Source organism: Perna viridis, chromosome 2 (assembly GCF_037379345.1).
Source record: "Perna viridis isolate PV_CMFRI_1.1 ecotype Kerala chromosome 2, ASM3737934v1, whole genome shotgun sequence".
Lineage (NCBI taxonomy): Eukaryota > Metazoa > Mollusca > Bivalvia > Mytilida > Mytilidae > Perna > Perna viridis.
Genome location: NC_142446.1, coordinates 26141896 through 26286074, shown reverse-complemented (window position 1 = coordinate 26286074; position 144179 = coordinate 26141896). Strand labels below are relative to the sequence as shown.

The following is a 144179-nucleotide window of genomic DNA, read 5'->3' as shown; positions in this document are numbered from 1 at the left end:
CAATTGTTCAGGTGAGCTATTCATTACCGCCATAGTTTTAATACGTCGGATCTGTAGTAGGTCTAGAGCTTTGGACTTAATGCAGGCGGTGTTGCCATAAATGTCAGAGAAGAGAAGGGTTCGAGTGACATCTATGGCAAAACCGTCAGTACAAAGTCCAGCGCCCTACACCACTTGGCCAACTAGGGAACTCGAACTCGTACCGCTGTGACATCTATGGCAACACCGTCTGCACAACGTCCAGCCTCTTAGACCACTCAACAAGTTAGGGGACTCGAAGTCGTACCGCTGTAACATCTATGGCAACACCACCTGCACATAGTCCAGCACCCTATCTGGCCGAGTGGTCTTGGGCGCTACACTTTGTACAGGTGGTGTTGCCATAGATGTCACAGCGGTACGAGTTCGAATCCCTCGGATTCGCAAATTTGACAGTTCTACCATCGTTGGGATTTTTCAGACCCTTCTGTGTTTACATTATATTCCCTTTATCTATTTGATCCGTATATATATATACAAACGTCTCAGAATGTGACGACTATATTCGCTACACTGCTCCATCGAATCAAATTGATAGAGAGAAAATATGTAAACTTATAGATGGGTCTGAAAAACGATGGAAGAACTGTCAAATTTGCGATGTCCTCGGGACTCGAACCCGTACCACTGTGACATCTATGGCAACACCCCGAAAATACGAGTGTGTTGTGCGAATTCGTAAGATTCTCACTATTGCAAAAGGATTCATGAAAAGGTTTATTCTTAGATAACTATATAAAACGCAAGTCAACTCTCTCTTAATTCGACTTGGGTATTTTGAACCATTTTGCCCCTCACTTATACCCATGTTCTTCAAACGTTAATTATTTTCCACAACGAATGTAAAATGATGTCTTAAGAGCTACGATTGAAACCTACCTAGCTGTTCGTTGCTTCCCTCCTTTTACTTTAAAATCTCATATTTTCTCATTTAACCTACTTACAGTTAACACGTGCTAGGTTGACTGTTAATAAATTTACGAGGCTTTATTGGGCAAATATTTAAACAACTAATATAAAGTGCATATATATACCATCATTATTTTATATATACTTCAAGGTGGTGCTTTACAATTGGATTTTATTCAACAACGGCTATAAAGAGAAAATTTCTTTGGGTTTATTCTTGTACATTTAATGCATCCGGCTTTATCATTCAACTTATGGAGCATTCTCTGCTCAGCTTGTTGTAATACTAATGAAGACACTCGAAAGAATAATATATGAAACGAAGAAAAAATGCGCACAATACGGACGATTAAATACCTTGGGCGATTCTTAGACTCCCAATGCACTCCTGGAGCCGATTCAGATCATCCTGCGTGATTTAAGGTCTGTATACGAATTTTAGGCCTTGAGGAAACTACAAAAGTCATTCAAAGTAACATTGAAAAAATATAGAAACATGGTTGTTTAATCAATTCGGCTTATATATATGTTTAACAGATTTCAAGGCCTTAATTAATATGTACGACTAATTATCATCGTGATGCTTATATGGAAAATGAAATTGGGGTGGGTTTTCTAGCCCAACGGAATGTCAGACATTGAATTTTGATTTTTCAATATGTTTTTTTTTTCGTTTCGATCATGCATGATAGTAATTGAATATTCAGTTTGGACTGGATCCACGTGTAAATGCAATCGAAGGTTTCAACTGACATAGTTAGCATTTGTAATTTTTCTCAGGAAATAATATTCTAACTAGTAAGGTTTTATTACTTAGCTGCTTTTGGGGCTTGGCCTTCATTCCGAATTTACATCATACAAAGGGTTAAGGTTGTAAATTTTCTTTGCTATGAGGTAAAAGAAATAATTTCTTATAGCGTTAAATATGTAGGTGTAAGTACAACAGTGTAGTTATATGGAAAACAGTCTGTTTTAATGCTTGCCAAAGGTAATAATTTTATAACCGAATGGGTTCTCACCAATATCTATGCAGACGTGGTGAATTAGCCTGGATCTAGCATTTTGTTTAACGGACTAACGAAGAGCGATTCGTCTTTTACCTGGATAGTAAACAGTGTTTTCACGAAAGTAGAGTCGTGTTTTAGGACTAAATAAGGTTTTAAAAAGATCTTTGGGTGCGTTGATTTATATTAGTCGTGTTATAAAATAAGGTGATTAACCCTTCAAATTAAAATATTTTTAAATGTGTAATTTTTTAATCGAGGTCTGCGGACTAAATTAAGTTCATACAAAATAAACCATGTTACCCAAAAGAAGAACAACTGACAGAAGTCATATGTTTAATACTTATCATGTATATAGTTCATTATCCTTAACATTTTTATCCATGGTGGAGACATGGATTGTAATATAAAGTTCCTAGTGAAACCAATAACTAATATTTAGCATAAAATAATATTTTTACCAACTGATAAAATTAATCATGGTTCATGCTTTATTTGATATTTCATCCGTTTGATCTTTCCATCTTGATCGCTATCGGGTGTTCGTCTCAAAAGTGAGGACAAGGTTTTATGTTTCGTTCATTTTAGATATTCTTTTCGTAGATAATACAAATACTTCGGCTCTACCCATGTTTGTTAGCAGAATATCTTTACGCCCTATTTAGAGTTCGTCTCTAGTTGATTGTCACTTGCCCCATTCTACACTTCCCGTCTTATGAATCCACTGTCTGTTTTGTATGGAAATAGTTGGTATTGGGAGAGCAATATCCACTATTCTTTCATTCCTTCATTGTACCATGTTTGCCCTCAGGCGTCCGATTCTAAATTTGTTATTTTCTTTTCACCTAATTTAACATTTAAAAAATATATTTATTGATTTTATTGTCAACGTTCACGCTTTCGATTTGAACGAGGTTTAATCAACCGAGGGGTCCAGAGCGTTGGAATTAGCGTAGGCGTCAGGCATCAATTTCTCAAAAAGTGGTAAGTGCAAAGTTGGTCGTAAGTAATGACGTCATAACAGAAAACAGCATTTTTACGTCACAACTTACGATCAATTTTACACTTACGACTTTTTGTGAAATCGACGCCAAAGCCGAGCATTGCAAAATTTGCCACAGCCTCGCATCGATTCCATAGTTCTGCTGGAAAACTATAGACCAAACTATACGACAAACGCGATGACTTTTCATTCCATGTTGTCAACTTTTCAACATTGTTTCATATCACAACCCATAGGTTATTCCAGAGCTTGCCGTAACTACGCAAACATTTTGTATCGCGCTAGACATCTAACAACTATGCCTCTGGAACAGGGCTATGTTGGTATAAGATTGAAGTCATCACTGCAGAAGTTTTATGGTCATCATCATGAACTCATGGGTCGTTACGGTGTATCCATTTGCACCGAGAAAACTGATATGTTCAATGTGTCATAGTTTTCCTGTCCTGTTTCGTCTACCATTGTCTTAAGATTTTATGAGCAACTTGGCGGGTGTTTCTTGAAAAGCAGAGGACGCTTACTCTACAAGTGCACCTGGACCATGCTCCTAGTTTTTAGTGGAGTCCGAGTTACTCATTTACTTTCGTTACTTTGTGTATATAATTTTAGGTTATTTTATGTTCTTTGTCGTGTGTGTTTGTTTTCCGTGCCTGGTATTTGTCCCTGGATTACATTCTATTGATTTCCGCTAGAATTTTGGTTCCCTTGATTACTATTTGTGAAGGACATTAAGACTTTATTATATATATGCACATTTATCCGTGCATCAACATCTTTTGTCGACCCTAATCGTACACGCTATATAAATTATAGGACAAATTGGAATTATTACTTCTTCCCGGACTAATTGGAATTCCAATATCCCTGGATTTTAACAAGTGCAAATTAGAATTCTAATTTGTCCTAAGAGAAATAAGAATTCCAATTTTGCACTAGGGGAATTCCGGATCCTACTGACTTAAATTTGAAAATATCAGAGAAAAAATCAGAAATTCTTATGTGCATAGGACAATGTCTGGATATCATTTTTTGTTGTTGAAAAAAATCTTTATTTTATTCTTGTTTCCTGATTTTATAGGTAAGACAGTCAAATAAAGATTTTTTGTGTATTTCCTTAAAATGCTTATGTCGAAGGTTCAAAAAACACTTTATCCACAATACGTCACAAACGAAACTTAAAAAATTCTTATAATAAATAAGATGTCAATGTTCTGATATTTTATTGTTTTAGTTTTTCATAATAAGATTTTGTACTTCGATGTAATGAATTATAGTTCATTGAATAAAATATGTTTAAAATGTATTTCATTGGATATAAGGGCTATTCTATTAAAATATATGAGAGACTGGGGAAGGAGTCTTTATTTTTGTATATGGGTGGGTTTTCGGCCTCTTGACAAAATATAAAGTTTAATACAAATCATCGATAGAACTTCTATGAGTGGCTGTCATGGTGAAAAAGCACCTTCCGGGGTACCTCATATCTTATTATCGAACAGCCGAAAACATTCAACATTTTCATAAATCATAATCACATTTTACTTTCAAAGTAATGTCCGGAATCCCCTGACCATTAGATCTAGTGTGATTCCAGATCCTACTTAAATTTTGCAGGATCCGGAATCCCTCACGGCAAATCCTAAGACAAATTAGAATTCCAATTTACACTGGTTAAAATCCAGGGCAAACTGGAATTCCAATTTGACCAAGGAGAAATTAGAATTCTGGATCTTCCTGGATTCCAATTTGCCATGTAACATATACATTGTGAATAGTGATATACTAGCAGTAAGATAGTAGAAATCCCAATATCCTATATCGAATTTGGTATCTAGACCCTGTTTTTTTTAATTTGTGGTCATGTCTAGTCTATTTTATAAATGGAACTCGACGTTCATTAGGATTGCTAAATAACCAACGGAAACAAACAATAAAAAAATATCTTTTTTGGTTCATTTACGTCATTTCCGAAAATAATAAACCACAGCCGATGTACTTTTGATAATAGTAGAAAGATAACAATTTTCCATCTCAGTGGAATTTATGGCGTTTAAATCGAAACACTTTCGTTCTGAACAAATGTATTGATACTTCTGAAGCAATTTCCTGAAGGTATGGTCTAATCAATCATGGTGGGGTAGATACGTTAATTTAAACCAAGAAATTAAATTTGTACTTGATTTATCATTTCTGTATTGACATGGATATATTATTATGACTTCTAAAGTCATTAAATTCGAATTGATTACATATTCAATTTCTAACTGATAAAAATGATAATTAGAATTTCGCATTATTTGGGTATAAAAGGTCAATTATTAAGTCGGATTTAGTTTCAATGTGTCCTTCCAATTTAAATAAACACATAATTAACCACTTATTTTAAATTTTTTGAATAATTTGATTAGGAACATGTGAAATCGTGTCCTGCTAGATCATTTGACACGCTAAATTGACTGCTCTAACCGGATTTCACAAAGTAACCCATATTTTGTAACAGTACATTTACGAATACATAATTGATGATTTCACAAGATAAATACCGAAAAATACCCGTTATATCTTAGCAGTATAATATTTTTCTAGCGGATTATATATTGATAATATTGACGTTTCCGTTTATACAAATCAGTGAATCGACATTAATAGACAGTGATCGTGTAAAGAACAATCACGGATTACAGAGGAATAAACTTAATTCTAAGTTGTTTTAAACAAGTGTGTATGTTTGTGCAAATAGAACTAAAACCTGTTTGTGTAAAATGTTGCAGAAGTCTGCTATAAGGAATATTAAATTGAATATTGTGTGTAATGTGAATTAATAAGGTTAAAAATAAAATTCTGGGAAACAATGGAACTGTCAATGACAAAATATTTCAACGCTGTGGCGGACAATAAAAGAATAGATGCTGGATTAAGGTCATACGAATTACGAATTGACGATAATAGAAGAAAGGCTATCAATAGAATTTGGAAGACAAAATTTGACTTGTTGGATGAGCTTGTTCTCATAAACGTAAAAACACCACATTGCCAAAACAACATAACTGACACGACAGAAAACAGAGTGGATTTAAAACGAATGCATCTAGATGATAAACTGTTTAGTTCTAAGCCGATTTCTTTCGGACATAAAAAATCCAAAACACCTATGTCTCCAGTTATAGAAGTTGAAGGAACAGAAGCCGTTTGTTATCCTAACCCAGAAGCCAAACGTGGGCGTCATGTTATGTTGGATAGACGAACTTTAAGGCGTATAGAAGCAGCTAAAGCACATACTACTACACTGCTTAATATTGACCAAGACAGAATTCAAAGAGAAAAATTTAAATATGACCGACTCTCGAGAGGTTTTCAACGCCCATTAACCGCACCAAGAACGAGGAAGCCTGGTGTTCCAAATTGTAATTCTAAAAGACTTTTGAGAAGACCAAAAACTGCTGTCGGCTTTTCGTTCTCGGCAATGAACCTTAGGTGATCTGTAAACTTTTTATTTTGTCTACTCTCCTGTTATGTTATATGGATGATATTTGGTCTAGCTAATTGTATTGAGTCTCCTTTATTACCAAATGATTTGTCATTTGACTTGATCCAAATATTACTGCTACCCTGTTTACTTGTATTTTGACAACAGGAAGTACTCAAATTTCAAAAGAATTTTTCACATTTACATGTAAATGATTTAGTAAAGCCCATGAAGTATCTTATTAGATCGGTTATCTGTACGTTTGAAAATTTAAAAGATTTTTATATGACTTGGAAAATCATATCTAGTTTTGTGTCCATTTATCATAAGGAAAATTAATGTGTTTAAATACTCAATAGGATTTGTAATGTTTGGTGCTATATATTTTATACATCGTACTTATATATTGTTATGAGATATATCTTTTACGTGCAATGTAAATTGTTATATAAGCTTAGCCCTCTTCATGAAATAAACATTTGTGAAGCTCAGAAATCTGGTTTATTTTCTTTCCGCTTGATTACAATTTTGCATTTATATTGCAATTATGACAGTTTTTTTTTAAAAGAAACGATTGATTGATTGTTGGGGTTTAACGCCCGAGCAGCAATATTTCAGCTATATTCAGCCGAAACGAGGGCAAGGAAGATCTATCTTATACTGGGACAACCATTATCCGAATCGGTGATAGTTTTTTTATTCATATGATTTGATACCCTGACAATTATTTCAAATATATTTGAAAATAAAATGCGGAGAGGATAGATTAAAAAGCATAATTAAGAAAAAAATTACCATACGATTTTTTATTGTACGCGTACCGTGCAAAAGTCATAGGTTCCAAAACAAAACAAAACAAAACAAAACAAAACAAAACAAAACAAAACAAAACAAACAGATACAAACAAACAAAAACAAAGAAACAAAAATAAAAACAAAACAAAATCAAAAAGAGAAATAAACAGCTGTTTTTAAGATTTGTACTAAAACGAGATCCTTATGGCACGATGTAGTTATACATGAATAGGTCTATTATAGAGGACCTAATAAATTTTATTTAGAACACATCATATAAAATATAAAGTTTACATAATATCATATGAAATACCAGTATATGCAATCTATATATCTTAAAAAGTTTATGAGATATAGATACTTATAAAACATATTAGGCAGATTTTCTACAAGTCCCTCTCTTTATATTAAAGAATATATGAAAAAGTTTATTGATTTTGACATTATAATAATTTCTCGTAGAAGATTACTCGTTGATCAAACATCTTATGTTTTGAAAGTAAACCAGAAATATTTAATGTTATAATATATTAGACAAATAATCGAACCAGTTATAACATTATCATTTCATTACATGCCACTAAAGACTGACTTCGATATTTCTTCATGTGGCGTATGTAAAAATGACAAACTTAACAGATATGCTTTATTTTTTTTTTTCAACATTACTTGCCAGAATATTGCAGTTAGTGGTTTTTCGTGTTTAACCTTCCAATTTTGTTATGTGTTCCAATTAAAGCATGTGAAAGCCATGGAATATATATTACACTGTTTGTAAGTGAATTACGTTACTAAATCGGTCATCCTCTTTAAGCCAATTATAAACATTCCAATCGGATTTAAATGCACAATTGTTTTCTTATGTATCACCTAAAGGATGTATGAATGGAAATGGGTTGCTAAATTGGCCTTCATCTTTTGCTAATCATGTTTCCAAAGAATAATAAAGAAAACCTATTTTCAATTTAATTTTGTTTCATTATTTTGACTAGATGTTATAAAATATAGAGTATCTTTAAAAAGATAACAATTTTTGAACAAAATATTTGTTTCGCGTTGTGAATTTATTGTTTATCTATCGAATGATATCATTTGAAGCGCAGTTTTGAATAATTGTATGATGCAACTTCTATTATTCAACATGGGTGTCCAGAAGTAACGTAATTCACTACCAAAATACACTGGGCATTTTCGAAATTTCGTACGGGACATAAATCAATCCACCAAGAGCTATCCTATGCGCTTTCTTGCGATTCAAACTTTGTTTTATTGAAATTAAAGCATTTGAATTGTTTTCAGTCTTCAAAATGTCTGGCCGCTTTTCTATACCAATTGGGGCACTTAAACTGAATTTGAATGTACAACAAATTTCAACTAATCTACCAAAAGCTGTTCAAATTGTACAAGGTAAACTGGTTTATAGATTTGTGTAAAAAAATCAACATTGGCATAAAAGAATTAAAACTCGAAGAAATAAAGAAAAAATATATGCTCACTATACGTATATGTACATTGTACAAAACATCAAAGATCAATTACATCATTTTAAAGACAATTAGTCCAAATTAAAAACTTTTGCATTTTGCTATTCAAATTTGATTTGTTTGTTTTGTTTGTTGGGGTTTAACGTCCGAGCAGCAATATTTCAGCTATATTCAGACAATGAACATGAAATGGATGATAAAATGAACATGAAATGAAAAAAAAGGATGGGTCACAGGGATAACAAGGTCGACAAATTTTGATTCCCACTGGAAAAAGGGGGATGGGTAAGGTCGGGCAATTTAGCCTCCTGTGGCGGAGCACAAAGGCTCCTACTCCTATCGAATACCACAGCAGGGTTCTTTAACGTGCGACGAACGTGGCATCTTTCCCAACACGGTGCACCACTATGGTTTGCGGTCAGGTTTTCCGTATTATAGCCTGACAACCCCAGCATGTAACACGCCAGGGGTACCCCATTCCACCACCTGGGGCACACATCCCAGTTGCTCTGTGGGCAGAGCGCCTAGCCCCCGGCTAGGTTTCTGAGCACTATTTAGTCGCCTTTTACGACAAGCTTAGCGCTGCTGCAGGCCTATTCTTTAAACACCCGGACCTGCACGGGGCTTCAAATTTGACCTTACCAAAATATCTTGATTTAAATATTATAAAGCCCATGACGAAAAATTAACAAAATTGAGCCGATAATTGCCCAGCATAAACTAAAGGGGTGATATCATAAACTAATAGGTTCTTACAAAGTTTGAGTAATGTATTCATTGACCCTTTGAACTTTATTGGACTACTTTTACTTTGCGTATTGCGATTGACTATTTTAACCAATGGCAGACACGATCGCGTACACCTGTCATGGACGGACTGCCATAGAAAAAACAAAAACCAAAACGGAAGAACATAATGTTCAAGAAGTATATAACAAGAATAAGTATGGTTTATATGTCAAAGAAACAACAACCCCATGACAACAGATGAAAATGTAATCTATGCGACTTAGCAATAAATGCATTTTATTAGACTGAGAAAAAAAAACATTTTATTCATTATTATGATAAGTTCTCGGATCTCATAGTGGGCTTCCATAAATGTCAGGGGTGGATACAGAGATTTTGAATAACTGGGTTCCAGGTTATTATTTTCTTACCTCCCCTAAATTCTGCATGAAATTAACAAAAATGTTCCAGCAAAAAAAAAGGGGTCCGACCAACGTAACCCCCTGGATCCACAACTAAACGTAGACCCGATAGAAGTAGATGAATCCGAAAAGGCACCGTCTATCTTACATATATGCATATCGAAATTTACAATATATAAAACTAGTATTTTTTTGTATTTTAAAACCACTGGGTCGATACCACTGCTGGTGGACCTGAGGTCCCCGAGGGTATTCACCAATCCAGTAGTCTGTCTTGTCTGACCACGAATAATATATTATATCTATCCTATTTGTGAAATCTTGCAGTATTCCAAATTTTAAAATACGTATAACACCGATGCTTCATTCCTTGAATTGCATATGGTAGAACCTCTCGGTGATGGATTTGGCTTCCTCTTTCGATAGTTTTGGTTATGAGTACTTCTTGTATACAACTAATATTTTGATTATGATCTTCCTACATATTTGATTTAAATGCAGCTGATGAGAGTTTACTCTTTGAAACACGTGTATAGCATATCGAAATTTACAATATATAAAACTGGTATTTTTTTTAGTAAGCCGCATATTTGATAGTGTAAGCAAGCCCCTGTCCTTAGTCTTAATCTAAAAAAAAAAGATATTGCGCAAAATTCCCATAAATCTACGAGATCATTCTTTGGCTGAATAAACTGAGTTTTCAATCTTTTAAGCCGTTCCGATTTTAAATCACCTGAATTTTTATACATTATTTTGCTACACTAAAAACAATAGGTGTAACAAAATCCGGAAGCTTCCTCTAACGCCCGGGTTTGTGTAGGGTTTTATTGTAGGGACTGATTTTCACTTACAGAAATATTTGTATCGCTTAGTGCTGACGCTCAGAGAACCAGATTTACATTTTAATTTCTGAGGATGGCATCTGCACCAGTAACAGTTGCTGTTGAAGCAGCATTAGAGAGCCAGATTCAAGAAGTTCGTGTAGATGGAGAAGGACAAGATATTCAGGAGGTTTATGTACCGTAAGAAGTTATTTAAGTACTTTTCCCACTTACTTTTGTTACTTTGTATGTAATATTTTACTATTTTTAGTTACTTATCATATTATTATCTTTGTTGTGATTGTCTCAGTGATCGAATTTAAGGGAAAATACTTGCTAAATGCAAGTTGAAATTCAATTTTGCTAGTAGAAACTTATTTCCACTTGCTAAAATTTGCTAGTGGAATTCTGTATGTAATATAGGTAAAGTCCAGAAATGGCCCAAAAAACTTAAATTTAGGGAGTGTAAATTTTCAGTACTTGCTAAATGAGTACCATCATGAAACTCCTGAGTTATTATGATGTTTCCATATGCAAATATGAGAAAAGATTTGTTCACTGTATAATAGTTTTCCTTTCCTCTTACATGTAGCATGACATTTTATGAGCAACTCAGTGCCAATGGGCATTTCTAGAAAAGCAGGGATGCTTACTCTACTGGTGCACCTGGTCCATGCTCCCAGTTCTTAGTGGAGCCTGGTTTGCTAAATTGCTTTTGTTTCTTTGGATGTATTCTTTTTGTTCTTTCATGCTCTTTTTTGTTTGTGTGTTTTACCTGTCTCCTTAGCATCCTTTGATTGCGTACTGATGGTTGCTGTTTCAATCCTGGTTCCCCTAATTTCTCTGTCATAATGAACACACTGAGTTTTTAAAAAAATTTAGGAGAAAAAATACTTTGAACATTTGGCTTAGAAGTGACAACTTGGTCTTTGAAATTAAAACCAGATGAAAAGGGTAACTTTGACACCACTTTCTGTTTTCACAAGTAATAACTAAAAAAGATGAATTGTTTACAGTTTCAATTGAAGCAGTATGCTAATTGGTTATAATATGCTATTAAAAATGTAAAATAGTGTATTGAGAAAAGTGGACAGTTCAGGCTATCATAGGATCAGAAAGTTTGAACAGTTACATTGTATTTTGAAAATAAATGAATACTTGTAAACGAGGGAATGTTAAAGCTGCATTAGCTGTCAAATTCGTAATTTTTTTTTTCTGTTGAAATATACCTTAACTTTGAATTATTTCTACTAATTTGTACTTTTCCTATATAATTTCATTTGATATCCACTCATAAAATGCATTAAATACAAGAAATAGGTGTCTATATATTTATTGTCTTGCAAGACAAAAAATCGACCTAGATAAGTTCGTATGCATGTGACTTCTGGTGACCTTAATATGCGCATGTGCTGTAAGGGTCGCTTCTAAAATAACAAATCTGATTGCAAAGAGAAAATGGTTATTCAATGGCAAGGAAGACTGACGGACTCAAGCCAAATAAAAAATAAAAAAAGTTCAAATATAACGCAAGGATCCTTTTGAAATTTACATATTGTGATATAAAGTGGCTCAAATATGGTCATTATTCATTTGAAAACTAATCAAGAAATAGATGAAATGAAATGAAAACAAAACATGTGCTTACCTGTGTAGCCGTTATTGTTATTTTTTTTTACCAAGGTTAAAGTATTTTTAACCCACATGTATGTCCTGTCGGCAATAGATCAGATCTATTGATCTTCTCTGATTGAAAAAAAACATTATTTTCACAGTATTCTGTAGGTATTATTGACATTGATTGCTCCAATTGCAATACTACAAACTTATTTCATTGAATCAGCAAAAATCAGTAGAATCAAAACTGAACAAATTTGACAGTTAATGCAGCTTTAATTTATATAAAAGGCAAGACAAAGAATTTTTTTTTTCCTTTTTAGTAATAGTTGTGAATCTATGGCCATGTATTTTTTTGACAATAAGACAAAGTAAACAAATGTAATGATAAAAAAATATGATAAGACATGTTTTATTCCAATGAAAATAGTTTCAAATCATTTCTTTCAAAGACTAATATTTTACTACTGTAAGTTTATTTTGTATTTTATTTGTGATTTTTACAGTCAACTTTCCATGTCAGAGAACCTTGCAAAGCTAGCAGATAAAATAGATTTTTACAAAGATGAATGTGAGGAAAAAGGAAAACCAACCTCTGAAGGAGAAAAAACAACTGAGGAAGAAAAAACAACGACATTTCAGCCTTCATTGTGGCCATGGGACTCAGTTAGGAATAAACTCAAGTAATTTATTTCATATACATGTATATTTAAAGTATACCATATTGTCGGGCCATTAAGTAATTTATAGTAATTACCACTTTGTCATTCCTGCTATAACATGCCAGTGCTACAAATCTCACCAAACCAGGCAAAGTTTGTTGCCTGAAAATTATAGATTTCTCCCTCTTAAATCATCAAGCTGAATATGTAGTTGCCCTCCAAGAACAAGGATGTAGCCTGATGTCACCTTCAAACTGAGCATCACTGGGCAGGTAAATAAAAAAAGCAATTTCATATCTGTTTTTATAATTAAGAGGCTTATCAGTAACACCTGATCAGAAACTGATTTAATGGTTACAAAATACATTTGTGCAATGATCATAATTCTGTGAATTTGATTGCCCTGACTTTTGTTATTATGCCCCCGTAATGTTCAGTTGGGGTATATTGTTTTACCCCTGTCCGTCTGTCCCATTCAGGGTATATAGTTATTCCACTTAACTCCTCCTACAATATTTAGGGTACAAAGTTGATACTTTGCAGAATTATTAGATATGGATTGAAGATGTGCATATTGTCAGAGTTTTCATTTCTATCAATATTTGACATTTTTATGGATGGTTAGACTTCGTCATTTTGTCACCATTTTGAGTGAATAGGGTACATATATCTATTCCGGATAACAACTCCTACAGTATTTAGGTTAGGAAAGTGATACTTTGCAGAATAATTAGTGTTTGTTCCTGTAGACCTATGCTATCAAATCAGTACATTTTCTACGTCTTTCTCTGATCATAAAATTGTCGCCAATCTAAAGTATCAAAGCTTTTAAGTATAAATTGACCTTTTTATAAGTCAGAAAATAAATGTGGGAGCATCAAATGTTTCTCTTAGACACAACAATCTTCTCATAAATGAATTTTGTCAACGAAAGATTATGTGGTAGCTACATTAAAAGTGCAGGGGCATCCCTTTGTCTAGTGTCTAGTTTTTTTATTGGTTCAGTCAAGATTCTAATTGTTCCACTGGATTAGTCACACCAACAAAAAAAAAAAAAAAAAATTGGGGAGTTGTAAATATCCAATCAAAGTTGAATGGTTAAAGGTAACTCAACTCAGGCCATATGCACATGGCTAAATGACTTGGTAGCCCTGTTACATCATATTCCTTATTGATAAACTCATTTACCATTTGTAAAAAAAAAAACAAAAAAAAACATTAAAAAAATCCCAAAACAATGTTTAATCCATCAGGTAGTGTCCAAAACATTTTGCAGTACCAAAACTGATAAAAAAATGTCTGTCTTTTGTTTACACAATTGTAATTGGCATATGGTTTTATTATAATTCCATAGCATAAAATGTAGAAAATTCACTCTTAATGCTGATTTATGTTTCCACTTCTAGAGCATCATTGACTGAAATGAGCGTTCTTCTTGATGTCTTGAATATTGCCAAAAGGAAGAGCTACATGGTGTTAGATCAGGTCTCTCAACCTTCCCCAGAACCAAAATCAGCAATGCAGTTGGCTTCAAAGAAAAGGGTAAGAAATTATTATAACAATTCTGACATGTTTTTATAAGACCGCAAGAAATTTTGGGGTCATGTAATGGTATCATGCTGTTGTTGTTATCAGTGTTGTTGTCTTTGCTGTATTATTCATTATCTGTAGACACTTCATCTCAGGACAGTGACTTAAGTATAAGTGTATAGATCTTAAAGAAATTAAACTACAAGGTGTCATACCACAAAAGGAACAATTGGTTTTGGTTGGAGGTTGTGACAGTTTAGGAATACAGGGCACAAAGAGGCCAGAAATAAGGCTAGGCATTTTCATGATTTATGGACTTCTGGAGTAAATTTGAATGGATCTCTTTGAAATTATAACACAAGGTGTCATACTGCCAAAGAAAGCCTGGCATTGATTTTGGGAGTTATGACTTGAACAACTTAGAAATTAAGGGCGAAAAAGGGGTCAAAAACAAGCATTTTAATGATGTCAGGATAATAATTTAATTGTGGATGGATTTCTGTGAAATTGGACCACAAGTTTTGTCATACAACAAAAGGAATGCTTGGATCAATTTAAAAGTTTGGGACTCTAACTGATTAGGAATTAGGGGCCAAACACAAGCATTTTCATGATGTCTGGACAATAACTTGGTTAATTGTGAATGGATTGAAAGTCTCTATTTTTTTTAATCTTATGATCATCTAGGAAATAATTTTCTTCAACTGAGTTTTTTACTTTTAAATTAATTTTTGGACATTGAGAAATATGTGTAAAGAAGCAAAATTTGTATGAAGTAGGAAACTGTTTATCTATTGATCTTCAAAACATATTCATGCTTGTAACCCTCCCACATTAGGGGAAGTCTTTCACAAAATCAATGAAAAATTTAAAATTTCCCACATAGAAATGGAAGATTTGTGGTTAGTTTTTGGTCATAATTACTATCTTTTCTTTGAAAAATATGAAATAATTAATTTTTACATAAAAAAATTGTCAGTCAATTGGGAGATTCTCCCACATGAGACAGTCAGTTTTTGAGAATCTCCCACATGATACAGTAAATTGGAAGAATCTCCCACATGGATTGTTCCAAAGGTTAATAGGTTTGCATATCTCTGAAATAAACATTCAGTTAAAACATTTATGAAAAACAGTTATTAATTATGTGGGAAATACAAATTTATGACTACAGTTGTATTTTACGTCATATAATCTTTGAAACTGATTGTGTATGCTACTATTCTCATATAAATAAAAAAAACCTCCAGTGCTTTTAGCACTTTGATTGTTTTTATCCTATAAATCAAACTTTTATTTACCTAATTTTATTTTTATGTTTTAAAGAGCCTTTAAGGAGCAAATCAACATAAAATTATAATGTGATAATTATACATTCTATGAAGGGAATGCACCACCACAACTTGGAGTCTTTATTTTTATTTTTTTTATTTTTTTTTTTTATTTTTTTTTTTTGGGGGGGGGGCACTTTTCTAGACTTACAAAGCTGCATTAATCATAATATAACATGCATTTTACTTCTGAAATTAAATTATATATATGTAACAAAAAAACTAGGAATGACTGACTTGAGACAGGAAGATGTGGTGTGATTATCATACTAGTAAGTATCAATAACATTACTTATGGAATGCATTTCTGATCATACCTTGATTACTGTTTCATTTTTAGGCTCTGTCCACAGCATCAAGTATCTTGATCAATAGTGCTGAAAGATTGGGAAAATCTCAGCAGGAAGGAACCACAAAACCAAATGATTTCCACATTGAACTTCTTAAACTAAGACAGTTATGGAGACTAAAGAAAGTTGGAAATACAATTTTAGGAGATCTAAGTTATAAGACAGGTAATAGTTTTTTGAATCAAAATTATTTTATTCTTTGTAGATTGATTCCCATGTATAGTTTAAATACTGATCCCATCCTTATTTCTGAAATAATTTCTCATACTCTATACTGGAAAATCTGAAGAGTTTTGAGGAAGTTGTGTATTTGTTTTGTCAATATCTTCTTGATTGTAGAAGGTAGTCAGGAAGGTATCTAAGTGCAATTTCGATTGTAAGCTTGCTTTGATATGACTTTTGAGTCAGTAATTTTGCCACACTTTTGATGAATTGTACATTTATTTATTATAGACTACTGATAACATTTATATGCATTTCAAAATGAACTTTTTGTCCATACCTTAAGTGCAAAGTGCTGGGGTTTGTCATAGCAGTCATCACTATTATAAATTTGAACCTTCAGTGTTATATATATCGTGTAAATGCATTGTTTTGTTAAATCATTCTCTTACTCTGGATTTTGGTGAATTTTTGAATAAGGATAGACATAATATGCAAATGTGGGATAGGCAGGAAAAGTTTCTTGATGCTTGTAATAGAAGAAATCCAACTAAAACATTTATACCTTCAGTCTTTTAATAACCCTATGTTTTCAGCTGGATCTCGTTTTTGGCAAGGAGGAACATTCGAAGTTGTAAAGACAACAGGGACTACAGCATCAGATCCTGAGAGCACATCAGTGAGGGGTGGATTAGAGGTTATAATTCCAAATGATCTGAGGGGTGTGGCTTATATACAGGTTGAAGTGAAATCTGTACCAGGTAAACCACTATGAACCTAGATTTTACCTGTAAAACATGTTGTTGCTCAAATCTTCTCAACTGTTAATTAATCTTTTAATTATTTACTCAACATTTTGACATATTGACAAAGGACATATTGCTATAAATAGCTATCTTGTTTTTCATATGACTGCAAATAATTTGTGGCTGTATAATGATTTGATGCAATACTTATCATATAACATTATATGTATGAATCTCCTCTATTTAATGACATGATCAAAGATTACAGTGCTAAGGTAGAATGTGAAGAAAAATATTCCTAAGTCAAAAGAGACATTTAGATCATGCAAAAGTTAATACTTGCATATCATTAAAAATCCATTTACCAGATTAGAAAAAAAAACATACAGTTTTCTTTTTTTAATGACAGATAAAACGGATCTGACCAGTGCAATATTAAGAATGCCATCAGACTTGGGACCAGTTCATACTGGGCCACATTGGCAACAAAAACTTCAAGCTGCTCAAAATGTCTTATTTTGTAAAGAGATATTTTCACAGGTAAACTATGTTGGTATATTCTAGTTGTAAGATTTTGTAATGATTTTTGTTCACAGGTAAACTTTATTAGTATATACTAGTTGAAGAATTTATTAAACAGTTTCCATAGCATTTTGCATTATTCTGGAAGGATAACCTATTGAAATCATTAAAACACTGCAATATATGAACTTCCAAACTATTTGACTTATATGTATTTGATTCTTATTTAATAATCTACCATTAAGATGTTAGGACCACTTGTATTTCTTTATTAATAGGGTTAAGATGTTAGGACCACTTGTATTTCTTTATTAATAGGGTAAAGATGTTAGGACCACTTGTATTTCTTTATTGGCATTGTTTGCTTATTTATCACTTGATTACAGTTAGCAAGAGAAGCTGTTCAGACAAATACATCAGTACCACACTTGGTTGTTGGGAATCAGATCATCACTAACGTAGGTAGCTTATGTAAGCCACGTCACATTATGGTTGGGAATCAAATCATCACTAATGTAGGTTGTTTATGTAAGCCACATCACATTATGGTTTGGAATCAGATCATCACTAACGTAGGTTGTGTATGTAAGCCACGTCACATTATGGTTGGGAATCAGATCGTCACTAACATAGGTTGTTACTATGCTCTTAACTGCCTTGTAATTCACAGTGTGTAAACAAAAAATATCAGTTTTAAGGCTAATTAATTAGGGCCCCACCACTAAAAGTGGAGATAGAGATCACTCCGTCTATCCATGCGTCTGTCCACCTGTTACAAGGTATGTGCTGTAACTTTTTCCTCTTTCCATGTAGGTGTTTGATGTGTGCATGTGGGTAGATCGCCTAAAGACAATGTATTGTGTTTCATGGATGATAGCCTATGACCTTCAACTTTGACCTCAAGGTCAAATTCTGGTTTTTCACTGATAACCTCATGTCTTGGCTGTAACTTTTTTCTTTCCATATAGGCTTTTGATATTTTGCATGTGGATAGATCACCTGAAGACCCATACCATGGATATTGGCCTATGACCTTGAACTTTGACCTTAAGGTCAAATTTCTGTTTTTCAGTTGCAACATTTTGTCCAGGCTGTTACTATATTGTCTTTCGATGTGGGCTTTTGATATTTGGCATGTGGGTAGATCATGTAAAAATGATGTGTTGTGTACCATGGATAGTGGCCTATGACCTTGAACTTTTACTTAAGGTCAAATTTTTGTTTTTTTCGTTTGACAAACTCTTGTCCAGGCTTTTTTGTCTTTCGATGTGGGCTTTTGATATTTGGTATGTGGGTTGATCAGCTAAATCAAATTTGTATATATGGTTTAATTGCGATGGCAGGGCCCACAGAGATGGATTTCATCTCTGTGATTTCTCGTCACATTTGGAATAATATGTGTTGATAAATATACTATGTTTAGGGCAAAGAAAATATTAACAACCTTTTCTGTCTAACTACTTCCTTTAAAGTAGACTTTTGATACAATAAGTCAGATTCTTATAATTTTATGAAATATTAAAACTTAACTACATGTGTAAAAGAATTTTCTGTGGAATATGAGTACAATTATCAACAAGGTACGAAACACAAACAGTTATTGTGGTAAATATTGACATAAATGAATTGTGATAATAAGGATTTGGCCAGTTTTATAAGAAGTTTCTCGAAGGTATTCTATGTGACCATTGTTTTGCCAACTTTGCTTAGCACATTCTCATCTTTTGTTGTCAAGTTTTGAGCAATTTTGTTTCATTGTCATCTTTAGTTATTTGTTTTCAGGTTTTTCCAGGCATTCAGCTCTCCATCATATTGTGTCATTCTACTGGAAAAGATAAAGAGAAAAGAGTATGTATTAATGTTTGTCAGTAACAATTTATGAACTGATGTTTTATTATGTACTGATTGTAGTTAAGCATTTGAAACACTCTTTAATTCTGCATAAATGTCTAGTGTTTACTTAAAGGAAAAGACCATGTTATTGTGCAAGTCATAAATATTGAAACTAATCTGTTAAATATTCATGAAAATTAAATTTAAAAATGATAATTTCCCTTTCTGAACTAATCTCTATTTATGATAAGGGAATTTGAATTTCCTGTGCCTGTGGTCGCAACCGTGATTGTTTGAGCTGTGACCTCTCAGGTTTGTAAAGTGAAAGTAAACAGGTACTAGATAATATCCGCAGAAAGCACAAAGTTGGGACTTTTCCCCTTCAATTTTAACTCAAAAGATACAGAAGAATAGATTAAAGCACAATGTGTAAGCAAATGTTAGACAACACTCAGGGATGATTTTCTTCCATTTTTTAGCGGATTTCCGCTATTTCAATCCAGATTTTACCGTTACCATTTTTTCTTTTTATTGTATATTTACTTCCAGTTATGCCAATTTCCTCTTTGTTGACCTTGTAAAATCATCCCTGTACACTGCCAAACTGCTGGATTTGCAGCTAGAAAGCTAGTATGAGGAAAATCTGATGAGTGTTTGTGTTTCCAGTCTAAAAAACTATTTGTTTTGAATATATCTCCTTTTATCATTTGTGCAGTCATAAGCTTGACAAGACAGCATGTTTTGGTGATCAGAAAAATAGGATCGTAGAAATATCAACATAATATTCTTTGTTTACACATTATATGTGCAGTACTTATATCAGTACCAAATCCACTTAGTGAAGTCATAAGTTAATCTTTAGCTATCAGTAAAAATCAATTAAGTCGGCTTATGATTTTCCTTCAGATAGAAGAGTTTTACAAGATGGCTATCCATATGTATTTCTAAGATTTCAAATTTTGCATTGCCTTGTGCATGTTACAAAAGTGCATTTTGCATTAAAGGTTATTTATTTTCGTTTACATGGGTATGATTTATCATAAGAGCCTAACTTAATGCAAAGGTAGTCTTTCCCTTTAATGGTGTATTATGTTCATTCTCTTTTTCAGTCATCTCCATCACCTCCTAAGTTAGATCATAATCATGTATTAGAACACTCACTCCATCAACTTCTGAGAGAAATGCATCATAAAAATATTCACTATCCACCACCACATCCTGTAACTGCTATGATTGGTGTTAGTAAGAAACGTAGATTGGCTGGGCCTAGTGCCATGAGTCGCAGAGAGCTGCTAGAAATGGCAGATCAGTAAGTCTTTAACATTTTTTGTAAATTTTGAATTCAATAACATCTTTTGGTGTAGCTGTATTCCTTTTCTTACTTACAATCCATGCTTATGGTACTTATTGTTTTTGACAGTAGTATAAGGTTGAATATGAAGGCTTAAAAATTTATGTGTTCCTTGTGTTGGATTTATATCTCCTGAAACTGAACATTTCAACTTTTATTGCATTTTCACGTACAGTTCTTTTACGTTTTCAGAATTTATAATATATGAAAATTGGATTTGCGTTTTCTGCTTTCAGATTTTTTACAATGGAAAAGTATTTTGCAATAATAGGAAATTTTGTTAATCCTACAAATATCTTTTTAACATGTACCTGTGGTATTGTTGGCCTTTTTCAATGTTTCACCATTCTCTTTTCAGTGTATTTGTTTTATTTAAAGTTTGAAAGTTTTGAATGATAAAATAAATGTAACAAACAAAAGTTGAAGTTAGAATTATTAATTTTACGAAGAATAAGAAGAAAGACAAGTCATAAACAATCAACAGCCTTATTTTGGAAGTAATTTAAGGAAAACTATATCACTGGATACATTTAACATTATAGTGGATGAAGAAAATTGATATGATTCATTTAGTAAGAAATGAAAAAGTTTCAGTATTTTTAATACAAAATCTAAACAATTTAATTTTTTTTTTTCAGTGAATCATTGCTTGAACAAGTGATCAAACAGACAAAACATCATGTATTACGCCAGAAGTAAGTTAATTTTTATATAAACCTATATCTGTTGTGAATTAAATACCAGGTACTGGTATGTTTTTTTGTAGTGAAAGGAGTGTAGCAATGAAGCAGCCCATAGCCCTAAGTAATAAAAAATTAAGACCACAAATATTTATAAGATTCATTTTTTGAAATCTTTCTCTTCTTAACATAATATGCAAATATTTAGATATAATTAATAAAACATAGGGCTCAGACAGTAGTTTTTCGCATATATCTCCTAAACCATTAGGTTTGGCTGAATTCTGAATAGTGTTCAGCATGATGAGATCTATCTGTGGTCAAATTTTGGTTTTAATCTGTTAAGCCATGTTGGAGTTATTGCCCTTTTTCAACGATTTTTGCTATTTTTAATGTTATTTCTTTCCAAAATCTTCTCCTCTGACACTGCTTGACCAATTGAAACCAAACTTGGTATGAATGTTTCTGGGGGTATCCTGCATAGAACTGGTATGCGGAAATTGGATTTGTCGAAAACCATTGCTGCCATTTATAAAAATAAAACATAGGGGTCAGACAGTAGTTTTTCACATATATCCCCTAAACTGTTAGGTTTAGCTGAATTCTGACATGGGTAAAAGTGTTCAGCATGTTGAGATCTATCTCTGATCATATTTTGATTTTAATCGGTTAAGCCATGTTGGAGTTACTGCCCTTTTTCAACGATTTTTGCTATTTTTAATGTTATTTCTTTCCAAAATCTTCTCCTCTGACACCACTTGACCAATTGAAATCAAATGTGGTATGAATGTTTCTTGGGGTTGACTGCATAGAACTGATGTGGGGATTTTTGATTCGTCAAAAAACATGGCCACCATTACTAAAAATAGAACATAAGGGTCAGACAGTAGTTTTTCACATATATCTCCTAAACCGTTAGGTTTATCCAAATTTTTTCAATAGCTGAAATGATCCATATTATTAGGACTACAAAAGTCTTCAGACTCCTTGTAGGAGTTATTGCCCTTGAAAGGGGAAAAATGACTTTTTTTAATAGTTTTCAGTCAGTATCTTGAAAACTATGATAGATTAAGAGAAACTTTCAATTGTTGAAAAGATCTTGTGATAGTCCTACCAAAGAGTTCTTTAGTCAAAACTGTTGGACAACTTCTTGTTTAATTTATTGCCTTTGAAAGGCAAAATTCAAGAAGGTGAGCGATTCAGGCTCCTGGGAGCTTCTTGTTTAAATTGTTTTGTGACTACAAAGTTTTGTCACTCGCAGTTTTTTTATTGTTGCTTTCTGCATCTAGTTAAGTCATTAATTTTGCTGAAACTTCAAAGAAAAATCTTGTGAAAGATTTCAGTCACTTTTTCAGAACAATGGCAGTATTAGATAGATATGCTGTGGATTTAAATGACCCACAATTAGCAAACCACTGGAACTGTGTTAACTCAAGCCTAGAGTCTAGCTGTAGAGTATTAATAACATCACAAGGTTATGATCTCAGGTAATAACATCACAAGGTTATGATCTCAGGTAATAACATCTGAAGGTTATGATCTCAGGTAATAACATCTCAAGGTTATGGTCTCAGGTAATTACATCTCAAGGTTATGATCTCAGGTGATTATATCTCAGGGTTATGATCTTGGATAATTGCATCTCAGGGTTATGATCTCAGGTAATTATATCTCAGGATTATGACCTCAGCTGATTATATCTCAGGGTTATGATCTTGGATAATTACATCTCAGGGTTATTATATCAGATAATTATATCTCAGGGTTATTATATCAGATAATTATATCTCAGGGTTATGATCTCAGGTAATAACATCTCAGAGTTATGATCAGAAGTAATTACATCCTTGTGATAGATCTCAGATGATTATATCATAATGATATGGCCTATTATTACATCCCAGGAATATGATCCCAGGTGATTATATCAGAAGGATATGACCTGTAATTGCATCCCAGGGATATGAACTTTGGTAATTACATCCCATGGATATGATCTCGAGTAATTACATCCTAGGGATATGATTTTTGGTAATTACATTCCAGGGATATGATCTATGGTAATTGCATCCTAGGGATATGATCTCGGGTAATTACACCTTAAGTGATTATATCACAAGGATTGTAAGTACAGTAAAACCTGTCTTAACAGAAACCCTGAACTTGAAACCTGTCTAAAATGGATTCCTACTGAAGTCCTTTTATGTTGATTTCAGTAGAAACCTGTAAAAACCATATACCTTCTAAAACCAAACAATTCCTCTTGTCCCAAAAGGGTTCAGTTTAGACAGGTTTCACTGCACAGCCCAGGGATATGATTTTGGATAATTACATCCTAGGGATATGATTTCAGGTAATTACTTCCAAGGGATATGATCACATAAAACATATATCTATACATTTTCTTTTTAGTTTTAAATTTTCTGTGTGTTACCAATTACCTTTTTGGATGCAATTACTTTAAAAACTGATTTGTTTATATAAAGTGTTATGAACTATTCTGTTTTATATTTAAAATTTGTAGAATATATCTCCCTGTCCTGATACTATTGATAAAACACTCCTTGTCAAGATATATCAGTCTGTCTAGCCTATTATTTAGAACATCAACTACTTATGTTACATTTCAGATTATGGCACAGTTTTATGGTTCATATTTATGTTGACAAAATCAAGGTTATTACAAGAGAGGGTAGGATACTGATGTTGTCTTACGAAGAAAAAGAGCTAGAGGATTTCATTATGTGGCAGGTAATAGTCTTCTGGTACATCATCATAATCATGATAATCATGATTAAAGATATTGAATCAATTTCATATTACCACACAAATTTTGTTGCTGTATGATGTTAGGGCAGTATATAATATCTTTGTCCCAAGACAATAACTTTTAAGAAATGGATTTGTGTGAACATTGAACACAAAAGAAAGGTTTGGATGATTTTTTGGGGTTATGACCTTTACTGTTTTGATTGTGTTTGTTTTAATGCCTTAAGTTATTTGAATTTAAGCTGTTTTTCATAACAGAATCATTTTTTAAAGAATTGAAGTGGCCTGATTTTTTTCTTATATATGTTATAGGTTTCACAGCATCAGATCAGTGTTTCCCAAAACTTGTCACGGCTAATGGGGTGGCACATGTTAAATACAACAACAGCTCTTGGTACATCTGATCTAGAAACCTCAGCTACTGCCTCGGCTCTAGTCATGGCATCACCTAACCATAACAAGTAAGTTTTACTGGAATAGTGAAGATATTTGAAGAATTGAGGATTTTAGATATTTGTCTTTTGTTCCAGATATCTGCTTGTATATAATCAGGATCAACATGTTTGACCTTACAAGTATCAGGATAATATATACTGTTATAAATTTTAACAAAATCTATAAACTGACTCCAAATTATTTCCAGTATATTGAAATTTACTTGAAGTAATGACACATAATGAAAGTTGAGTTGCACAACAGAAAATAAGATGTTCTAATATCGCTGTAAAATAATTGAGGTTGTATAACAGTATCATTGATGTCCATAGACTTATTGTGTCCAGACAATAACTCAAGAATATGTACCGGTATATAGATCTTTAAGAAATTGTTCCACAAGGTGTAGTGCCACAAAAGGAAGCCTTAGATTGATTTTAGGGGGTTGTGAATTGAACTGTCTAGGAATTAGGGGCAAATTGTCCAGAAACAAGCATTTTCATTATGTCAAGACAACAACGTCATTGTAAGTGAATGGATTTATTTTGAATTTTTTCATAAGGTGCCACACTAAGGTTCCCCAAAGGAATGCTGGGATAGCTTTTGGGGATTGTGACTTGAACTATTTATGAATAAAGAATTTATGATAAAATATTTTATCACAATCGAAATTCAGAGCTGTATCAAGCTCGAATGATGTGTCCATACTTACCCCAACTGCTCAGGGTTTAATGTCTGGTTGTATCATGCTACATCCTGGCAAAGCTTTTTATTATTTATAATTAAATAATGGAAAACGGTAAGTATCATGTTAAACTTGTTTTAAATGATAATTTAAATTGATTTCCACATCTTGTTGATTGCTTGGATTTATATACTCATACATTTAGTTGAATCATATGAGTATTATTTAATATGTGTACATGGCCTGGACTATATTTATAGTTGTCCAGTGCACTATCTGTTTGGTTGGAATGTCTACATTTTTTTGCATTTTGACTTAATGTCAAGAGAGGCTGCATTTAAGTTGAGTAATTATTTCCAATTTGTAAGAACATGTACTACACGTCTAGGATTTAAAAAAATGATTTGACTCAGGAAAGTAGATGTTAACAGGGGTGGATTCAGGATTTTAGATTAGGGGGGTGCACTGTTAAATTTTCACAGAGCAGAAATATTCTTCTATAGTGGGTTCAATGTAGATATCTTTTGTGGTAAAATTAGCAAGAAATTAAAGTTTCAACAAAAAAATGCCTAAGTCTATCCCTGACAGCCCATGCTTTGTAAATTTTAGAGTGGGACAGATGCCCGTCACACCCCCACCTGAATCCGCTGCTGGTTAATTGCCAAAGGAATAATAGGAATAACTTCTAAATGTTAGACATCAGCCAGACCAGAAAAATAATTATCAGATGCATGGCAATTCTCTAATATATTGTTCTCCTTTTTCAGAGTTGTGGCAGTGAAGAGTGGACCCTCCTCAGGAACAAAAGTGTATTTACAATCTTGTCCCAAAGAAAATAAATATAAGACTCTATCTCTTAGTGAAAAATGGAATTATGTGGGATCTGAGTTTCAGGAAGTGGACATGAGTAAAATTGAAGGAAGAAATTTTCCAGCTAAACTGGAAAGTCTTTTAGCAGTATTGACAAGATAAACATTATTTGCATTGTATGAATAAATGTCTCATAAAATTCTCAGCCTCATTTTGGTGTTTGGTTCACCTGGACTTGAGACCCATGTTAACTATTGCAATCTCTTTGATATGTCCATATACTTCTAAACCTTGCAGAACATGACCTTTTAACCCTTTTTATAAAATTTTACAAAAAAGTTTGAAACTTGCTAAGCTAAGAAAAGAATCCTTGGTTTAACAAAGAGTGTTTGGAAATGTGAAATACCATCTGTGTTGCAAAGTGAAATACATTCTGTGTAGCAAAGTGAAATACCTTCTGTGTAGCAATGTGAAATACCTTCTAAGTAGCAAAATGATGTAAAAAAAGGAATAATAAAAAAGTCAAAAAAGTAAGTTGTGAAGTGGCTTAGTCAACCATGCAAATAAATAAAAAAAGTAAATACAAAAATCGCAGGTAAAACATACTATTGAAGAATGGGAGGCCCAATTTTATTTTGCCTTATGGCCTTAGTCAGGGGCAAATGACACCAGATGAGAAGAGAGGAGAATGAGAACCCAAACTGTCTACACTAAACAAGAAAAGTCATCTGCTTTTTAGAGCCTAAAAAATTTTGGTTCTGAACTTCGTGTGGAAAATGTGCTAGGTTCAAAATTAAAAGAAAATAGTTGACAGAAGATCAAATTTAGAATGTGTCAAAATTGTTATATGGACTGTATTTTGAAATTCATCCCAAACTGGTGGGCAGTTTTAAGAAAACTGTTTATCCTGTTTCCAGCAAGACTGTTACTTGTCTTGTACACTGTGGTTATCCTGACAAAAGTGTTCACTGCTTGGGCAATCTTTTGCATTAATATTAATGCTTTCTTTGTGTTATACAAAGCAACCACCGAATTGGTGATAAGTCCCGACCATGTATATCTTTTTACAGCCACAACGTAAATGACCTGTCCTGACGTGCAAGGGAATCTTTTTAAATTTGAAAACGTTGGTTAGAACGATGACTACGTCGGTTTCCTAAAGTAGAAGTAAATCGACATGTCTAACAATGAAAATCTTAAAATAAGGCACAATTTCAGATTTCCTTTTCTGATGGCGGCGACACGAAGCGAGTCCCGGATGACATGTTTTTGCAGTGACTGGCATTTCTCATCCTTTTCAGGGTATATAGTGATAGGGGTGTCCGTACCTACTTCCTTTCTTCCATTACACAGAGGAGGGCCCAACTGTTGCTCTTCCTACACCACTGAATGGAGTTTAATTTTCACAGCATTTTTATTTCATATTTTGATACCAACAGAGACCTATATTTACAGGGCTATAATACAAATCAATTGGGCCTTTCCCGGCAAAATATGGATTCAGTAATTAAGAAATATGGGGAAATGGGTACTCTTATTATATGCGAATATTAAGTACTGAAATTACGAGTGCAAGAAGTCGCAAACAATAATAGCGACTTAAAAATAGTTACACTGATAAACGAGTGGAAAGAATGGAACAAAAGATGAATGAGCAAATAGGTAAACTTAGAAAGTCAATAACTTCTGTGTCATCAAGAGTATCTGAAATTGAATACAAGTAGCGAACATGGAAAGTAAAGTTCCTGAACTAGATAACAACTTACAGGGAGTGACTTATTTGATCAGGTTAAAACTCAAGTTAAAACCAACACCAGAAATATGATTCATCACCATTCAAGACTAGAAAAACTTCGATATTTTTGCTCCTGAAAAAAATACATGTATCGGATGCAGAAATAGCATCCCTCCGTCGTCGTGTAGAGGAGCTTGGAAAAAACGGTCGCGTCAAAGAAATTGCTAAATGCAGAAGTTCTCAAAATACAACACTCAGTAACCGACTTACTGTGCCGGTCGATGAAAAATAACCTCATTTTCACGAATCTCGCTGCGCAAAAGTTTGAAGACAATGAGTTAAAGCTCTGTCAGTTCATACACGAGCTGTTAGGTATAGAATACCACATTGAGTCCATAGATTCGGTAAGCGGAAGGCCAGTAGTGGCTCGTTTTCTGTACCACAAGGACTTGCGATTTTGGTACTAGAGAATGCTACATGGTTAAAGAATACTCCTTTTGGAATTCACGAACAATGCCCAAAGGTAGTGGAGGAGAAAAGAAAAAAAACTTTACCCTGCTCTAAAAGGCGCTAAAAAGAAAGGTTACAAGGCATACTTGGTAAAGGATAGATTTTTCGTAAATGGATCAATCCACTCAGAAAACCCAATGATTTCAGCAATTAGTGAAAATAGAAATGGATACCGTGATGCGCTACTTTCGACATCGCCTTAGAAATAAGATAGACCATACAAAAGACTTCGGCGGCATGACTCAAGCCCATCTCCTAGTACAGAACGTAAAGGTAGACATAGGGTCCCTTCTCATTAACATCTTGTAAATAAACACTTTGAAAATGAAACTGATAATTCACCATGCAGATATCTGTATTTATTGTTTGTTACATACATGTAGATGTCTTACTGCTGCTACTTCTGACCACCAAATCGCCATTTAAGTGGAAGAGTGGTATTTTGATAACTAGTATGAATACTATAAAAAATTCAAAATGACTACAAGCTTTCTCTGTAACAATAGAGTCGATTTGTGTTATAGTCAGATCTGATATTGAAAAAGTACATCCCAGAATGGACAAAAGTATCAACAGTAAACTGTAAATAGACCAAGATAACATGAATGACACTTGCGATACAGAAAATGTATTACCTGCTAAGAATAATGCTCCAATACTCGATGTTGCTATGAGTGATTCGAACTCCCCAATTTTTCCTGAAAGTGTTACGTGGACGGAGAGCCTCCTCAGGCTAATCGTCCATCTTTCTGAAACTGACGACCCAGATACTATACAACTCCCAGGTTATACATTTTCTATGACAAATGGAAAACAAATTGCAAGTAGACGTTCATATTGAATTATGGATATAAAAATGAATTAGAGGGTTAAGTAAATATTTTAGATAACAATTGCAAATATATTATGTGGTTCAAATGTAGCAAGGAACTTTTAAAAACAGATAAACTTGTAACATTTGGGGTCGTTTACATTCCTCCAGAGTACACAAAATTCTCATCTGAAGATGCCATTTCAGTTATTGAACAGGGATTGTTTACATTCTTAAACAATTCTGATTACATTTGTCTTTGTGACTTTAATGCAAGATCATCTGACAAAAATGACTTTATTGAAATTAATGAAAGTAGACACTCCGACAATAATATTTTACAGAGTTCATAGAAAACTCCTCAAAATTTAAAAAAAAATATTTGAATCCCCTGCAAAGAAAGAGCATGGACAGGGTAAAAAACAAATACGGAAATTTGTTACTTCATTTCAGTAAGGGCAATGATATATTCATTGTAAATGGTAGAGTGGCAATGATCGAGAGCAAAATTTAGATGTGGAAATGCAGGTGTCGTAGATTATGCCATAAGTTGTCCCAAAATGTTGAAATTTTTAAAAGATTTTAACATATTTTAATTAAGTAAGCTCTACTCAGATGTTCACACACCCTTACACATAGCTTTTAATGTAGAAATGTCAAAGGAAAACATTAAAACCGTAGTTAATGATGAAATTAGGGTTAAACCTCGGGAAGCCAACAAAACACGTGACTTCCAATCAAATATCGATATTGACAAAGTACGCGATTAGGAACAAAAGCTCGAAATTGTTCGTCAGGAATTAAATTTATATGAAAACGTGATGAATTCTGTCCTGGAAGGTTTAGGTATCATCCTTGTTTTCTCTGCGGCAAAAACTTTTGGAACTTACCAAAATAAATACGTACTGTTATTGGTGCTTCAAAGTTGACCTTTAGAGGAGACGGGGTGGGAGACGTTAAGAGACAGACGGACAAATCACAAGTTCATTTTATTTCATCAGATGGTCACCAATAATGCCCCAGCATACCTCTCTGTAATTTAGTTCCTGCTTCATATGGTGATACTCATGCTTATAGGCGTAATGCCAACAATTTGATAACGTACCATCAAGAACTAGCTATTGTCATAACAGTTTTCCTCCGTTGTCCACTAGATTGTGGAATAATCTACCGTTTGATATTAGAAATTCCTCTTTATCTTGTTTTAAGAATCATTTGAGAAAGACCCATTCTGTTCCAAAATATGTTAATACCGGTAAAAGGATGTGCCAGATCTATCGTACTAGAATTAGGACCCAGAGTAGTGGACTAAATGCACGCTTGTTTATTAAAAATCTCGTTGAAAATCCTTTTTGTTTGTGTGGTCAAGTTGAAAATTCTGAACACTTCATTTTAGTCTGTGCCCGGTTTGTAGAACACAGACGTCATATGTATGCCCAACTATCTTGTAATCCTATTACTATTGATAGATTACTATTTGGAGATACTAACTTTTTTTGATAATGAAAGTGTCGAAAACTTTCTTGTGATACTAAATTTTATATTGAATACGAGAAGGTTTACTTGATAATCAAATCGGCATTAATATTTCAATAATTAAGTAAGACTGTGTGGCTTCATTGATACATGTTATTCTGTATCATTTGGCTCCAATATTTGGTATATCTGTAATATTGTTTGGTCACCTTTGATTTATATAATTTGTAATTGTTTCATTTATAGCTGTTAATTACCATTTCTGATTATGTTTTCCTGGGAGAGGAATTTGTAAAAGTGTTCGACACGTGTTTTTAAATCCCATTCAGTTCTTTATATATTCATCTGTACTTATCATGTAATATTTCTGAATAAACACTGTTTACACTAAAATAAAAGGCACAGGAATGAAAAGAACAATGGTAATAATATAAAAAATCAAAAATCATGGTTTGATCAAGATTGCAGATTTCTGAGACAGAATTTTAGACAATTTAAACGTTAGATGAAATCAAATCAATCGGATGATTTTTTTTTTCAAATATGAACACAAGCAGAAAGACTATAAAAAAGTTCTTGATGATAAGTATAGAGATTATTGTAAAACTCTGGCAGAGGATATTCAAAATACCTTAAAAACCGTTCCAAGGCATTTTTGGAAAATTCTTGGTAAAAAAAACAAAATACAAAATCAACCAAATATCGATTTAAATACAATTTATGACTTTAAAACAGTTCAATAGACGAAGATGACCAACATTCGGTACCGACTGTCCAAAATGTCCCTACAGAATTTTCAAATGCTTATATAAACAGTTACATTTCTAGAGACGAGATCATTAAATGTATTAACAATCTGAAGAATACTAAGGCATGCGGAGAAGATAAGATAATTAATGAGTATATAAAAAATACATCATATATTTAAATTTCAACTTTGTCTTTGACACAGCAATGTTGCCTAGTAGTTGGTTAGTAGAGATGATTTAACCAATATATAAAAACAAAGGAGATCAGAATGATCCAACAAATTATAGACCGATCACAATTGTAAGCTGTCTCGGAAACCTGTTTACTGCAAGTGATATTAAATGCTAGGTTGAACACTTTTTCCGAGGAGTTTCTTATATTAACGGAAAATCAATGCGGCTTCAGGCAAAAATATTCCACCGTAGATAATATCTTTGCGATCCATATTTTGTTCTAAATTCAAAAATCTAAGCGAAAAAACTTTATTGCGCTTTTATATATTTCAAAAAGGCCTCTGATAAAGCTTGGTGAAACAGACTTTTTTATAATGCTGCAGATCCACGTCGTGTTTACCGCCATAGCGTCATAGTTCTAGCTTCATACGAGATAAAAATGTACCTCTTCTAAAAGTATCATGCACGTATGGTCTACGCGTGTTTCTTGCTTGAACGATAACGGGAAGTTTACGTGAAATGATCAGTTAGCTTTGAACCCTATCCAGTTTCCGATGCAGGCACGGAGGCTCGTTACAAGACTATATAGGTCATATAACATTAGCATGCCCCGATAATTACGAATATTCATTGCCAACTGCTTAATCTGGTTCCTAAATTGGTTCTCCATACACAAAGATCGCTACAGCGTACCTTTTTGAAATGTACCATACACATCTTGTATTAGAACTGGAAGTTTACACTTAAAGATAAAATGATCGGTTTGCATTAATTTATGTAATATTACCCAGTTTCCAATTCGTTACAATTGATTATATAAAGGTCATATATATTATCAGGGCACCGATATCCATGTAGCCATTGCCAGTTGTTTAATCTTAACAGTTACGAAAGGGTACGCATTTATATCAAGGGAACCAAGAATTTAGCGGAAGTCACCCGATTTTAGAGCATATTGCATTTGTACAATTTCGGACGTTGAAAGTAATCCATAATCAGTGACCGTAAATATTTGAAGAGTAGCGACTTAATGGAGATCAGTATTTGCTTTGCAAACTACTTTTGAACCACATAAATGGGAAAATGTATTATGTCATATTTATTAGCGTACGGTGTTGGTGTCATTTTTTGTAAAGTTGAAATCGGCAAAATTTGACGTCTTTTTTGTATTGCGACGTACATCCTTCTATAATTGTTACATGTAAAAAGAAGTGTGCTTATTTAATTTTTTACATAAAATAACGCACACGACATGTTTTATTATTTAATTATTCGTACGTTTTGGTCAATTGAAATGATCAGATTACATCCTGATATGGTAAATAGTTTGGCATCAACCATTTAAAAATGATTTGAAGGAAATTTTATCCTTTGAGAAAATTGTTAGGAATTATGAAAACAAATTTCGTGATGCTCTAAAAAAAGTAAAATTCCCTCACTAAAACAGAACGCCAACAAACCTACAAGCAAAAAGCAGCACCCCCCCCCCCGAAATGATATCGTGAAAGCGTATAAAGTGAATCTTCTCTATTTGGTTTTATATCTCTAATGTAGATGTATGTCAATATTTCCGAATACATGTACTCGTTTCGGAATTTTATAAGGTCTGTTGCTAAACATAAGACATTGCTAAACATTTCGAGAAAACAAAACCTTGGCAAATCTCCCTCTTTGAGAAAATCTGAGAGCGAAATCTCCCGTTTTTATAATATGTTATAGCGCAGTCGTCGTTCGCGCCGTCGTCGTCGTCTGGGGACGCTTCGTTTCCGTGCGATAACTTTAGTTGTGGTTGACAAATTGTTCTGAAATGTTGATATGATTTTACCAACAACTAAGAAGATTCCTATTTAATTGTGAATTTGTTGCCCCTGTCGCTTTAGAAAAGGGGCCAAAAAGGGTAAAAATACGTATTTTATTATAACCCATGTAGATTTTTTCTTCGATTTTAAATATTCTATTTTTAATGTGTTCTTTATTTAATTGGCCTAAACAAATGTACAGCAGCTTGTATGTGTTTTGGTCCATTTTCAAGTTATAGGGAGTCAAAGTTGGGCAACGCCTAAAACATTTTCATAACTTTTTTTGTTTGGTCCGATTTCGATTTTATATATATATGAAATGATAAAACCATAGAGGAGGATGAATACATTTTAAGTATATGTAGAAATCGACTCAACACCATTTGCCTTTATGAACAATTCCTTCGAAATTCGCATGGTGTACGCGTGAATGAAAAAAAAATATACAAATTTTAGATGTTGTAACTTTTTAGTTAGACACAGACAAAATGTTGTGCTTAGATACATGTTCAACCAAGTACCATTATTTTCAGAATATACTATCTGCAGCACATATACTTGTAAAATTCAAAATTCCATAGTTATTAGTTCACTCAAAGCTAACGAAAAAAAGCTTATGATAAAGACTGGGTAGCACGAAACGTGTAGAAAACGTCGGGAAAAAGACAACGTGACATCACAACATACGTGCGTATTTATCTACTATTAGACAATAAAACTCATTATTTTTTAGAATAAAAAATAATATTCTGAATATTTATACAGTCCTTTAAGCGTGAATATACTTTGGTAAAAATACTATTCGTTGTTATATTTTACAACCATAAGCAAGAAAGTAGCCTTGTCTTTTCTCCGTGTTTTTTAAATGATGTTGAAGACTTTTTACAGTCCCACAATATAAATGGTCTAAACTGTGTATCTTCAGAATTCGAAACAAGTCTAAGTATATACATAAAGCTGTTTGTTTTAATCTACGCAGATGATACCGTATTAATGGCTGAATCTGCAGAGAATTTACAAAAACGATTGATTGATTTCACAAACTACTGTGGTATCTGGAAACTGTCAGTTAATGTAGATAAAACAAAAGTGTTGGCCTGGGAAGTCTCCCTCGTGACCTATCATTCACTTTTAAAAACAGTGTTTAATTGAAATAGTGAAAGAATTCCAGTATCTTGGAGTTATTTTTAAGAAAACTTGTAGTTTTGACGTCACTAAAAAGAGTTTAACAGACAAGGCAACAAAAGCAAAGTATGAAGTACTTAAAATAGGAAGGAAATCTAAACTAAATATAAAGTTACAGATAGATTTATTTGATAAAATGGTGAAACCAATTTTTTATGTGGTTGCGAGATCTGGGGCTTTGGAAAAACTGATATTTTGGGAAAGGTTCATCTAAAATTTTGTAAAATACCTTTAAAATTAAAAACGTCTACTCCGCATTATAGGATATATGGTGAACTCGGTAGTTTCGCGACTAGTGCAACTCATATCATATTGGGCAAAACTTGTGGCGGGTTCCAAAATTTCATGTATTATACAAACTTGCGAGAAGTCTGGTTGGTTAAGGTAATACTACCCTTAGTTTAGTTCTTTATGCTCGAAAAATCTTAAACGAATGATCAATTTGTTCAAAACCGGCGATCAACAGTGAATGACTCGCCAAAGGGATTAAGCTGTAGAATTTTCAATATTCTAAATTTACCTGAAGTTTTCGAACTTGATGTCAACTAAAAAGCCTAAACTAAAAAAACTAAAAAATGATACGTCCCTAAATACATATGTAGATATATTACATTGTCAAATCCCAAGCCCCACTCAGCCTCTATGACGTATATGTCATGTATGTATTTTCTTCAAGTCTTTGTAATTTGTTTTGTATATAATGTATGTGTTTTATGTTATGTTTCTAAAGTTGGTGATGGTGAATTGACATGTGTAATACTCTTTGACAGTGGCTGTTATATCATCATATCTGCAACTTCTGTCTCTGTGGTAGATGGCAGGTAATGATCTTTGTACATACAGAGCAGCCATTGGTTCATTTAACCACAGAAAACTGATTAATTCAATACCCCTAAACTATAGAAATTCAAGCTACCTTGATCTGCTTCTCATTAATTTTAATTGTACATTTTTTGTCATCGGCCTTTCATTTCTTCAATCAGTACACCCAAAAATAGACATAGTTTTTTCTACTTTTTGTTCTACACTTCATTCTCATTACAGGAAATGTTGAAATGAACCCAGGTCCTATAATTAACTCCTCAAAGTTTTCTATTAGCTCCTCCAGTAACGACAACTCCCTTTCACTATGTAACATTAATATACGAAGTATTCGGAACAAACTAGATTTTTTAAACCTGTTCTGTGAGGATTTTGATATCATAACCATAACGGAAACACACTTAGATCCAAATATAAAAGACGAAGATATACTTCTAAACTCCTTTTCTAAATCCGTCATCAGAAAAGATCGTAATAACTTTGGTGGCGGTATATTAATATATACAAAAGACGATATTCATGTCAAAAGACTGAATATTTTAGAAAATGATATCGACGAAACACTCTGGGTTGAGATCAGCGCAAAGGGTCAAAGATTTGTACTCTGTAATATTTATCGTGCCCCTGGAACTGATGTTGATTTTTTTACACGATTAAATCATGCGATAGTTTGTTTGTTTGTTTGTTTGTTGGGGTTTAACGTCCGAGCAGCAATATTTCAGCTATATTCAGACAATGAACATGAAATGGATGATAAAATGAACATGAAATGAAAAAAGAAAGGATGGGTCACAAGGATAATAGGGTCGACAAATTTTGATTGCCACTGGAAAAAGGGGGGATGGGTAAGGTCGGGCAATTTAGCCTCCTGTGGCGGAGCGCAAAGGTTCGTACTCCTATCGAATACCACAGCAGGGTTCTTTAACGTGCGAGGAACGTGGCATCTTTCCCAACACGGTGCACCACTATGGTTTGCGGTCAGGTTTTCCGTATTATAGCCTGACAACCCCAGCATGTAACACGCCAGGGGTACCCCATTCCACCACCTGGGGCACACATCCCAGTTGCTCTGTGGGCAGAGCGCCTAGCCCCCGGCTAAGTTTCTGAGCACTATTTAGTCGCCTTATACGACAAGCTTAGCGCTGCTGCAGGCCTATTCTTTTAACACCCGGACCTGCACGGGGCTCATGCGATAGGGATGAGCTACCAGTTCAATGAAAACATTGTGGTCACGGGTGATTTAAATTCGGATCTATTTATGATTGATAACAATAGACTTGTTGACACAAAAAATCTGTTCAATTTTACAAATGTGATTAACAAGCCTACTAGAACAACTGATAATCGAAGATCTTTATTAGACCCTATTATTATAAGCGACACAGTATCGTACACCATTGCCGATGTCTTTGATATTCCCAGATCTGTAAGTGACCACGACGCATCTATTGTATATTTGGTATGTCCAAACAAAGATCCTGTCTCTTACAAAAGATTTGTCTGGCTGTACGACCAAACTGACAAACAACAGTTAGCCGAGAAACTAGAGGCCTTGGATTGGGATACACTCCTTCCCGATGGCGCAGATGTGGATGTAATCACAGAAATGTTTACGGAAACATTTCTGTCCATCGCGAAGGAGTGCATTCTAACCAAAGAAGTTATCATTAGAAAAAATGATAAATGTTGGTTTAATAACGAACTTAGAAAGGTAATTAGAAAGCGTGACCGTTTTAGAAAAAAGCGTTGAAATCAAAAATTGAAAGTGTTATTCTGAGGTACAAGAAGCAGTGAAACAGAGTCAATAATTTTTAAAAAGCTGCCAAAGAAAAGTTTGAAAATATCTTGACAATTATATCTTAGATAATGTAAATAATCCTAAAGCGTATTGGAAGATTATGAAAATGCTGATAAAATCAAACAAAGGTACAAATTCTATCCCGCCCCTTCAAAATATAATAAACGATGATGTATTAAGTGACATAGTATACACAGATGATGAAAAATGTACATTACTGAATAAATATTTTTGTTCTATCTCAAAACTAGAGGAGGAAAACCATCAGTTATCAGATTTCGAAAGTAAGACAAATAGCTATAAATAAATATTAGAATAGATGAAAACGAAATCGTTGATATATTAAAGATTTTAAAACCTAACAAAGCATCGGGACCAGATATTGTTAGTCATAGGATGCTCCAGCTTTGTCCAGAAAAAGTTGCTATCCCCTTAAAGAAAATTTTTAATAAATCAATCCAACAATGCAAATACCCAACTAGCTGGAAGATGGCAAATATTACTGCTTTATTCAAGAAAGGAGACCCCTCTTTGCCTTCAAACTATAGACCAATATCGTTAATAAGTTGTGTTGGCAAAGTCATGGAAAGAATTATATTTAAATATGTATATACTCATCTATATAGTAATAAGCTAATTTATCAGTACCAATCTGGTTTTCTGCCAAAATACTTTACCGTGCATCAACTTCTTGAGATATACAGTAACATTTTAAATTCTCTTGAGAAAAAAGAAATGAACTGTTTTAATTTTGTGATTTTTCGAAAGCATTTGATAAAGTTTGGCACAAAGGTTTATTAAAAAAGATTAAATCATATGGTATTTCAGGAAATTTATTTAGTTGGTTTAAAAGTTACTTAGATGGTAGACGTCAAAAGGTAATGTTGAATACAGCATCCTCAGATGATTGCCATCTTTCAGCTGGTGTTCCACAGGGATCTGTACTTGGACCTCTTCTTTTTATTATATACATAAATGATATAGCAGGTAACTTGACATCCTTGTGCAGACTTTTCGCAGACGACGCTTCCTTCAATTACTCAGATTCTGGCAGTGAACAGATCCTCTCTGTAATCAGTCACGATCTGAGTGAGTTGGATGAATGGTCCAAAAAATGGCTGATGTCCTTTAATCCAGATAAAACCGAAATTTTGATATTCTCCAATTATGAAATTCCCAACTTCACGTTCTCCTTGAATGGAATAGACATTCCAATCAAAAACTAACATAAACATTTAGGAGTAACATTTAGCAGTAATGCCAAGTGGAACGACCATGTAGAAAACATTACAGCTAGTGTTAAAAAACATCTAAATATTCTTCGGAAGTTGAAGTATCAACTTACTAGAAACACTTTAGAGAAGTTATATTTAATATATATATATATATATATATATATATATATATAAGACCTTTTCTTGAATATGCACCTGAGGTTTGGGATAATTGTGGTGTATGTAATACCTCCAAATTAGAAAGACTTCAATTAGAAGCAGCGAGAATTGTCACGTGTTTACCTATTTTTACAAATATAGAAAAAAATATATCAAGAAGTTAATTGGGAACCACTAGATGTCAGACGCAAAAGAAGAAAGTTACAAATGATTTATATCATTGAACATAAAAATGCCCCATATTATTTACTTGACATAATACCACCCAAAGTACAATCCCTTACTAATTATCCCCTTAGAAACGGAGATGACATAATACAGCCATTTTGTAGATTATCTGTAAAAAGCGAGTCTTTTTTCCCGGCTACTATTAAAGAATGGAATAAACTTGATGTATCCACTCGACAATTAGACACTATTTCGAAATTTAAAACAGAGTTAAAGAAGGATACACACAAACCACTAGTTCTTAATTATTATTCTATTGGTGAACGAAAACTGAATATTATTTGGACACAATTAAGATGTTCTGCTTCTTCTTTAAACCATGACTTATGTAGAGTCAATATCGTAAGTAGTTCTTTATGTAGATGCGGAGATGTTGAGGATGCTCATCATTTCGTTCTTGACTGTCCCTTGTACGAATACACTCGAGTAATCCTTATAAACAACATTAGTTGGCTGCCCGATGATTTGCCATTGAATGTAAATCTTTTGACTCATGGAAATCCAAATTTAACTTATGATCAAAATGTTCGTTTAATAAAACATGTCCATAGATATATCAAAGAAACTAAAAGATTTTCTGTTGTTTGATGAAATTTGATGAAATAGTGATATGCCCATGTTTTCTTCACCATCACCACATTCCTCTCAACTCTCTTATTTTTTCTTTCCTTTTCTCAAACTCTTCTCTTCTATGTCTTATTTTTCACTTTATTTTTTATCTAGTGTTTGAAAAATGTAATTGATGCATGCTCGGTTTGACAAAATATTGTACATTGCTATTGTATATGGGAGAGGACCTCGTAAGTATGTTTTACTTTTGTCCAATCCTTCTTGTTTATTACAAATAAAATATGTTTAAACTAAACTTAAAAGCCGTATCTACTTATTAAACTTTGTCGTTTGATAAAACATATGAATTCCCGCATTGGTACTCCTGGCTAAGCACCCTTTTGTCATTTTTTTTGGTCTTTTTAATGTAAATATTATGTGCATGCTTTTTATATTTGTGTGTGTGTGTGTCTTTTTTGCCTCAAATTGTATTTGTTTCTATTCTCTATATCAATTGATTTATGAGAATAAAGATATATAAAACAGAAAAAAGGACATCTAGAAACTGTATTTACATGTACCTCTCATCTAGCTACAACTATTTCCTATTTGATAAACTATATAGCTCAGGTGCTACAAATTGTGCAATACGTTTTGAACACATGAGCAGATAGCCAAATAGCCAAAAAAGAATTATTATTACAAATAGCGATAGTGCCAGACCACAGACTGACACCATTCATGGAAAAATTGCATTATACAAATTACTATGCCACCATCTTAGCAAAATTCTATTTTTTTTATTATTATTTTTATTATTATTCTGATGTCACGAGGCGATAACCGTACTAAAAAATTGGTATACAAAAGAACCCCAGAAGTATTAATGTGTTAAAACAGAAAATACCAAGTAAGCCATTTTTACTGAAGCATAAATACTCCAGGCGTTTTGACATGGAAAACTATGTCAATTTTCGAAGCGGTTTTTCGTTGGGGTAGGGGTACATTTTTTTCATTTACCCCCAAACCCTAAGTGTTACCGCAATTGTCTTGGTTCCATTATAAAGCTGAGACACTGGGCTACATGATGATATAGAATAAAAAAATGGATTTTTGTCTCAACGAGTTATAAAAGGTAGTCAAAAATACAAAAAAAATGCTTCAGTTTATTTTCTGGTGACAAAACGATTCGTAAAGGGGAGGTATTAGGGTACCTGAAAATCCTATTTTGGTTGATGAGTTTGGGGTGCACGGAGGTTTATCTTCGACCACGTACTAGAGTACATTCGGATACGACATACCCTAATCAATTTACCTTTACATCATAGAGCGCTATTTGCAATTTTCAGATATTTAAAAGCATTGATGTTGGCCATACAATAAATAGATTATAGAACACTTTATATATATATATATAAGGGTCTGAAAAATTCCCAAGGATGTTAGAACTGTCAAATTTGCCAAGCAAATTTTTGGTCGTTCCCTCCGCGGGACTCGAACTCCTATCGCTGTGACATCTATGGCAACACCACCTACACTAAGTCCAGCACCCTAGACCACTCGGCCAGCTAGGCTATATAAAAATGTTGCTTTCGCTGGCCGTGTCATTCCTCCTCGTAGGGCTGTAACTTGGTACACGATGTATAGTAGTACGGGACAGTTCATCTAGGTGTTATTATGTAGGATAGAGGATCAAATTAATGATGCATGTCACAACAAATCAATATTATACAACGTCTCAGAATGTGACGACTCTATTCGCTACACTGCTCCATCGGATCAAATTGATACAGGGAAGATAACGTAAACTTATAGAAGGGTCTGAAAAATTCCCAACGATGTTAGAACTGTCAAATTTGCCAAGCAAATTTTTGGTCGTTCCCTCCGCGGGACTCGAACACGTACCGCTGTGACATCTATGGCAACACCGCCTGCACTAAGTCCAGCGCCCTAGACCACTCGGCCAGCTAGGCTATATAAAAATATAGCTTTCGCTGGCCGGGTAATAATATATGTATATATCAGTTTTATTCTGAGACTTTTGAGTTGACCTTGTATATTTGGAAATACAATATGTCGATCAAAATCTCAATAGAGCTTTTTGTTCATTATCATGTATTTCACGCTCTAAATAAAGCTTATTTTATTTATTTATTTGAATGTGATATGGTATACGCATAACAATTTCAAGCAATCATTACTTCCCCTGAAATTGGTTCCGGTCCGAGTTTGTTGTTACTGTTAGAATTTTGCAAATGGAATTTGGCTGCAGTTGCTTTGTTTTTCAGAAGTAAGATGAATTATTCCTATCATATTTTATTATCAAATATATATCGTACATTATACAGAAGTTCAGTGAAATTCTTCTGTTATAAATGTACAGGGTGCTGAATATTTAGGAAATCCGTTTCTATGTGACGCCTAGCTGAACAACAAAACAAACCACTTTCGTAACTTTTTCGTGTAGTTCATTGTTCTTTCATATGAAACTTAATATTTACAGGCTTCTCAGCATATAAGAAGCATGATGACAACAAGGACTTGTATATCACGTCAGGTTACAAGTGCAATTCAGTATTCCATGCTGTTGAAAGCCATTGATACATGCAACAAAACACCAATATCACAATAGTTGTCACAGACTGGTAAAACATAGATCTTGCTGTTTTCAAGAAAGAAGCAACTCTTGGAAATCTACTCACCAAAATTTATCCCCCAATGAAAATCATTGTATGATAGAGAGCAAAGTATCAGCAATTTGTCAGATGTTTTTTTTGATAAATTTTGCGCATGAAATGATTTCACAGGAGAAGACGAAAAATCAGTTGGTGAGAACTACTTGACCAGTTCATGTATGAAAAAAACCCCTAAAAAACAAAGTTACTTGTTTGGTATAAACTATAATACATGTATTCCTAATGAGGCAAGGAAATTCTTTCATTGATCAAATCTGAATGAGCAGTGTACAAAATGTTATCTGCATGTATGTACACCTCCAACTTTTCTGCTGGTAATGTAAGTATTAAAAAAAAATCAGAATTTGCATTTGATAGGAATTTAACTTTAAATATTAACCAAATTTAAGAAAAAAATAGGTTGTTCTTGATCAAACTGCAAGATCATCCATGTTAGTTATGGCAGATTTATTTAATATCAATATCCAGACCAAGTACATGTGTAATCAGTTCTCAAGTTACCCTTTATGAATACATGCATCCAAAAAAGCTACAAGTTTTCCTTAACCCATAAACTTCTTTGTCTAAAAGACTGTGTTCCCATCAGGATTTTGGATAGTGCTGTATTCAACATGCATGACTGGACAATATTAGGTCATGTGTCAAATGTTCTGCTTTGTATTTTATGCAGTTTTTAATATTTATCTGTGTATATGAGATGTATTATGCTGTTTATGTTTATATGAATTATTCATTGGTGAATATTTAATACTGCAGTATTAACGTTTTTAGTTGTTTTTTTTTTTCCTTTATATACATGTACATCATATGGTGTTTATTTATCACAATTGGTTCAATTTGCTCGTATTTGTAACAATTTAGTTTCAATACTTTCAAAAATATTGAACATCTCAATTCAAAAGGTGAATATTTGTACATTGTACAAACATGTTGCAGTCAATTGTTTTCTAAGTGTGGTAAGTGGTAACTTTTTTAATCAATAAAAAAATGAAATTAAGATCTAGTCTTCAAGAGAACTGAAGATTTGAGGGACTTCTTTTTGAATGTTTAGTAATAAATTAGCATTTAGGGAATGAAGTTCTTGCAGTAATGTGTCAAGACTCGAGAAGCATTTAATGTGCTAAGCATGTTCCGTTTGAATACAATTATTAGTAAAAAAAAAAAAAACATCCTATCATCAATATTTTGTGATTGATAAACAGGAAGTGAAGAGCAGTGAGTTTAACCAAGTGATATTGGTGGGAAAATTTTAATTGATAAAAAGTGGCTAGTTTCGAAAATCTTTTAATTATGTTGATTAAGAAAGTTATTTTCTGAAGCTGTAATTAGCTCCATTTAAGTATTTCAGTGTAGGATAATACTTTGTTTAAAATCTTTTGAATGTGACTGCAAATGAACTTGTAGACAGTTTTAAAAAAGTGTGCAACAGAACAAAATTTGTAAATGTGTGTGAAGTTGGATTCTATCCATAACAGTTTTTACTTCAGAAATATGATATTGATTGATATTTAGTTAATACATAAAGGGGAAAACAGTTCTAAATAGTATGGGAGAATGCAAATGTATGATAGGCCACAGTTTTTTAATTTGTTGGTTTAGAGGTCTGCCGACCCAATTTTTCCAGTTAGGAGAAAAAAAATAAAATTGGAATTTCAATTTTCAAATTATTATTTTTACTGCCTTTGACTTGCTCTTGGTATTTCTAGTATCAGTACTATTTATAGAATTAAGAAAACTTTGTGGCTATATTCTATAATCTATTGGTAAATGTTCTCTATATAAAATTATTATGCGTATAAAAAGTGTATGGACCATGTATGTATGTAAATGTAGTAACTTGTGTATTTTTCAGATATCTGAAATGAAAACTAGAAGGATAGGAATGGACACTGTCTAAAGACAAGATTCACACACTCAAAATGGGATCTGGAATTCCTTTATTAAATGAATATAAAAGGGAATTTCTGTCTAAGAGGTTTCCCCAGACACTACTTGGTGGTCCAAAGCTTCGCCTTGGATATGGAGCTCCAATATATGTTTACTTCAACCAAGTTATTCTGTTCCTTTTTCCATTTCTCATTGGTGGGATATTCACTCTTCTTGTAGAATTAAACACCATTAGTGATTATATTGGAAGTGTAATAACAGGTGTTCTTGTTTTTGTATTTGTACTTATTGTTCAGCTGACATCAACAGTTATCCAAGTTCAGAATGATTCAGATATTCCTTACCCAACAAAGAAAAATCTTCTGGCAGAGGAAGATGAAGTAGACTTCTTCTCTTGTTGTGGTGTAGAAACTTTTGAATTTATTGTGCCAATGAAAAGATTTAAAGTAAATATTGCTTTACACGCCATTTTGTCTGGATGTGTGTGTGGATTGACATTTATGTATTTGTTACCAGTGACATTAAATTCTTTGTATTCCCACAATACAGGAGCCACAGTTGTAATATATGTACTTGGTTGGTTGACTTTATGTATTGCTCAATACTCCCTTACAGTAGGAGCACCACCGGATCCTAATGCATATAGGACACAAGACAGTTGGGAGATAGGTCCTTTAATGAGGTCATTGTATATTCTTTTAAGTGTTTCTGTGTACCTGATGAACAGGTAATTTACATTTAATTTATTTTACTTGCATGTGTACCTCAGTTTTATTACATTTCATATAATATTTGTTTGAAAATACAAAATAAAAATACTAAATAGAATTGAAATTGTATGATGAACAGCATTTTGTCATTTATTTCTTTGAACCTTTGAATGTACAATGAATTTGATTAGATGTGTGAATATCTAATACTTACCATGCATACAATATACAGTATAATAAAAGATAGTGATACATGTACATGTACTTATATTAAAAATATATTGGCTTCATTTGCTAGTTAACAAATGTACAATTGTGAATTTGTACTGCATTAAACAAGCAAGTCTTGATGATACATGTATTTTATTTTTCAGGTATTATTCCTCTGTGTTCAATACAGCTGATCAGGCTTTACATATAGTATTTGTGTGTTTACCATTGGCATGGATTACAGGGATTCTGCCACCATTAGATGCATTTCTTCTTTGGTTATTTGAACAGGTTCATGTCTTTATGTTGGGTGGATCGCCAGTGTCATCTGATCTCAGGTATTGATTGCATACACACTGGATATGTTTTTTTTTATCTCAAAGTACATGAAAACATGTTCAAAAAGTAATCTAGAAAATAGAAAGTATATGGTGAAATACGACAAATGCACCAGTGTATAAACTAAATACAGAACAGTAAATACTTCAAGAGATCACCAAAAGGTCTTCAACATGTGTAAACACACCTTTAAGTAAGCTTTGAAGGACCTTGAACAAAGGTAATGAAATCCACGGTAACAGAACATTGACACTTCTTTTAAATAAAACTTAAAAGTAAAAGAATGACTGAAAGACAAATTAATGACCATCATCTGGCCCATGTCTGCAGTGAAGTTTAACTATGACAGTTTTTCAAGACCTTTCCTCTTTTAGTAGATGTAATGTCAGAAATAAACTGAAACATCAAACAAACACACTATAAAATTCACTCAATAATACTTCAAATTCTTTCCATAGAATGCCTTATTATAAGGGCATTATTCTTATAAAAAAACTAACAATTCAATTTTCAGCAAAACTTACTCAAAGGATTTTTTATACCCTGCCACATGTAATGTTGTGGTATCCTCCATTTTAATTGACAGGTATGTGTCTGTTCACCTGTCTGTCCCACTATTGGTTTTCAGATGGTAATATGAGAACAAATTGAAGATTTTATTCAAAGCTTGCATAGTTGTATGATACTATTGAATACAGGATAAATAAGGTCAGAAGCACAATGCCGTATTTATTTCTCCAAGTACATGTAAGCTGTTGAAATCTTTTGCCATGCTCCATTTTAATGGTTTTGATCTATTATGTGCATACATATACATGTAGTTCTTTGCATTACAACATGATGTGGTTTTATTTAATGTTCGATCAGATACCCTCTAGATTTTATTAGTGTTTAAATACCTACAATGTACTGTATTCCAGGTTTCCTTTTTTTCAGATTGTTGGTATTATTAGTAATATCACTTACAGTTTTTCTTGCTTCCTATTTCATCACCAAAAGTCTGGCGATCATTATAATTTGTAGCCTGATGGGATATCTTCTGAGTCTTGACCTTGGTGCAGCTGCAAACCATCTCTATCATTTCTTAGTATTCAGAAACAAGGTGTCATCTGGAAAGAGTTCAATGGATGTCACAAGTCAAACTTCTAAGTTTGGATTTTTATGGAAATTTGGACTGTTACAATGTGTGTATCATTTAGTTATGATGATCATTGTTGGGGTTATAGCAGGAGTAGTGAACTCTAACACGGGTACAAATGGTAGCATAGGCACAGATGTATGGAAAGTCATAGGATATTGTATAATTGGCTGTTGTTGTGCTGAAAAGATCCTCAGGGATATTCAGAATGTTTATTTATTTTTTGGTTTATGGAGAAACTCCCCTTGTATTTATCCAATGGCTGTAGTTAGATCCTTCTCAGAAAAGAGAAGAAGGTTAAGAGCAGCCGGTTTTATCAGGAGATTTTTAGTTAACTGGGGTAAGTTATGTACATTATTTACATGTATGTACATGTACTAGGGTAAATGTACTTGTATCAGTGAGTACCTTACTTGAACTCAATCAGTTTATCTTTTTATACATTATATTAAAAAAATGCTGAATGCAGTTCTGGTTATCAATTTATTGAGCTGACTTCTGTAAACTCAGAATTTATTGCAATGTTTGTATTATTGCAAAAAATGTGACTAACTTAAAAATTGCAACTATAAAAACTTGTATTGTGAAATTTTGATCACAACTGATATGGGATTTATTGCAAAAATTAAATCACAATTTTTTTTTATTAAAATGACAAAATGAATAATGTGCACACCATCATTTTCTGAATTTACAATGTACTTGATATTTAGTACATATTCATATTTATCACACATTTTTATCTTTTTTTAAAACTTTTTAAAAATCTAATTTGAGGAAAAGTGTTTAGTCTTTAGTGATTAGCAGACTGTGTTTAGGATCCTAGAAGTGACAAATTAATGTTGTGCATCATCGATACACTGTGTATTACTTCAGGATCCTTGAAGTGACAAATAAATGTTGTGCATCGTCAATACACTGTGTATCATATGGTAAAAATTGTAGTTGTTCTATAGAAGAATTATATGATACATATACATGTACACAGTATCATTTATTGTAAGTTATCTGGACCTTTGTTTTTTGTACTAAAACACTGTTTATTATTTTTATGATAATAGTGAGTCCTTTTCTGATGTTGACCTACTTATCCATCCTGATTACAAGTAATGACCCAGATAATCAGTCCTTAACATACAATATGGACACAGTAAGAGCTGTCTGGTACACATTTGGAACTGTCCGAGCTTTAAGATGGGTAAGTAGCAAAGTTCATGTAATAACAATTGACAAGAGCTGACTTATTTAGTTTGACATATTAGATAGACTGCTTGACTGACTCTTCATTGTTTTTCAAAAGTTCATAAGACGATACTTATGTCTTATTTTCTGAATGTTTCTTGACTTATGGTTCAGCATAATTTTTTGAGAGTCAGACATTACAAAATACACTAAAGAAACTTAAACGCCTTCATCTAAACCAGTGTTTAACATATTTGAAAATTAGTGTTTATTTTTTTTTATGAAATCCATATAAAATTCCACCAACTATGGATTCTTTATCTTGTGGATCTTTACCAATGTTTATCACCAGATCTTGCCTTGGAGTTTAAACATTCGGATGGATGATTAAAACCTGAAATTTGTCAATAAAATGGTGGGATAATAATTTTTTCATTATACAAAAAATATTAAAGAGTAAAAGCATGAAAGTCAAACAGAATTATGTCTCTATAAAATACTTCATTTAAAATGATTCAGTCTTCAAAGTGTCACAGGGAAAATAATTACCAGTTCCCCATGAGCCCATGGCTACTAGATTTTGAACTGGGCTACCAAACTTTTGGATAAAATTTAGCTAACATGTAGAAAATATTAAACAAAATATGGTCTGGACTACCAGCTTGTATTTTCTAATTTTTACCCTTGAGTAATGTTACTTAACAATTGAATTCAATGTTGTTCCTTTCTTTTTATCAACTCTTTTTCAAATCATTTATTTGTAAAGGCCATTATGTCATGTTATCTATGGTGTAAAGGCCATTATGTCATGTTATCTATGGTGTAAAGGCCATTATGACATGCTATCTATGGTGTGAGTGATATTATGGCATGTTATCTGTTGTGTAAGTGATATTATGACATGTAATCTATGGTGTAAGTGACATTATGGCTTGTTATCTATGGTGTTAGTGACATTATGGTGTGTAATCTGTTGTGTAAGTGATATTATGGCATGTTATCTATGGTGTGAGTGATATTATGGCATGTTATCTGTTGTGTAAGTGATATTATGACATGTAATCTGTGGTGTAAGTGACATTATGACATGTTATCTATGGTGTTAGTGACATTATGGTGTGTAATCTGTTGTGTAAGTAATATTATGGCATGTTATCTATGGTGTGAGTGATATTATGGCATGTTATCTGTGATGTAAGTGATATTATGGCATGTTATCTGTTGTGTAAGGGATATTATGGCATGTTATCTGTGGTGTAAGTGACATTATGGCATGTTATCTATGGTGTAAGTGACATGGCATGTTATCTATGGTGTAAGTGATATTATGGCATGTTATCTGTGATGTAAGTGACATTATGGCGTGTTATCTATGGTGTAAGTGATATTATGGCATGTTATCTATGGTGTAGGCGACATTATGACATGTTATCTATGGTGTATGTGATATTATGGCACAACTTATCTGTTGTGGTAGAGATATTATGAATGACAATAGCTTATTTTTTTATTAAAGATTTGGCAGGGAACTGTTCATAGTCTACTTGAGCTGTCAGTGGTCCATATTATACTGGTCACAATGCCAGACAATACAACAGTCATCAGTTTTGGAGTACCTGTTCTATCACTTCTTATTGGACTGTCCAGAGATAGATTCTTCCAGTTTCTTAACAAACTTTACTTTGTCACCATCCTCCTCATAACTTCATTGACAGACAAGAAACAAAGACGGAAGTCAACTGTTCCAATATTTGTTCTTTCCATTCTGTTTTTTCCTGTAATCCTAGGAGTCATTGCCATAGCCACAGTGATGTCAGCTCCATTGTTAGCCTTGTTTACTCTGCCATTGTTTTTTATTGGATTTCCTCGCCCTAATAAGTTTTGGCCAGAAGCTGTAGGAGCGTCCGCTAACAGTAATCCTGATACTATGTTCTACATGCAAGTTGCTCCAAAGTTGTCTCAGACTCTTAGAGCTGCATTTGCTGATGGTAGTCTTGGTAAGTATCTTAAAAGCCTGTCTTTTGTGACAGGACTCATCTATTGATATAACACTGTCCGTTTGTCTCTCCATACTTACACACATTGTACAGTTACTCTAAATATTTTTATTAGAGATTTTTATAATTTTTTGGTAGAATGTTTGTCGTTATGAAAAGATTCTCTTTTTTTTCTATTTTCATGTTTTCTTGATTTTTTTATACATGTACTTGCAGAGTGAGGGAGTATATAGTGATAGGGGTATCAGTACTTCCTTTCGTTGTGCAAGGGGAACCCATTATCCACTACTCCTCCTACACCAGTGAATGGAATTTAATAAAACTTTCCCAGAATCTTAATTACATGTTCCAATTGTGCACCTTCTATTTTTTATTTTAATTTGAATCAATTTTGGGGTTTCACATACCAAAACATGGACTTTTATGAATATGAGGACATTGAGGATCCATCTCTTATTTGCTACTCTTCCTAAATTACATGTTCCCATTTTGTACCTTCTGTCTTAGATTTTGATCCAAACCAATTGTAGGGTTTCACATTGCACAACATGGACTTGGTCATTTATGAATGTAGGGACATGGGAGACCCATCTCTTATCCAGTACTCCTCCTACAATAGAGAATGGTATTGACAGAATCTTTAATACATGTTCCAATTGTGCACCTATCGGTACTATTTAAGATTTTAATCCAAATCTATATTGAGGTCAAAAGGAGCATGTATCAAATGGGGGAGTGGGGGTATTATGTTAGTGAGCATTGCTCACCATTTTTTTGAGTTAAGAATTATGGGACTTAGGGTTTATAAAAGGGTTGCTAGGCTTATGTTGTTAATGCAACTATTTATTTGGATAACATTTTTGCAGAATGTATCAATTCAATGTGACTCAATCATGTTCTTCCAAGGATTTTCGATTACCATTAACATTAATTTGTCAATGCAGAGGGCAGATGTGAAGGAAAGTTGTGCTGTCCACTCAAATGTTCCAGTACAAAGCAGACTTATTCAGTAAGCAGAGTTGTCCATGTGTTTACTCTTTGCTGAAATGGTGAATTTATTTTTTATGAATGATAGTTTGTTTTGTAGATGAACCAGTACCTGGACATCACTACCTTGTACGATTCCAAGACAGACTTGTATGGGTTATGGTTCTTGAGAGAGGATATGGATTTTGTTCTCTCAACATTAAAGGCTTAGAACTACAGGAAACATCATGTCATACAGCTGAAGCAGCAAGAATAGATGAAATATTTGAAAGTGCATTTGAAAAAGAGAATGTGTCATGTATGGGATATTTAAATGAACATCCATTACACACCTTAACACCAATGGATTCAGCACAAGTGGAGGCATACTCTGATGCCAGAAATGTCTTGACAGGGATTATAGATTACCCAGCGAATTATGATGTTGTTATGACTACATTTATCAAAGCATTAGTCTGGGTAATAATTCGACACGTAAACCAAATGAAGTTAGGGGATGGTAAAAAGAAGAGTGATGAAAGTTTACAAAGTCAGAAAGTAAATTGTAGGGAAAAGGTTGAAATGCATGAAATAAAGAAGGAGTCTAATAATAATGTTGCCAGTGTAGGTTTTAGATCAACAGGAAATTCATTGAATACTACAAGTAATCCGAAAAATAATAATAATATACCTCCAATTCAGAAGACCACAGTAGAGGTAGTGGTAGATAAAGATAACAAAACCACCCATCGTCCACCTTCATCCAGATCAGTCAAGAGAAAATCATCATGGTCTTCTCTTAACAGTTTTACAGACAGTATTTTCTCAGAAGATGGATTGTTTAGTGATAAAAAACCAGTAAAAAAAGAAACCAAGAAACCAATTGTTTCAAATAAACCAGTTAAATCAGGATTCGATGATGACATTGATGTCCTTGATGATATGTTGGATGACCTTGATTTTGGCCTACCAGCAATGGACATAAACCAGAGGTCAAAAGTTCAACCTATGAATAATATTTCAAAAGCTCCTGTGAAAAAGAATATTATTTCAAATGGAAACTCTATTTATAAGCCAGTAACTAATTTAGCTGGGTCACCAGACTTCAAGTCTCTGCATTCCGCTCAAATTAGTTTACCATCAAGATGGAGAGAACTGCCTCTGGACTATTCTCAACTGTCCCGATTTTTAAGCAAGTTTCCACGTGACTGGTATAAACATGTTCTGAGTACCTTAGATTGGTCTAACACAGGTTTATCTAGTAATCAAGTCCTTGGAGATGTGTCTGCGGATGATGCTCTGTTTAATTGTTATTCACAACTCATAATGGCTTGTTACTCAATATTTGAGTCAAATGGTAAGTTCAGCATGTCTTATTTCTTTCAAAACATTTTTACCCAACAAACAATCAATAATATTCCAATATAAATAAACCTCAAAGTTACCATAAATTACACAGTTTTCTATGCTTCTTTTAATACTTTCTGTAAATTTTGTTCACAAAACTATCAGTTTTAAACTGTTATTTTTATTTTAAATGGCTATTTGCAATTGTTATACTAATAAAATAGAACATACAAACCTTATTATTTAAAAAAAGATGAAAATCAAAACATAGCACTACAAGTACATGTAACAGTATCTGGTATTGCACTGCATGTTTACTAAACTGTATATTCTTAGAAGTTTGATGGTTTAGTGTAAAAAAAAAAAAACAGTAAAAAAAGTAACCAAGAAACCGATTATTTCAATTAAACCAGTTAAGTCAGGATTAGATAATGTCTTTCTTAGACACGTGTGTTTCCATGCATTACTTGAGTACAAGTTGGCAGATCTTACTAAGTTTAACCACTGAATTCAATGGGGTTGACCTTTTGGGTTACAGCCCTATCATTCAAGAATAAGAGACCAAAAACTAGCAATTCTACATTAATGATTGTACCACAAATATATTTCAGGCAATGTAAAAAGTGCTAGTCAGCTGTATAAGTTTTATATTGGTGATTTGCCATGGAATGCCATGGTTGACTGGTTGTCTGAAGATAAACAGCTTCAGAGCCTAGTGCTGAGGTCTTACAGGTAAATATACACATGTTTTGTGCACAGTTTCTTAAGAAATGGTTATTACCAGTACAAAAAGCAGTTTTGACCTTTTTTAATGTTACATTTAGTTCCATAGTTACTCCTAATTACGGTCCTAATCCTAAGTAATGGTACATGAATATTGGTGTACAATATCAGCTTTTTAAAGCAGCTGAGATTTAAACCACTTTAATTGATAAGTGCAGCGGGTGAGATTTTTATTTACAATTTAACCTTACATCCATTTATTATTATCAGGTATGGTTTTAAGTTGATGATGGACCAGATACTGATAGGAGAAGCCAACTCACCTGAGGAGTTACAGGAATACTTTGAGGAGTATGACAATGATTGGTACATGGGACTAGAGACTGATGATGATTGGAAATCTGCTGTACTTTCTTCACGGAAACAACTGTTTTCTTTGGGACACAACAAAGCACAGGTAAGGTGTTCTAAAGGAGGTTAACAATCTACTTACAGAACCATCCTTTCCCATATAACACAGTGTTGGGATCATCAGCACATGTTTATTATGACGAACAGACTACTTGATTTGTCATTTGGATCTGTAAACCTGACTGTGGTAAGGGCAATGGGGCTAGCTTAATAATATAAAGTCAATAAAACATTATCCTACTTGAAATAAAGGTTTAAAAACACTTATGCACAAGACTAATTCCAGGTAATGCAGGATTTAGGTTAGTATTGTCATAAAATTAATAGCTGCACAGGCACCCGCTAAAAATAATTGTAGTGAAATATTAAAGTACCATTTCCATACCCAAACATATGTTATTTTGCCACTAAAATATTAATGAAAATCTTTTTTTTTAATTACCGGTAGTGCATCACCTGCTAATTAGTTTGCCTTCTACATTCAACTTCTTCACCAGGATAGTTTGACATATAAAATGCCTGGATGTTTTCTTTGTGTTCATTAACTTCAGCAGTTGTCAGTGATTTAAAGGTTTACATTGTCATATTTATCCAATGTTTAAAAACACAGTACTTCTAGTATCCAAAAACTGCTGACAGAACACAATTTTAAACACCCTTACTCTACCGGTGCACCTGGTCCATGCTCCCAGTTTTTAGTGGAGTCCAAGTTGCTCATTTACTTTTGTTACTTTTTATGTATTATTTTAGTTATTTATAATATGTTCTTTGTCGTGTTTGTCTGTTTCCCATGTCTGGTCTATGTCCCTGGATTACATTCTTTTGATTTCCATTAGAATCCTGGTTCCCTTGATTACTCTTTAAGTTCTTTTGGTATTTCATCACCATCTTTCTTTTCATGGACTCTCAAGTGTCACACTTTTAGTAGAGAGTGTTAGAATAAACCTTAATGAACCATTAGAAGAAAAAAAAAAGTAATGGTTGTTTTTAAGCTATAGACTTACTTGTAGAAAATGTTAAAGAAATATTATCATTTTGTCTAGATATTAATGATACATGATTACAAAATGCACCTATTTTAATGATCTATTTAAAGTGGTTATAAGAAAAATGTAAACAATGATTTGATTGTATTTCTGCAGGGCACTTATAGCAGTAGAGTATTATCTCTACAGCCGGTACAGGCACACATTGGTAGAATGAATCCTGAAGTTGTTAAGGGACAGTGGGCAAACCTGAGTTTAGAACTTCTGTACATGACAAATGATGATGAAGAGCGATACAGTATACAGGCACATCCAACGATATTGAGAAATCTGACAGTTCAATCAGCAGACCCACCTCTTGGCTATCCAATCTTCTCATCAGAACCTATAAGCATTCCAACACTGTGATGATACTGCCATTGTCATACCTAAGTGACAGTTGTTTATATATTAACCTCAAATTTATTGTTTTATAATTTTGATGGGATACAGAAAAAAGTAACCATGATGATGTTTTTAAGAGCTATTCCATACTTTTTTAGAAGTAAATTTTGTAAAAACTATGACTTGTCAATATTCAGATGTATTTTACTTCAGTTATTTTAACCATAATATTGTATTTTATGGACAAGTAGTTTTTGTATGTTTGATGATAACGAAATTCTATTCCTAAAATTTATTCTAACATGCAATGATCTACCCCACCCATTATTTTATGATACCGGTACTATATGTCTAATAGATAACAGTCTTAAAAAAGTCAACCCAATGGTATTCCAGTTTTTTTCTTGGTGTTAATAGAGACATATCACATTAATTGTCTTTTCACCAGTTTTTATTTTTATAAAACCATTGTCTGTGTTTTTTACATGAATGCTAAAATTGCATTCACTAGGTAAGCAATAATGGATTAATTTCAGATATGGAAGATTCTCATCCTCTATTTGCATTCATTGAACTGACCACATGTGCAGTAGAAAAATTTATGCATCTTTGAATGTCAGTAGTATTATTGCAGGATGATTTACTTTTTTACTTTTTCTTTCTTTAAAGTATATTTTAAAATGAAAAATTACGAAATTTGAGTAACAACCAAAACTGGAAATGTCCTATATTCCCAACTTTTGATTTTGTTTTATGAGCCATTTCATATATTCTTTGACAATTTAATCATGCTTCAAAATTGAAATTATCCATTTTTTGTAGCTATCGATCTTTACGTGATGATTAAGTGTGAATAGAAGTGTCTTTCCTTCACATTAATGTAGGAAATACTTGATCAAGGTAAATAAATTGACAGATCAAGTGCAAAATATTGATATTTTGTCTTACAAAATTCTACTGCAATCTGTCTAAAATAACTTTTTTTCACATGTTTTGACCTTCAAAATTGCACTGCGCACAATACATAAATGTGCATTATACACACCAAAATACATCTCCTTTAAATCATTACCAACTATATGCCAGTACAAATGATGTCTTTTGTTATCATTCCATATTAATTTTTTTTATCAGGATTTATCTTTCTAATTAAAGTAATAATCATCTCCCCTTTTTGATACCCATATCTTTTATGGTGATATTGTTGTCTTAACCACATCTCGGTATGATGAACTTCAAACTTTATATGTTTCTTTTGTAAATTTAGTTAGGTTGGATACTTTTTTTGTAATTTAGATTTGCTGGACTTCAATAGCTTTCTGTATCTTAAAAATTCTTGATATTTCAAAGTTTACCTTGTTAATTGTTTTTAGGGTCAAAAGGTCGGTATACTGTAAGTGAATTTTCAACTTTCCAATTCTAGTTGATTAGAGGGGTTTATTATACTCTTACATGGCTTCAGCTGATTTCTCAAAAAGAGTTAAATGTTAAGTTGATCAGATGTTATAACGTCACAATATGAAGTTACATTGTGACATTACCTACTATAAACACAAGGTTTATGACTTTACACAGATAATGCTTTAAGTTTTAATGAACATTAATTTTCTTTGGTACAAGAAATAGTAGGAACTTGTATAAAAACTGTTAAACAATTGCTTATGTAAATGGTATTTATCTATTACTTGCTGTTTTAGTAAGTTGTCTTAGCTGGCTTGTGACTTTACAGTTTTGTGCCATAGATAGAGATAAGCTGTCATTAGTTGATATCATCTTATAAAAGTTTCTCAGGTTCAGTTTGTATATAGATTTCAACTTAATTCTTAGATATATCAGTATAAGATTTAACTATTGTTTAGCCACTAACATTTGCATCTAGTCAAAAAGATACTGTTTGATTTTTTGTGTTAACTTTGACTTTTTAAATATGCATTTTGGATACAACAGTGAAACTTTCTAGTGTGTAGAAATTCAGTCTGATTTAACCTTCTTCACTTTAAATGTCCATATTAAGATGGCATTGAAATGTTAGTCTGTTTACTTTTTCTTTATTTTGACATTATCCTAGCCTTTATAAACCTAGGTAGTTACATTAGTTTGACATTATCATAGCCTTTATAAACCTAGGTAATTACATTACAGTTTGACATTATCATTGCCTTTATGAACCTAGGTAATTACATTAGTTTGACATTATCATTGCCTTTATAAACCTAGGTAATCACATTACAGTTTGACATTATCATTGCCTTTATAAACCTAGGTAATTACATTACAGTTTGACATTATCATTGCCTTTATAAACCTTGGTAATTGCATTACAGTTATTTACTTTATAACCTGACAGGTCCATGTGAGTTTTTAACATCTCATATTTTGATAATGTCAATATAAATTCAGATTAGATACACTTATAATGTACAGTATGGCTGTAAGTAGCCTTTTAGTTTTTAAATAATATATAATATTGTTTATATAAGTGACTTCAGCATTTGACAGTAAGCTCATAATTTGACATTAATAATATTTTTCTGCTGAAATTATTGATTCCATTAGGTTTCCTCATGGCTGAAAAAAGAACATTATTTTTTGTAAAGATGGAGAGTATTTACCATGGCCATTATTTTGATAACTTTCAATGAAAGATGGAAGAAACACTTCTTCATTATTTCTATTCATAAAATCTTCATACTGATATATGACCCCAGACTTTTCCATATATTTGGATTAAAACAAAACCTGTATGCGTTTATGTTTGAACTCTTTTGTTGCATCTGAAGTGCTATTATTAGAATATGTCACACATATTACTTGTTTCTGAACTACCCTAACTTATTGGTCACTGAACCATAAGTACTTTATACAGTAATGTTTCCCTGATGTCTGTAGATGCTACTATCAAAACCAAGGTTAGTGCTGTTGAATGGCATTACTTAATTTATATAACACAAGCTTATTATGTTTTATATACCGTCCTGAGCTTGTGTGTATTATTTATTTATTGTTGTTATAGATGTTTTCTTTGTTTACTATTTATTGTTATAATGTGATGGTGATATTGAACACAGATCTGGTTTTGTGGAATCTTTTATAATAAATATTGTTTTGTCAATATAGTAATTGCTGTGAAAATCTTCTTATAGAATGGAATATATCAGTCAGGCGTGCATGTGGTGGGTGGGGAAAATATTTTCGCAACATTTTTCTCGGCAACTATAAATTACAGCATTAGATATTTGGTATGCAACTTCAATATAGGGTCCCATATCAGTGGTTGCAAAATGTGAATGACTCGAGATGCTATCAAGTACTTTTTTTCATTATTTGAAGAACTATGATTATTCCCTCATCTTTTTTAACCAGTTTACTACATGTATGTAAAAAACTTCCAATGTATGATCGAAATGAAAAACAAGACAAAGTAATACCCCCACACTACACATGGCCACAGTTGTTTAGCCAAAACACTCGATGTAGGACTACCCTGCATATGAGATTTGTCTATTGACACCAGCAACACAATAAATAAGCAACTTTTCACTGAGCTGCTTAGCATTTTTTCTACAAATACTCCACAAACATGTACATGTACATGAAGGATAATACATATCTATAGATGAAAATAATTTTCATTCAAATTCTTGTAATTACAAAAAAGGATTGGTTTCAATTTGGGAAAAAAATTAAAACAATTCTATTGTATCACACCAGTTGCTGAAAGTGTTTCAAAAAGAAAAAAAAAAGAAAAGTTGGAATTGATATTACAGGGAGTTTTTGTGAAAAAAAAAACTGGAAAATACCACCCATATTTTTGAATTAATTTCTGTAACTCTAAAATGTATATTGAAAAAAAGATAAATTAAAGGTTGCTTACCACTATGGATATATACACTTTCACAAAGTTAATTAGTGCACAAGTTCATAAGCTATCATGTAAAAATTAGTGGGACAGTCAAGTGGACAAATGGACTTTTAGCTGGGGCCAAAAATGGCATACTAATATAGAGTGGTCAGCTTGCCTTATTTAACTTGTAGGAACATCAGCTAAGATGATGACAGATGTGACGCTTGTATTGCCCAGACACACGTCACTAATTAAAGTTTGTTTTTGTCTGCAAAAACATGTCTCTCCCATTCTGCAAACTTGTTTTGAGCAGAAATGAAAACTATGCAGGTGAAGAATGGTTCCAAATTTTAAATTATTTTCAGTATGAATTTCTATTAGTAAGGTAAATCATAATATAGTTCTTGGATATTACAAAGGCCTCTTAACAATTATTATATAATATCTGAATAATTTTTTTAATGGAATTGCATTGGCAAGATAATTTCAAAGGGGTATAACTTCTACAAAAATTAGGAGATCAAAATTTCCTGGAAATATGCACAGCTACATATGATGTTCTTGCTACACAACATGTTTAGTAAAATGTAGAGGGGGAGGCATAAATACCAACTATGCACTCATCTGAAAGTCTGTGTTTACTGAAGAAAAACGAGTAAAAATAAAACAAGTTTATTCATAAACAATAATGACCAACATTGTATTCAATGAATCACTCAATACCCTCAACCTCACATCACGTCTGATTTTGTTTCATAGCTTCTACTTGTATGTAAATTAATCAATACATAATATAATTAGTTGTAAACATACTGTGTAGACAATCTTCAATACCCTGTATTGCCAACCTTCTTCACATTATCAAAAGAATTTTTTGTTTTAAATGGAATTTTCATCCAATGATAAAAATATGTTAAAATGTCATTCATATTTTTTTTTTTACACACAATAAAAGCCATGTCTTCAGTAATGCCTGAAGTGCATTACATTTATAAAACTTTGTAATTTAAAAAAAAAAAAACTCACTTGCAGACATATGCACCGACTAAAAAAAAAAAGAGTTTTGCACTTTCAGTCTCCTCAACGTAACAAAAATAACATAATCATGATTCTGAACTTGATATACTAGATTCTTTTAATACTCATAACACATTTAATTGTTTGTTCTCACTTTAATGAATACATTATTTATAGCAGAAAAGGGCATTTAATGCTAATTAAACTGTTAATCCAGATTTTTATTGAAATCTTGTAGGACTGTATATTAACAATGAATTGTAATTCTTTAATGGCTAAGAATAATACACATTTTGAGTTGGGTCTTTGGTACATCGTAAAACAGAAATGTTGGATGAGGCTGATGGGCCAACAACCTACCATCGTTATATCTGTAATTATGCAAAGGTGGCGAGATGTATTATTTCACAAACTTAATAGTGGCTCAAAAAAAAAGTTAAAAAAAAAAGATGCACAAAAATTCTCTTACCAAGACATGACGTTTTTGAAAGAGTTATCTGCCCTTGAAATGTTCATTTTCAGTGCATTTCAATGAAATTATAACTCAATTTACCAAAATTATGTGCAAAATCATGTCTTTCTCTAGATTTTGATGGTGCAGTTTTTTCATACCATGTTTCACCCACTGCCTGACTGCCAAAGACTAACACTTCTGAATAAGCAATCAGTTGAAGTAACATATTGTATACAAACATTTATCAGTTTTTGAAAGAATAAGAATTGAATAAGAGACAAACAAACAGTAAATAAATTGAGAATAATCTCAGTTTTTAAAGTCGCAACAGAATATATCACAGCCAGCCAGATAGGGTGAGATGTGATTTTCTGTCAAGATGTCCAAAACTGGTGTTTTCCTGTTTTTCAGCATTGTCACAGTTGATTTTATTTATCATTGTATATTGCTGATACTTTTTAGTTTCATGGCAGTTTCCTGAGATAGAAAATATCTGGCAGTAAGAACAAGGGAAAAAATCTTGCAGATAAAAAGTAATCATATCCGAGCCAACAGCACCCTCTGAATGCTTTTAACTTACCAGTGAATCAGAAATGCTAATGAACTGCATTTATCAAAATGAAGGAAATTAATGACACAATAAATTAAGCTTATAGATTTTTAAAGAAAATTCAAATAAAAACATAACACATTTAAGAGACAAGTGAACATTACAAGAAATGGTAAAATAAATTAATAAATTATTTAGAACACTCATATGACTAGAATCAAATTACTGTATAAGTGTCCATTGATTAAAGGCCCTCAACATATTTATTTCTCTTTTGGATTAAATTTGGCATATCTGGATGTTGAATAAAAAAAATCATCTTACTGATTAGAATTTATTAAAATAAATTTTAAAAATTGATACTGGATAGTAATAGGACAAATTTCTCAAATCAGAAATCTAGGACTTTAACCTATAATCTTAGAATCACACAGAAGGAACAAAATATCTCCTGCTCTTAGATGGAATTATGAAAACACATATGACTAGACTAGTCACCTTGTGAAAATTTCTATGAGCTAGAGTAGTTGAACACAAAGTTCCAGTAACTAGACTTGACCCCAACTGTATTGCTTTTGACAATCATCTTCCAAGGAACAGTTCTACTATAGGTATAAAATGAATAATATAAGAGATCTTGGACATTTCCTTGTACTACTCAGATAGAATTTATCATCAAAGATATTTTAAAAGTACCACTAAAAGTTGTATATTTTTCTACCCTAACTGTAAATAAATTCTTATTGTAGATTTGTACATGTTATATAAAATGCCAGCCAGTCTAGAGCTGGACTTTCAATGTGTGAAATAAACACAATCTTTGCCATACTACAATAGACTACAGAACACTAAAATACTAAAAAAAAAAAACAATGCATAGATAATTTAAACATACATGTATTAAAACATTTTTTTTTCAGACAGCATATTACTCAAGTCAACAAAAATATAAATTAGATATGAGAACAAAAATTCATACTAAAACATCCTCAGCAGTATGTTAATAGGTTTGGGAAGAAACTGGACATACTACATTAAGCATATAACAAAGTATAATAAAGCTACAGTTGGTAATAATTAAAGTTTTGATTACAGCTCTAGGGATATCAACTCTATCACAGTTTAAGAATGAATCATCACATGTGTATACATACTGAACTATAAAGACACACAAATAAGTAAATGGATTTTCTTATTTGTACAAGTGGTGAAATATAAATTGCTAGCTGTAGGAATCCTTCAAATTATGTTCAGCAATTTCCTATATTTTTATGAATAATATATTGATCACAAAAGCTTGATGAGCAAACATATGTCAAAAAATTTGGTGATTACTCTTACCTCAGTACCTATATTCCACACTTGGGACAGGAAAAGGGCAACTACTTCTAAATGATATTTACATTGTAATACACTATAACCTGAACTTTATGGTCCAAAGAATCAAGTGAGGAAGTTCTTTTCTTATCTTCTAGAGTACTTATGTGATGATCACAATATACCCCCAAATTGTTACACAGGGATATAAAAATCAACTTTACACACATAGATTCCCTTAAAATTAATAGAAATATTTGACTTAACAAGAAGATAATTAGAAATGATGCCATTTTAGATCAGTATGTATTCACTACATAATACATATTGTAGATATAACAATCCAAATAGAAATATTTGTACAGCATAATAAATATTGACTTGTGGGGGGGGGAACCTTCATATTGTTTCATCTAATACATTTTCTTAATTACTGGCTTGAGTACAACTATTGCAAATGGTCAGGCAAGCATGATTCACAATGAATAAAAAGACAGGGCTTCTTATTCAGATTAGTGACCTAATTTCAACTGGACCTACAATTGGATATTGCTGTATGGCCAAATCAACTTACTTGGTATGTTATCAACTATTCACCATACCTAAATGAAACTGATGTTCTGCCCTGCAAACAACCAGTATCATACAAAGAAAGTACAAAATAATATATTATTCAAGAATGCCTGTTATATTTTTTTGGTCTATGAGAAAACAACCTCAATCACACGGTGCACACTAAATAAAATACATTGCACATTATTTCCTAGTATAAACCACAGTTACTGAGGTTATTTCAAATAGACAGAAAAAATATAACAGTCATTCCTTATAATAATTTTATTATAAAAAATTAAGGAGTTAATCAACATAAAAGGTTGATGATGTCACAGTCATATGACAAAATTTGGTCTACAAGATGATGGACAAAATTTTTTATCCAGTCAGAAAGTGTGTTGTACCTGAAATTAAAATTATATAATGATAAAGAGTAACAGGTACTTTCATGTGAATGATACAAATCTATGATTATATTTTGGAAGTAAAAATAGAAAATATGTGTTCTACATTCATCCCATTTATATCTATTTTATAATGTTATCTATTGAATTTTTATTTTTAAATCCAAAACATTAATGAATCATATTATGTAATAAATCACAAGTTATTTTTGAATTTTTTGACTTTTTATGATGAATAGCTGTAATTATAATAACTTAATTAAAATGGAATGTATTGAAGAAGCTAAAACTTAAAGCCATGGTATTAAATAATACAGAAACCATAATACATGCACTAGACAGGAATCTTATAATAATGCTGTCATCTGCCTTTTGCCTTAGGTAAAGGGCAATAAAAGAATCTTGTTGGGGGAATAACTTATCACTTATTCATTTAAAAAAAAAAATGTAAAGGCACTTCAACTGATAGATATGTCAAGAACAAGAATAGTTAGAATACAAGATTGTCAGTCTGTCAGTGAACAAAATAATAAAAAAGTTTTCACTAGCATGAGCATGTAAAAATATTTAGACTCCTTTTTGTGCTGAACTCCATATTAAAATATGTGAAAATCAAAATATTGGGAGCACAAAAATGGCCAAACAAAACTACCATTACCAAATATTGTAGATATTTACTTTGGCATTAGAAATTTGTAGAGAATAAAAAATATTTAAAGCAAAAGTACTAAATATGGATGATTATGTCCGCTTGCTGAGTGAAAATTTCCATTTCTGGGTCATGGATCGTGAGTTACATGGATTAACAACTAGGCCTTTAGTTTTGGCCAATAGACTGTCTAAACATAATTGGGACTGTACATGCTGTAACATGGTATCACCACTGGTTCTCTTCCAGAGCTGAAATACAAAGAAATCTTATTTATCTTGAGTTATTACAGTAAATACTAACCCAGAAAATGTGAAGCTATATAGAATTAACCAGAACATAAGAAATAATTGCTACACAATAATAGCAATCAATAGCTGTCTTGATGAGCCATGATTATTAATGGTTCAGTTCATAGGTCCAAAATCAACCCTAGAATGACCCTTATGGTATAGAACATAGTGGTAGAAGATAATAAAGATACATACACTTATACTTGAGTTATACAGTTAAATTTTATGAAATGTTAGTTTTTGGTCCTTATTTGCCCCTGATTCTTAAACAGTTGTGGCCATAACCCTTAAAAATCTTTCTTTGGAACCTTGTTAAATCTTATTTTTTAATCAAAATCCACCATTGCTCAGGTTATTGCATGAAGACCAAATGTCAAAGGATGATACCACAGAAAAATCACCCAACATGATGTCTGGACCTATGATGCTTACAAATATTCAATTAGTCAATAACCTCTGAAATGAAACAAAATTTTATGTATCTAAATAGAAGTACTTCACACTATGAGAAACATAAAGAATGTGCCAGATTAATGGTGCTGAGTTTGAGAAAAATTGTGCATGTTTATAGATTTGTTAAATCAAAAATAAAACAATTGCAATCATTACAAAACCTGAATTATCTTTAAGACCTTTAGAACTGCTTTCGCTTTTAGAGATGCAAATAAAACAATTAAAAACACTTAGAATCAGTGCAATTTACATTTCCTTCCAATCTGTTTTAGTCTAATGAGCTCAAATCTGAGAAAATCTAACAGCAAAAAGTTGTTATTTGACGTACATGTAATTGCTTAAGTCTCTCTTTGCTTCACCGCAAGTGTACATCATTAATTTGTTGAAGTGATTAAAAACAGTCTTAAATATGTTCATTAAGTTTTACACTCACAGTTCAAGCACATTTTAAATAATGATATGTACATGTGCAAACTTATCATGACAACTCTGTGACATCATGTAAAAGAACATATCATGGTCCGTTGAAGATGAAGAGGATATTTTATATTTGCACAAGCTTGTTAGGATTTTTTTGGTTAGTAAATTAAAAAGCACCAAAAAGCAAAAACATCTGTTTATTAAAAAAAAATGCATTTAGTTCTTAATATCAGTGTGAAACAAATTGTGTCTTTTATCCTCCGCAGTTGTAAGACTATGCTTGTAACTACATGCAAACAAATCTGTTCTAATAGATAACTATTTCAGGACAGTGCACATCAATACATAGTATCTCAAATCACAGGAACAATTAAATGACCAGCTATGCCAAATGCATAAATCTTAAAATGGAGAACAACTGACACCATAATCTATGAACCTAAGAAAGCCTAAAATTAAATAAAACCATCTTTAAGGGGATCGTTCAAGAAGTTGATGGAATGAGAAATTTTAATAAACTGGAAGCACAAAGAAAATCCTGAGATATAAGCACACCATGCAGAAACACAGTTTACCTGTAATGCTGACAATTTTCTTCGTAACCTCTTGTTCTTTTTCTGGTTAAGTTAAAAGTTAATTTTGTTATCAAACTGAAATTCTTGACAACTAGAACTTAGGATTGTCCTTGTACTTGTATTTAAATTTAATGGAGTCAACAGTTTCATTAATGATAAATCAATCTGATACAAATTCTCTTTTCTTTCCTGATAGGTAAAATATATTTAGACATAATATTAATGAATAGAAATGTGAAAGTTTGGACTAGCCAATCTGTAGTATTAAAATAGTTAATTTGACCTGTAACAGTTGACTGAATTTAGCATTTCCTTTAATGAAAAAAAAAGTAACCTTTAAGTTAAGAAAAATGTATACCAATGGGAGAAAAAAGTCGCTTTTTCATTTATGACCATAAACCAGAAAAAAATTACAAAAACAGCAAAAGAAAGAAATTGAATATCAAGCAGAAGATTTTATCCATAGAGGAAAGAAAAAGATAACCAATGAATGATACTCATGTTAATTCTATCACTGAAAAAAATCAACAAACCTGGTTAGTATGACCCTCCTGGCATTGAAAAAGTTTGATTGGAGAGCCATGTTCAGATCCTCCCACTGTTAAACATAGATCTAGATGCCTGATCTGACCATCTTTACTCATAGAAAATTCCTAAAACAAGAACCAATATACTGGTAGTTTTAAATGTCATAAATATCACATTTTATTAATACACATGTAACAGTCCATTTCTTAGCCGAACAAATATTAAACTCCCAACATACAAGAACTTGTAGATACACAGTATATGAATGATGGACAACAAAAGAGTGTCTTTTGTTCAAAATAAGCTTAAAAAAAACCCATGTAAAAAATCAGTGTTTGGTTCTTTTCGTCAGTTTCGGTTTCTTTACTGATTTACATTGTTCCAAACTAAGTTACATTTTATAGTTGATCCAAGTACATCATTGTAACCATTGATTTGTCAGCATCAGCTGTAAAATGGGAGTCACTTTAAAAAAAAAAGTTACTAAAAAAAACAAAGCAAATAAGATATCAACCACCAGTATATCCTTTTGTTCAAGACAAAAAATTTTGATTTTTAAGATATAACCCATCTCTTTTGTTATCATTAATAATTGGGTTTAAGATATAACCCATCTCTTTTGTTATTATTATTAATTTTAACAGGAAAGTCAGCTTGTTTAACCTGTAAGTAAAATAAAGAAATCCTGCATGGCTAAAAAGATATTCTTGTCTCTTTACTTAGAACACAAACTGAATTATGACAACAGATGGACAATGTTCCAATCTGTATTTTTCATGGATCTTGCCAGTAGGAAGCAAATAGAGAATTTACTACAAAGGAAATAATACTACATAACTGATCAGCTGTCTCACCTGATTTCCACCTGCAAAGTGACATGGAAAAACACCCAAAGTTCCATCTGCAAAATGTCCCAATGTGTCAACACACATACTATCCTGGCTGATGCTTCCAAATGCTAAATCTCCACCACCAGGAACTCTGAAATATTGAGGAAATAAATATTATACAAATAAATACAGATAGTACTTATTAGGATTGAATTGAAATAAAATTATGAAGATATCCCCTCACATGGTCAAAAAGACATGAATTCAACTACTGTAAACATAGTACTTTTCTTAGTGTATCCATTTTTGATATTTCTGCACTTCACAAATACATGAAAAAAAAAAACAGGTGCGACAAAATTCATTTTACACTTATACTAGCATTTATACCCATGAAAATGTTGACTTGGCATAATCTGCAGATAATTGTGAAAATTGTTTAAAGTAGTCTGCCAAAGCCTTTGACTCCAAGATCATTAACATTGTTTTGATAGTATAGTATTACTGGTAGAACTAAAACTTGTTATCACTAATAAACGAGGAATACTATGTAAGCATAAGTTGACTTGTTTAACAAAAACCATTTAGATTCTTCTTAAGACAGAACACTAAATTCACACACACGATTTACCGTAGAGCTGAGATTACCGGTACTTAAACATGATGGTTTACGTTAAAAGAAGGACATCATTAAATTAAATAATACAGACAAAAGCTGATAATAAATTAAATTTTATTGGAACTCAATGGATTTCAGGTGATCATCAATTGGTAGGTGACCAGGAACGATGAGTGATATGTTGGAGTTACAAATCAGTTTGTTCTGGTAATCTCAGTCTAGATAAAATAGAAACAGGTAACATTAATGATCAGAATATGGAAATATATTTGAAATGACTATTTTCTAAAGGGCATGTTATAGAAACCAAATTGTTTACATTACCCTGCTCCAATTCTTGGTATTAGATGGAAGTTGACAAATAAAATGAATGTATAATGTATTGTGATAACTATTTACTTTAAACAACATTTAAGTAAACATGCATGGGCACTATTTGTCTGGTACTAAACAATATACAAACCATAAAGTATGTCAAAAAACCAAAAACAAAAGAAGTTTTCATGAAGACTGCATAGTACTGATATTTTTTTTTGGGGGGGGGAATCCAGAGGAACACAACATAAAATATTTGGTATGGAAAGAAACGATGAAACACACCACAACAAAAATGTCGTCATTACCTCAATTCATCACTTAGTAAGGATAAATCAATACAAGTGGTCATAAAAAATCTAGAAATCATACAGCCAATGATATATTCTGTAGTAAAAGTATGGTAATGTTTAGTAACAACATTCCTGATAACCAGCTTTATAATAAGAACCTTAAAATGTTATGCATGTCAAATGTTCATGTTATAAAGATATTTGAAGTTACAGTTCTTTTTTTGGGGGAAATTAATTCCATTCCAAACCTAAACCTGGGTATAAATATAAACAAAATTATTTGTCCCCAAGTTGTAAATCAAGACACTAAAACACTCCTCCCTACTGGTGTCTATTTTTCTTTTTTTAGATCATACAAGTATTGAAACTTCACTGTCATAATTAAAAATTGTACTATCTTAATCCTCTGGCAAATTATTTATTTATGAATAAGATAATATGCTGATGATATTCAGCACTTTATAAAAAGAAATCAAAATGTCTATAGCAAAAAATATTTAATTGATTACCATTCCTCCCATATGTACTTTTTACTTGGCCAAGTTTTTTTTTTTATTTTTCAAATTCAGAATAAAAATCTGGAATGTTTCCCTGTCCCAAATTTTGTTCTGTTCAATGGTCTCCTGTGTTACCTCTGGTATACATATATGGAACAAGGTTAACAGATTTCAAGTTGTCAATAAAAACTCCTGGTACATGGGCTCAAGAAAAAAAAAACTGGAATAACGTAGTGTGACATTGCCCATGACACTTTAAGAACTTTACTACTAATCTTGAATGTCAGATAAGAACAACATAAAAATAATGATAAATGCCAAAGGAAAAACTACACAAACTATGAGCAATACTCAATAACTAGATACACCCCCACCCCCCATTTGATAACATGCACCTTTTGTTCTCAAAATTCATCTGGACAAAAATCTAAAATAGAAGCTGCACAATGGGAATATGCAATGAAAATTCTGTGAAATTTTGATAAAATTCCATTCAGTGGTGTAGGAGGAGTAACAGGTACAGATGAGAAATAAGCTGATGTGACCATGTATTCATAAAAAATAAAATCTATGTTTTGATACATGAAACCTCCAGATATATTTGGATCTATTTGATCTTAAACAGGAGGTGCCCAATTGGAAAATGTAATGAAGATTCTGTGAAAATTTCATTAAATTCCATTCAGTGGTGTCGGTGGAGTAACAGATAAGAGATGGGAACCCCTACATGTAATGGACAGAAGGAAGTAAGGATGTAAGTAAGTATGGATGGAAGGAAGGACAGACAGACTGTCATGGACACCCTGTCACTATATACCATATCATTTTTGAGTGGGGCAAAAAAATGCATCCCTTCCTATCAATTCCAAACATTTTGAAATGTTGAATCACAATTGATAGGGTATTTCACTTTTATACCCCCCGAAAAAAAAATAAAATAAAATAAACATATATTCAAAATAAGTTAGAGTAATATCATTATGTGACCCCCTTCATACAAAAATAAAATTTAGAAATCCAATGGATGCTTCTGCCATTCCTACAATTTGTAGGAACATTTTTAAACATTAACTAAATGAAGCCAAATTTCTCATACTTAAGCCAACTTTAAACCAACATGAAACCTTTTCTCTGAAATTCATTTGAACTTTAAAATTATCATAATGATTGATGGCTGAGATTTTTATGACAAAAGTTTTTGAAACCCTTCCAGTAAACAGGAAGTCAATGCATAACAGAATTAAAAAGCCTGCACATGTTACATCCCATCAAGGTGAAACTGCACACAGAGTTCTAAATCATTCCCATTACGGATTGCAACAAAAATATTGGACAGTGGTAAAACACAACTCCTAAAGTGGGCATGCATAAATAACTTCAAAGCTATTCCAAACCTATGGTATGACTAATGAAATCATGTAGGTATGCTTAGATGAAAAAGAATAAAATGCATAGAATGAAAGATAGCACCCTCATTGAAATCTATTAAGAAGTCTGTGGATATAGTGCCGAACATTCACTCCTTCATGATTCTAAGAGGTAAGAATGTTGTGAATTTACATTGAAGACAGACAGTTGTATGATATGTATGAATGTCAGGTCAAAGACCATGGTCTGTTTATATGGCATTTCCATTTTAACAAGCATGTGTGGTAATATTAACATACTTACTTTAATTCTGGATATACATTCTCTAAATACCACTTGAAAGGTTTACACTTTAATCTTTCTCTTAGCTGTATTCTTTCTGATATGCTACAAGTTAAAATGGGTAATGTTATGTTGAATATTGATAGCTGAGATATAGTCTTAATCACACGAGTTAAAAATAAAGACAAGAGTTAAAATTGAACTTTTCAGTCCTCTAACATCTTGGTTTTTTAACTGCAAGCAATCAATAAAGTAAAAATATTACATTTCAATAGTAAAAAATGGAAATTAATCAGGTTGTATAAGAATTCATAATGAACATCATCCTGAGTGGATACAAGTAGCTCTTCACTGAAGTCACCTTTACTTTAAAACAGGCATTTACAATAGGAATAGAACTTTTTTTTTGTCATTTTTAATGTAGATACTTCTGGTAAACTATTGTAATCGGTTGAGTAATATTCCATACAGAGTTAATATAAATATATATATATGGTACATATCAAAACTTGATAACTTAAATAATAAAGAAATGTACAGAAAAAAGTGCATTGAAAATTACAGACAATTATAGACTAAGTAATACACTGACAATACATACTCTCCAAACTGTACCATTTTAGCAGAGGGTACAGCAGCAAAATAAAATTCCTTATAATCATCCATCCAAACTTCAGCTGCTCTCCTTGTATTTCTGAAATATTACACAACAAACTGTCATGGTTGTAACATATTACCATACAATTCTATACAAAATTGTCAAAGGTTTCTACAGACAAACAGACCTACTAAATTTTTGGAGAGAAAAGAAACTAGATGTCACTAGATGTCTAATACTAATATATATAGAAACAAAGTTATAAATCTCAATACTTCTAGAACCTAGAAGTACTAAATATACTACAAAAAAATGTTCAATTTGTTATGAGTAGCCATACAAATGTATTTAAGTGGACTATATTTCTATATTAAAAATGAACCATTTAATAAGCTAGCACTTGTGCAGTAATTTTGAATCCAAACTTTTATACAGAACTAATACTATTGGTTTATAGAATATTTTTTTTCTCATATTAGTCTTGTATTACGTCCAATGACAGTCGTATTGGGTCAAAAAAAAAAAGCTGAGGCTCAATAGGATTTGTCCGAGGACAAAATACAGGACCAATGTGAAAAAATAACCCACAAAAACAGTGTCTACTCCAGAAAATTGCACAAGGGGGCCAGTGCCCCCTTGACAGTAGAACAGATGGAGGGAGGGCATTTTCAAATGAAAGGGGGCCAATACGGCAGTATGATAAGTGGTCATTTTTAGATAACAGGAGAGATTCAACTAACAAACAAGTTAACCTTAGGTCCATATATACTTTATAGTTTCATCTTTAGGTGAGAGGTTTACACCTCAAATGAAAAAAAAAAAAAAAACGTATTAGTAGATGTTTTTATTTATTATGGCATTCTGCTGATTCAAATTGTCATTCATTTTGATGTTGCTGCTCCACTTAGAATCTTTCTGCTCTTATCGGGATCATATCCACACCCAGGCCCACGGATATTCAGTTTTCCATTTTACTGGAAATTAGGCAGGTTCAGCAACCAATCAGCTCATGTGTCCTTTATTGGGTGCTTTCAGCAGGGTCAGAGGAAAGGCTTGTGTCCCCTGTGGCACCACCTGCATTTTCCCCAAGTCATTTGGACCAGAAAAGTCTTTCTTTCGTTTCTCCTGTTACAGTCATGGCTATAGGGACTTTAAATAGCAGAAATGCATCTGGACATGGAACCGAAAAAAAAAAAAAAAATCCGAAAATTCAGAGATAGACCTATGACATATACTGTATGCCTGCAGGACCCACATGCCACACTTTCTGTGGGCTGTACATAAAATATCCCCACCAATGCCACAAGGGCCCTGTCTGGAATGAACACTGAAAACAATTTATGACACCTTTATTAACCAGTTTTGTAAAATAGAAATTAAGTTAAATGGAGGACTGCTCACCAGGATTCTATATTTGTGTGCCAATATTTGTAGATGGCACTCCCTGTCAAATCAGCCTGTGGCTAATTTCACATACAAACTGTAACAAAATAACTTTCTTGTGCATATTTTATACATATATTACTATTCCTATTACAACTAAAACCTACTATATTGTATTATTGACTACCAGAAGAAGAATATCTATATTGGGCCTGTTAATCCATATTGAACCTATTTCTCTATATAATAATGAGCACAATGAAACATAAAGAAAATATTGTTATTTTCAGTAGTTGGTTAATAAAGATGTCATTAAATGGGTATTCATATGAAGCCTGTATTAGGTTCTCGAACAGTTGTGTTGGGTCTCGATTAGCTGCATAGGCCCAGGATGTTGCCTTGAACCTAATACAGACTTTACATGAAAATCACCATTCAATAACACTATAATACAATACTCATGTATTGGTAAAGTGACAAACTGGTAACTAAGAGGTAACAATAAAAAATGTAAAATTTACAGAATTCCTTCACTCATTTAAGGCATTTGATCAAACAGAAAGTAAGAAAAAAAGGGAAAGATCAAAGGCATGCAAAAATAACCATAATACCCCTAAGGAATGAAAAAAAAAACCCAAAATAATGTATCCCTAATGCATAATGGCTGACATGTATTGTTTTATTCTTACCTTTACACAAAAGAGCTAATGGCAATAACAAAGCTGACTCAATCAATTCAGAACATAAGATAATAAAAAAATGAACTTTAAAACTGATTTTTCTCAAAAATCATCCATATCAGAAAGAATGAGGTACACTTATTGCAGACAGTGACTTCTAACTTAAATAGTAATAAAAAGATCATTTAATAAACTCAAAATTACCAAAATTTGAGATAAAAAACAGCTTAATATTCAGTGTCTCTATAAAACATTTTAGTTGTGTTTGGACAAGCTGTCCTACTAAGTCTTTCTATAAAATATTTTTGTTGTGTTCTGTTTCAACATTCCTAAGAGTTTGCTTATACATATTTTTTTCTTCTACTTAATGATGCTATACAGTTGTAGTAAATTTGAACAGTCAAGTAAATATTCTAAGCAAAGCTATGGCATCATTTTTTCCATTTTTTCAAAAGCTTGGTAATATGTATGTGAAAAATTATAATCACCAGTTTTTCTCAGCCCTATCGTTAGTCTTACTGATAGTTCATCTAGGTCTTTTCTAAAACCTTTTTCATAGTTGAAAAAGTTTAAAATGGTTGTTTTCTGTTACACACCAACAAATTAAGATTAATAAATCAAAATACATGTTTTTTTACTTTTCTATTTTTATGTTGTACATCTGTTCATTTAAATGTGGAAGCAAAAGAGTGAAATATAGTAGGCACAACAGATTACTATCAAGACACTAAGAATCTAACACTGCTGATTGTGCAAAAACAAGAAATCTCAGACACCAAAGGATTAAATTTTAATTTCTTTGACAAGGCTCTGCCAAGTTAAAGAACACTGAAACCTTACTTGGGGTGTATATGATTTCCTAGTCTTTGTTTTTCTGCTAGATTTTTTTTTTCATTTTTAAAATAATAATTGTGGTAAATTCAAGATGCCTTGCTCTCCACTATTCTTTGTATTTTCAAGATGTCATTAAAAGTTTTACGGTGCATATTAAAGGACAAATGCTTTATCTTGCCATCAGGAAATCAGAGGAATTTTCCTGTCTCAAAGGTGAAAAAACATGGGTCAATTTTACCTATTAGTGTACCTCAGTGTTAAAAAGAAATGAATGAAAAAAAATACTGAAAATTATTAGTACTGTATCATCACTATTAAAGATATTATATTTGTATTAACAATTATAAAAAAAAATAGAATTATTGCTATCATTCTAAAATTCAACACTATATTTCTGTATTCTTCGAAAGTATATGGACTTACCTTGCAAAAACATTTCCACTCCCCCCTGGAAATGTGTACGGATGTTGTTTTCTGAAGACATGTCCCACTCTACTACAAGGTATAATCTCCAAATGTCCATGGCACTGCCACACTCTAAATGAAATTTCTGTCAAGACAAAAAAAAAAAAAAGAAAAATGAAGTAGCATTTTTACATTGTAGGTTAACTGATTTTAAGTTGAAAAACTGAAATTGGTTAGTTGAAAAAAAAAACGCAGTTGCTTACACAACAGACTTAAAAAAGAAATAGTCTTTTTTTCCCACAAAATAAGTACCCTTAAATTAGTGTTTTCTCTTCAATCATAAGTTAGTTTCATCCCATATTTCCATTGTTTGGCATTTTTTTCCTCTTTTTTTTCAAAACTTATTACCACAATAATATAATGAGCAGCCCCACATCATTTTGTGCTAGCTATGCCCTTGATATGTCTTAAATTTGCCAGTATCATTTAATTTGTAAGAAGTACACTTTAACCAAGAGATCCACTTAAATATGTCTACTACATTTACACAGAAATGTGTGATTTATTATTGATAAAGGAAATACATTATATCTTGATACTTATACCTCAGATACATACAATGGTATGTTTTTCTTTACAACAATTATATTCAGAAATAACCAGGGTAAAAGTGTATGTCATAAGGCCCTCATTCAGCATGAGGGTTAAAAATGAAACAACCCAAAATAATCTTGCAAAAACATCTTACTTGACAGTATCGATGAAATTACAATTTCAGCAGTTTAGAGACCAAACTTAAAATTTCAAAAAAATCCAATAATACCTAAATTTTCTCCACCCCATACATCCATCTTCATATCATACTTCCCTAACTCTTCAAACCAACTTTTATCAATGGTAAATAGTCCACCAGCTATGATAGGTGTCCTGTAAATACACAAAATATAAACCATAGAATAGTATAAAATACACAAAATATAAACCATATAATAGTATAAAATACACAAAATATAAACCATAAAATAATATAAAATACACAAAATATAAACCATAAAATAGTATAACTCAAGAGATATGTATGAGAGAATAGCGGTAGTTAACATTCACAAAGCTTAATAACTGTCAAATATGGTGTAACAAGAGAGCAGAGAGGGTTCTCAACCTATACAAAGCATCATATCTGTCAAATATAGTAATAAGCATTCCTGCTAATGTAAATTATGATAGTGTAGAATATCCAAAGTAACTCCATTGCATACATTTCAATTTTATGAGTGTCTTTTAACATTTTTCCACTGTTCATATGGTAAATATTTTCTATCTCTGGCTACAGTAAACAATTCCAATGATAATTCAGATACAAATATACATTAATAAAATGAATGTACAGAACATTGCTCCTTGGACTTGCTGTGATATTTCCTGGTTCAACTTTAAAACTGCCATTATTTTGTAGGTATGCATAATTTATGGTAAATATCATATCCCAGACAGCATAGCTAATATAAGTGTTTTGTAGAAAACAAGAAAGAAATTCTCAAGTTTTCAGAAGAAACTTTAATTAATATCCAAGTTAGTCAATGTCAATGTTATTCTAACCAAATAGGTCAACAATAAGTCCTTGGTGAAAGAGGTTTGAAGGGACAGAAATGCCATTTAAGGTATATAAAGTACATAATAAAGTGCTAGAAATAGACAGTTCAGAAGTCATGATTATTTACAACAGACTCATATTAATTTGCAACGACACAAGAAAATCAAGATGCACACATGCAAATATCAATACAATTCATAGATTACAAGTGAAAATATTGATACATGTATCAAAATCTTATATTCTGCCAACTCTGACTGCTATGAAAAAGATTTGTATCTTTAAAGGCTTGTAATTCCCTGTAACTTCTGTCAATTTTAAGTACTTACGCAATAGGTGCTATTGGATTTTGAACTCTTTTATTTCTTTCTTCTGGCGTCATGTAATCCCATTTAAATACTAAATTCCAATCAAAACCTGTAAAATGTAAATATGTAGATGAAGTAACAATATCTACGAATATATTAAAAAACAAACATACAAACAAACAAAAAGAACTTAACAGTTAATATTGATGCACATAAAAATACAAGATTCAAAAGGTAAATAATAAAATAATTGCTGAATAAGTACTTTCCATCCCCTTCTAAACTAAAAATACTGTGAGCTTGTTATAAAGAAAGAATACCCCACCATACTTCAAATGGACAAATGTTTCCCATTACAGTGACCAAACATTAATTATCCCCCATTCCTGCCTACCTACTTATGATTCTATGTGATATCTTCTGATACAATTTGTTACAACATATTAAGCAGTTCAGGAAGGAATATGCTTACAGTGTTTTAACATTTAAGTTGGATTTTTCAGGGTATGGAAAAATAATTTCTATTTCTCCGTGCTCATCCCTAAATGAAGTCTAACCATCTTAAAAATTTAGCTGAAGTCCATTAAGCATTTTATGGTAATCATACCTAATATTTCTAGTAGATAATTTTTTTAGTTTTTCTGAAAGATGATATTGAATGAAATTTTTTAGAATTAAATGTAAAAAACATAAGTTACCAAACTTTATTTTGAGATAATCGAGCTTTAATAAAGACAATATTTACATGGATTATGCAGTAAATTTCACAATTTCGCATTCTATATAAAAACATGTAGATAAAGTTTCTTTTAATTTTAACACTTAACTGACATTCTTTCCTATTAAAAAACAGAAACCTGGGACTTACAGAACTTTTTTTCCTGTAATATTAAAAAAACATTAACTCCCATTGTATTTCTATAGAACATTTTATGTCCAATTATCTCCCCTTAAAAGAGGCTTTATAAAATTAATGTTTGTAATTTTACCATACAATTTTTTTAAGTCAAAACTTCTTTTAAAATAATTTAAACATACTGCTTTTACATCATTTAAAGCATCATCGAAAATAAATGTGTCTGTATGATTTTGTCAGATGACAGGAAAGAAAGCTCAGCATTATAGGTATGATCAACATTAAGATAAATGCCTATGATGTTTTTAACATGTAAAATCTTCAGTTTGATCGTCTCTTTCTGTGGACATCAGACAATAATTATCTTCCTCCATGCAATATCTACATATGATGCATAAACTTAAAAATAGAGTTTTGTTTACAATTACGTGACAAGACGAACAATACCTGGTTGTTCAAAAGATATAGTTAGCCACTGGGTAAGTCCAGCGCAATTTATACAAGTTATCCACTGGATAAAGTTTGAACAATTCGGCCCAGAAAGAAAAACAGTCCAATCAATGGACAGATAGGATTGTACCAAAATACTCCCCAAAGTTGGTCAAAATATTAATGACAATTTAAGTATTAATGGCTTTTTGAAGAAAAAAAAATTATGAACAAAATTTTCTAAAAAAAAACTTGATTTGCTTTCTAAGCAGGACAAAAAAAAATCTCATAATTATATGCACAGTGGTTTTTACACATTCATAACAAGCTATAGTAACAAAACTGAATGCAAAAATGGAACTGATGTGACAACAAATTCTTAAAATGTGTTTTACTAGAGAACTAGTTAGTTTAGTTTAATCCAGGAAATTAGAAATAAACTAGTTTAACAAAGCTCATTTGGTGATATCCCTTCTCCCCACACTAGAAACCATAATGGAAACCCTGAGAGTAATTCAGATGAAAATACAATTTTGAACAGATCGAAAGGAGTTAAGGATTAGAACTGGGAATGATCACTATGCTTACGGGGTACAACAAATCCTAATCTATAGTCTGTATAATTCCTTATACATATATGACCAAATACAGAGCTATTATACATGTCACATGGAAAACTTTGATTGATGGATACTATAATAACTTAGGAGCAAAAGTTGAAATACCCCAATATTCAAAGAGTAATCAAGGGAACCAAGGTTATAGCAGTAATCAAAAGAATGTAATCCAGGGACAAAGACCAGAAATGGAAAACAGACATACACAACAAAGAACATTAAGTAACTAAAATCATACATACAAACTAACAATAGCAAATGAGCAACTGGGACTCACTAAAAACTAGGAGTACAGACCAGGTCCACCAGTAGGTCACTTGAAAGGATTACTCCATATATTTTGAACAAATACTTTTATATTTATCTTACAGAATAAATCATTATATATACATGTAACTTGACAGAAACATTCTGACTTTATTAGCCATCAGTTCTTATGATTGATTGATTGTTAGGGTTTAAAGCCCTGAGCAGCAATATTTCAGCTATATTCAGGCGATGAACATGAAAGGGATGATAAAATGAACATGAAATGATGATGAAAATGAAAAAGGGAGGAGTTTTGATTGCCACAAGTTAAAAGGGAGGGATGGGTAGGGTCGGGCAATTTAACCTCCTGTGGCGGAAAGCAAAGGTTCCTACTCCTATCAAATACCACATCAGGGTTCTTTAACGTGTGAGGAACGTGGCATCTTTCCCAACATGGTGCACCACTATGGTTTGCAGTCAAGTTTTCCGTATTATAGCCCGACAACCCAGTATGTAACACGCCAGGGGTATCCCATTCCACCAACTGGGGCACACATCCCAGTTGCTCTGTGGGCACTATTTAGTCACCTTTTACGACAAGCTTAGCACTGCTGCAGGCCTTTTCTTTTAACACCCAGACCTGCACGGGGCACCATCAGTTCTTATGTTTCATTACTAAATCCCAACTGAACTACTGTTCTTAGTTTAATGGAAACTAGACAGATACTTAGTAGGATTACATTTAGACATGTCATGAAACTCTATAAATCAAAAACATGATAATTTGCAATTTTCAAAGATTCACAACAGGAAATATATATAATTACATAATAAAGATATATGGATATGCAGTACATGTCAGACATGATGCATATATATGACAAAGAAAACCATATCAAAGTAGACACCATACGAACTTTGACAGTTTAGAACTTGTTCTTAGATCTATCATTAACATTTTAAGATCCATTTTGGACCTTAGTTGTGAATGGTGAGGATTTATGCAACAAAAAGTGCAGAATATAATACTTCAATAGTTAAGCATGTTGGAGTATTTTTACCACTTCGTCTAAATTTCAAGAATTGAGAATGATAATGTAAAATAATGAATCTGTTGACAAACTTAAGTTTGCAAAAATATCCACAACAAATAGTCAATTGTATACTTTCACCTTTTGTGGAATCCATCACCTGGAATTTCAACATTGTACCATATGTACTACACATTCTACACAATTTTTAAAGCTAAATAACTTACCCCCTTTCAAATCTGCAGATGCCCCAATGTAATCAAAGTTGTCCATATTAATCACATCAATAATAGGGCTAACAACTCTTGTTCTATCCTAAAAATAAAAAAAAAAAACAATTGAAAACTAGAATAAAATCTCCAAAATGAAAACAAAAATCAACAGCTTCACTCTGTAAAATACAAGAAATGCATTTCTGATATTGACATCAGATGAAGAGATGGAGTGCTGTACAATAAACAAAACAAAAAAAATCTGCACAAAAACCATGCATTCAATACTAAGGATCTATTCATTGTGATTTACTTTCATGGCTTTATTAGCAAAAGAAAACACTCAGAAAAGAAAGCAGGTTTACAATATTAGACTTACTTCAGCAACTCTATCTAGAAGTGGTTCCAACCATTTGTCATTGCATTCACAATGACTATCGAGGAAGGTCAACACAGGTCCTATAGCAGCATCAGCACCCTTGACCCTTGACCTTATTAACCCTTGTCTTTTAACATTTCTTATAATTTTAACTTTTTTAATCAAAGCAATTTCTAAACCATCAGTTGCTGAAATGGAAAAAAATAGAATTATACTTCAACAAATATTAATTAATCATTTGGAGGGACATAAATTTATTGAACAAGTATTTGACTTATTTCCTTAAAGCACTTGTAACATGCAGTGAATTATTGATGATGTGATGATGTCACTGTTATGTATCATTCTATCATGTACCATACATGTTCTTTAATGTCTTTCCAAAACTTTTAAAGCAAGCTGACCTCTAGCTTGAGTTGTGATCTCTATCAATCATATCTGACTAATAAATGGACTATCAAATTATTACATTGAAGAAACACAGTATGTAAAACAAGCATCATGAGAAACAAAAATTGAACACATGAAGTTTAACTATAAGAAAAAAAAATGTGTATTGTTAACTTAAAAATTTTAAGAAACATTTGTTTGCATTAACATTATCCCTTCAGCACCTGTGTATGGAGTGTTCATATCACAACTTGTACGTTATGCCAGAGCTTGCCGAAACTACGCAGACTTTTGTATCGTGCTAGACTTCTAACAAATAGGCTACTGGAACAGGGTTATGTTGCTACAAGATGGAAGTCATCACTACAGAAGTTTTATGGACGTCATCTGGTCTATGCTCCCAGTTTTTAATGGAGTCAGAGTTGCTCATTTGCTTTTGTTACTTTGTATGTATGATTTTAGTTACTTTATGTTCTTTGTTGTGTATGTCGGTTTTCCATGTCTGGTCTTTGTCCCTGGATTACATTCTTTTGATTATTGCTATAATCTTGGTTCCCTTGATTACTCTTTCAACAATAAACTACTGTTACAGTTTATTTTTTACTCCTGTTGTTTGGGACGTAATTGTGTCGACACTTGTTGAAGACATTATGGTGACCTCTCAAGGTTTTCACCATTTCACATTTAAATTATACATGTACTTTGAAGCCTTTGTAGCATTTCACCTGTTCATTTGTCTAATCTTAAGCTAGTAGGGCAACATCATTAATGTTTGGCATTATCATAGATAAAGTATTTGTAACACTTGACATGACTGGTATGCAGATACTTACGATCATCACTAAAATCATCCACCAAAATAATTTCATCAATCAAATGTTCAGGACTTCTTTGGAAGACACTGTCAAATAGTAAAAATGACATGTACACACATGGGAAGACACTGTCAAATAGCAAAAAAAATGACATGTATAGACAATGCAAGACACTGTCAAATAGTAAAAAAATTACATTTATAGACAGTGCAAGACACTGACAAATAGTAAAAGAGCACAGCTTGATACAACCACAGAGGTTGATACTGGGGCAGGTATAAACACCATTCAAACTTAATACAGCCTTAAACTTTGATTATGATTAGACATTTGACACAGTATAAAAATTTGAGCAGAATCAAAGGCCCTTTTTTGGCATCTTATTCTGAAGAGTTCCAATCACAACCTCCAAAATCTATCAAAACCTTCCTTTTGAAGTATGGCACTTGCTGGTGCAATTGTAAAGAGATCCATTCCCTTTTACTCAAGTTATCTTCCAGAAATCTGGAAAATGCTTGTGTCTGGCCCTTAGTGGACCTTATTTTTTAATTGGTTCATATCACAACCCCTAAAAACAATCCCAGACTTCCTTTCATGTTATGACAGTATTTAGTTCAATTCAAAAGAGATCTATTGACTCTAAGTCAAGTTTTTGGACTCAAGAAATCCAGAAAACACTTGTTTCTAGTTCCTCAATTTGCCAACATCAAACTATAATTATCTTGCTTCCCACACTAAAGTGCAAGTCTTCATTACGAAGTTCCATCATAATTTGTAGAACTGTTGAGGGGGAGTTGCCTTACTAGGCACATAAATTAACAGCCACTGATGGGCAAACAGATGAACAGGGAGAAACTGGAGGAATAGTTAAGTAGCAGTCTTTCAGACAGAAGGTGACTCATTTATGTCAAAAACCCACCTAATCCAATTTTATTTCTTGTTCAGAAACAGTTACTGATCACATAAACAGTCCTAGTTTTTCATATAAAAATTATATAGATTGTACATGAAATTTGCACTTTGCAAGAGTTATCGTTCTTGATTTGGCTTCCTTTGGTAGATTTTAGGGGGAAATGAATGTACAATTTTCTAAAAAGTGAAGATCGGAATACAGAAAAGATTGTAGTTATGTGAAAGTATAACATATGTAGACTGAAAAAGCTTCGTTTGTTTGGTGGGTTTTTCTTCACCATGAATCACTTTCCCATTGGCAGTGTCTGAATTTTATGTGGACTGGTACTTAAAAGCTTGAGTTTCAAACCCATTCTGTCTTTTTTTTTTTTAATTCCAATTAAGAATTTGTTATTAGAAGAGGTTAGCAGGAAAATCCAACATTTGATATACATGATTAAAACTTGGATCTGGACTCAACACCACAAAAAGTCAAAAGTAAAAGTGATTACTTCATAACTAACAATCAACTATACACTTATGACTTTTTATGAAATTGAGGCAAGATCCAAGTTAAAATAATGTACATCAAATATTGGATTTCTTTGCAAGTCACTTCCAAGATAATAAACACATTAAAATAAAGCCAAAGCAAATTATCAATCTGACTAAAAGCATGGTGAAATGTAAGAAGCCAGGAGGCAACTTGTAAATACTATTTTGTAAATGCATATATACAAGAATCACCCTTGTATGGCCTATCATTAACCATGGTTATCTCATTATTCCTTTCATTTTAGTAACATAATTACAGTCTATATGAACTGATATGTAAAGGCAAGAAAATTTGTCACCATGTCAGAACTAATATCCAAGACTATAAAAGAAACAGTAATAAATATTTGTTATAAAAAAGCCTATTTAACTGCAATAACATCTGTCTGCCCCCACTATATTCCAGATTTCCTATATTGATAACTGGTTCTCTAGGCATCAGCAGTCAGTTTCACAAAAAGCCTATGTGTAAAATCCATCATAAATATTGACAACTATTGTAGTTGTCCAACACAAAATCCAACACAGAATATACATGATCATAAAATGAAATTTTAATAACAATTTGCAATCAATATCACTTTTTCATTCAAGATCCTCTTTGAAATGTCCAGAACACAAATCATGTATTTAACACACAGCTAAACTAAAACATAATATGCCCATTCCTATCTAATTTTTAGCAGCTTTGTCCTATAAATCCATAAATAAAATGCTTTACAGGGTGCAGCTTGATATGACTGCAGAGGTGGTGGACCCCTGAACAGTTGGGGCAATAATGCTGGTTTCTGTCTGGCCCTTTTTTGGCCCCTAATTCTTACGAAGTTAAAGTCACAACCCAGGAAATCAAGCCCAGTCTTCCTTTGATGCTATGGTAAACTAAAACATAATATGCCCATTCCTATCTAATTTTTAGCAGCTTTGTCCTATAAATCCATAAATAAAATGCTTTACAGGGTGCAGCTTGATATGACTGCAGAGGTGGTGGACCCCTGAACAGTTGGGGCAATAATGCTGGTTTCTGTCTGGCCCTTTTTTGGCCCCTAATTCTTTACGAAGTTAAAGTCACAACCCAGGAAATCAAGCCCAGTCTTCCTTTGATGCTATGGTGAAGTTTTCGCCTGGACATTATGAAAATGCCTGTTTCTTGCGCTCATTCCTAAGTGGTTCAAGTCACAACCCAATAAAGAGCTGCACTTTAAGCGCATGATACACCTGTTGCCCTTCTAACTTGCCCTTATGCTTTTAATGAATCTATATGATCAACTAGAAATACTGTGAGCCCTGTCAAATACCCCCCTAAAAAAAGAGTCAATAAAAAATGCACAAAACATTTGGCACTATCAAGGCTACCTCAAGTCTAACTAAGTATATTGTCTTGATTTTTCACCCATACATTTCTATCTTGTTCAAAAAAAACTTTTCTGACAAGGTTACCAAGTACCTTTTACATTTACTAGTCGACCATCATAACAAATAGTCCGTTTTCAACGATTTTTCAATGAATAAAACTACCTTGGCTGTTTCCGCCTTTTTTTTTAAAGACTAAAACTTCATAACATGGAAACATAAAATTTGCCATTAATACAAATTGGAAGGGAGCTTACTTCAATAGATATGAAAAATTCACCAAAGTTTCATAAAATTTAGTGAAAGTGTTTTTGAGTAATTGTGCTAAAACTTGAAAATCCCCTTTTTTTAAGTATAAAAATTCATAACAACGATAAATATGAAATTTATAAAAATTGAAAGGGAACTTACGTCAATAGATATGAATAATTCACCAAAGTTTCATAAAAGTTGGTGAGAGTGTTTTTGAGTTATTGTCCAAAATGTGGACGACGGACAGACGGATGGTGTACCATAATACCTCCCATCTAAGATGGGCGTATAAAAACCAAATCCCACCAATCTGTTGTAGAACGGCACTTTCTGGTACAATAAAGATCATAAAGATCTACATACTTATACTCAAATTATTGTCTGGAAACCAAATTGTTTACAGACACACGACAATGAGAACAATACTATTATATGAAAAATTTTTTTTTTGATCATTTGAAGAAAGATCACACTATTGTTTATGCCATTGTATGGCGCAAACTATTATATCTTTGTCAATATGTGACGTCGCTTTTTGCACGAAATTCGCAATTTATCTCCCTTCATAATTCAAGAACTGCTTTGGAAAATCTTATGTAAATGCCAGGCGTCCGCCCATATGTCCGTCTGTCCTACACAAACTCACGACTACAATTTCACAACGGATTCTGACAAAACTTATACCAAATGTTACTAATACTTAGACTTTGAAAGAAATGATAATCAGCATTGTCCAATAGTTTTACAGGGAGTTATGCCATATTTGATTATTAAACATTTTAGCGAGGATCGGATGGGAGATATGGAACTAAGTTCTTTTCTTGGACAATGTGAGCTAGTTTTCCTAATCCCAACAAGATGTTCAAATGAGGAATATTAAAGATAGCCTTACAATCAGAATATATGTTTACCGACAAGGATGGCCTGCCAATTTTTTTTCTTTGATTCTAGGATCAAATTTTCTGTCCTGCCCTTTTTTTAGCAAACTTTTTTCTTCATAGAGCACCGAAATATTTTTTGATGTAAACAAAAAATATTAGGACAATAATAGATCCTGTCTTTTTATTTTTTGAAAATTTGAAAATTTCAATCCTGAATTTTTATTTCAAATTTGACACAAAGTACGCCACAAGAAGACACAAACTTGTATCAGTACATATGCGAGATGCAGTCTCTTACATGTAGAAATACTTCACTGGTGGCTGTTGTGCGATATCTTCTTCCTTTTGTTTAGTAAAAATATAACTACTAACTGTTGAAATGCTCCATGTACATTCGTAAATGTTGAACTTTAGATCCCGATAAGTCATTCCCTATTGAAGTATTATAAATAAACATTGTGGTACATGTAACTTAAAATATGAATACGAATTACAACATGTTCACATGAAGAGACAAGGTCATGCGACCAGAAAGGTTTTAGGTATATATCGCCTTTTGCCCAATCTTCTGTTCTCTCCAGTCGTAATTCTTTTTTTCTTCCGTTTATTTCTTCACAGTCAAATTTTTGTATTGCCGTTTTAATATTCTATTTCTTCTTAAGACGTTCTGTTGCTGACTATGATGTAACGTCATCTAACATAACATTTGGAGTAGGAAACGTCCAATAACCAAACAAAATTTCCTATTTGATCGGTGACCCCCACTTTTTAAAGAGTTTATAACATCAGCTAATGGATACCTTTTCATAATGCAAGTTTGAAAAAATCTTAACGTGAGAAGTATTTCAGATTACTGTGAATATGGTTCAAATGTTAGTTTCTCTGTTGGCAGGAAACAAAAGGTTCTTTTAGGCGGATAAAACTCAATGTATTTTGTTTTTAATGTTTTATGACTGATATAGAGACAATTTCCAATCTACTGGTGTATGGCATGTGTCATTCATAAAAATATTGGCAAGATCAGAGATGTCTGAATTGAATTCAGAAAATGACAAAAACTCCTGATTTTATGAATTTTTGAACTGCTATATCTTTGTTAAAAGCACAGTGACCTAAATATTTTAGAAGCGTACTTCAATGCCATTTTACCTCAGACTATTCCATTAAAATTTCACAGAATTTCTAATATCAGAACTGGTTAGTGTGATTTGTCTTTAAAAAAAACAGAATTGCTGTGAGCTACAAGAAACCAAAAAAAAAAATTCATGCTGATTGAGATTCAAAGAAGACCAATACACATCTGGACCTGCTCCATTGTCATATATTTGTCAACACATAAGTGTCTTCAATAAGTATATAAACACTAAGCAAGTTAAAAACCTACAGTTAGGGTAGGAATGATAGCATATACTACTTAAAAAATGGCTCAACATGCCCAAAAAGTAGGGCAAAAATGATCAAACTTCTTCATAATAGGAAGATCACATCTTCAATACTGGTATCTATATAATCAATGTGCTAAGTCTGAATAATTTTGCTTTTTGAATAATAGATTACATAAAGTAGGTACCCCTTAGTGTGACTGACAGACAGAGGGATAGCGTCAAGCGGCTTCTACCCGTTTGCACTGTTGATTACTCTGGTAAAAAGAATATACATAAGGCAATTACCTTTAATAATTATTCTTAATAATTTTTAATAAAAGTCCAGTTTAGGAGGAGTTGTAGATTCAAAATAGGTACCCTTTACCATTCATGATAATAGCTGCCAATGTTGCAAATTAGACCAAATCATTGACCTCTCTTCCTAAATAAAACTGAAACTACCACAAAACCACATATTCCTGATATAAAATATTATTCTCCAATCATCTAAAAAAAGAGCTTCCTGAACATTAATATTCCCTATCAGCCTATCTAGACAGCCACATGAATTAGGGATATTTTTCCATCATAATAAAGTTATCATAAAGGCCCATCTTGACACTCAAATGCAAATTAGGATAATTTCACCCCATAACCAAATTATCTACAAGGGTCAGTATTGATTTTGTCATTTTTTTTCAATCAAACATCCATCAAATCAAATCAAAGGGGAATTTACTTGATAATCTACTTCAGTTAATAAGACTATGGAGTGATGAAGGTAGATGTCAGAGAAATGTCAAGTCTGTATGCTGCTTTTCTCTTCTCTAAACTAAAGCTAGTTCTTTAGAAAACTATTGAGTGTTGACATCATAATTTATCTTATACGTGAACATTACTTGGTTCTGCTCTATTACATTATCAATCATGATCATTGCATGTCCACCTCTGAAGTGATAATCTTTCAAAAAGACAAAAAAAAATGTCTTTTTAAAATTATATGCTCTATGAGCAATCCTTGACTTGACTAGAAAAGATTAAACCCTGAACAGAGATGGGGCAAGAATGGGCACAACATTAAAAGCCTAATACATCTACCAAGTTTAATTGTGATTATAAGGTTTGACACAGTTTATGTTTCCAACACAATGTATATGGTCACTCATAGGAAATACAAATTTGATTAAAGACATTCACTTATTATGGTCTAAAATTTTAACATATAGTTAGACTCAGTATACTAAAAAAAGAAGATCAAAAAGCATTAAAACATTTTAAAAAAATCACGAAAATATAATTTAATTTTCAACCCTGACTTGAAAATGAGGCCTAAAATTAAAATTCAAAATGTTTGTTTGGTGATAACAAACATTGTGAAAAACCACATTAATTCCTTTTTTTATCGAGATCAACAATGAACAACAGAAAAGCACAAACAAAGTGTCATTTTGGATACTTTGGACAACCATTAACAGTGTCCAAAATATGATCACCTGCTTAAATTCAGTACATCAAAAAACCCTAAATACCCTACACCAAACCAAAATGAAAATTCTAATTACATGGTAAGAACTCTAATGGAGACTTCTACATTATAATCTAGCAATAAGGATACATATAGACTTTAAAGAAATGCCACTAAACATACAAAGTCAAATTAGGTCTTATAAAAAAACAACAATAATCAACAGTAACCTTTTGGGTTCATTGAAAACCTTTTTAACAGAGCTTCAGAGTTGGGAAATGAAATCTTCAGTCCTGATCACACAAATGTGTTGCATTGTACAAGTGTATATAATGTTTATACATAACATGTGTAACACATTATATGAATATACATATGTCCTGGCTACAAGATAAATATAGAAATACTAACCTGATTACAGTACGTAGTAAGGCTGATCTGGCTTCATTATGGAATGTAATGATCACACTTGTAGATGGAAGATCAGAACGATATGCTTTTCCACGGCATCTGCATCAGTAAAAAAAAAAATATTTCAATGATATTTATTATTATACATAATCACTCCTGTCCTAATCTGCCTATTGATACATATAAGATGATTTCTGAAGTGAGTCAGCAAATAAGGCATTAACCAAGATAGTAAATATTATTAGGGAAAAAACTCATAAGTTAATGTATTTTTTTATACAAAAAGAATGTGCACCAGAAGAGTTCAAGAAAACATTGATGCAATAAATCCTTTTATTCATATGCAAATAACTTATCAACTTTTCAGGAAAGAACTAATGTCTTCAGAATAATTGCATTCTTATCAAGAAAACAGAAATAATTCCAAAATGCCCAAAAATATAGATTTACAACCAATTGGAATATCTTCAATTTAACAGTGACCTACTTTAACGATCACCATATTTACAATGTAGCTTTCAATAGTTCCCTGTTCTTTTAGGATATCCCTCCCTAAAAGTATACAGTTTTACACCTTATCTAAATAAACCTGCTTAATAGAAAATTGACAGCAAACCAGAATTTCCTGCACTGAAATAGGAACTGTGAATCCTTAATTACAATATAGTGTTGCCATGCAATTCAAACATGACAACAATGAAAGTCCTCATTAAAAGAATCTGCTAAATACTTTTCAAGTTATGGCCACTTTTGTGACTTTGGGAATAAGCCCCTATTTTTGCAACAAATATGGCTACCACTTCACAAGTTATTGCATTGCCAGACCAACAGCCCACCTGCCATACATCCCCAGAATAATAATTGATTTTTTTCCTTTGAAAATCCTGTGAGTAAAAATGATAAAATTGCAGACACGGAGAGTATTAAGCTTAACTGGAACTGACAAGGATAAGACAGATAAACCAGAAAAAACTCATCAACCTCTGATAAAAGAAAGGGAAACAGGTTTACAAGAAGTAAGTACAAACTAGAGACTCTAAAGAGCCTGAATTGCTCACCTGGTTCAATAATCAACATTCTATTTTTGTAAAAGCAGCCATTTTTTTTCTTGGATAAAAATCCTAACGCTCAAACCTCAGGAACAATCATATCAATGTCCAGCAGTGTCAAAAGGAGAAAATTTTTGAAGGAAATAACAATTAAAAAAATAAAAAAAAATACTAAAAGAGGCAATAAATAATAATAGTAACTCCAACATGACTGAACAGATCTACACGAAAATTTGACCACAGATAGAACTCACCATGCTGAACACATTTTAGTATGGTTCTGCCTAAAAACCAGGCAGGGGTGATATATCATATCTCAAGATAATTAATTTAACTATTCAAATACATTTGTAAGGTCCTAAAAATAACTTTTCCTACATTCATTTCCTTGGACCTACAATACGATGTGAAATATGTTTTGACAGGTTATAGTGTAGAAACTCTTGCAGGAAATTTTCCCGTACTTCCTGTAGTAGAATGTAACCAAATTTTAAGTGTCAATATCTCCAGTGTGCAACTTTCATTTTTACTTTTATTTTCGAACACAGTTTATATGGGGCATACTGAAGGATTTCCAATAAAAAAACAATGCATGCACCACTAATCATAAGTTTCTGCCTCAATTTAAGGCAGAGCTGTACTTAACTAGTCATAATTTAGGTAAACCTAACCGTTAAGGAGATATATGCAAAAAACTTCTGTCTGACTCTTATGTTCTATTTTTAGTAACAGTGGCAGTATTTATGACAGATAAAAAATCCCCACCATAGATCTATGCACAATATACTAAGGAACATTCATAGCAAGTTTGGTTCCAATTGTTTCAGAGAAGAAGAATTTAGAAAGAAATGATATTAAAATAGCGAAAAAACATTGAAAAAGGGCAATGACTCCAACATGGCTCAACACATTAACACAAAAATGTGATCACAGATAGATCTCAACATGCTGAACACTTTTACCCATAGACAGAAATTGGTTAACCCTAACAATTTTTAAGATATATATGAAAAACTTCTGTATGACTCATATTGTTCTATTTTTAGTAACAGCAGCCACATTTTTCAATGGATCAAAAATCCCCAAATCTATTCTATGCACAATACCCTAAGGAACATTCATAGCAAGTTTGGTTCAAATTGGTCCAGTATTTTCAGGGAAGAAGATTTTTGGAAGAATTAACATTAAAATAGCGAATAAACATCGAAAAAGGGCAATAACTCTAACAGATTAAAACGAAAATTTCACCACAGACAGATCTCATCATGCTGAACACTGTTAACCCAGTCAGAATTTGGCTAAATCTAACAATTTTTGAGATATATGAGAAAAACTTCTGTCTGACCTCTATGTTCTATTTTTGGTAACATCGGCCATGTTTTTCGAAGGTAAAAAAAATCCAACAACAATTCTATGCAGAATACCCCAAGGAACATTCATAGCCAGTTTGGTTCTAATTGGTCAAGTAGTATCCGAGAAGAAGAGTTTTGAAAAATTGTTAACTACAAAGATGGAAGCCAAGTGAGTGCAATAGCTCACATGGCCTTTGGCCAGGTGAGCTAAAAAGCCGACTGAAGTTAATTGTTTCTCTAAATTTCCCTGAGCACTCTTTAAAGTTGAATTAAATGGAACCAAATATCCATAAAAACCACCTACTAGAAATTATGTGTCCCCAAATGATGATATTCGTTTTTCCTTTAAATTCTATCTGATCATTTCTTTCAGAACATATGGCATAAAATATGGTGTAAAAAGGTCAGTCTGTCAAACAAATTGTTTCTATATTTTGTGAAATGACCTATGGGATATCAATGTTTCCGGCAAAAAATGAGTTCTTTCACAGGCAGATTTAGACTAATGCACACCTTTTTTGAACAATTATGATAACTTTGTAAAGATTAAGATACGTTAGTCCACTTAAGTCTTATCGTTCCAATGATAAGACTAGGGAAGGGTTTGAGAGGCTACTTGACCTATCTGTTTGGTGTAGGTACAAGACAGTATACATGTATGTTTATACATATATACAATGTACATGTACATACCAGAAGAATGTTGATATGAGCAATTTAGGAATTCCAATTAAAATGGTCATATATTTGTAGGTGTCAAGCCGAGATGGGGTAATTGTAATTGTAATCGTTAATCAGCTGTAACTGATTTAATTTCTTCGAGTAATCATTGTAATCATTAATCTGCCAAAAATCTGATTACATGTAATTTAATTTAATCAACTACTTTTCAAAATATCCTGTAATTCTGATTACTTTATGATTACATTATGATTACAATGGAAATATTAAAGCCTCTAATGGTATCTATGGATAATGCATTATGTCAACAACAAAAAGAGATTAAAATGACTGTTAATCATTCAATGCTTCTTTGTGTAAATTTATATTAATTTTTTTTTTTGTGAAGATATTACAAAATGTTAATTCAATACCAACAAGTAAAAAAAAATTATTCTAATGAAAGAGTAATCACGGGAACCAAGGTTATAGCAGTAATCAAAAGAATGTAATCCAGGGACAAAGACCAGACGTGGAAAACAGACACACACAACAAAGAACATAAAGTAACTAAAATCATACATACAAAGTAACAAAAGCAAATGAGCAACTCGGACTCCACTAAAAACTGGGAGCATGGACCAGGTGCACTGGTAGGGTAAGCGTCCTCTGCCTTTCTAGAAACACCCGCCAAGTTGCTCATAAAAAGTCATGTCCGGGGTAGACAAACGAGGAAAGGTAAACTATGACCCACTGAATAAATCAGTTTTCATGGTGATGATGGATACATCATAACGATCAACGAGTTCATGATGACGACCATAAAACTTCTGTAGTGATGACTTCAATCTTGTAGCAACATAACCCTGTTCCAGAAGCCTATTTGTTAGACTTCTAGCGCGATACAGAAAGTCTGTGTAGTTTCGGCAAGCTCTGGCATAACGTATGAGTTGTGATATAAACACTCCATATGCAGGAGCCGAAGGGATGTTGCCACAGATGAAAGGAAAGTTGACAATTCTGAATGAAAAGTCATCACGTTTGTTGTAAAGTTTGGTCAATAATTTTCCTTTACCATCGATTTCTAAGTGTAGGTAAAGATATGAGGCTGACTTCACAGTGTCTACTACATCCTTTATCTCAAGTTCTTTTGGGTAGATGTGATGTATCAAATCCCCGAAATTAGGATTGTTTAAAGATAATACGTCATCTATATAGCGGAAACTGAGATTGAAGGATCTAGCCAAACAATATTCTTTCTTTCTGATCAAATCAGCTATAAAGTCAGCCTCATGAGAGTGAAGAAATAGGTCAGCAAGTAGAGGAGCACAATTTGTTCCCATTGGAATGCCGACTGTTTGTTGAAAAACACATCCACCACACTGGACAAATATGTTGTCGATTAAAAATTCCAGCATTTTGTCAATATCTTCCTCTGTATAGTTGTAAGTGCTATCAAAAGATACTATACAATTGTTTTAATGAATTTGATAAGAAGGACAAAAGTAAAACCTAAGGGTATTATGGCTATTTTCTTTTATATTCAAATATCCCTAAGGGCATAACTGTATATGAATCAAGTGCAACCATTAATAAAAATTCAAGTGAAAGTCACAAATTGTTATACTGAACTTGTGTATATTTTATAGATCCAAGTGGTTTAATAAATTGGTGAAGATTGTTGTTCTACTATACTTTAAAAAATAATAAGTGGAAGGTCAGGGGTCCTCAGAGGGGTTACTCATGAGAAAAAATTAGGATTTTTTGCAATTTTTGGCCTCAGATTGGCCTAAAACCTGAAGTGGTTAGTATATGGGGTTGACATCATGGGAGTGGTGAAAGACATCATTGTTCTGTAAAAACCAAGTGAAATGAAGTACTATGGATCCATTCTGCTGTTGTTTTAAAAACCAAGTTTGGTTTCAATTGGTCAAGTAGAGTCAGAGGAAAAGATTTTTGAAAGAAATGACATTAAAAATAGCCAAAAATAGTTGAAAAAGGGCAATAACTCAACATGGCTTAACAGATTAAAACCCAAATTTGACCATAGAAAGATCTCATCATGCCAAATACTTTCACCTATGTCAGAATTTAGTTAAACCTAACAGTTTTGGAGATATATGTGAGAAACTACTGTCTGACCCTAATGTTCTATTTTTAGTAACAGCCGTCATGTTTTTGGAAGAATAAAAAATCCCCACATCAGTTTTATGCATGACATCCCAAGGAACATTCATACTAAGTTTGGTTCTAATTAGTCATGTATTTTCAGAGGAGAAGAGTTTTGTATAACTGTTAACAACTACGGACAACAAGTGATGGCAATAGCTAAATGGCATTTGGCCAGGTGAGCTAAAAATTAGGGGCTTACTACCATACATACATATTGTACATTGTATTTACATTTTTCCAAAGTCTCATTTTAATTGGTGCAAGTGTTCATGAGTTATCATGCTAAAACTTTTGGAACAGAGGAATGGAAATGGGTTACACAATATGTCCCCTAAGCTTTTGAGACATTAAAACTGATCAAGTCAACTAAATTTCTTTGCAGGCATTTCCCTATAGTATAAACCATACTGATTTTTTTCTGAAAACATTATTTTGCAATCATAATACATATGAAAGGCAAGAAAAAATGCTTAGCAGGAAATAAGACTTTTATTTTTTTTGGCCTAAGTAAACTTTAAAGTACACACTTATCAGATATATACTTCCACAATCCTAATGACTTACTTCATGTTTCTTGTATCTGGAACGCCACGATTACTCTTTAAATTATCACTAGCTAGTTGGTTGTATTTATTTTTGGCATAACAGTCTTGTCCTACACTACATCTAGATTTATCAACATAAGACATCTCGTCAAACTCTTGCCACGGTACATCATTTGGTCCATCTGGTAGTCCCCTTGACTTAGTCTTAGTTCTTGGTGTAGGTACTTTTATCACTTTTTTTATTTTCTCATACATGATTGATTCTTTTTTTTTGTTTGGTATAAGAGGTTCTTGGATTTCTGTATCACGAGGGACTCTGCCATCAAATGCCAGAACTCTATCACCTGGTACTCCATCTTCTGAAATGCTGTTCTGAAAAATAAATGCAAGAATGTACTATTCAAGCCTTTTATAAAGAGAGGGCAACATACATTTTATCCTATAACAGATCTCATATTCTTTCTGAACTTCAAAAAGTTGGATTAGATACAAACCATGTACATATTCTATGCTTTTTTTCCTGTCTGAAGAGCATACTGTAATGCTTACAGAAAATAAAGTGCCAGATCTAACAATGACATGACTGTTACTATTCTATCTAGGAATTCAAAGCCTACTACAGCTTCCTAAATTGTTACATGAATACCTACTCAGTTTCACAACTTTCTTCAGAACCAAAACAGATTGAATTTTTAAGGTTTAAAATTGTATCTTCATCCAATCTATACCTTAACTTGAAAAGCTTATGTGAGAACATAGTACATTTATTAACAATGAACTTCATAGCTTTTGTATACATTTGTTAATAGCAGAAATGGTTTGTAATAGTACACATGTTAGCTACGGTAATGTTCATTGTATAAAATTAGATATATTTTAAATTTGAATAATGGCAACTGTATCATTATAAGTTAACAGTATCTTACTATAGGCAAGACCTACTACATGTACTAGGTTTTAATGTTCATTTCATGTAAATGTTCATAGGACTTGTACATGCTTTAAAATTTCTTGAGTGATCTATGAAGAAGGAAACAACAGTTTATTGGACAGACAGACTGAAACCTATCCTACATGTATATACCACCTTAAACTTCATTAGTTAGGGGGAAGGAATTATAAAAAAAAAAATTAATTCAAGTTCAAGAAGTATTTTAGGGATAGATGATAGAAGGAAACCAACACATTATCAAGGCACAGAAAGTAATAGATAAAGCTTACAAGAAAGAAAACATGCACACTTTTTCACTATATTAGTTAGCATACTGCAAAAACCAATCATTGAAAATATAGTATATATCCATGGTCAAAATAATATATTATGATGACTTCTCCCGTTGTAGATACATTTTGTAACTAATTCAATATCTTTCTCTGACTATCATTTGGTTTTTTATCATTCTTATGAAATGTTTTGTTATCTTTAAAATGATTGGTGGTTGTGTGTAATATATAGTAAGATTTACAAGGTAAAACACATGAGCATTTATGAATGACAAGTAATTAATGAACTACATTTGTTGTATTTCATCTGTCCATGTTGATCAGAAGATGACAAATGTTTTGCAAATATTACAACTTTTCATAAGGAAAAACATATGTCTAGTGTCAAATTACCCTTTTGACAAATGTTTCAAGAAAAAAAAAAACAAAAAAAAAACATAACATTTTTAATGAAAACCTACATGTCTGTATAGCTTTAAATCAATTCAACTATGGTATAATAGTTCCTCAAAGTATTTGTGGGAAATTTACAGGTTTTCAGAAAGAATATTATTACTTAACTTTCTTTTTATTAAAATTAAGAGGACTATTTCTCCAGCAGCAGTGAGTGAGACGCCTAATTCCTTATTTTTACAAATAATTTTTATGTGAATTCATGACAAGACACACATAAATTGATCAAATAATGCATGAAGTGTAATGAGAATCCAATGAGTTGTTTAGAGTTGTAGACAACAATAATGTCCGACAGCAAGATGCAATAAAAGCTTTGTGTAGCACAGCATGATACAGCCACAGTTGTCAAACCCTGAACAGTTTGGGCAAGTGTGGACACAATATTAATTTTTGACACACTTAAGCATAGGGACTTACAATTCAGATTAATTCATTATGAACAACATCAGCTGGTTTGAACACAATATAGCAAAAAACTTGAAATTCAATAATAAAATTTTTAAAAACTGAATAAGTCGATTTTTTGGGATGTTGCTCCTTTGATCCTTTATAACTCAAAAACCATAAGAAATATATGTATCTCAAATCTGATTGAAAAACACCAGAAAAGATTTTCATAAATAGTCAAGTTGCAGTCTGGACTTCAGGAAAATACATGTTTCCAGCCCCCTATTTGGCCCATAGTTTCTTAAAAAATCAAGTCTATAACCCCAAAATCAATCTAAAGTCTGACCATTGTGGTATAGAATATTATAGAACAATATCATAGACATTCCCAAGCTTTTAATGGAGTTGTATAGTTGAATTCTAAAAAATGCTTGTTTTAGGCCCCTTTTGGCCTCTATAATGGTTGGGGCTATCATCATCAAAATTAATTCCAACCTTTCTTTTCTACTTTGTAAACTTATTATAAAATTTTATAATGAATAATCAACTGCATACCCGAGTACAAAGCATTACCATTGACAGTATTTGCAAAACAAACAAGGAAATTGATGCGTGACCAATCCCAAAAGCTTGTACACATTTAAACATTTAAGTTGGATGGTTGCTGAGATTTTTGCAACATAAACTTATTGGAGAAATGTACACATGTACACTGTATGAACAACAGTAAAACTAGTACTGGAGAAGAAGCTTAAAGGTGAGTCCATTATAGAGATGCATATAGCATTTGTTAAATGCATTGTGCAAGTCTATATGGAATCTATGCTAACAAACTGTCCATCTTTAGAATAATAATTATGCAGATTCTGTATGTCATTGCATCAATTTAAAAATGCATTGTCTGTGTGTCACAATCATTCCTGTTTTTCTATATCTTAATAGCTAGGCCCATTGCCACTGTAATTCATGCTAAAAAGTTCATGAATAAAATTTCAATATTACAATAGTAGACACAAATTACAACAATTTTAATATTCGAGTCACTGACACTTTGATATGCAGTATGCATTTACTTGTACATGTATAAAATGTACAATAGAAGTCCTGTCAAAACTTGCATTTATCATCATCAAATATGCTTCCGAAGTAAAAGTCAGGCTATACCATATACATCACGTTCTTGTAAAATCATAGTAGGTTATTAGTCATTCTAATTTCTTAAATCTCATCCTGAAAGCAGCATGACAGTAAAACTGTTTTGGAAATAATGCTTGCTGAAGAGATACCGATGTAATTCTCACTACAGTTTTTGCGAAGGAAATTACAATTCCATTTTCAGTTCAACGTTTAATTACTTAATGGCTTTAACAATAAACCACTTAAGAATGTACTGGTCTGGTTGTAGAAAATATACAAAAAATACACTGCATGTACATTAACATATATATAAACTGTACTAACACTGAATCCCAACTGTGATGTTCATTGGAATTGTACTACTGGTAGCACAATCAGAATGAAGCTTGCACTTATGAATTTTTAATACTATCATTCAAATAAAACTGAAGTGAGGTTAGATCACAGACTTGAAGTGCAAACCAAGGCTAAAATAAAAAATCAACATGCACTTACTGAATTCTGTTGAATTTTAGGGGAGTAAACTATAAATTGGATGCTTAGTTTGCACATATACTCTAAAATTCTAAGTTGTACTCCTTTTTGTCAAAAAAGTTACACAGTACATCACATTTAATGAAGGGAGAGAATAGTAATAATCACTAGTTGATAAGATGGATACAAAGAAACAATTTGTAGATATGAATTAAAGTGTCTTTTCATTGTCATTCTGACAGCTGTATGGCAGCCTTCTACTTAATGGATAAAAAAGGAATTTCTGACATAATGTATGGGTTAACATACATATGTTGTACCTTAATACATCAATATTCTTTGGGACAATTGATATTTAATCACCAGTATATCTGTTCTACTGAATAAATATATCATAAATTTACCATAAAAAGACAATTTGTACTTTTTCACTCTCTTTGACATGCTTTATTTCTGTTCATTGAACTACATGTATATTTCTTTTACAAACAGGTTGACAGAAATGTAAGGAAAATGCTCAAGAGACAATCACCACAGCAGCATTTTTTTTCTGATTATAGTGTATAAGAGGAAGTTACACTCTAGCTTTCAAAACAGAGTTGGTCACACTGAATGGTCAAGCTCGTTTTCACCCTGCACAAAAATTTACAAAATTTGTACAAAATCATAAATATTTTGACTGACACCCAGTTACAGAAAAAATTACAAGGATAAGTTTCAGTCATGTCTGTGCTTACATGTGTCCATTTTACAAAAAAGGAAAAAAAATGTATTTGCTGATCTTGAAACAATGATGAAAACTATTTCAAAATACATTTAGAATTGTTATTTAAAAAAAAAACAATACACATAACACATTAACAATATTTCAAGGCATGTTATATGTACATTTGTACATGTATATGTCATCTGCTTTAAGGTAGTTAAGGTGGGTGAACAAAGTAGGAAAATATCAAGTGCACAATGTATATATCAGTTGCAATTACATATACATCTTATACTGTATAAGCTACATGTACAATTTAAATAATCCTAACTTTGAAAACTATGGCGTAAGTTCAAGGTAATCTACCAAAAAGAACATAAGTTGACCAAGTCTAACAGTAATACTTTTCTTGATTTGTATATAACACCAGAAATTGACAGCCTTCATACTAAAATTAATTACAAAAGATATGATTTTGATTTTCCTATAGTTAATTTTCCATTTCTAGATTGTGATATTCATGAAGCATCCTCCAACTTTCACAACTGGTCTTTATGCTTGTATTTGTAATTAAGTGTCAGATTTTAACAAACACAACAGATTCCTTACAGAAAAGCTTTTGCACCAGGGGTATTGGTATCACAAGCCTCTAACAAGTATGGACACAATATTAGTTTTTGACACACTTAAACATACATTGTAAGGACTTACAGTTCATAATGGATAAAACACAATATGGATAAACTATTGCACAACATCTTGAATTTTAATTAAGTAAAAAAAAAAACAAAAAGGGTTAATGATAGGTTAAATTTGATAGAATACTTCTTAAACCCTGGTAAAGAGGAACAATTAACAAATGAATTCATTAACTTTTAAAATGGCCTTCCAAAATAGGTTACTCTAAACTGATGAGAAATATTCCAATACTGATAAAAAAAAATCAGGTATGGATTACCAAATGGAATTCAATGATAAAAAATATTTCAAAATCATTCAAAATTGGACCAGAAATAATAAAGTTGATTTTTTGGGGTGTGACCCCACTTTAGCTCTCTATAGACTGAAAATGCTAAATGCTATTTTAAATCTTTAATTAGACAAGAAACAAATTAAAAAAAAAAGAATTGTCAAAATTGAATGGATTTATCAACTGCCAATAACAGATTTATTTGTAAAGGATGTGATTTTCAAATTATTGTCTTCACACTTAATGATATTTGACCTCTTATTGCATCCCTACATTTGTACATAAAAAATACGTCATTTTTAGTATATTGTATAGCACTACACCAAATCTTACATATTTTGTACTTGATGTTACTACTCCAAATCCAGTTCTCTAAACTTGTAGTCATTGATTATTTCTTACATTGGTAGTTTTGATGGTATTGTTATTCTAGGCCTTTCAGAGCTTTTTTATAGGTGTGCTTACACTTGTTGAAGATTTTTTGGTGATCTCTTTCCTATTTAAGTTATATGCTGGTGTATATGTTGGGTATCATCATTCTTTTTTTCTATATATGAGACCTAAAGAGATGAAGATAGAGCATAGAATCACTTATGTATGTGCATGTAAAATACAATATTTTGCTTAAGTTTACAGAAGGTTTCTTTTACCTGTACAACAAATACACACGTCATTACGCTTGGCCATATGTCATCAGCGCATGTCTGATATTCAGACAGTACAAATTTGGGGTTGAGGCATGGCATTTCCACAACCCAGTGGAATCATAATGAAGAAGACTACAGTAACAAAGGGACTTAACTACATGTAAATAACTTCATCTGTTTTGAGTCTTTTCTACTTTTTTCTTATTAAAAAAAGTAAATATGATCTGCATAAAAAGATTGGATGTATGTACAACTGTGCACATATCCTTTTCTGCTGTGTTATGCTCCATTCGCTGTTGAAAAGAACATACATGTATGTACACGTAACCAACCACAGAAAAAAATATAGCTCTGATCGTATTATCAAAATTAAAGCTATGCTTTAATTTGATAGGAAAGGCAATCATATGGTGAAGCTCACCTTGCTCTCTGATATAGGCAATGCCTACTCCATATCATTTCTTGTTAAGACTGATTTTCTGTTTTCGAAAGATACAAAATGTGTAACTAGAAGTACACATGTAGCCGTACCAAGATTTTAAATGGTGATTACTATATTTGTAACTTACTTCTCAGAATAGTATGTTTTTTAAATATTCAGTACTTAAAAAATTCACTCTAAGATCTTTTGTAAATTTTCAAAAGATTTGAAGGTGTAAAAAAAAAAAGAAGTTCTGTGACAAACCTATTGTCAATACCTGTACCAGCCATTGATGGATACCATATTATGCAGATAAAAAAAGTCCTATTAACAGAATCTTATGTCCTATGCATTTATTGCCAATGAATATTTTAACAGCAGTTTTTGTATTGTTTCAAAAATGTACATATCACTTATTTTTTTCTGTTTGAGGCTTAAAATCTGTTATAGTTTTTCTGCACTTTTTCATTCACACTAAACAGACCTCCAATAAATGAGTGGCAAATACTGCTGACATGTGAATTTGGTTCCCATAAATACTCACTGAGGCTTTAAATGGACATCACTGTACAAGACAGATTGTTGAAATGTTTTATTTTACATTTCAGCACAATGAATTTGATGTTGCATCAATTCAGTTGAAATTGCAATTAATATGCAGTAAATATACTTGATATGTACAAAATACATGTCAATTTCATGTTGATCAGCCCCCTAGTGGATCTGTCCCCAGTCAATCCATCCCCAATCATAAACTCGATGCAATATGCATTAGGAATTCATACAATTAAAATATTAAACATAAATATTGAAAATAAATTATCTTACCCTTTTCTGTCTTGAATAGATTATAAATTCATAAAATGTTATTAATATTAGACCTAATTGAGTGCAGTTTAGAGTAATTACAAATGATTACATTACAAAACAAGAGGCTTCCAGGAGCCTGAATCGCCCATCTGGGTGAATTTTGCCTTTCAAAGGCAATAAATTTAACAAGAAGTTGTCCAACAATTTTGACTCAAGAAGTCTTTGGTAGGGCTTATCATAAGGATCATTTCAACAACTGAAAGTTTCTTTCAATCTATCATAGTTTTCAAGACACTGACTGAAAACTGTTAAAAAAAAAAAATCATTTTCCCCCTTTCAAGGGAAATAACTCTTACCAGGAGTCATCCGACAACTTATCCCTGAAGACTTTATTAGTCCTAATAATGAGAATCATTTCAGCTATTGAAAGAATTTGGCTAAACCTAACAGTTTTGGAGATATATGCGAAAAACTACTGTCTGACCCCTATTTTCTACTTTTAGTAACGGCTGCCATGTTTTTTGACGGATCAAAAATCACCACATCAGTTCTATGCAGGATACACCAAGGAACATTCATATAAAGTTTGGTTCCAATAGATCAAATAAAGTCAGAGGAGAAGATTTTTGGAAGAAATAACATTAAAAATAGCAAAAATCATTGAAAAAGGACAATATCTCCAACATGACTTAACAGTTCAAAACCAAAATTTGACCAGAGATAGATCTCATCATGCTGAAAACTTTAACCTGTGTCAAGATGTAGCTAAACCTAACGGTTTTGGAGATATATGCAAAAATCTGCTGTCTGACCCCTATGTTCTATTTTTAGTAATGGCGGCCATGTTTTTTGATGAATCAAAAATCCCCACATCAGTTCTATGCAGGATATACATCAAGGAACATTCACACCAAGTTTGGTTTCAATTGGTTGAGTAGTGTCAGAGGAGAAGATTTTTGAAAGAAATAACATTAACAAGAGGCTCCCAGGAGCCAAATTGCACACCTCATTGAATTTTGCATTTCAAGGGCAATCAATTAAACAAGAAATTGTCCAACAATTTTGACTCAAGAAAACTTTGATAGGACTCATCATAAGGATCATTTCAGTAAATGAAAGTCTAAATCGATCATAGTTTCCAAGACATTGGCTGAAAACAGTAAAAAAAAAAAACCTGTCAATTTCCCCTGTCAAGGGCAATAACTCTTATAAGAAGGCATCTGACAAATTTTATGCCTGAAGACTTTTGTAGTCCTAAAAATAAGGATCATTTCAGCTATCGAAAGAATTTGGCTAATCCTAACGGTTTTGGAGATATATGCGAAAAACTACTGTCAGACCTATGTTCTATTTTTAGTAACAGTGGCCATATTTTTCGACGGATCAAAAAACCCAACTTCAATTCTATGCAGGATACCCCAAGGAACACTTACATCGAATTCTGTTTCAATTGGTAAAATATTGTCATAGAAGATTTTTGAAAGAAATAACATTAACAAGAGGCTCCCAGGAGCCTGAATCACTCACCTGGTTAAACTTTTGCCTTTTAAGGGCAATAACTGCAATAAGGAGTTCTCAGACAATTTTGACTCCATTTGATTCATTGGACACATTTGTAAGCCTAATAATAACGATCATTTCAGCAACTGAAAGCTATTGGCTAAACCTAACAGATTTGGAGATGTATGCAAAAATCTGCTGTCTGACCCCATTGTTCTATTTTTAGAAATGGCAGCCATGTTTTTTCAGCGATCAAAAATCTGTCATTTCGTTAAGGACACCCTATAAAACAAAAATGTAAACTTTCATTGAATTCTGTAGAGCAGTTCCTGTGGAGAAGATTTTTTTTAAAGTAATAACATCATAAACAGTAAAAAACGTCCAAAAAGGGCAATAACTCCAATATGAGTCAACAAATTTTCACCAAAATTTGACCACAGATAGATCTCTTCATGCTGAATAATTTTACCTCTGTCAGATTTTGGTTAAACCTAACCGTTTTGGAGACATATGCAAAAATCTGCAGTCTGACCCCAATGTTCAATTTTTAGTAACAGTGGCCATTTTGTTAAGGATGCCCTTTAAAACAAAAATACCAACTTTCATTGAATTCTGTAAAGTAGTTTCTGAGGAAATTTTTTAAAATAATAACATTAAAAACAGCAAAAAACATTCAAAAAGGGCAACAACTCCAACATGGGTCAACAAATTTTTACCAAAATTAGACTAACGATAGATCTCTTCATGTTGAATAATTTTACGACGTGTCAGAATTCCGCTAAACCTAACAGTTTTGGAGATAAATGCGAAAAACTACTGTCTGACCCCTATGTTCTATTTTTAGTAATGGCGGCCATGTTTTTGATGAATCAAAAATCCCCACATCAATGTTATGCAGGATACCACAAGAAACATTTATACCGAGTTTCGTTCTAATCAGTCAAGTAGTTTCAGAAGAGAAGAGTTTTGTATAATTGTTAATGACGATAATGACGGGCGCCAAGTGATGGCAATAGCTCACATGGCCTTTGGCCAGGTGAGCTAATGGAAAGTAATTAGTCCATTTAAGTTATTTTTTATCATTAAAGGATTATTGTTTTCCATTTACTTGTTTTTAATCAAGTTTTACAAGTTCTAATTAAAAGCTGGTGGTCAGAAGTTGTTACCAGAACTGTACAAGGAGTCCAAGAGAGTTTCTTATTCATTTCTTGATTCAGAATTTTCATGTAGATACCTACACTGAAAGTCCTAAATAAAATTGTCTGTAAATAACAAGTTTTGATAAATGGCACCAAATTTTATACTCATCAATTCATACAATATAATTATTTGAGGGGACGGATCAACTTGGGGACGGATCGACTTGGGGGATGGAAAGGTATGGGGACAGACCAACCTGCTAACTGCATGTCTTGTCAATATCAAGATATCTATGATAAGTTGTCTTTTAAGTCTATATACTATAAACAAGATTTTTTAGGAAAAGGATTGAAATCAGGATAAATGGAAATTTAAATACAGATAGGTAACTTCACAAAAGTTAAAAAATGATCTTTGATTTAATAACTAGAACAATATATATATATACATGTACATTGTACATCTTAACTCTTTTCCTTTAGATCATCATTGAAAACTGAAAAGTTCACATGTCAGAACAGGCCAATGATTTTATAATACCATTTCCCAAGTAAGTTAGCAGCAGAGGGGGGAGAGCATGCATTTATGCATTACAACATGCATTTATGGGGCCACAAAGTCACAAATAGAAAGAAATTACAATTTTTTTGTCAATATTCATATGATTCTGTAAAAACCATGATCAAAGAGGTGAAAAATGTTGCTTAGAAAATTAAAGAAGAAATCTTGTCAGTGAGTGGCAATAAAATTATTTGGGTAGGGCCGATTTTTATGGGTAGATAGAGTATGGGGAAACTAACTTTCAATGTTGGCCTCATATTATAGTTTCTTAGGTAAAATATGTATGAAAAATTGCAAAGATAACAGAAATGACAAATTTTGAGACATACAATGTAATTGCGTAGAAATTTCAGCTCTTATTTATATTAAAATAGATGGACAAACTAGACAGTGACAATTTTCTGGGAGTGAAACACCGCTAGTCAACTCTTGAGAATATAGAAACATGTAATTATAACTGCGTAATGACGTGTAACATTATCTGAACAATAAGTTTCCAAAGAAATACTTTCATAGCTAGGCAAAACTTGGTTATCTACGGTGTGAGAAAACGGCACCTGGATAACTTACCCCTTCACGCCGCTTCAGTGAAAATAATACTATTTGATCAATCAGTTTGTATTTTCTCATGCTATTTACCTGATTCCCTGGTCCTTTGAGAATGAAAACAAACAATCCAAATATCCATAAGGCACAAAGGAGTACCACGAATCTATACTTTCGCCGCAGCATTTATTTTTCGTGTGTGGCAGTCACATCATGATCTTGTAAGTGAAAATTTTATGACCAATCAGAACGCAACGATTATTCACTACAGAAAACAACAACATATCCACGTGTAGTGGTCTGTCAATCAACGAAACTTTTGAGGCCCACAGAAGGGATACCAATCCAACCGTAAATTTTCACAAAGAAGTCAATTAGGCACCAACCATTTTATATTAAAGGGGGTGGGGGGCTGTGATATATATATATATATATATATATATATATATATATATATATATATATATATATATATATATATATATAAATATATATATATAAAATTCACTTTCGAGAAAAATAATAAAAAAATAAACTGTCATTCAACACGTTAAATTATGTACATGTATGAATAAGTTAATATAATTATGTCTTTAATATCAAAAATAGATTTAGCATTTTACCATTTATGGTCGCAAAATTCCTGATGCTATAATGGGTAATTAAATAGATATCAAGATCGTTTTATATTAATCCATAATTTTAAACAAATTGTTAGAACGTAGGTCAGATTCAGCACCCACTGGACATAGATCATAGTAAGTAAAAGAAGACATGGAAGTACATTTTTAGGCAAAGTTTAAACGGGTTTAACAGGGGTTTAAAAATCAAATAAAATGCGGTAGACTGTATTTTTTTTTTACCAAAAATACACAATTTACCACTAATCATCATAAACAATTTAGATTTTATCTACAACACAGAAGAGATAAGAATACAAATGTAGATTTCTTGACAATTTTCTACTACCTATATTTAAACGCCTAGAACAGCTCCAACTTTTACAATTTCTAAATGGCTACAAATTTCCTACGAACTCATGATATATCAAGCATGTATACAAATATTTCAAGTCATGAACTAATTAAGGCGGCTATAAACGTCTACATGGGTATGGAAAAAAAGAAGACTATGCTATTCCACTTCAGTCGAGCAAAGATAACTTCTAATATACGAACTAATTCTTAATACTAACGAATGAAAATTTGCTAACTCTTATTCACCCAGCGTATAGGATATGCAGTGGGAACAGTCCCTATGTAGTCCTGAAATAAGTGACATACAAGCGTATAAGCTTCATTTTTGAAATGTTCCCAATCAAGCACAAAATAACTATGCATCGAAAGTTCCGAGATGATGACTTTACTGTCTTTAAGGGTCTTTTGATCAACTTCAAATGTTATTTTAGCATTTGCTAATAAACAATATGAACAACATAAACATACTGATACGTTCTCTGAGCCCTTACTGGCCCTTAGTTAATTTCTTAGATTTAACAATTTACAAGGGCGAAATGTTTGAAGCAACCAATCTAGTAGATACAGAATCCTACATAAAAGAAACTGAAAGTTTTCGATTAGACTAAAATTTTGCATTAGGGGTTACAGTAAACTTTTTTTAATCTTACTATGATTTTTTCGGTAAATGGTTTCAGAGTTCGTATGATGTTGGAAAAGTGTTTGCCAAAAATTTAACAAATTCCGATGAAAATTTGATTTTTTATTATCCTATAGAAACAAAATGGTCTTAGAATACAGCAGATCTAATTACGTCTGCTTTGGTCAAACTTTAATAACACACGTCTAATTACATCCTCCTTGAGGGAGCGAGGGTGGACTCAAAACCCTGACTTGGGAGGATGGTCTAACTATAAATATTACTCCATAGCACTTTTTATCACCTGTATATACCGTCCTTTATATATGCATCATGCGATATACCTCCGCTAGCTACATATGTAACCAATACAAAATCCGTGAAATATACATATATGTAATACACAGTACATGCAGTTTTTAAGTGATACAATCATGAAGTTATTCATAAGTTATTCAGTTATATATTTGCACTATATAACAAATATAAGTGTGCAAGAATTTCAATTAAATATAATGTTTAAGTAGCACTCCAGCTAAGAATCATGCAAAATGTGATTCAGGGGTAAAAGGCCTACATATTTTTTTTATTTTCATATTTTGTTTGAATTGCCATAGTGAACAGAAATTAACATTCAGTTTTTCATATAACCCGTGTTCCTAGGAGATGAAAATTACATAGAATGCACCGCACATTTCGAAATTAAGGGAGATAACTCTGTAAATGACACTCAAATACAATAGAATCTAATGGGGTTTCAATGTTGTTATTTTCTACGAACAAATAGATAGGAATGAATAATTACACATTTCATAATATAGACCCATAAAACAACTTAATTACAAAAAATAAAAATATGTATCACATTTTACAGATTTTGCATGATTCTTACAAAGGACTTCTTAATGAATGAACTGTATAGTATTTTGTTCAATGAGGAAATAACCTCACTCACGTGGTGCACACTTAAATAACATGCGTAGCAAGTTGATTATTTCAAATAGACCGAAAAACTTTAACAGTCATCATTATAATTTGATTTCAGTATCAAAATTTAAGGAATAAATCAGCAAAAAACGGTTGATGGAAATCTAAATTATTATTTTTGTTCAAGAATTACATCCACTTTAAAGTGTCCATCATTATCGATTGTAAAACGACGTTCGGTTGGGATTATGTCGGAGAATTTTGAACTGCTTTATGCAGCGGTTGGTAACAGAGGAAACGAACATCTGCTGCTGTGTGGAGCTTTTGAAGACATTAATTGTAGAGTCACAAATATATTATGGACGGGCGGTTGCGTTATTATATCCCATCGCAACTTTGTTGGCGAGGGGATAGTAAGACAGTTAATATATTCCTTTTAAGTGAACACATCTGTAAATGATGTTTTTTTTGCTTTGTGTGAAGTTTCATTCAAATCCATGAAATTGTTTACGAGATATACGAGATAAATGTGGAACAAAGCTGTTAAATTCTAATTATATTGTCACAGGCGGGCGCGTGGTCGTGTATGTTAGCGAGCGATTTGTGAGACCTTAGTTTTTAGCTGAGTGCTATATGTGATAGTGATATTTCTTTGCTTAAGTCGGTGATAAATTCTAGCCAAGTTGTAAATTATCATAGTTTATTACGGTTGATAATATCCAGTTTCCTCGTGTAGCGATAAAATTAACATAAACATATATCAACTTGCGTAAACTTAATAATTAAATAAGATGGATGCTGGCTTTCCATTATAATATTTCACCAGATAAATGTACTGGTTGATATTGCCCCAAAATGCATCGTGAGCAGTATGTTGATTAAAATAGCTATGCTTTATATTGCGGTCTATAGAAAGTCAATGTGATGGGATATCGTTCCTTAAATAATATATGAGTTATTTCATTAAGTTAGAAATCAAGTGAAAATAGCATCTTTCCTATTGCTCTCCGTATAATTGTACTATATTTCGTTGAATAATTTCATACGGAGTTAAAAATAAAACTCCGTAATTTACTTTTAGTTTTCCCTATCAATAAATATTCAAGTTCAGTATCATAATGCATCGTACCTAGGTTTTTACGTTATATCCTTGCTAAGACTTGTAACGTCAGTTCATGAAACGCTTGAAACGATATGATGCCATGAGTGCACCTGAGCCGTATTTATATGGCCCGATATTCTCATACGCTGGCTCAGGATACCTTTTGGGACATATAACTTCATAAATACACAATAAATCCTGGCTCATGATATACTAGAAGATTTAGAATAAAATTCTGAATTAAATGATTCCTTTAACGCACCATACTTTAATGATTTAACTAAAAATTGCTTTTGGATGATGTCGAAAACGAAAGTAGTTAAAGTATGGAGTCATCGCAATGAAAAAGTTCATGAATAGTTCCTTTACAATACAATAGAGATAACTTATTACAAAAAAATAATTATAAAACTGATCATGAATGACCATAATAATCTTTTCTAAATACTTTGGCAATATTTAAATTCTCTAAATTACGAGATATTTCGCAACTTGAACAATAATCTGCAATGGCCGCCAAATATGAAAACATTTTCCATGGAATGAAATTTGGAGATTTCGTATCTGCTTCATAAAATTATCAGTTATTGAGGAATTAACAAAGTACTGCAATGATATTTGAATGATAAATTATGCCAGAAGGGCTTATAAAGTAGTTTAAAGGTAAAAATTCATTAAAAATATAAATGTACTATCAGCTGACAGTATCACTATCAATATGAAATTCTTGCTAGAGATATTATGGCTTCAATATTTTAGCTTTCCTATGGAAGATTGAGATAAAGCATCACATGCTAATAACTTTCATGCCAGATCTCAAGTTCCAGCTGTGCTTTCCCTAAAACTGTGTAGGCTGACAGCAATTTTGGAGTATAATATGAAATAAAAAATGAAAAGATGTAACCATGCTCAGAGTGTTGGAATCATATTTATCCATGCATATCATTATTGTCAGGGAAGTCTATTTATAGACTGAACTTGACTTAGAGATAGTCGGCAACCAAATTACGTAACCAGGGCAGACATTTCCACATATAACTACCAAAATAACACTCCGCGGCTTATTCTTCTTGCAAAGTTTGTATTAAGATATCGCTCCGCCGCCGAACATACTCCATGTATAATATGTGATGATTATTTTACGTACGACATGGGCGTATAACGATATTAAGGCTCTTTAATATGTGTAGAACTGCAATATTTCAATGATTAATAGTTAATAGTTATTGTCTTCTTATACATATTTGTGAAGCAATCATGCAGAAAGAAGTGAAAGAAATGCACATACATTATTGAAGGCAGACAGGTATAAAACAGTCAGCAATAGTGATTAATCATAAAAAAGTGGTACTCATAAAGTATGGGTTCACTAGTAACTTTTTTTGTTTTGGAGAGAAAAAAAAAGATGGATTTATACTCAAAGTGCATTTGTGATAAAAACATCATATTCCCTGTATTTACCACATCTCTATACCATTGATTTCCAACTTAATTGGAATCATAAATTGCTCAAATCTATGAGCTGTAAAGTTGTTTTTAGTTTAATGATCTTTAAATTGCAAAGTAATTTTTACAACAAGAGTTTTTATCCTTGTTTGAATTGAAAAATTCTTAGAGAAAGGTAATCATTTATTGTATAGACGTGCACAGTTTCGACGAGTTAAACACATAGCAAGTATTTTGCTCGTTTCTCCCTTGAGATTAGGCCTTTGTTAAACTTCCTCCAGTTTGCAGGATTCATTTCTACTTCATGCATCTCCAAACCGAAATTTCAAGGTGTGGATCCATTCTTACTTTGAAAATTCATCGAATATTTATAGCCAGTGATCCTCAGTGGAATTCATATTTTGTGAAAAAATGCTGATTTAAGTGTTAGGAAATTTGAGGACATCAACGTATGTGTACAGCCAGGAATACCAAAGGCAATAATACAAAAGAAGGTCCAAAATATATATTGATAAACGGATTGTATAAATACACACCGCGTTAAAAAAAAGGTTATTCTTTACTGACTAAGTTTTGATCGGTTTATTTGGCTTACAATTTGGTTACATGAATATTTTTGATTATTATGAGGTCTTCCTTGACTCAGTGTCTCAGCACTTTGATATAGTGTCGTTTAATTCAGTACAGTTTCATTTAAACCCAGAGGTATCACGGGTACTTGGGGTCGGGATATTTTTATTTGTTTTTTTTTTTTATTTTTTATTTGTTAAAAAAAATACGAAATCATGTGTTATAACAACAAATAGTGCGCTGGGAGGGTCTACCGTGCACCCCTCCCCCCACTCATCAACTTCATGGTGATTTTTAGACACCTTTATACCTCCCATTACCGAACCAATTTGTCGCCCAAGAATATTCTCGGATTCTTTTTCAGTATAAGCCTATATCTGTACCTCACTGAGTCAAAAAGCCAAGATTTTTGTGACTCAATTGTTTGACCGTCTAAGTCTTCCTGGGATAGCATGTGTGAACAAACTTAACATATTTAGGTATTATCATGTAGCCAATGGTACCAAAAACGTTGCAGAAACACCTACAGTTTAGGGGTAAAATGAAAATAATGTACCCCTACCCCACCGAAAAATCGCTCAAATTGGCATATTTTTCAATGTCAAAACCCCTAGAGTATTTATGCTTCAGTAAAAAATGGCTTATTTGGTATTTTTTGTTATGTAGTATCACAATTTATGATTCCAGGGCCCTTTTGATGAATTTGCGGATTTTTGTTGTCAGAATTATCCAAAAAATGCAAAAAAAATGGGATTTTCGAATTTTCCGTAAAAGTCAGATAAATTATACTCTACAAGTTATTGCTCAATTGAAACGCCATTTGGTATCATTTGATAGATAATTCTATATTCTACATAAATAAACTACAAAAAAAAATAAGTTTCAAGGAAGATTTTTCAAAATATGGTAAAAATATTACCCCTACCCCTAGAAAACTGGTCACAGTATCAACAGAATTCTAATTCACGTCATACCAAGAGTGTATAACTCATATTTTAAGTATTTATGATTAAGATAAAGATGTAAAAAAACATATCTGATCTATTCAGACGCTTAGTTTTTTTTCCTTTTAAGGTGACAATTATTATAAAATCGGAAAAATGGGAAATTTCAGAATTTTCTTCTATATCGCCCGTTATTGTCTTTTTTCAGAATCCCGTAGTTTTAACAAGCTTTTATGTGATGAGGCAAATTAATAAAATGTCTAAGCTTCAAAACGAGCCTAAGCAATAAATATTGGAGTATTTTCATGCCATGTTAGGTGGGAAAATGCCACCCTTACCATGAAGAAAATGCCTCAACATGAATTTTAATGTTATTTTTTGGCAAATAAAGGGTGTACAATAGACATGTTGGGTTCTTTTGTTTAAACAAGTGATGTGTCTAAGATATCTTCTCATTTCAGAAGCCATTTTTTTTTAGTTTCAATGTAACATTAATGAGTTTTTCATAAAAAAGGGGAATTTTCGGAATTTAATATTTTCTTCAATTTCACATGTGATTGTCAATTTTTTTTTCAAATACTGTACTTCAAACAAGCTTTCATATATTCAAACACAAATATATTGAGTCTTACCTTTCTAATGAGCCCGAGTAATAAATATTTGAACTTTTCCAAGACCAATTAGGTGAAAAATTGCCACCCCTACCCACGAGAAGAATACCTCAACATGGACCAAAATGATAAATTTACGCATATAATCGATGCAAAAAAGACATGTTGGGTACTTGTGTTTTATATATCGATGTATTAAACATATGTTTTCATTTCAGGCGAGTATTTTTCAGTTTAAAGCTGACAGTAATGAGTTTTTCATAAAATGGAGAATTTTCGGAATTTCATTTTCTCTTCCATCTCACATGTAATGGTTAATGTTTTTCAAGTATCCTACTTCAAACAAGCTTTTATGTATTCAGACATATTTATGGAGCAACTTACCTTTCTAATTTGAAGCTTAGACATTTTATTAATTTGCTGTATCACACAAAAGCTTGTTCAAACTACGGAATTCCGAAAAAAGACAATATCGTGTGATATAGAAGAAAAAATTGAAATTCTGAAATTTCCCATTTTCCCGATTTTATAGTAATTGTCACCCTAAAGGGAAAAACTAAGCGCCTGAATTGATCAGATATGTTTTATCGTAATAATGAATGCTTAAAATATGAGTTCTGCACTCTTAGTATGATGTGATTGAGAATTCTGTTTGATACTGTGACCAGTTTTCTGGGGGTCGGGGTAATATTTTTACCATTTTTTTAAAAATCTTTCTTGAAAATAAGTTTTTTTTGTGGTTTATTTATGTAGAAAATGGAATTATCTATGGAATGATACCAAACATTAGGTGTTTCAGGCGAGCAGTAACTTGTAGAATAGAATTTATGACTTTTACGGAAAATTCGAAAATCCCAATTTTTTGCATTTTTGGATAAATTCTGGCTACGAAAATCGGCAGAATTTATCAAAAGAACCCCAGAAGTATGAATTGTGATTATACTTAACAACCCCAGAAGTATGAATTGTGATTATACTAAACAGAAAATACCAAATAAACCGGTTTTTTTTACTGACGTATAAATACTCTAGGGGTTTTGGCATTGAAAAATATGTCAATTTAAGCAATTTTTCGGCGGTGTAGGGGTACATTTTATTCATTTTACCCCACAACCCTAAGTGTTACTGCAACGGTATTGGTACCATTGTAAAGCTGAGACATTGGGCTACATGCATATATAAGTTTACTTCGTTTTGAGGACAGAAATTCGTAAAATCCAAAAAGTTGATTTTTGCCTAAACGAGGTATAAAAAGTAGCCGAAAAATACAAAATTGCTACAGTGAATTTTTTGGCGACAAAAATGTTCTGAAATGGGAGGTATAAGGGTATCTGAAAATCATATTTTGGTTTATGAGTGGAGGTGCAAAGGGGTGGGGGGTTATTTCACATCCCACGTACTAATATGTGATGACTTTTCATTCAGAATTGTCAACTCTCCTTTCATCTGTGGCAACATCCCTTCAGCACCTGCGTATGGAGTATTCATATCACAACTCATGCATTATGCCAGAGCTTGCCAAAACTACGCAGACTTTTTGTATCGCGCTAGAACTCTAACAGGCTTCTGGAACAGGGTTATGTTGCTACAATATTGAAGTCATCACTATAGAAATTTTATGGTCGTCATCATGAACTCGTGGGTCGTTATGGTGTATCTATCTGCACCATGAAAACTGATTTATTCAACGGGTCATAGTTTTCCTTTCCTCGCTTGTCTACCCCAGACCTGACTTTTTATGAGCAACTCGGTGGGTGTTACTAGCAAAGCAAAGGACGGTGCACCTCGTCCATACTCCCAGTTTTTAGTGGAGTCCGAGTTGCTCATTTGCTTTAGTTACTTTGTATGTATGATTTTAGGTACTTTATGTTCTTTGTTTTGTATGTCTGTTTTCCATGTTTGGTCTTTGTCCCTGGATTGCATTCTTTTGATTAACACTATAACCTTGATTCCCTTGATTACTCTTATGTATATATCAGAAAACTTCATATGGATAGTATAAGTGCACTATTTGCTATTATAACACATGATTTCGTATTTTAACAAAAAAAAAAAAAAAAAAAAAAAAAAAAAAAATCCTGTGGATAATTTCGGGTCCGATCATTGGATTATTTTGACTCTCAAATTTCACATGACCGAGATCATTTCGCGTAGAGGTTTGGAATATAAAAATGTATCCACTGGGGCTTGCCCACACTGTCAGATATGCATTCGACCAGTGTATACGTGTTTATACACTAGTCGTGCTGCATATTTGATAGTCGGGGAGGAAGCCCAAGTGATGTACCCCTGTATTTCGATAGTCAACTTACCCCTCTCTCCGGATCTCCCGTGAGTACATAATTTGCTCTCTAACGGGTCGGGATTATTTTTGTTAAAGAGAGAAAATTTCGAAATTATGTGAACAGCAAATATTGCATTAATATTATTCATATGAAATAATCTTTTACACGACCGGGGTCGACTGGTACACATGTACTTGGGTCGGGATTTTTTAAAGAAAGAAAATTACAAAATCATGGTGTATACCGCCATAATTATTAATAATATTATTGCCATATTTGATGTTGCTGTAATCATAGGCATGTAAAAAAACATGATTTAGTATTTTTCTCTCTTTTAAAAAATCCTGACCCAAGGTATCTTTAGCATGGCGTTGTGAAAATTCAATATAATTCATTATGGCAAATTAAATGTAGGTTTCAACTGTTTAGGCCAACGTACGTTCATTTGTAGATACCCCTAATTTTTTTCCGCCCCCCCCCCCAAACTGAATTTTCTTACATTTTATCGGGACAGTATACTTATATCATAGACCTATTAAATTTGATTACAGGTCTATGGATATATAAAGTCCCCGATTTTATTAAAGGAAACATAAAACAGTTCACTACGGAAATTCTGGGTCGTGATTTGTGTTGGCCCTTTCCGGAAATTTTGAATACCCGTTTTTGTAACCATTTAGATCTATGATTGCCTCCCTTTGTCAACAGACACAACTCAGTTACTCATAAGTTATAATTTAACAAATCGTTTCTTATTGGCATGCTTATTAATTTTGTAATTCAACAGGTACACTTAGACCAAAATGTCGTGTTACAGCTGTGGTGTGTCATTTGGTCTGTTTAAGAAGGAGGTAAATTGAACTCCCAAGAAGTTATAAATATAATTAAAATTATACGATGTACAGTCAAAAAGCACTGAATAATTAAAAAAAAAAATAACAATAAAAAACTAACGTTGTTTAATAGGGATACTGTTAGCTACCAAAGAAGAGAGAAAATACTGTGACATATGATTGATATATATATTTGGCATTGCCCCTATTGGCGTTTACAGACGTTCAACATCCTTTAATTATTTAAACTGCAGTGGCCGCTTGTCCACACATTCGACGATGGGAGCCTCTACAGGCTAATAGTGCACACATCCAGTTTTAGTCAATAACACACAGAATCATGATGGAAATAGTTCATTTATGTTAGTAGTTGTGAGAAATTCTTTTTAAACAAATATATACAAAATGGTACAAATACAATTTCAATCGTAGCTGAAGTAATAAATGACAATTAAACTAATTCAGAATTGATACAAAATACACATTTAACGAACTTGAAAGAATATTTTAAACAAAGTTCGCACATTAAGAAAGATTGTTTTTGGCACATGATTCAGTCAGGCACATTTTAAATCATAATGCTGCCATTCTAGATGGCAGATGTGAAACATATCTCTTCAAACTGGTCCTTCTTTGTAGAAACTAAAATTTTAAGAACATAAATTCCATGCATTTTTCAACACGTGGGTTATTTATATTTTTGGCCAAGATTTAATTTTTTAACACCTGGTAAAGACGATGCATCAACTTTGGCACCAGTCATCATAACTTCTGTGACTTGTTCTGTGTCTGACCAACATAAAACCCGTCCATTTTCAAGCACATGGGCTTACTCCCACTATCAAATATGCAGTCAAACAAGTATATAACACAAACAGAAAACTGTTCAGTGTATTAAATGTGAACACAGTTAACGACAACATTAATAGTCTTACATTTTTGGACAAATTCGACAACATTTCTGTAATGAATCGGGCGTTTCAGTCAGATTCCATATGTTTTCGATACAAATCAGATGCGTGGACAATAAGCCTGGAGAGGCTTCACATGCATGAATGCATGGATGAGGGGCCACTGATTTATTTGAATAGTTATGAGCAGTTCCTGCTAGCCATTCTGATTCATAACTTTCAAATATTACAGTTCTCCACAGATGGCAGGAATATTCTACATTCCAAAAATGATTTCCTCTCCTAGTATCATAGAAAGCTATGCTTCAGGTCTAACTAATCACTTATAACCTTACCATTAGCTGACATGTTAAAATTGTACTTTTTTAAAGTTTCACTGTGAATTGCCAGGACGAATGATGTCTTAAAGTTGCATAAAATTTGTACAAAATACATGTATGCCATTGCTTGGAAAAGAAGCTTTCAAAATTGTTAAAGTAATGGTACAATGATCGTAGAAGTTTTTTCACAAAATTTACTCTTGAATAAATAATACTGGAAATCCACATTTTGCCTTTTCTGCTAACTGATAGCTTGGAGGCAAACTGCTCCCACATGTTAACAATATATACACTACACTTTTGTAGTGAACAAAAATTATGATTCTAAAATACACATTCACAGCTTTATTGTAACTACTTTTTTAGTAAGTTTCATTTTGAAAGGGTTTGTTTTGCATTATAGGGAATCCTTTGTGTTGTGTGCATTTTTTGTAATAATAAATTCTGTTTCATTTGTAGTATGTCTAGTGTATTGCATTTTGTTTGGTTTTATTGCTTGTCAATTTTTTTTTAATTGTTTAGCTCCTTTATCCTTTGTTTGGTGATATATATCTAAAAGTTTATAAACCTTATTACATTTTATTTTAACCAGTAAAAATTATGAGCCAACTTAGATAAGGCTTTGACGAGTGTAGCTTGACAAGGCCACAGCTGTCAAACCCTATTCACTTTGGGCAGATTAGGACACAGTGCTTGTTTTTGACACACTTAAGAATAGGGTCTCACAGTTCTTTGTGGTCACAACAACTGGTTTGGACACAATATAGTGCAAAATTTGAAATTCAATTAAAAATTTCCAAAATTAAATCCAAAAATAAAAAGGCCATTTTTTGGGGTGTTGGCCAGTGGTGCCTTATAACTCAAAGACCATAAAAGTTAAAAGAAATCTTATTGAATAATGCAGGCAGGGATTTTTATAAGGAATCCAGTAATTAAAATTTCAAAATCAGAACAAAGATGAAAAAAGTCTATTTCTTTTAGTTTGAATCCTTTGATTTCAAATTACTTGAAAACTATGAAGGATATAAGAAATTGTATTGAATAATGCAGGCAGGGATTTTTATAAGAAATCCTGTAAAAAAAATTTCGAAATAGGACCAATAATAAAAATGTATATTTTTTGGGGTGTGGCTCCTTTGACTTCTTATAACTGGAAAACTATTAGAGAAATCTGAAATCCTATTGAAGAACACAACTAGGGATTTTCATAAGGAATCCAATTAAAAAAAAAAATTGAAAATTGGTCTGAAAACAAAAAAGTTGTTTCTTTTTGGCATGGCCCAATTTTGTACCCTTAGCTAAAGATAAGCCTATTCTGAAAAAAAATAAAACAGAATTTCAAAAGGAACAGACTGACATCTGAATCATTAAAATGGATCAACAATAAACTTTTCCTATCAATTCTAATTATAACACCTATTTTCCTCTTTTAGACACTTATTTTCAGAAGGGGCTAGGCAGTAACGTCCAAAAACTATAGGGCCCTCTTCCATGTCCATAAGAACAATTTGTTAATATTTCAAAACATTCCATAAATTTTACTCAAGTTATTGTTAATAAACTAAAGTTAACGGAGGCTAAAAACGATGACGATGTCTTATCATTATACAACCCAAAACATTTTTTGTTGATATATAAAAATAATAAGCAAATGATGCTAGCACATTGACTCTTGGATGTTGCATTATTACTTAAAAAACTATTATTGTTGGCTTTTTTTAACAACATCCCTAAATTAAGCATCTTATAGAAAATGATACTGAATTCATGTGTAAATTTTTATTTAACCTTCAAATATGATGTGCTTCAAAGTACTTTAGACCACAGCCCTGGTAAAAAAGTGATCAACACATGACCAACATTCGTGCAACATGAAGAAATTGGTCATATGAGAATCGAAATAAATCAAGGAAACTCCATTTTATCATTATTTTACCGGCCATCTATGTCGTTATTTAACCACTCACTGTCGCTTGGGGTAAAACAGTGTGACATAAGTGGCCAGCCTGTGGTAAAACAATGATAAAATGGAGTATCTGTATTTTATCATTATTTTCTGTATTCTTAAATATTTAAAATAGGGCTGAATTGACTAGGCCAAATGGGACAGATTGACTATGGGATGGACATGAGCTGACACCCTTTGTTAGTATCTTATTTTTTTCATTTCAAGATAGCAGTCAAGTCTTGATAGGGAGAAATAGTCACTTGTCTTCATAAATCTAACAAACAGAATTTACAGTACAGCATTTAAAATGATTCTAAATCACAATACTTTGTTAACAGATATAGCATGTACAAGTACATTCAAAGTTTAGAAAACTTATTTATTCTTAAACAAAAATATACATTTGCAGTATAAGTAGAGGTACCTTAAACATTTGTATTGTAAGGCACTGATCATTTTTATACTGTGGGGACAGGGCTGGGATTATTGAAAAATTCCAAGTTTGAGCCAAAATAATTGTTTCACTCAGCCATGGATTTATAAAAGTAATGATTTAATTTTTTTCTCCCTATACTTACAACTAGATTTTCAAATAATATTTTTCTGCTGAAAAAATAATTATTTTCTTGTTTGCACAAAAAAATTTCTAACTCGACATAAAAGCCCAGGCGTCGGTTTCACAAAAAGTCGTAAGTGTGAAATTGATCACAAATCATGACGTCACAATGCTATTTTAGTTTATGATGTCATTACTTATGATCAACTTTACACTTACGACTTTTGGTGAAATCGAGACCAGCCCCCTCCCACCCCCCCCTCCTCAAGAAGAAAATGGTCTGTGCCTAAGAGATATAATCAATAATTTTATTTCAGCATGGATGCAAAAATTGTGGATTTGCATTTTGTAATTCCTGTTTAAACAAGAAGCATGCAGTTCCAAAGTTGAAAAATGAAAAACATCATGTTTGTAACAAATGCTATAATATACTTAGTGGGTATGTTTTAACTACCAGTAGATGTACTTTTTTACATGTACCTATTTACATTTTTACATGTTTATTCTGTGTTATCTCCCATTATTCAGGAGAGCATTCTTGAGGCTGATGGGTATTTAATTTATCCTTTCTTCCTTCCTTGGTAGTAGGTTTCTTCAGCAAAACTTGTCTTTTGATGGATATTGATGAACTTTGCATAGAATGAAGTTCAACTGACAAGGAATATCTCTGGGATTTCAAGGTCACAAGCATTATTCTTAGGTGTAAGTCAACACAGTCAAGATCATTATTTCTGGGTGTAAGTCAACATTGTCAAGATAATTATTCCTGGGTGTAAGTCAACAGGGTCAAGGTCATTATACCTTAGTGTTAGTCAACAGGGTCAAGTTCATTTTTCTTAGGTGTAAGTCGACAGGGTCATGATCATTATTTATAGATGTAAGTCAACACGGTCAAGATCATTGTTCCTAGTTGTAAGTCAACACATTCAAGATCATGATTCCTAGGTGTAAGTCAACACGTTCAAGATCATGATTCCTAGGTGTAAGTCAAGACCATTAGTTGTATAATATAACGAGAATGTATATGGTAAATATCCCCACCATGATGAAAAATGACTGCTCAAGGCCACCTATGGGTCTTCAATGAATGACGAGGAAACCAATTGAATGGAAAATATTTGGTTTCTGCAGCGAAGTTATTGTTTACCATTTATAAAACTTGCAAATATGGAAGCTTGAATGAAATGTATTAAAGGGACAGAGTCACAAGTACAAAATAAATTTTCAAAGTTAGGGACGGTCTTTGGCAATGGCTCTAGTTCTTCCATTTACCATTAATAGTTAGTTAATCAGTGTTATTTTGTTAAAATTGAGACATGACTTTAGGATGTCAACTTATCCAAAATTAGCAAAATTTTAAGTAATACAAGAAGAAATAGAATCATAATAAGAAAATCCAGAATAAGATAAGCTGAATTATGTTTTAAAGCAGAAGAAAATCATGCCTGTAAATTGGTATTTTGTCTTTGACTTGATACTGTGATAATTTTGAAGCAATTAAATACATGTAGTAATTAAGTCAGTAAGTATACGGCATTCAACATTTTTGAAGTATATTGATTGTTTCCTTTTGACATTGTAAAAATGACACAATGTTAATCTTGCATATTCAAAATGAATTACAGATACCTGTATAAAATGCTTTTCAATATTTTTTAGGAAGGTCAAACCTCCTGGTGATGAATCAGGAAGATATTCTCCACCTGAAGCTTACAAAAAGTATGTAATACAAACTCAATCCTCTTTTGTAAGAGCAACCAAGGGAACCAAGATTCTAATAGAAATCAGAAGAATGTAATCCAGGGAGGAAGACCAGGCATGGAAAACAGACATACACAACACTGAACAAGGAACATAAAATAACCAAAATAATACATACAAAGTAACAAAAGTAAATGAGCAACTTGGACTCCACTAAAAACTGGGAGTATGGACCAGGTGCACTGGTAGGGTAAGCGTCCTTTGCTTTTCTGGAAACATCAGCCGAGTTACTCATAAAGACTCAAGTCCAGGGTAGACGAAAGAGGAAAGGTAAACTGTGACACATTGAACAATCAGTTTTCATGGTGCAGATGGATACACTGTAATGATCCATGAGTTCATGACGACAACCATAAAACTTCTGTAGTGATGACTTCAATCTTGTAGCAACATAACCCTGTTCAAGAAGCCTAATTGTAAGAAGTCTAGCATGATACAAAAAGTATTTGTAGTTACGGCAAGCTCTGGCATAATGTACGAGTTATGATATGATAACTCCATATGCAGGTGCTGAAGGGGCTGAAGGCATTGGCACAGTTGAGTTGTATAGTAAATGAACTGTAATCTAAATGTGCACAAAGCTTATTGCACTAGAATAATGGTTTTTATTCTTCATAACCCTTGAATTTTTTAGTAATTTCATTCCATGACAAGTTACAATTATACAATATTATGCAAAGCTTATATTGGAAATAAAATTTTGTGAAAAGAAAAAAATACAGGACAAAAAATTGACTAAAGTCCTTCAAATAATGGTTATTACTATAACACATTATTAATACTAAGAAATCATAATGTGTAAGTCCGTTCAGATTAATAGAATATTGGTTTTTATACATACTTACCTATACTTATTATTACTATTAACATTGTAACATATGGATTATCAGATTTCTCCAATTGTGAGATATCATATGACAGTATTTTCGGCTTAACATTTAGAATGTGTTTAAAATATGGCCTTTCAACTATTGAGATGATGAACTTTGATAATCCATAAGATATAATGTAAGACATCTTTTCTCTAATTTCTGAATACAGCACAATTTGATATTAATGCATCATTAAAACATGTTGTTTTTTTTCTCGAATTGTACTGATTTTGAGCCACTCATGTTATATAAGACACCAAGTTTCTATAACCAGAAGGTAACTCCAATTTATTCATTATAGTATACAGATTAAATGGCATCTGATACATATCACCTGATTACACTATTTAATTAGGGTAATACTTTCCTATACTTTCTCTAGTGGTACTAGTTGTATTTGTTGGTGTGCTTTTTAAAAGAACAATATACATGTACATATAATAATCCTGGTGTTATAAATTGTTGGTATATCAGAATAAAAATATCAGCCAGGTATTTCACAGACCTTTTCTTTAACTTTCAGACGAATAGCAGCTTTACAAGAAAGAGAAAAAGATAACAGGCATAGTAAAGGTCAAAATCCTGGGAAACCTGTTAAAGCTGAATACAAACATCTGGGAAAACCTGAACGAGAGATACAGGAAAGGCTTGATAAACTTAAGGAAGGACGTAAACCAAATGGTATCTTTATTTATATGAACAAAGTTTGTGCAATCAGATGAAGACATTAATTTAAATGAGAATACACTCTTTAAGCACTTAATGACTAAAAAGATTTAAGGTTGGACAATAAAATTCTCACAGTTGAGATGAAGATTTCCCAATTTTTAATCATGGGAGATTTCTCTGTCTCAGCCAGGATGAGATAAAATATGTGATGCTTGTGACATCACAATGTAATGCTGGGTGGAGGAGAGTGACCTGTTAAAATCAAAGAATGGATAATAGTGTCCCTGTCTACATGTAAAGAGTGGAGCAGAGTGAAACATATTTTGAAGTCATGTACAATGTGCTAGTAAAAAGCATGGTTACTAAATTGGTGTAATTATAGGAAAATTACCTGTAGAATTGATTAAATGAATAAAACCCTATTAAATAAATATAAAGCTACTGGTCAAGTCTTTGTAGAGAATAGAATGCTTTGTTCAGTATGCCTAGGTGGTATGTGCACCATTCTGTGTGTTGACTGGTCACAATTCTGAGGACCCCCTTTAACATATTGCTGTACTCCATTGATTACATTCATTGATATACATATGCCTCATTCTTTATGAGTACACCACTTACTTTGCCCTACTTTTTACATGTAGCTCAGTCACCCTGCCCATCACTTTACATGTAGACTGGCACTGTGCACCACTCTTGACATGTAGACTGGCAATCTTTACCACTCTTGACATGTAGACTGGCACTCTACACCACTCTTTACATGTAGATCAGTTACTCTGCACGACTCTGTACATGTAGACTGGTCACACTGCCCCACAATAGAACAACCAGTCTTTACATGTTGAATATAGGTCACTCCAATCCAATTTTTATATACTAACAGGTCATTCTGCTTCACTGTTTACATATTTGAAATACCATTAATTTTTAATTTTCTGTGTTCCACTGTTACTGTTAGGTGAGTGTTTTTGTTGTTTACTTAGAAACTGGTCACTGAACTGCACTCTTTTTGTATAAATAAGGCGTAATGTGTGTTTAACATTTTTTTGGGACTATTTTGCCAGATCCGGCAAAATATAACCACTTATGTTTGTTTTCTGGTGTCAATATTTCTTGATTTGAAATTTGAATTACATATGTACTTGCAATCTGAGAAAGATTATTATCTAGATTTTTGGTATGATATTGCATAGTATAATGTATAATGGCTGATATTGTTTACCATTTTAGTTTCGTGATCTGGACAAACATTAGGTTTACATGTACACAAAAAGAAAGTAATGATGATATTTTTCTGCTTTTTTCTTCCAAGAAACAAATAATCCATCACAGAAAGAGATTGAGGGTAGATTAGCTAAATTGAAAGGCCAGGATCCAACATTAGCAAATCATGCTAAGAAACCTGTAAGTTTTAGGCTTTGCAGTTTATGAATACATGTAGTGCAAACTGTCATTAACCTGGTTATTTTATAATCTTTCAAAAAATAGAAACATTCAAGATAGAAGTACAATTTAAGAACATCATTTCTTTAGCATTTCATTTTATTCAGGAATTAATACAGAATGTTCTATGATGATATTATTCTGTGATATAATTTAACTCCTATTTTGAAATATTCATTATTAAGTTCTCAGGCTTTTGAAATTGCAAAGGGAGATAATTGAAATGACAACATTTAAACAAATGCCTGTAATAAACGGAGTTAACTATATTTATTTGAGCAATAAATGATCAATAAAAACAAGAAATTCTCAAAGGAAACTAAACAGCATATCCAGCTGAGCATATTGAAACCCTTGTACTTTAGTACCACTCTTAACAAGACTACAATTACCTTTATGCTATATAAATACAAGTTATTTATAATACATAATGTGTAAAGTTTCCTTTAAATCAAACAATAAGGTTGGAAGGAACTGCATTTACTTACTCAGCATTTAGAACCACTAGAACATCTACCTTTACAAACATCCAACAATGAATACTAGAAGTTTCCTTCATACACATCTGAAGTTTCATCAAAATCCTTGGAAAAACTGACAAACACGGGGATTTCTATATACACTTTGTATATTCTAAGTTTGCCAGGTAGCATGGTTAGAGTAATATTTTTCCCTTTAATTTGAATTGATTATAACATTTTACCCTATGAAATTCATATTGTAGGTTTACCAAGCACCTGACAGAAGAACTCAGCAAGAACAGATTAATAGTTTGTTAGAGGAAATCAGTGATGAAATAGAAATAGATTCACATAGACCCGACCCTGTTAAAGATGTAGAACAGAGGTTGGCAAGTCTGAGAGGGACACAAAGTAAAGGTGATCAAACTTATAATCTCGTATTTAAATGTGCAAAGGTAGAGCAGAGGTTGGCAGGTCTGAGAAGGACACAAGATAAAGGTGATCAAACTTAATCTCTAATATAAATGTACAAAGGTAGAGCAGAGGTTGGCTTGTCTGAGTGTGGAAACAAGATAAAGGTGATCAAACTTAAACTCTTATATAAATGAAAAAAAGTAGAGCAGAGAGTGACTGTTCTGAGAGGGACAGAATGTAAAGGTGATCAAACTGAACGTCTTATAGAAATGTACAAACATAGAGCAGAGGTTGGCTGGTCTGACAAGGACATAAGGTAAAGCATGAATATACAAAAGTGGAGCAGAGGTTGACTGATCTAAGAGGGACACAAGGTAAAATATAAATGTACAAACATAGAGCAAAGGTTGGTTGGTCTGAGAGAGACACAAGGTAAAGATGACCAAACTTATCCTCTTATATAAATGTACAAAGGTAGAGCAGAGGTTTGCAGGTCTGAGAGGAACACAAGGTAAAGGTGATCAAACTTAACCTTTTATATAAATGTACCAAGGTAGAGCAGAGGTTGGCAGTTTTGAGTGTGGAAACAGGATAAAGGTGATCAAACTTTACCTCTTATATAAATGTACCAAGGTAGAGCAGAGGTTGGCTGGTCTGAGAGGGACACAAGATAAAGGTGATCAAACTTAGCCTCTTTTATAAATGAAAAAGGTAGAGAAGAGGTTGGCATATCCAAGGAGGGCATATATTTTGGTCCATATATAACATTGTGAAAGAGTCAAAAGAAATGGCTTACATACAGTGATCCTTACTATTTCAATGGAATCAATTTTGATATGTTGTTTCACTTATAGAGCCAGTGAAACCAAGTAATAACTTGAACATAGGTAATTCCCAGGAAACTGTGCCATTTGAAAAGAATATCCATGACAATAACAAATCACCATCATCTCAAGCTCCACACACAAATGATGAAATCCCACTAGAGGAAATGCAAAAATTAATAGAAGAAGCTTCAAAAGAATTAGACGTAGATGCCCAAAAGGCTTTATCAGATTTACAGAAGGATAAAGAAATCATGAAAAGGTTACAGGAAATAAAGGATAGGAAGAAGGAAGATATTAACAAAGGTACCATTCTTGTTTGATATAATTGTACTTTATTACCTGCGTGTTACTGTGAAAGTATTATTGTTTGTGGGGTACCAATTTTCATTGTTTTCTTGGGTTTGGTTAACTATGAGAACTAGTTCCCTCTGAAAAGGAAATTTCCCTCTACTTCGTATGATAGAGTTGTCAAAACCACAAATTCAAGAATCTAGGAACTGATCATTTTCCCCTAAACCACAAAAATTGTGATGGTATCCACGAAGTACTTTTAAAGTATTGAAGACAGCTTGTTTTGTTTTTTTCTTCTCCTTCATGAGATATTTATTTTATTGTATGTGTTATTTGATACTACATGTATCTAGATATAGCATTATCAAATTTCACTTATGTGTTTGTTGTTGAGAAGATGATATTGAATAATTTAGCATTACTATACATGGGGAAATTTTTTGAAAATAGGCTTTTTTTCGCAGTTTGAAAGAGAAAATAACCAGTTAAATTTTCACTGTATTTAAATTTTGCATTTTAACAAAACTTACATGAAATTTTCCTGTTTAGATAAACATCCTATCTTTAAACAAGATTTCCAGAAAAAGAAAGTGACTTCAAATTGATGAATGTCTTTTTGGGCACTGTAAGGAGAATTTGAAATAATCAGTAATGTTATTTTTTTACTTTTATATTTAATTCAGTTGAATGAATAAGTAAGGCATAACAACATGCTTTATTTATATATCATGAATATGCCCAATTCTAGATCTTATCCTTGGTAACAAAGATGTTTAATTAATGTCCTTTATGGCCTGATATTCATGGTGCCACATGCTATCTTTTAATCATTTTTATGACCATCGCCCAAGCTGAGGGATTAAACACTGGCAATTCTTTCATTTGTCCAATTAATGCCTAATTAGCTTGTCATAATGTATTGCTAAGTAAACCATGGGATAATGAGATATCACATTTTAATACCAATTTCCTTTTTGAAGGATCAAATGCTCCAAATTTTAAGGGAAATTTCCACTGTATCTAATTTAATCTGTTAAGCCATGTTGGTGTTATTGTCCTTTTCGATGTTTTTTGCTATTTTTTATGTTCTTTCAAAAATCTTCTCCTCTGGAAATACTTCACCAATTGGAACCAAACTTGGTATGGAGGTTTCTTGGGGTAACTTGCATGGAACTTTAGTGGGAATTTTTGATCTGTTGAAAAACATGGCCGCCATTACTAAAAATAGAACACAGGGGTCAGACAGTAGTTTATTGTATATATCTCCAAAACTGTTAGGTTTAGCCAATCTCTTTCAGTTGCTGAAATGATCCTTATTATATGGCTTTCAAAAATCTTCAGAGATCTAAGTTGTCAGGCAACTCCTTGTAAGAGTTATTGCACTTGAAAGATGAAAAATGACGTTTTTTTTTTTACAGTTTTCAGCCAATATCTTAAAAACTATAATTGATAGAAAGAAACTTTCTATTGCTGAAATGATCCTTATGATAAGTCCTGCCAAAGTCTTCTTGAGTCAAAATTGTTGGACAACTCCTTGTTAAATTTATTGCCCGGAAAGACAAGCTTTAACCAGGTGAGCAATTCAGGCTCCTGGGAGTCTCTTGTTTTAAGTTACCGCTAACATAGACAAAATTAGATACATGGAAAAAAACCTGAAATAATGCTATAGTGATACAAATTTTCATAGTAAGTTTCATAAATATATTTTCATACCCATTACAAACAATGTCTGTTGACCTTACTGTCTGTACTGGTACCTTGTTAGCTCCAAACTGTGTTATGGATTTTGATGAAACTTCATTTTACGATTGAATTCTAATGTAGATATACATGGAGAGGATAATTATTGTTAGATACTTGCAAGGAGGATAATCCAACAGATTATAAAGCAGCTGAAGCATTTTAGTTAGCATCATCTTTTGATCAATGTTTGATGACATTATTATTGATAAATCTAATAGACAACAATGTAATTTGATTTCAGATGACAAGAGTGTTGAGGAAACATCAGATAGTGATAATGAAAATGAAGAAACTCTGACAAAGAATCTCATTAAACAGGTATTTTAGTCAAATCTTACCCATGTTTTCATACTTACAACTTGTATAGTGTCTATTGTTTTGCTTTTCAGGTTAAAACTTTTTCATTTCGATTTTTTTTATCTTTAAAAACAGTATTAGTAATCAATTCATTACCTTATTGAAATGAGTGAAAATGAATCACATTCTTTAGCTGTTTGAAGGGGAGCTAGTTCGGATTGAAATACACTTATTGACCGATGTCTACAATCATCTTTGTAGACACACCATCTATAAGTGAATTGTGCAATAACAAAAGAACAAGGGAAGGGTGTCTTGAGATATTTCAACATGGAGTCTTCTTACTAGGTGCAGGGTGTTTGCTTATGTAAATTTCAAAATATTTCCTACTCTTTAAGTTTTTATGAAAAGTGGGATATCTTGAATCTTGATAATCACTTGTAAATATGCAACAAACGGTGCATTTCATAAATGACCCTTTTGAGCAGATTTTAGAAGAAAACAAGCTTGACGAAGCAGCTGCAAAAGATGGTGTCAGTATAGAACAAAAGAAAAAGAAGACATCTGAGAAGAAATCTAACATTGTGTGTGATGAAAAGGCAAAGAAAATACAAAACATGGAACAGATACCAGTATGTAAAATTAATTTTTACATAGTTTAACTTACATTATAAAATTTCACAATTCTGGTGTATCAGGACCAACTTTTTCCATTGCTAATTCATATACTATAGAGTCTATAGTCTAAAAACAGTATACTTTCAAAGTTTTTCATTACATTTTTGCAGATAAATATATCAGAATGGATCACTACTGTAGATTCCAGTGCGGATGTTGGCAATTATAGATTCTTTTTTTTTCTCATTGTCATATAATCACATACAGAATGCTATACAGTATTGACCTATTTATATGTAGTGTGCTCCTTGTCTTAGATTTGTGACATATTTTTTGTGTGATTATAATCATATCTTCTTGAAAAGAAATGATTTCTTCTGCTCTTACACTTATTGTTGTGTACACTTCAGGTCAATCAAAAGTCTGTTTTTTTATTTTACAAAAAACTGTGAAAGTACTATTGTTCATGGGGTACCAATATTTGTGGTTTTTGTGGGTAGGCCAAACAATGAAATTTTGTTCTTAAGGAAAAAGAGAATTTTATTATGTGTATACCGGTGCTGAAAACCTCAAAACCATGAATTCAAGAATCTACAAACTTGTGTTCCTTCCCTAATCCAGGAAAATTGGTATCCACAAATTAAAGTACTTTCACAGTATTTACAGTTCAGTCATTTGACTTATCTGAATTCTAAATTAGTAAAGATTTTATTCATTTTCCTTAAATTGAGTAAACAACACTGATACCTTGTTTACAGTGTGATGATAGCAGTGATTATGATGAAGATGATGAGTTACCATACTGTGTGATGTGTACAGAAGATGCTTCCATGCGTTGTCATGGCTGTGACCTTGATCTTTATTGTGACAGATGTTGGAAGTAAGTCATCTTACAAACAAAAATAAGAAAACAAACAAAAATCTGTCTGAATGGATTTATTGAATATAACTAAGTATTCTAATATGACATGCTTCAAAGCTCTTTAGACTACATCCATGGTAAAAATAAGTGATAAACATATGATCAACATTTTTCGTGCATCTATTAAAAAATATAAAGAAACTAGTTAAATTAGAATCGAAATAAGTCACGGAAACTCCATTTTATCATTGTTTGACCATGGATTGGCCATTTTTGTCTTTATTTAACCCCTCGCTATTGCTCCGGGTAAAAAACAGTGCAACATAAATGGCCAGCCTGTGGTAAATAGTGATAAAATGGAGTTTTTGTGATTTATTTCTTAAATCTCATACACATATGCTGTAGCATGTCTTGTTAAATTTCTTACAAAATTGATATTCTTTGATTTTGCAAGGAGTAGAAAGGATTGAATATTAGTAGAACTTTGTTTTTTAGATTTTTTTATGCATGCATGGCAATGAAAACTTGTGTTATTTTTAATTGGAACTTTTTTTTATTGTAATGTACATGAAATGCATGCAGAGCTGAATAATTGTTGTGAATTGGGTAACACCATTCTATTTATAGTTCAATAGTTTTAATTTAGAATGAGGTAAATTTAAAGATAACCAGTTACAAAGTTTTCACATTATCTGATGTCTAATGAAATGACATTTACTTAAAAGTTTGTCTGTTGTTATGAACTGAAATATTTGCATCAAATTAAAACATTTTGTGTCGTCATCGTATGTTCTTAAACAGTATTGTTACTGCAGGTGATCTAAGTATACCAGTACATTTATTGTAGTCAGAGGTCACTCCTTGATAGACGTGTACAGCATACCATGGACTTTGCAGTTTTTTCATGAAATTTTGTAGTTTTGTATTTATTCTACTGTAATTTAATGTCACAAGTAACTCATTTTGTGTTTGGATAAAATATTTTGTCCATCATCTCATAGACCAAATTTTGTAATGTGACTGTGATGTCATCAACATTTTAGAATGATTTACTAGCTGAATTTTGATACAAAAATTTAATTAAAAGGACCGACTGTTATATTTTTTGGTCTATTTGAAATAACCTCATTTTCTGTGGTGCACACTAAATGACCCACTTAGATATCTTAAGTAAATGGATACTACATAATGTAATTTAATTGGTTAAGTTGATCTTTTTATCAGTTAAAAGTTACATGTGTATAAGGAATCAGAATACCAGTAATAGGGTTTATTCATGATAATCACATGTTTATTAGGAGACAGGACAATAGGGTTTACTGACAATAATCACATGTGTGTTAGGAAACAGAACAATGGGTTTTCCTGGTTATAATCACATGTGTGTTAGGAACAGAACAATGGGTTTTCCTGGTTATAATCACATGTTTATTAGGAAACAGGACAATAAGTTTTATTGATGATAATCACCTGTGTGTTAGGAAACAGGACAATAGGTTTTACTGGTAATAATCACATGTGTGTTAGGAAATAGGACAATAAGTTTTACTGGTAATAATCACATGTGTGTTAGGAAAGAGAACAATAGGTTTTACTGGTAATAATCACATGTGTGTTAGGAAATAGGACAATAAGTTTTACTGGTAATAATCACATGTGTGTTAGGAAAGAGAACAATAGGTTTTACTGGTTATAATCACATGTTTATTAGGAAACAGGACAATAGGTTTCACTGGTAATAATCACATGTGTATTGAAGAACAAGGCAATAGGTATTGCTGGTAATATTCACATGTGTATTTTTTAAACTAGTTGAAAAAAGGAAGTGTGTTTTATTAATTATAATCACAATCGTAGTTGGAAATATGCCAATGGTGTATTAATGGTAACTTCAGATGATTAGTATATAAGATACATTGTAAATAATGTGTATTTCTCTTTCAGAGAGAGTCATTTACAGTTTGAAATGGGTGACCATGAAACCTCAAAATACAGACCAAGAAAAGGAAAAACCTAACAGGAACTTATGGAAAAAAAGAAAGAAATGAATAGGTCTGACATGATCAACTGTGTTATTTCAATTTTGCTTATTTTTATTTAACATATTTAACATTATGTACTATCATATTCAAGTAATAGAACAAAGAATGATGGTTTGCCGTATTGTAAGTAATGAATGAGCAGAACAATTTGGTTAATTGATATTTAGGAAAGTTCAGTTTCCAAAGGTTATAAAGGCTAAACAGAAAAATAATGTTTAAATTCTTGTGATATTTTTATCCATAATACTTCAGTATATGTTTTAGTTTTCTTTGGTAAAATCAACTTGTTACTTCTACTTTTTATATGACCATGAACAATTTTTAATCATGTTTCACTAGGACATTCCAAAATGATTTATATTTGGAAGGTAAAATAACTTCATGCAGTATTAAGTTCATGTAGGCAAACATTCAAAACAAAAAATTGGCAAAATTATTTAATTTTTTTTATCCTTATTCAGTTTTGGTTAACAGTTATAATTTTGAACAAGATATAAATAATTATATGATAACTTGTTAGAAAGAGAAGACAACCAAAATATCACTATAGAGGGAGAATATATAGGTTTAAAAAGTATGTAAAGATTTAGCCTCAGTGATCATATTTTAGTTATTCATAATTACCTTTTTTGACATGTACAAATGTGGAACAATTTGATAGAAAAAGGTATCTTTGTCACTATATTTGATTTACTTTCTCGTATAAAACAGACGTTTTAAGCATTAATAGCAATATAGAAACCAGGCAGATCCTATGATAGCACAGTGTAAAATTATCCCACCATTTCTTGTTTGTTCCAGTGTTATGTTAAACTCATTATGATGTTAGAGAGAATATGGATTTTTCTGTATCAAAAGAGGATGAATGGATGTTCAAAGTTCACTAACAAATCAGCTAAATTATGAATAGATCAAAGATTTATTTTCCTTAATTTTAAAGTTTCTAGTGCTTCCTTTATAATTTATTTCATTCTTAACCTTGCAGTATATTACAAATCAACATTAATTTCATATAAAATGTGAGGTTGTGAACTCTAATGCATGACATTTTGTTGCAAACAAAATTTTTGGCATGTGCCACCCACTGCCTGGGTCTTCCATAGTCACTCTCCTGATATACAGCATAAAACAAATCAAATGAAATTATCAAATTACATGTATTGTTTTACTTATTGTAGTCGTCTGATTACAAAATATATTGAACATGTAGTATCTTCTTGAATTATGTCTCTCCTTCAAAAGAGAACTACAAATACTTGAAAATTTTGTGTTTCCTCTCATTTTCATTCTCACTTGTCTGTGCTGTAATTTTCTTGTCTTTTGACTTTATGCCACCTAGATCCCAGATTTTTTAAAAATTTGAATGAATCAGTATAAGTTGATGTTTAATGTACCATAATGACATTCATGTGATCTTGACCTCTAACCTTGAAGGAAATTTTGTTTTCTTTTGTCACGGAAATCCTCTGTGTTTTGACCTAGTTCTTAGAAACTTAGCAAGTTGATGTGTCACATTCTATATTGACTTTCATTTGACTTCAACCTTTGACTTTAAGGTCAACTATAAAAACTTTCAAATGAAAAAAAAAATGATTCTTTTACTTTATTTGGACTGAAGCATTAGTTTAGTTTAAACATATTTTATTTTTAGAATAATGTACAGTTTGTATTATATACAAGTATATCATACTTATGAAGTCTTTTCCCATTAAAGAAAAATGTAATGTTCTTACAAGCATGTGAATACAGAAATAGACATTTTTGGAAAAGATAATTAAGGTATTAGTCATATAAAACAGAAGAAAAAGGAGAAATGCTTTTGAAAGGTAAAATATGTGGAAGAGAAAAGATAAACAAAAAATGAAGCATTAGTTATTTATTATGTTGATGTTTTAGCAAGGGTTGATGTATTATGTATCTTGATTACCTTCATGTGTCCTTGACCTTTGATTTCTGTTTTACAAAATTTTATACATTTTTATTTTAAGTATTTGATTATTGATAATATTCTAGATGTGTGGACAAAATACATGACCACACCATTCTAGGTTACTATAAATAAATACCTAATTAGACTAATAATTAGAGTGACCCCTCAAACCATCTATTACCATAATCTCTTCAGTAAGTGGGAATGTAAATATGGTTTTTATTTCATGTTTATGTACTTGTAATAACTGAATTCATTTATCATTGTTAAATTTGTCATTAATAAAGCATCATTAAATGCTTTTTTTCATAATGGAATTATTTCTATACCCTCAATCTCATGTTTGGGTACAGGAACCAAATCATTTGAAGCTAAACTCCAAAATGTTTGGATGCAAGTTGTAGAACATCTACTTATGGAAACTTTCACACCCATTAGTCATCTTTTTGTTATAGGTGTTAGAACTTGCCTATGCAACTGTGGAAAATTTTGCAGACAATTCAAGTTTCCATTAGTGTCAAACTTTTCTCTCTCCTTCATTGTATAGTATCCCTGAATTGTAACAAGATGTTGCATATTGTTCCATGTTGACTGTAATATTCTGCACCTAGGTGTTTAATCTATGAATTGGTGAAGGGGAGACATATTTAGTGGATAGAAACTGTTCTTAATTGTTCTTATTGGATAACCATCTTTTCTGAAGATATGGTAGTTACTGTTACATTATCTAAATACATATTTTAACTTTGTAACCACATTTATGAAGTTTAGTTTGCTGTTATCCTTATGTTATATCTTGCACTGTTAATTTACATGTATTATTTTTTGTTACAACTTTTGTTTAGTTTTATGATAAATGGAACAAATAATCAAAATCCATTCTGTATAGGGTTGTTTTTTATGTTTCTAAGTCATACAAATTATATAAAGTTATCCTAACCAGACATTCAGTGGTGGATCCAATAATCTCAAAAAGGAGTGGGGCTACTGATTGGCTTAAATAGGAGCCTGTTCAAGTGATTTTCTGTATAATCAACTAAGATTTTCCAGAACACCAGGAGCAACCCATGCCTCCCCTTTGACCCACCTATGATGTTCATAGACGACTACATTATTCAGTGTCTGATAAATATAGTTCTAGCATCAGTATGATATCCAGATAGAAAATTCTGACTCGTTTATTCTCTTGTTTGATATTTTTTACCTGCATCGCCAACAGTGAAAGCAGGTCTAGTAGCAACTCAATTCTGTACATCTGTCGCACTTAATGGATACTTACAATGTACTTTGTGTAATCTGTAACTAAAAAAGTATTGAACCAGTATTAATCAAATTTTGCACCATGAAAACTGATTTATTCAATGGGTCATAGTTTTCCTTTCCTCGTTTGTCTACCTCAGACTTGACTTCTTATGAGCAACTAGGCGGATGTTGCTAGAAAAACAGAGGACTGCACCTGGTTCATGCTTCCAGTTTTTACTGGAGTCCGAGTTGCTCATTTGCTTTTGTTACATTGTATGTATGAATTTAGTTACTTTATATTCTTTGTTGTGTATTTCTGTTTTCCATGTCTGGTCTTTGTCCCTGGATTACATTCTTTTGATTACCGTTATAACCTTAGTTCCCTTGATTACTCTTGCATAATGAAGATGTGTACCTTCTATTATTGAGAAATGTTTTCATATAGTTTTAGCACGTTTAACTTATCAGCCACTTTGTGTATTCTGTAAAAACTCAAAATGAAGCAATATCTTTTATACTTAGCACAGTGTTTATATACATATTGGGGATCTTAATATGGAATTAGTCAAAACCAAATTTCCTACATTATTAGCATATTAAACTTGGCCTTTTTTCATTTTATGTTGTCAATAGTACCTATTTTGTGTAATTTGTTACTCTAAAAGTATGAAACAAATATAATTCAAATTTTGCACTATGTGCATATACATTTTGGGGATGTGTATCTCCTATAAGGCCAAAAACCTCTAATTTCACTGTCCATAATCTTCGATGCTAATTTCACAACATTCAGTGGCTTCTCTGGACTTTACCTTAACTTTAATCTGCAGGGGACTATATATCAGCATGATTCTACATATGTCGGCTCACAATCCTCAGAATGGCATGTGGGGTTAGCAGACTTGCAGTGCAGTACTGGTCACCAGGATTGAAGGATCTATAAATAGCATGGGAAGTCCCAGTGTTTCCACAAGATAGGGGTATATTTAGAAATCATTATGGAGATTAGGCTTTACAGCCCAAGAACAAAAATGCACTTATAAGATGTACAGATATGTTTTTCCTTTCAGAAACAGTTTTGATTTTTGAAATAAAATGAGAACTTTTTTTCACAGGGCTTTGAGGAACAGGAGGTAATTTCTGCAAAGGACTATGTGAATGTGTTTGAAGTTGTCGTCTGTCGTCGTCGTCACCAATTATACAAAACTCTTCTCCTCTGAAACTACTTGACTGATTAGAACCAAACTTGGTATAAATGTACCTTGGGGTATTCTGCATAGAACTGATGTGGGGATTTTTGATTCGTCGAAAAACATGGCCGCCGTTACTAAAAATGGAACGTAGGGGTCAGACAGTAGATTTTTAATATATCTCCAAAACCGTTAGGTTTAGCTAAATTCTGACATATGGGAAACGTGTTCAGCATGATGAGATCTATCTCTGGTCAAATTTTGGTTTTAATCTGTTAAGCCATGTTGGAGTTATTGCTCTTTTTAGCTCACCTGACCAAAGACCATGTGAGCTATTGCCATCACTTGGCGTCCGTCGTTGTCGTCTGTCGTCGTCGTCAACAATTATACAAAACTCTTCTCCTCTGAAACTACTTGACTGATTAGAACCAAACTTGGTGTAAATGTTCCTTGGGGTATCCTCCATAGAACTGATGTGGGGATTTTTGATTTGTCGAAAAACATGGCCCCTGTTACTAAAAATAGAACAGGGGTCAGACAGTAGTTTTTCACATATACCTCCAAAACCGTTAGTTAGTTTAACTAAATTCTGACATAGGAGAAAAGTGTTCAGCATGATGAGATCTATCTATGGTCAATGTTTGGTTTTAAACTGTTGAGTCATGTTGGAGATATTGCCCTTTTTCAAAGATTTTTGCTATTTTAATGTTATTTCTTTAAAAAATCTCCTCCTCTGACATTATTTGATCAATTGGAACCAAACTTGGGAGGAATGTTCCTTGGTGTATCCTGCATAGAACTGTTGTGGGGATTATTGATCCGTCAAAAAACACGACAGCCGTGACTAAAAATAGAACATACAGTGTATGGGTCAGACAGTAGTTTTTCGCATAGAACTCCAAAACTGTTAGGTTTAGCCAATTATTTCTATAGCTGAAATGATCCTTATTATTAGGACTACAAAAGTCTTCAAGGATAAAAGGTGTCAGATGAGGTCTTACTAACCACTTCTAAAGTTTCCATTACTTTACATATTGAACAAGTAATTTTCAATGTTTCACTGTGAATTCCCAGGACAAATGACACCTGAAAGTTGCATACCATTGCGAAGCTTGGAAAATAAGACTTTCAAAATCATTACTCTAATGGTACGATGACCGTAGAAATTCTTTACAAAATTTACTTGAATAAAAAATACTGAAAATCAACATTTTTACCTTTTATGCTAACCGACAGCATGGAGGCATTTGAAATGGTTAGTGAGACCTGACTCCTTGTAAGAGTTGTTGACCTTGAAAGAGAAAAATGACTTTTTTTCAAAGTTTTCGATCAATATCTTGAAAACAGTGATAGATTAAAAGAAACTTTCAATTGTTGAAATGATCCTGATGATAAGCCCTACCGAAGACTTCTTGAGTCAAAATTGTTGGACAACTTCTTGTTAAATTTATTGCCTTTGAAAGGCAAAATTTAACCAGGTGGGCGATTCAGGCTCTTGGGAGCCTTTTGTTCAATGATTTTTGCTATATTTAATGTGATTTCTTTCAAAAATCTTCTTCTCTGACACTACTCGACCAATTGAAACCAAACTTGGTATGAATGTTCCTTGTGATATCCTACATAGAACTGATGTGGGGAATTATGATCAATCAAAAAACATGGCACCAATTATTAAAAATAGAACATAGAGGTCAGACAGTAGTTTTTGGCATATATCTCAAACCGTTAGGTTTAGCCAAACTCTTTCAATTGCTAAAATGATCCTTATTATAAGGCCTTCAAAAGTCTTCAGGAATCAAAGTTGTGAGGCGACTCCTTGTAAGAGTTATTGTCCTTGAAAGTTGAAAAATAATGTTTAATTTTACAGTTTTTAGCCAGTATCTTAAAACTATGATAAGTCTTATAAAAAGTCTTCTTTGAGTCAAAATTGTTGGACAACTTGTTAGAGATATTGCCTTTGAAAGGCAAAAATTTAACCAGGTGAGCAATTCAGGCTCCTGGGAGCCTCTTGTTTGTTCTTCTTGAAGTTAAGTTATGAGACTAGTCGGACACTACTTATGATGGTATCACCATGTTGGAGTTGTCAGTGTTGCCATTGTTGTCGTCATTGGCATACTTTAGTATATTTACGAAAACTTGAAGAAGAAAAGAGAAAAAAAAAAGAGTTTTTATTTAATTTGAAAACTAATCATTATATTTATTAGCCCTCCGTGACCAAAGATCTACGGGAACTTATGCCTTCACTTGGCGTCCGAAGTCGTTTGTCTGAAACTACTGCCGTGGATTGATACCAAACTTGGTTATCAGCATTATAAAGGCGTCTTTTTTTAAATATTATGTCACTTATGCTCATTTGGCAAAAACGTGACCGCCATGTCTTTTCCTTCAAAACACGCTAGCTTTCGTAGGATATGGCCTTCATAACAATGTCCAAGAGGAAGTAGATTATGCATTCAATGTAATAAAATTGATAAGTTTCGTTTTTCAACATAAACAAAATATAGCATTGAGAGATCAACAAGTAGTACCGTTACATAATTTAATATAAAAGTTCAATGAGTGTCAATGCTACATCAGTTATTAAAGATCCCGATGTAGCCAAAACATTGTCTACTATACATGACAAATTTGTTCTCTTGCCAACAGACAATGCCCAAAACAACATTGTTTATTTGTCTGTTAGACATATTACATTCAATGCTTATTATCGGAAGTAGACGTAGAAAATAATAGCAGTAATAAGACCTTTACTGCTACCACTCTCTCTAAATAGATAGTGGAAAAAAATAAATCTGTGTTGTTCTCTTTTGATCTCTCTACTATAGACAATGATTGTTATCTACCGTCCATGTACTAGATTCTAAAACTCCACAAGAATCCATACAAACTACTCCTCAAAGCTGGATCCAAGAAATGTACTACTAAACCTCTTTCGAAACTTTTTAACTTCCATACTCACAGCTGTCAAAGACAGTTATCAGACTTATCAAGGCTCTTGTTAATTCCGTCTTGGTATCAATTCAATGTGGATCTTGAAAATTCGAAAGACCTATGATTTTTCAACTCTTTATACTTCTATCCCCATACTCAGTTAAAAAAACCTACTTAAAAACATTATGAGTCGTTGTTACTCCAGAAAAGACGGTACGCCTAGACACAGATACGTAGTCTTTGATAGAGATTCCTCATACTTGATTAAAAAGATTCCAAATCAAACTATACCGAAGAAGGTGTTATCAAATGGTGGCATTTTCTATCGACAGCATATTTGTCCAGTGTGGTGAACGCGTTTTTCACCAAACTGTCTGCATTCCAATGGGAACAAATTGTGCTCTGCTATTTGCTAACATATTCCTCCATTCTTATAAGGCTGACTTTATAGCTGATCTGTTCCAAAAGAATGAACAACGTTAAGCCAGATCCTTTGACCCAAGTTTCCCCTATATAGATGACATGTTATCTTACTTTCGGGAATTTTACCATCATCATCATATCCTCTTTGTGATATGCAACACATAAGGCGTCCACAAGGCTCCACACACAGCTCTGTCCTTTGCTTTTCTTTCCATTTTACCCCAACTGATTCCGTTCTCTTCCATCCCCCCTCTAACGTCCTTCTTGTACCCTTTGGTCGTCCTGGTTCCGTTCTGCCAGCTGGTGTCCACCCTAGTGCTTTCCTCCATTCTTAGCAAATGCCCTGTATATTTCCTTCTCCTTTTCCTTATTTCCATGTTTATGTTACTTTTTCAAGTTAAAACAATGTTAGATATTTTATCTGTCCATTAAATTCTTAAAATTTTTCTTAACAATCTCCCTTCTACTCCACGTAGTTTTCTCTCTATTTCCTTGTTGGTTCTCCATGTTTCTACTCCATATACTAATACTGCTCTTATATTGCTCTTATATATTCTTATTTTCGTTATGTGCGATATTTTTTTTCTTTCCCGACATTTCCAAATTTGTAAAAGGCTGATGTTGCTTTGCCTATTCCAATATTGATTTCTTTCAATACTTCTCCATCTGTACTTAAGGTACTGCCAAGATAGCAAAAAATTGACACTTCTTCAATGGACTGGCCATTCATCATTAGATTACCAGTGTGGTGACTGTTTATGTGCATTATCTTGGTCTTTTTATCATTTATCTGTAACCCAATTTTCCTCGCTTCTTTGCTGATGTCATTCGCTTTTGATATCATGTACTAAAAATATGGGACATTAGACTAATGTTATCAGCAAAGTCCATGTCTTCCAATGCATCTGTTAGTCCCCACTGAATAGCTCTCGGTTCAATTGTTTCTCTTCTCTTCTTTATCCAGTAAATTGCACGGAAAAAGAGTACATCCTTGTCTTACTCCAGTTGTTATCAAAAACCAATCTGTCAGTTCGCCATCATGTCGTACTGCACATTTGAACCCGTTGTAAATTTCTTTGATAACGTTAATGATTTTGATGTCAATCTCATAGTATTTAAGGATGTTCCAAATAGACTCTCTATATATACTTTCAAAAACCTTTTCAAAGTCGATGTAATTAATATAAAGCGATGTGTTCCATTCATTTGTCTGTCCTATAATAATTCGTAATACATTATCAACACATGATCTTTTCCTAAACCACTTTTCTCTTCACGAAAAATTTTATCTACTGATTCTTTAAGCCTGTCTAGTATAACAAGACCCAAGATCTTTCCCGACACTGACAAAAGACAAATACCACACCAGTTGTTGCAATCAGTAAGTTGTCCTTTCTTTGGTAGTTTGATAATAATTCCTTGTCTTCCATTCTGCTGGTATAACTTCATTTCTTATTATCTTATTCAATAGATGTTGCAAAATTTCTACGCTTAGTTCTATGTCTTACTTTAATGATTCAGCTTGTATTTGACCAGTCCATACTGCTTTGTTGTTTTCTAGTTTCTTTATCGCATTAAATATCTCATTTTCAGATATTTCACGCCCCGTGCAGGTCCGGGTGTCAAAAGAATAGGCCTGCAGCAGCGCCAAGCTTGTCGTAAAAGGCAACTAAATAGTGCTCAGAAACCTAGCCGGGGGCTAGTCGCTCTGCTCACAGAGCAACTGGGATGTGTGCCCCAGGTGGTGGAATGGGGTACCCATGGCGTATTACATGCATGCGGAAAACATGACCGCAAACCATAGTGGTGCACCGTGTTTGTAAAGATGCCACGTTCCTCGCACGTTGAAGAACCCTGCTGTGGTATTCGATAGGAGTAGGAACCTTTGCGCTCCGCCACAGGAGGCTAAATTGCCCGACCCTACCCATCCCTCCCTTTTATTTTGTGGCAATCAAACTTTGTCGACACTTTATCCTCGTGTCCCATCCTGTTTTCATTTCATCATCATCATTTCATGTTCATTTTATCATCCCTTTTATGTTCATCGCCTGAATATAGCTGAAATATTGCTGCTCGGGCGTTAAACCCCAACAGTCAAGTAATCAATCAATCAGATATTTCACAAGAGTCTATCGCTCTGAATACACAGTGACTTTACTTTAAACCCACCGGTATTCTAACCAACAATGCGGTTCCCCCAGAATATGTTACATTAATGCCACACTAATTACTTACACTGTAAACATATGAAAATCATTTGCACTATCTTGCAGAAAACTGATATTGATATCATTTAGCCTGTGTTCACTTAAAACATACATCTGTGGTTTTTTTTCTAAAGGAGCCTGTAAATTAGATGTGCCATACAAGACATCCCTCATATTCCAGCATAGTAATCTTAACGTTAAGAATAAAAATAAATGCAATATACAAAAAAAAAAATGTTTTATCCCCATAATTGTTCTGAATTTGTGTTGTTATTTCAACTGTAGTTAGTGTTGTATGGCACGCACTCACGCCAGTGAACTCCATCGGGCCAAAACGAGTCATCATTTTTGGCCTTGTCAAAATCATTTTCTCATTGTACACGTTGCGGTCCCTCGAAACTCTCTTTTCTTTAGTAGTATTGTGTATGTTGACACCCCTTTTTTGAGCGAACGATTTCGCCTTAGCTCTTGTAAATTTGTCACAGAACAAAGCGTTTTGTACTTTTTCGAACGAAGTCCATGAGAAATGAAGCGTCCTCTTCATTCTCGTTGTTTGTGTTGGACGTTCACTATTTGAAGACGTTGTGATGTGAATAAAATTTCCAACGGTTTGATACTCTGGATAATCGCTTACTTCATTAATCATCAATGACATTTTGGTCTATGTGTGTCTGTCTGTAAGTTTTTGGTGTTTTTATCGTTGCCCTAAAACTAATGGGGACTTCTTTCTCTGAATGATTGTTGTATTTGCTTTTTCCCCGTTAAATAAGTGACTGCTGTAAATTTTAGACTTGTCCTTCAGAGGAGAACTTTTTTCCAAGTCCTTCATTTGTTGCGTCTTAAGCTTTAGTTCCTTAAATGGTCCCTTTCTTTCTTAACACACATTAGTTCAGCTTCTATTGTTTTTAATTTAGTTTTCAGTTCCCGTATTTTGTCATTAAAAATTATACTTAATTAAGTGGTCGAGCTATTTTATCAGTGGCGACAAGAGACTAACTGAAGTGCTGTTTCGTGTCGAGAACCACGGCTATAACAACTGAATTATCACAGTGTTTGGTATTTGGTATTTACTTTGGTATTTACTTGTTACAATGACAATATTTTGAACAAATACCCACTATAAGACTATCTTTGTCGTCATTACCTCTTTGAGTTCGGCAGTTGCTTTGCATTATTTGCCCCTTCGAGAAATTGGAAAAATAACGTAAATGTCACCCGCTAGTTTTTCACCCAGCGATATTCCACTTTCACGACTAGCTCTTTCGACCAGCTCAGTATCTTCATCAGACGCGTGTTTCGTTCGTACAGATCAAAAAAGTGATTTTCGGACTGGACATATGTCTTGTACATCGCAAGTATTAACAAGTGACCAAAGGTAGATTGAGGCATATAATACATATCATTGTCATTGAATTGGCTATAAGATATTTCGCAACTGTCATTCAATTTGTGTATTGGCATTAGTTACTACTTTGTTTGAATTTTCATATTTATATTGTCAGGATTTACCGTTAGAGAAATTATGCAAGTACTTGATATCTACTCACAATTCACAACAATGGCGGAATACACCAACCTCGTTAATCCAGACCCTTTGATCAGTTTCGACCATCAGATGACGTTTTATCTTTATTTAATCCTAATTTGAACTTGAGATAAAGGACACTACAGAAATTATGAAGTCAGCCTCATATCTTGACCTGTGTATGGAGTTTTCATAGCACAACTCATCAGCTATGTGCCAGAAATATCCGTAACTACGCAGACTTTTTGTACCGTGCTCCCTACAGAAGTTTTATGGTCGTCATCTTGAACTCGTGGATCGTTACAGTGTATACATCTGCACCACGATAACTGATTTGTTCGCCGTGTCATAGTTTTTCTTTTATCTTTCGTCCACCCCTGAATTGACATATTATGAGCAACTCGGCGGGATTTTCTAGAAAATCAAAGGAAGCTTATCCTACCGATACAGATCAGGTCCATTTTCCCAGTCTGTGCCGATGGAGTCTGGGTTGTTCATTTTCTTCTGTTTCTTTGTACGTGTTATTTTGGTTATTTCATGTTTTTTGTTGTGTATGTGTATTTTCCCTGTCTTGTCTTTATCCTTGAGTTATATATATATATATATTTAATTTTGCTCGAATTTTGGTTCACTGAATTACTCTTAGTACTGATCAACCATTCAAAGCACTTGAGCATTGTCCCACAAAGGGAGTGGATTCATATATATTTATCTAGAAAGCACTACAAATAAAATTGGTTATACAGGTTTTAATTTAGCTGTATGTCAAATCATATCTATAATTCTAATCACTGTATATTTAAACAAACATTGACTTAAAACTTGGAAACCATCATGTGCCTTTTTGCTTGATTTTATATGGAACTAGCTTAACCGATTATATGTTCAATGTCAGGGTTCGTAGAACTTCACGTTGTCTAAGTGTAGAGCGGTATCTGTATACATATACAATATAGGTACATTGTCGAAAATTATTGAAGATATTTGATGAGGCGACGGAACGGGTAGGAAATGCGAGGCTCCGCCGAGCTATTTCCCCGTTCCAAGCCGAATACACATATCTTCAATAATTTTCGACAGTGTACCTATATTATTTTTATCCTGTTATATTAATAGTTTTGTGCGTGTGTACATTTTTAAAATAAAATTTTAAAACGCATATCCCCTGAGGAGCCCTGATCGTTAAACCCGAAGAAAAAAATTAATACGCATGGCGCATGACTCAGTAAACATTGAAATTCAATCCGCACCATATAATACGTCAAAGCTGTTTGAAGAAAATAAGCAATGTATCAAAATTTATTTAATTCCAAGAGACAAATAAGTAAAATGAACAATAAATACAAATATTTTGAATGTTGTAAAGTCGATTTTAAGAACATTAAAGTTTTGAAATTCGCCAGGAAGGTGGAAGCTGACTTGTTTCTGTTTGGTATATTGGAAGTCGTCTGCAAACCGATAATGAATCAAATCTGAACGAGATTTGGGATTTGCCATATATATGACGGTGAAAAAAAATACAAACAAAATCATTATTTGGTTTACATAAAATCTTTTATTACATTCAGGTGAAAACGAAACAAAACAGCAAAAAAAAAAGATTAACCGGATACGCAATCGCAATTTGTATATATTGTATCTATGGTGGCGGCCATGATTAATTTACGCATACCAGAAAAAAGTTTATTTGTTTGTTTGTTGGGGTTTAACACCCGAGCAGCAATATTTCAGCTATATTCAGGCGATGAACATGATATGGATGATAAAATGAACACGAAATAATGATGAAATGAAAAATGGGACTGTACACAAGGACAATGAGGTCGAGAAATTTTGATTGCCATTGGAAATAGGGAGAGGTGGGTACGGTCGGGCAATTTAGCCTCCTGTGGTGGAGCCCTATGGTTCCTACTCCGGCAGAATACCACAGTAGGGTTATTTAACGTGCAAGGAACGTGGCATCTTTCCAAACACGGTGCACCACTATGGTTTGCGGTCAAGTTTTCCGTTTTATAGCCTGACAACCCCATCATGTAACACGCCAGGGATACC

At 32.6% G+C, this 144179-nt stretch overlaps 5 protein-coding genes across 6 annotated transcripts in view; 3 read left to right on the top strand and 2 right to left on the bottom strand.

The window, feature by feature from the left end:
• The window catches only part of LOC148624253 (uncharacterized), an 8980-nt gene extending 7981 nt beyond the window's left edge, over positions 1-999 (bottom strand). The window contains exon 1 of the mRNA XM_088566864.1: positions 919-999. The gene's annotated coding sequence lies outside the window, so the exon portion shown is untranslated. The remainder of the gene's footprint in view (positions 1-918) is intronic.
• A 9682-nt stretch (positions 1000-10681) lies between these two features.
• Positions 10682-26354, top strand: LOC148624252 (mediator of RNA polymerase II transcription subunit 17-like). Its single transcript, XM_088566862.1, has 14 exons — positions 10682-10873; positions 12796-12972; positions 14358-14493; positions 16153-16327; positions 16921-17085; positions 17480-17610; positions 17979-18050; positions 19375-19440; positions 20535-20734; positions 21415-21471; positions 22812-22943; positions 24087-24207; positions 24538-24686; positions 26113-26354. Exons 1-14 carry the CDS (start codon positions 10767-10769, stop codon positions 26315-26317), a joined length of 1893 nt encoding a protein of 630 aa, XP_088422988.1. The 5' UTR covers positions 10682-10766; the 3' UTR covers positions 26318-26354.
• Positions 26355-41609: 15255 nt separating this feature from the next.
• Positions 41610-57473, top strand: LOC148624251 (pecanex-like protein 4). The gene is made up of 10 exons (XM_088566859.1): positions 41610-41675; positions 43934-44695; positions 45053-45226; positions 46164-46705; positions 47427-47563; positions 49064-49544; positions 50632-51867; positions 52469-52589; positions 52851-53037; positions 54134-57473. Exons 2-10 carry the CDS (start codon positions 44001-44003, stop codon positions 54383-54385), a joined length of 3825 nt encoding a protein of 1274 aa, XP_088422985.1. The 5' UTR covers positions 41610-41675; positions 43934-44000; the 3' UTR covers positions 54386-57473.
• A 1388-nt stretch (positions 57474-58861) lies between these two features.
• On the bottom strand, positions 58862-104584 carry LOC148624250 (polypeptide N-acetylgalactosaminyltransferase-like). Of its 2 annotated transcripts, XM_088566860.1 has the most exons (15): positions 104424-104584; positions 93371-93723; positions 87574-87672; positions 80423-80490; positions 79200-79387; positions 78836-78923; positions 75448-75535; positions 74348-74451; positions 73543-73669; positions 70226-70318; positions 69646-69729; positions 66275-66401; positions 65426-65545; positions 64893-64934; positions 58862-63402 (listed from the first exon to the last, which is right to left on the bottom strand). In XM_088566860.1, the coding sequence occupies exons 1-15, from the start codon at positions 104514-104516 to the stop codon at positions 63244-63246; spliced, it is 1833 nt and encodes a 610-aa protein (XP_088422986.1). In that variant the 5' UTR covers positions 104517-104584; the 3' UTR covers positions 58862-63243. The 2 variants fall into 2 exon arrangements, with proteins under 2 accessions (XP_088422986.1, XP_088422987.1); XM_088566861.1 differs by lacking the exon at positions 64893-64934 and having other exon boundaries at positions 61108-63402.
• A 9908-nt stretch (positions 104585-114492) lies between these two features.
• LOC148624249 (abscission/NoCut checkpoint regulator-like) lies at positions 114493-133495 on the top strand. The gene is made up of 11 exons (XM_088566858.1): positions 114493-114662; positions 118697-118818; positions 120039-120098; positions 121536-121693; positions 122994-123085; positions 123849-124002; positions 124854-125129; positions 127102-127178; positions 127646-127789; positions 128534-128655; positions 130582-133495. The coding sequence occupies exons 1-11, from the start codon at positions 114615-114617 to the stop codon at positions 130652-130654; spliced, it is 1326 nt and encodes a 441-aa protein (XP_088422984.1). The 5' UTR covers positions 114493-114614; the 3' UTR covers positions 130655-133495.
• The last annotated feature ends 10684 nt before the right edge of the window (positions 133496-144179 follow it).

Bases quoted from the DNA above. Each gene is read 5' to 3' on its own strand.
- LOC148624252 (XM_088566862.1), top strand. From the start codon at position 10,767: ATGGCATCTGCACCAGTAACAGTTGCTGTTGAAGCAGCATTAGAGAGC. The intron at 12,973-14,357 runs GTAATTTATTTC...TTCCACTTCTAG, and splicing joins TCAGTTAGGAATAAACTCAA to AGCATCATTGACTGAAATGA. The intron at 20,735-21,414 runs GTAAGTCTTTAA...TTTTTTTTTCAG, and splicing joins CTGCTAGAAATGGCAGATCA to TGAATCATTGCTTGAACAAG.
- LOC148624251 (XM_088566859.1), top strand. From the start codon at position 44,001: ATGGGATCTGGAATTCCTTTATTAAATGAATATAAAAGGGAATTTCTG. The intron at 46,706-47,426 runs GTAAGTTATGTA...TTATGATAATAG, and splicing joins GAGATTTTTAGTTAACTGGG to TGAGTCCTTTTCTGATGTTG. The intron at 47,564-49,063 runs GTAAGTAGCAAA...TTTTTATTAAAG, and splicing joins CTGTCCGAGCTTTAAGATGG to ATTTGGCAGGGAACTGTTCA.
- LOC148624250 (XM_088566860.1), bottom strand. From the start codon at position 104,516: ATGCTGCGGCGAAAGTATAGATTCGTGGTACTCCTTTGTGCCTTATGG. The intron at 73,670-74,347 runs GTATTATTGGAT...TTGTCTTGACAG, and splicing joins ATGGGGTGGAGAAAATTTAG to AAATTTCATTTAGAGTGTGG. The intron at 70,319-73,542 runs GTAAGTCCATAT...GTAATATTTCAG, and splicing joins AGTGGAAATGTTTTTGCAAG to AAATACAAGGAGAGCAGCTG.
- LOC148624249 (XM_088566858.1), top strand. From the start codon at position 114,615: ATGTCGTGTTACAGCTGTGGTGTGTCATTTGGTCTGTTTAAGAAGGAG. The intron at 127,179-127,645 runs GTATTTTAGTCA...CCTTTTGAGCAG, and splicing joins CAAAGAATCTCATTAAACAG to ATTTTAGAAGAAAACAAGCT. The intron at 127,790-128,533 runs GTATGTAAAATT...CCTTGTTTACAG, and splicing joins AAAACATGGAACAGATACCA to TGTGATGATAGCAGTGATTA.